The sequence below is a fragment of the Pan paniscus genome, chromosome 12, assembly GCF_029289425.2.
Source record: "Pan paniscus chromosome 12, NHGRI_mPanPan1-v2.0_pri, whole genome shotgun sequence".
In the NCBI taxonomy this organism is placed as follows: Eukaryota; Metazoa; Chordata; class Mammalia; order Primates; family Hominidae; genus Pan; species Pan paniscus.
Window position 1 is genome coordinate 86,737,327 of NC_073261.2, and position 121,896 is coordinate 86,859,222.

Here is a 121,896-nt window from a genome sequence, read left to right on the forward strand (position 1 = left end):
TTAATATAACACTACTGCTGTGGCTTGAGTTTGTCCTCCTGGAAGCTCACATTGAAATTTGATTCCCAACATGATGGTTTGGGGAAGTTGGACCTAGTAGGGGTATTTGGGTCATGTCGGTAGATATCCCTCATGAATGGATCAATGCCCTCTTGAGGGAGCTAGTTCATTCTCACTCCCAGGACTAAATTAGTTACCAGTGATTGGCTGTTGTAAAAGAAGTTCTGCTTCCTAGACATTCTCTTGCTCTCTTTGTACCTACCCACTCACTTTTCTGCTTCTCTGCCATATTTTGAGCCAGCACATGGCCCTCACCAGAAACTGACCAGATGTGGCACTATGCTTTTGAACTTCTCAGCCCGCAGAATCATGGGCTCAATAAACTTTTCTTTATCAACAACCCAGTCTCAAGTATTCTATTATAGCAACACTAAATGGACTAAAACAACTACAAACAGGAGGGGAATTATATTGAAGACCCTCCCCCTTGTGAAGAGGGCAATAATTTGTCCTCACTGGAATAACTATTTACTCTGTATTTGGATTCTTTATGCCAACAACACCTTCCATGAACTTAACAAATTGCCTTATTAACTATCATTCATTTCCATGTAACAGTGCTTCTCACTAAAGAGCTTATTTTATAGGGATGGCAGTGAGACAAGAGACTGAGGCTCATGGGATTTCTTGTCTCACCATAAGGCCTTACGGCATGATGGAATGGCTTACTGAACACCCAGTTATTGTGCCAGCAGGAAGATAACTCCTTGAGAAGATGAGATGTCTCCATACAGGATACTCTGTGTGCTATGAACCAACAGCCAATAGATGGTGCTATTTCTCCCATAGTCAGAATAAAGAGCCCAAGAGCTGAAAGTGAGAATGGTACCTGTTACTATATCACTCCTAATTACCCTATTAAAATGTTTGCATCTTATCACTAGAGTGTCTGGGCTCCCTGGCTTAGAGGTCTCAATGCCTCTTGTTCCAGATGGGAACCTTCAGTGCTGTCTCCTATTGCATAAAAAGTCAAGACATATTCCATACCATCCATTGGTCTCTCCATCTCATGGAAAGATCAGTTACATTAGAACGAACGACCGCACCACCACCACCAATACTGCCACCAGCCTGTGGGTCTCCTTTCTTACAGGGCAACCATGAGAAAGGAGCTTTCACTAGGGGAATGCATAAGCTTCTTGGTGCCAGACAGTCTGGATTTGGTCTGTCAGCTCTTTACAGGAATTGTCTGGAAAGCCAGCTGCCCTGCACATGGGAAACTTGAAGGACCTAGTGATCTTGGGGACACATGATATGTTACAGTCTCCCTGCCAGGGAGAGGCAAGGGGAAAACCACCAGTTGTATGGGAATCTGAGCTTGAATGTAGTCAGCCCCTTTTTCTGAGAAAAGAGGTGCCCCCAAATTCCCAGCCCACAAATGACCCAGGGTCATTCGTGGAAACCCTCCTCCTTTCAAAATCATTCCCGAGAGAGGATTTCTTCTGTCAGCAAACACAACAAGAAACCATTGAATTAAGAGGTAAAACTGCCACCCAATTATTTTGGGTTCTTGATTCCACTGGACAGAAACACATAAACAGGTTGAACTATGTGGGCTGGAGTGTTTGTTCCTAGTAATCAGAGAGAGGTATGTCTAGAACCCAGTGTTAACCTAGGTTCTTACCAAGACCCGAGATGAGACGAAGGTTTTTTTGGAGATAATTTATCTTGGGAGCTGGGGACTGGAAGGAGGAAAAGAGAAATAGGGAAAAAGGTAATCCAAGGATGCACTGTTGAGCTGATCACCACTGTGAGAAGCTGGGGTCTGATCCTGTAGGGCCCCTCTGAAGAGCTGTATAGGATGCAACTCAGAATTGTCTGCTTAAGGAGCAAAAGAGGAGAATATCCACCAGCTCCTGTCTCCCATTGGTCAAGAGTAGGATGACTTTCAACTCCCTCCCAATTTAAGACTTCCATCGCATAGTTTAAACTCTAACTTACAGAATGTCAGATGGAACTAGAGGAGGAATGGAAGCCACCCAGAAATCATGTTCTTGACATGGATGTGTTACCCTTGTCAGAAGGCGAGAGGATGAGCAGGTTTTTGTGTCAAGTATAATTGCATATTTTACATGCGAATATTGGTTGTTTGGAGGAAGTTTAAATATCAAATTAAGGACAGATATTGATGTTGGGCATCCAAAGGGTACATCAAAGTGGTGAATTATCGTATTTTCCAATGTTTGAGTCCCACCTCTCCAAGGCAGAAACCAGAACACCAGCTTTTCCGACGTATATTATAGGTAGAATGGGGGCCAGACACTGACATATGATAATTGGATTCAGATGTGAGCTATGCGGAGGAACCAGGCACCATGGAATCCACTTTCTGGGGGAAAGGCAGCAGAAGCATCTGGCCTCAGGGGCTAGCTGGGTTCAGTATCCATGGTGCAAGCTATGGTGTGGATCCCCGGCAGGGGTGGCAGTGAATCTTTGAAACTACCATCTTGGTGTATGGTTTGGATGGTGTTCCTGGTTGTGAAGGCCCCTAGATTAATTTTCTGGCCCTATTGAGCATTCTAATTTTTTTTAAATGAATTCCTTTTCTGCCGAACAACCTAGAGTTATTCTGTTGATTGCAGCTGGAGGCGCTGTGCCACACACCAAGGTTACTGAAGCACTCTCCTGCCCTGCAGGCTCTGCACATCTCATTCTCAGTGGAGTCCCTCCAAATGTTTTGCATTTTTTCTGTTACCATATTTTCTAGTTGTCTATTTTATCAGTATTTGGCACCCCTCTCCAAAATCATTTTTAATGTTTTGGCCTCCCAAAGATTTTGAATAATACAGTCTTTGTCATCATCTGCCTAAGCCTTACATACATCTTTAGGAGAAAAGAAAAAATGTTAGGGGTGGACTCTGTGACCAAAATGCAACAAACGATGGGTTAAAAAAAAATTCATTTCTTGACTTGAAGTGAGTGACAGTGATGTAGATCGTAAGAGGTAGCAGTACTAATGATCTCGGTGTACTTTGCAGAATTAAATCATGATTTTAGTTTCTGCTAAAATATCTTTAATATTAAATGCATACAACTATAAAGTTTTTGAAATACAACTATAAAGTTTTTGAAAATTTATGAAAATTTGAGGATGTCAAATAAATGGAGTACTATGTTATAGCATTTTTTCCTCCTCCAGAATAGGGTACAGGGTGTGGCCCAGATAAGAACAATTAATATTTTTTGAACTAAATTGAACTAGCTCCTGGTAGGAGAGAATAAATAAATGCCTGTAGATCTGAGAACAGTGAATCAAAGGGACACTCGGAAACCATTCAAGAAGCAGACAGCTGTCCAGGGAGACACCGACTTCCTATGTAACCTAGAAAGCTAAGTCTCAGAGAAATGCAAATCAAAACCACAATGAGATACCATCTCACGCCAGTTAGAATGGCAATCATTAAAAAGTCAGGAAACAGATTCTGGAGAGGATGTGGAGAAATAGGAATGCTTTTACACTGTTGGTGGGAGTGTAAATTGGTTCATCCACTGTGGAAGTCAGTGTGGCAATTCCTGGAGGATCTAGAACTAGAATTACCATTTGACCCAGCAATCCCATTACTGGGTATATACCCAAAGGATTATAAATCATGCTACTATAAAGACACATGCACACATATGTTTATTGTGGCACTATTCACAATAGCAAAGACTTGGAACCAACCCAAATGTCCATCAATGATAGACTGGATTAAGAAAATGTGGCACATATACACCATGGAATACTATGCTGCCATAAAAAAGGATGAGTTCATGTCCTTTGCAGGGACATGGATGAAGCTGGAAACCATCATTCTCAGTAAACTGTCACAAGGACAGAAAACCAAACACCTCATGTTCTCACTCAGAGATGAGAAATGAACAGTTAGATCACTTGGACACAGGGTGGGGAACATCACACACCAGGGCCTGTCGAGGGGTGGGGGGCTGGGGGAGGGATAGCATTAGGAGAATTACCTAATGCAAATGATGAGTTGATGGGTGCAGCAAACCAACATGGCACATGTATACCTATGTAACGAACCTGCACATTGTGCACATGTACCCTAGAACTTAAAGTATAATTAAAAAATAAAAAAGCTAAGTCTCAGGGATTCAAAATAAACTGAGGTTTGAGAAGAAATGCTCACTTAGATATTAAGTAAATGTGTCTGTTCAGAGAGCTATGCAAGAAAGCCCTTGGACTAAAATTAGGTGAGATGCAAAGTCTTAGAGAAATCTTGCTAATTAAGAAATCCAGGTGAGTTTTTTTAGTGCATGTTCATATTTTGCCATAGTGTTTGTAGCCTTTTCAAATCTTGTTATTTATTCATTTGTTCATTTGCTTCTTTATTTACTTAGCTACCAGGCAGTTAGTGAGTACTTGCTCCATGTCAGGTTCTGGGAATGCTCCTTGGTAAACTGGCCCTGCCTGAATGGCTGCTATGACAGCTCTCTGAAAGGGATGTGAGCAGGAGCGAGAGGATACCAGCCAGAAGTCCGGGCTTCTGAGATAGAGGAATATCCTTGACCTTTGGAAATGGAGGGATGAAACCACTCTCTGGAAAACCTCGGCAGAGAGAAAAATGAGCTGAGTCGAGGAAAACATTTGAGAGAAAAGTTATGGATTGTTGGAAATTTAAAGAAACAACTCAAAACGTGCATGAAGAGCTCAGCTTTTTATCTTAAATTCCATGAATTATGTTCAAGAGAGTCAGGAGATATGAAGTGTAATTTTGCCATCTGAATGCCACAATCATTTAATATTGTCAGTTTTCATTAAGTTTCTTCAGTGAGAAACTGCCTGCTCGAGATGAAACAAATGACAGCAATTACTCTAGGGCCCTTCTTTACCCACCCCCAACCCTTACACATTATTTCTACCATTTTTTGGTCACCCTGCTAGCTGCCTTTTTGTGACTCTTGCCCTTGGTATCCTACGCTATGTGAGATTGACTTCACCTTGGAAGAGTGGGCACATTAACCATATATTTTGCCAGAGAGACCTAAACGCCCAGTACTGGCCTCTGGGTATTAACATGGAAACCAAGGACAATTCATTCACTGGGCCGAAGGTTTTTTGCCTGTTTTTCTGTAAGCCAGATTTTATCACTCTTATGTTTGAAATCCTCCAGTGACTTTCCATCTTACTCAGAATGAAACCCGAAGTCTTGGGTTTTATTGGAAAGGTGTTCAAAGGGTGCTGGATAGCCTGGTTTCCCTCTTCATCTCAACACTCTCACTTTCATTCTACCTTTTGCTGACCCTGCCACATGCAAAGCTTGTTCCCATCCCAGGCCTCTGTACCTGCTATCTACTCTTCCTGGACATTCCTCAAGACACCTGCATTGCTCAGGCTCTCTGTGCAAATGTTTTCTTATCAGAGAGGCCAATGCCAGCTTCCCTAAACTGGCCATCCCCTCACCTTTAGCACTCTATTCTCCTAACCACCTCATTTTTCGTTCATAGCACATATCACCACCACCTACTGCACAAGCCCTGTTTTATTACTGTTTGTCTCTCTGAGACAGACACAAAGGAAAAAAGAACAAATTATCTTTCCCTGAAGGAAGATTTTTTACTTTTTTCCTTTGTCACCTTACAATGGCAGCTTTTTGAAGGCAGCAGCTTTGATTTATTCACTATGTATTCCCTGCACTTAAATCAGTCTCTGGCACATACTAGGTGCTCTATAGAGATGTGACAAATGAAAGAACACGTGAATGAGCAAGTGAACACAACTGGTCATTCATTTGACCACGTGTCTTTGTTCCACAGTATTGAGATGTCCCTATTTTCGCCGAGGCCCTAGAACCATTTTGCCACGGTGGACCTGCTCCTAAAGTGACACAAAGAGTTTGAGTCTACAATCGTATGTTAGGCCTGAGAACAACAAAAGAAAAGTAACCTTGAGAAACAGAGGCTGTGAGGCAGCAAGTCAGCTTCACAGACCAGGGATCACTGTCTCAGTGATGCGTCATTCATTTATTCCCTCATTCCTTCAGCACACATTTACTGGCATTTCCTCCACACCCACTGACATCCCAAACAAGTTACTTTTCATGGTCATCTGCCAACCAAGTGAACAGAGCCAGAAAGGTTCAGAATGCTGAACCAAGTTTCACCCGCATTGACCAAATCCATGCATTCCATTGTCAAAAGGAAACAAGAACAAATTGTCTTTCCCTGAAGGAAGATTTTTTTCTTCCTTTATGATATTGGAATGTATGGAATCATGCAACACAGAACCAGCTCCTCAATCGTTACTAGGTAAAAGCTTGACATTTTCTGACACCTTTCTTGATTATGTAGGCGTATCGCAGACCCACAGGCTAATTGCTTTAAAGAATAATGAAATTGTACTGAATTTCCTCTTAACTCATTGTATTCTTACTCATCTGGCTCCTCAAAGGAACTGGTTTTGTGGGGGTGTTTGGGATAGGGTTCTGAGGGCCACTCACCCGTCCCACCCCGCATGGCTGTACATGGCTATCCCTCTAGCTCACCCTCGGTCTTTCCTCATCTTCATTTCACTTCTCTTGAAAACCATTCCCCTACTCCTGTGAACACTCTTTAAACTGTTACTTTATTTGGAGAATTCTTTGTCTAAGAACTGGTTCATCCCTTGAGTCAATACTGTATTAATCACATGCGTCATCTCCCCCAGATTACCTTTCACAGTTGGTTTAATTTCAATTCCCAAGTCCAGTTTATTTGAGAAACATGTTGGCATGATAGCGATTTACCATCGTCACCACAGAGGCCTGTAAAGTAGAGGCTGCTCGACATGTTTGCAGGAATATAGATACTTGGACATGCTGACCTCAAAATCTACCTCGCTTTTTTGCTGGGGAGGTGAACCTTCTGCCAGCGACTGGCTGAGAGATCTTGGGTTAATGCTCTGAGTCTCTGTTCCTCTGCTGTCAAAGAGAGATGACCATTATAGTTTCCATATGCCTCCGAGGCTGTCTTGAGGTTTGTTTTGGTTTGGTTATGGGGTGTTTTCTAAGTCACTGCACAGCGACCAGTCTCTCAAAGGGAAAATACGAAATGAAGTACTGTACTTTCCTTGAGATATAATAAAAAAACTTGGAAGGTTTCCTTGTTTTGACTCAACATCAGATGGTTTTATTTTATTGTTAGTGTAACTTAATATGTTATGTTTTTAAATTAGTTCACATTCAACTTGGATAAAGGAAATAAAAGTTTGTAGAGGTGTTCAAAGTGATTTTCAGGCTTCTTAAATGTGTGGTTATTACCAGCATTCTTGCAGGTCCACACATCAAGACAGTCAGGGAGAAAGGACGGAAATTCATGAGTCTTTGAGTTGCTATCCTACCTCTAACCGTAAGGCTAGATAGCCTTTTTTTTTTTTTGAAATAATTACTTTCATCTAATAATTTAAAAAATGCCGTCAGGGATGCTGTCACAGGACAAAGTAAGGAGGACATACCCACTTAAATAGAGATCTTTCAGCAGCCCTAGTAACACGGGAATTTCTCATAATGTTCTGTGGGGGAAGTGCCAAGAAGGTAATTAAAATTGCTGTCATAACTTTAGGCTACTGCAAGCTACAGGGTCTCTTGAAGGTCAGTCACGTAAGGAGAGGTTCTGTGCTTACAAAAATAGGTCTGGCATTCTTTACAGAATTACAAAGTGCAGTGTGTGCTCTGGCTTAGAAATATAGAAGCTTGATTAAAAACTATAGAGCAGTAACTTCCAAAGGGACCCTTGGAAAATGCAGGGGAATGTGAACCTATCTAGATGTATACCATGTTGACAGTAGGCTCAGATAGCGTTAGAAATGCACTATGGAAATGCTGCTGGGTCTTGGGTAGTTGACGTGGATGCTGTGCAGGAAGGTGGAAGGATTTTGGAGTGAGCAAGCTGGAAACCAAATCTTGGCTAGTATCTTAGGGAAGGTTACTTAACCTCTGTGAGCCTTGGCTTCTCTACCCATAATGTAAGGGCAAATAGTAACAAGATATGGTATATAAAGGACACAGCCTGACACAGTCACTGAGGAGATACTGAGGCAGTCCCTCACCCAGGGACTCAGTCTCATTAATGCCAAGAAACAGCACTGGAGAAGCTTTTGAGAATCCGAGCTTTCTCTGCCACTTCTTATTTATGTTTAATACTTACAAGAATGAAGGAGACCTAAAAGTTGACAATAATATGGCTCCACTGCCATCCTCTTAGAATTAATTAAGTGCTTTATTTATTTACTTATGTATCTATTTATTTTTTGAGCAACCAACAGAGTCCAGAACTAACAAATGGCAAATCAGGGCTTAGAGGAGAAATGAGAAGCCACAGCTGAGTGAAGTTCAGTTCAGGCGTGGCCAAGTTTCTAAAGCAAGTATTTATGTGTTCATCACAATCAACCTAACAGGCAAAGCTATGAGGATGGAAATAAAAGGTGTTTTATGATTAAAGAATGAAATGCCCTGAGCTGTGATTGCGTTCTGGGAGCAAGTCAAGGGAGTCCAGGCCCTTTGTGTAGGATCCAGCAGAGCCTCCGTGCACCCTTGCTATAGCAAGGTTTCTATGCCCTTTCCAGAACCCCCAGAGGATGCCACTTCACAGTTAGCCAGATATTGAGGGAATTTACCTCTAAGGTCCTGATTTAGAACACTTGCTGATGAACTTGAGGGTACAGTTCATCCATCCTCACACCCACACTCAAGGCAGTGGCCTGGTCAGACTCTGGGCCAACCAGGAAAAGCACTTCACTGGGACAATGATCTGTTCATTAGGAACATCAGCCCTAAGATGTGGGAGTTTATTTTCAGAATTTCTTAGTGAGCTCCAAAAAAGGGAAATGCTTACCTGAAGCAGACCAATAGTCTATCTGCTGTGATTTAAACTGGGGTTGGCCAGTATGTGACATCTGCCTTTCCCATTCATTCACAAACACTACATCTTTCCCCCTTGTGCCTGGACTGAAATCTTCCCAGCCACCACTAATTGATCAAGTTCACACTTAAACTGAATACTATTTTCAGGTCTTAGATGCACGACTTCTGGAAAACAACTGGAAATCAGAGAGGAATCGGCTGGCAGCTGGGTCAGTTAGCAAGAAGGAGCATTTGGGCCGTTGATATTTTCTCAACTACAATTTTCAATTCCAGTCTCCATTAAATAAATGCTATCCTTTATGACGCTGAGTTAACCATAAAACTTAGCAGTTTTTCTTTTTCCCCTTTTTCCCAAATTATTGTATCTCCTTTTTGATACAAGAAGCAGTTTCCTTAGTAATTAACCTAACTCTACAAATCTTTAGGTGTCATCCTTAACTTCCCTTGTTTCCCCACCTCCATGTAACTTACCAGCAAATCAATTCCATCTCTAAAATATGTCCACCTACTCCTGTGCCTTTTCATCACCACCCTCTCCATCCAGGCACAATTTTGTCTCCTGGGTTCCTGTGCAACATCCTCCTTCCTAACTGGGTTCTTCTCCTCTAGTGGTGCCTCTTTAAATCCATTCTCCATCCAGCAGCAGTGGCAACACTGATTTTTTTTTTTTTTTTTTTTTTTTTTTTTGAGACTGGTCTTACTCTGTCACCCAGGCTGGAGTGCAGTGCAGTGGTGTGATAATAGCTCAATAGCTTCTAGACTCAAGCAATCCTCCTGCCCCAGCCTGCCGAGTAGCTAAGCCTACAGGCATGTACCATCACACTTGGCTAATTTTAAAAATATTTTTATAGAGACAGGCTCTATTTGCCCAGCCTAGTCTTGAACACCTGGACTCAAGAGATCCTCCAGCCTCAGCCTTCCAAAACACCGGAATGACAGGTGTGATCCACCACACCTGGCCAACTGATAGTCCTAAAGTGGAAATCAGATCACATCATTATCCTTTTTTAGGCCGTTTGTTTTCAATTACCAGAGTAAAACCCAAACTCTTTACTGTGACCAGCAAGCCTCTGCCTACCTTGGCAACCTCACCTGCACCACTGTTTCCTTGTTCTTTCTGCTCTAGACCCATGGTCCTGTCTCCTTCCTCTCTGCAAAACATTCATTTAGAGACCTAAGAGAAACCAAGCATAGCCAGACCTTATAGTAGCAGGCAGTATTTTATAGTGAATGCTGAAGGGGAGAAAAAAATTGGAAATAAAAACAGAAAAAATGCTATCTTCTTTTATAGCCAGCCAATCTGTTTTCCTCTTACAGGGGCTCCAGGCAGACATATTCTAATGTTTTAGGACAATTAGAAATCTTGCTTTGATGCCTGGCAAAACACAGGTTGCATATTAAGAGGAATATGTATTGCATAGCCAAGTTCCCAGTATGCAACTGGGTGCCCTGAGCTTCTTCAAGCATTTGTGGTTGTCCTGCATGCAGCACAGAAAACTTCTTCTTCCAGTCAAAGGGCAAGGCCCCAGAGAAATGCATATGCAATTTAAATGTGTTCTTCGTCAGGATAGCTATTTGCATTCAAAGGAAGTCATTTCTGAAGCATTCCTTTCAGAATTCCAATTAGAGATTTGAAACACACGCACATAAATGAGAACGCTTTAAATTGAGGTGTAGAACCATATTGAGGTTACTAACTTAATGTTTGAGCCATCAAATAAATGTTCCATAGTAGTTCATAACACATTTTAAGTTACGTCTAGGTTGGTTTGGGTTAATAGTCCCTTTAATTATTCTAATGAGGCTTCCTTGCTTGCCAAGCTATATTCTCTTTCCATTTAGCCTCATCACACGACTGTATATTTTTTATGGGCTCCCTAAAATTGGTGCTAAGGGAGTCAGCTCTGTCCAGGTAAGAAAAGAGTTTATCTATGACTCTGAATCCATGTATTGATTCCACAAAGATTTAAGAGCACCTATGGTCTACCAGGCACTGGGTGGGCTGAGCACCGGGACAAGGCACAGATTTCTCCTTGAAAGAGTCTACGATCTGGTTATGGGTTGCCAGGCAATTCGTGTGCGCAGCGTAACTGGTCAGGAAAGGATCTGAAGCAATGCAGCATGTTTGAGGAAGGTGTCCGGGAGTGTTGTGTAGAAGCTGAGACACAAGGAAAAGTCAGAATAAGCCAGGCAGAGGAGGGGGTGTCCCCAGCAGAGGAAAGAGCCTGAGCAAAGATCTGGAGTGGGTGGTTGCCTAGGCAGCGTGAGTATCCCACCTGCACCAGCCTCCAACAGGTGGTATATTTTGAGCTCGTGGGCCCCCATTCACCTGAGTCCCGGGTTCCCAGGTTTTTATTCCCTCTAGCTCACCTGTGGGGCACACTTTTGTCATTCTCAGACTTCAATTTCGAATAAGAAATCTTTAAGAGGCACCCCCCACCCGGCCCCTGCAAAAAGAGTTAGTATTTTTTTTTAACTTGCCAGGGCTAGATTCAAATAATGAGAATGTTGTGAAGTATGAAATGCACAGCCAATGGGAATGTAATTTAAAAGAAACTTATTTTAGTAACTGAATAACTTTAACCCTGGACTTACAAAACAATTTAGGGCCAAAAAGAGTAAGCTTAATTTTTTTTACTTGTCCTTCACTGCATTTTTCTAGAACATAAGCTTTACCAGGGCAAAAACCTTTGTCTGTTTTGCTTCATTAATGTTTCCCAAGTGCTAGAATGTGAGCACATAATAGCCATTCAGTAAATATTTGTTGACTATATAAGAAATGTTACGGGGGCTATTATGTTCTATGGAGGTTTCCCATATCCTGGGAAATCTCGATTATCGAGGGTCCATGGTGGTCCTTGAAAGATGAGGGAGGCTTTCCCGAGAATGGACAACACTGGTTCTAATACGGCAAATAAACCAAGGACAAGTCTGTTAAAAAGGGGGGTGTGTGGGACAGAGAGAACATAGAACAAAGGATTTCAATAAATTATTCTGTCCTGCACAGTACTGTGCAATCATTTCAATCATTCTTCATTCACAAGCCAGTTAAGAAAAAACTCCTAAGAGAAGCCCAAGGACTCAGGGCCAAATGCCCAGCACTGGCAACATTTGCCCACACTTGCATGACAGTAAGTAGAAAGCGAGGAACCTTGGCCCGGCACGTTGGTTGCTTCGAGCTCACTTTGGCTGGAAGGCAGGGAGCCTCAGTCCTCGCCAGCACTCGTTTGAATCCTAAGTGAACTCCCCTGGCTTCGAGGCAAATCTTTCTGGTGTGTGAACCCTTCAACCTCCTGCTACCGCGAGGCTTTCTTCCACTCTCACCTCAAACCCCTAGGAAACTTCTCTGAAACTTCAAAAGTTACTCACTCAGACACTGCTTTGTTGGTTGGAATATAAATGTCCAAGAGTCTTGACATCTTCTGTGGGGATCTTTAAAGAAGACTTCAAAGAAAGAGCTCTCCTGCTTTGAAAATAATTGACCCTTTCTATACGTCTCTGATCTCATCCAGAGGGACCAGTATATTAAAAGGCCTGAGAGAGTGCCAGTGAATACGCTCATGAGCCTGTGCTGTGCCTGGAGCCACGGAGCCAGAGCTGGTGTGGTCGCCGGCATCCTCCAACCCCTTTCGGCCCTTACATGACAATATGTGGACACCGTCACTTGGAAACCAGACTCTATTCTTTGGGAGTAGATGATCATTTTCCTTTTATGAGGACTAAATCAGTTTTTATAAAGAAGAAAGAAAAGAATCTTTTATGAAATCAAAATCTGAAACAGCATCTTCTGGAATGGCGTCTTCTATTTTACAAGCCGTCTTTATCCTACATTGTGTTTAGAATCGGGAACAAGGGTTGGAGTTAAAAGGAAAAGCTTAGAAGTCGGCGAGTGCCCCACCCTCCGCTGAAAGATAAGCAAACACAACGGAAGAATTTTAACTGTTGTCCCAAACCCACACAGAGAAAAAGGATTGAGAAAAAAAAATGAAGCAAATGTTTTGAGTCTGATCCTCAGCTTATGAGTAACATAAAATAACAGCACTTACCTCATAGAGCTTTGGAGAGGATTAAGTGAAATAACACCACAGCCCAGTTACTGGCACATAGTAAGTGCTAAATAAGTGAGTTGGCTTTGTTAGTAGCTAAGGAGATAACCACGGTTCTGGCCCAAATGAGTGGCTCTCAATCGCAGCTGTGTATCAGAATCATCTGGGATGTTTTTACAAAAATGCTCAAACCTAGGCCCAGCTGTGGATATTCTGAGTTAATTGGTCTGGGATGAGGCCCTGTTTAGGTACAGCTGAAGACTTCACCAGGTGACTCTGAGCAGCCAAGGTTGAAAATCGCTGCTTTAGGAGGTCCAAGAACAAAAACAGAGACCATGTATCCTTATGACTGGATACATACCAGGCAGATGGTAAACAGGGGAGGAAGAGGAAGAGAGAGGGGAAAAAGAGAGAAAAAGAGAAGGAGAAGGAGAAGAAAATTTTAAATAGTATAGGAAGGTTTAAAAACAAGTTTGAAAATGACATCTTTTGTCAATAGCAAGTGCGTGGTTGCTACAAAAGATAATAATGCCCAACCTAATTGAAATGAATCAATTATTAAGTCTTAATAAGAGTCTTATTAAAACAACAGAGTTTTCATCTGTCCTTATGGCTAGGGAGACCTGTTGACACAGCTAAAAGACATAGGAAAACACACCCACATTAACAAGGGGGCAGTCATTTAATGCAGAAATCCAGTTAACATAAAGAGACAGAGGTTGAACAACAGGTCTTCAAACAATACTGCATAGTGTCACGAGTTAGCTCTTAAGCACGTTTGATCTGTTTATCTTATGATTTCGATTCCAATACAAAGACAGAGAAGAGACTTAAAAAAAAAAAAACAATAAGGCAACAGAAGAAGAATCTTCCTGTGACAAGGAACGTCCACAAATAATGCACAAATATTTGGTGCTGACACAATAAGACACCATCAGGACAAGTTCTGAAGATGCTGCATTAAAATTTAACAAGCATGATACAATGACAAGAAAATTATACTCGCTTTGTTACGAATCCTTTAGCAAGTAGAAATGACTCTCAGGTAATTGTTACATACAAACTTTCTGAAATAAATGGAAATCATACAAATTTTTCCATTGCAGTTTCTTCTTTCTCTACACCTAGAAATGTCCCATGGCACTGCTCCCTATTCTCACAGTCAACGCATAAATAGTCATTAAAGCACTTGAATCCACAGTAGTCTTGTCCTTAGAAAGGTTGGGAGGTTTTGCATGATTTTCTATCAGTAATCCAGAAAGGGCTGGCAAGCAACAGATTGGAATGTAAAAGACCGCTTTGTGCTTGGAATCCTGAACTCCGCGCTGTTCCCCTCAGGAGTCGCTCGCACTGTGGACAGGCCCAGTGAGGACAGTCATACCGTGGAGTCTCTGCCAGACTTTAGCTGTGCAATCTTGGTCCGGCTAATAAACGGATAAGCGATGCAGAGACCTCCAGCTGCCACAATAAAGCCTAAACTGCACCAGGCGCAAAAGATGGACCAGCTGTAACCATGTTCCACATCAGCAGGCAGGCTATAAATTAGCTTTGGGAGCCGGTTCAAATCATACGAGATACTGGCGGCATAAGTACAGAGGGAAATGGTGCAAAATATCCCTATAAATAATACAAAGAGAACAGAATGATTAGTTAGAGTTTGCCTGTTACAAGACAAATGCCAGACAAGCCTTTATGAAAATCAGATCAACCATTGAGGCAGTCACTCCAAATTGAGGCAGTCACACAAATGATCCATAATTATTTTACTTCAATTAATTCATTTGACAAACATTGGCAAAACTTCTGTGTGCCAGACCCTACACTAGGGAATGGAGACGCAGGAGTGAAAAAGACAGGAAAATTCTGATAACCTGAATTATTCAGAATTACCTAATTCGAATGGTTATATATATTGGAATTCTTTTTTTATTCTTAAAAACAACAAAAGTTCTATTTTTAAGAGAAAAACTTCTATAATCACTCAAATCAAGCACAAAATAGTTTTCATTTTCCTTCGCTCTCCACCTAATTTCATAGTTATTCTGTTGTAATCGTTATACAACATCTGCTTTCTTTTTCAATTAACATTATCATAAATATTTATCATGTTGCCTTAAATAATATTTTAGATGAATTCATACAAGTAGCTAAATCTTTTTTGTTAAGGCACAGTCTTACATATACCAGGGCCTCAACAAATGGTTTTTTTCAATGAATGAATGCTTTTAAATAGTATACATTAAGTCCAACAATATGGAATTGATGTAAAATAGCTGAGCAAGGAGATCATCCATTTCAACCATTCAAAATGGAGGCAATTGGAGTGACATAAGGAACATGGACAGACCCAAAACTTTGCTTTTTAGACCAATCCATGTGTGTGTAATTTTCCTTCTGCAACACTAAAATCAGGACTGATTTTAAAAATGCTTCATAAGCTCCAAACACAGGATTTTTAGTACTCAATTCATGTGGATATAGGTGCTTCTATTCCACCACAATGGACCCTCAAGATGCTCCTTTTGGATAGGCAGAGGATCAGAATGTGGTGAGTAATAAAAACAGAAACTGGCACCCAATCAAGTATCAGAATGTCCAGTTCTGTTCTGAATCCTACACATCTCTTCTTCATAGTCTGGTTTATCCCTGTATACAACAGAGATAACATTTATTGACTGGAAAATTCCGTTGGCATCCTTAGGGATACATGTAGCATCTCCACTGGAAACAGAGACACAGATTTTGAAACTGAAAAGAGAGAGCTAAAAGTAGCAGATTACCTCTCCAACCCATTCAAAGCTCCCCGCCCTCTACCCACCACCCTTTTTTAACCTATAGCTTTGGAGATTAGAAACGCTAGCAGAAAAACAAATTCAAGGCAGGCAGCAATTTGGAGGAAATAAAGACCACCTTAATGCCATCTTTAAAGTGTTAGAATTCTGCCTCCATTCAAATCATGTAAGAGCACGCTGCCTGAATCCGCTTCCAAATGTGCACTTAGACAATAAATGTTCTAAATTAAAAGGACACTTGATCTGAAATAATTTGATATTTCCTACTCTTTGCTTAATTCTGCATTTAAACTCTAAAGTGATTCTGTTTTACTAAAAAGGATAAAATCTTTTCTTCTGACTTCTTGCTCCAATTTATTACAGCAAACATATCACTTTGAGTTCTCAAAGAGAAAAATCAAGATGGAAATAATTCTTTCATAAAGTAATGGACCATTCAAAAAAGAATACTCCACTTTTCTCAAACCTTGTGAAAAGCAAATGTTCTTAGATCTACACAAATGTTTTCACTGGCACCAAAACAAAGGGAGTTTTTATATATAACAAAGCCCTTTTAATAAATGCTGGTAATAGAACAATAGGCAGTTAGAAAAAATAATCTTTGGAGCATCAACAAGTAAAATAGAATAATAGAACAATGACCTCTTCACAGGAAAAACAACTTTATTCTGCATTTAGCTGTTTGCACATAGCTGAATGCCTAAAAGCAAGCATTTTTACAAGTAACATTGTTTTAATGACCTATGAAAGCTTGAGTTCAAACCTAGACTTTTAAGCATCCTTTGATGTCCAAGTGCATTGGGTTGGGATGTGAGAAATAAGTATTCTAGTTTCCAGCTCTACTACACACTGTGCAAACTTGAAATTACCTAACCTCTCTGAGCCTTGGTTTCTTCGTCTAGGGAAAAAAAGAGTGGGAAACTTGATTACTGAAGTCCCTAAGAGTGTCAAATTTCTGTGATTCTGTTATTCCAAAATGAAACATGAAACAAGAATATTTATTAAAACTTCCTAGTGAATCTAGTACTCAGCTTTTGCAATTAAATGAAAATGGAATGTCCTATGTATCTATCTTTCTGTATATACTCCCTCTGATTTTACACTTAACATTTCTTTTATTAGCTCCTCTCCCCTGCCAACCCCATAAAATTGCTTTTGATGACATGAATTCTATCATTAAACCACCGGTTCATACTGAATAGAAAAGAATTACAAGAAACAATCTAATCTGGGGATTTAACCAGAATGATTTCTCTCTGCTCTCAATGTCATGGATGGTTGTGCTTTTCCTGGGGAATTGATTTGTGCTTACCTCATGGACACTGTGAATGATGTCATTAACAGAATTTTTCTTTATCCAAGTTGCCAGAGCACTGAAGCTCCCTAAAGCTAAATCTATAGCCCACCATGAGCAAAAGTATGGGATTTCATGGCATGCTTTTGGCTTCTAATCTCACTCTTGGATCCATCTTGCCTCGGAAACCTGATTGTCCCTTTGTCTTACTTTATTTATTTGTATTAATTTAAGTGGCATCTCTATGCCAGTTAAGTTTTTTTTTGGAACAGGGCACGCATCAAACTTTGATGCAGACTTGTTTTATTTCTTGTTGCCTTTACTCATTCAGCTGAGCGTGGTGGAGAGGAGGCCTATCAGCCCAAAAATACGTCCCCTCTCTCCATCCCCCTTCCCACAAATGCCCCTATAGCTTGCCCTTCTGTAACATCTCTTCTCCTTCCAAAGTGCTCTCGAAGTTGTTCTTAGTAAGTAAGAGGAAAGCAGGGCAGGAAAGAATGACAAGAAAACCATATCTAGGAGCTCTTCATTTTCAGACCCTCGCATTTCTAAGAATGTTTGCACATGCATAGCTGCCACCACAATGATTTGTGAGATGGGCAGGAATGTGTGATGATTACAAGGAAATGTACTAAGAGGAGAGAAGCATTGTTTCCAACTTTTCCAACAAGCTTTTGTAAAAGAAGCCTAACCCATTCAAGATATTTTAAAAAACAAAACAAAAAATCCTAAATTCAAAGGCTTCAAGAAAAAGAGTTGTTTGAAATGATGAAAGCATTCTTACTGTAGCTGGATTAATAGTTTTAGGTCAATGTTGAGAGTGTGGAATTCTATTTCAGGTTCCACATACATGTCTTATAGTACTCATATGTGTGAGTTTGCCAGAGCTGCCAAAACAAAGTACCACAGACTGGGTGGCTTAAACAACAGAAATTTGTTTTCTCACAATTGTAGAGGCTACAGTCTAAGATCAAGGTGTCAGCGGGGTTGGCTTTTTAAACTGAGGACTCTCTCCTTGGCTTGTCAATGGCCATCTTCTCCCTGTGTCTTCACATAGTCTCTCCTCTGTCACCATGACCAAATCTCCTTATAAGGACACCAGTCATATTTAGTTAGGGCCCATCCATATCACCTCATTTTAACTTAATTTTCTCTTTAAAGACCCTATTTCCAAATACTGTCACGTTCTGAGGTAGGGGACAAAGACATCAACAAGGGTATTTCAGGGGACACAACTCACCCCATAACATTCCACACACGTGTGGGTATGTGTGTGTTTGTACTCATGCATGAAATATATTTTTAGCTTTTTTATAGGTTTTGGCAAGATTGTGCTATTCTAAGTGTTACTCAATAAGTTATTCAGCAATTATTTATCGAGTATCTACCATGTCCCAAGCCTAGTTCTGGTATATTAGAGATAGTTTAGTTTCATGAGCTCTTCTTGGTCATAACTGGACTCAGTTCAACATTGATGTGGTCAGGAACTTCAAGCATTCTCTCCACTCTACTTTCCTCTGTGCATCTCAGGAAAAGGTCATAGGGATCTCTTAGACTTCCCGTAAGTTCTGCATGGAGTCCAACAGAGCTGAGCACATGGAGTGAAGAAAACCTGAACGAAACTGAATTCTGCAATACGTTGAGTTCTACCAACTTAAGAGTTGGTTCATCACAAATTACCCCAAGTAGGGATTACCTATGTAGCAAGTTATTTCTGATAATGCTGCATTTTCATTGGCAGCAATCTAATTAATGCAAGGTATGCGAAAGGAGTATGGAAGGATTAATAAGGTATCACCTCTGCATTCAGAAAGTTCAAAATCTAATGGTCCTTCCTGAAGATCCATGGGGAGAAAGGTGGCCTCTCCTCCATTCTTCTCTGAGGCTTTCCCTTCCTTTCCACTTCTCCCCTGCCTAGCTGATACTCTTCAGCCAGCTAGTGTCCCCCAGAGAGAGAGAGAGAGAGGTTCCTGAGTCCTGAGCTCGGTCCTTACTACTGCTGGCAGCATCTTCAAAAAAGTGAATAAATTACTGGTTTCCTGACAAGCTCTGCATGCAACTACTTTTCTTATAAAATATTAAAAGGTTTTCTGCCAATATTCCTAATTAGAAGATACCACGATATCACAGAATTCTAGGGCTAGAAGGGATATTTTCACATCAGGACAGAAGTAAATTTATGCTATCATCCTTGCAATCATCAATCTAATTTCCTACCCTAAAATCTTCATGGTGCCGGCTGGTAAGATGTAATTAGGGTAACGGGGCCCACGCTTTTGACCACCATTTTTTAATGTGCTTAAAAGACTGAAAGGAGTGGAAGTTGCTTCACCCTGTTTAGCCTGCTTGATAAATAATGTAACTACAACACCCAAAGGCGTAAACATTGATTTTTTTCCCCTGCTCCTTCAAAAGATGGCCTGCCCATCGTTCTGATCTCTTTGGTCTTCCTTCAAATGCCTCATGCTAGTTTGCACACAGATTACTCAAAAAGCCATTCCTATATTGTCCTAACTGACTGGCAGAACTAACAGAGAGAAACAAACTCTTACACACACACACACACACACACACACACACACACACACACACACACACACAATGCAATTCCTAAATCCCAAAAGCATCCAATCATTTTCTGAAAGATTGAAGCAATCTCTGTAGTGGCAAATCCTGGCCTGGTCTGACACAGGCTATTCTAGTTCTTATTGATCCCATTTAGTGTGAATATTCGTATGTTTAGCTACAGGAATATTAATGTATTTGATTTCAAGATGCCACCCCAGACCTTGCAGAGGGTGTTAAATAACACAGGATATATGCACCGTGTTACTCTTCTAAAATAAAAATTTGTAAATCCTGAATTACAAAACACACCTGGCCCCCAAGGTTATAGAAAAAGTATCATGGACCTGTAGTTTCATGTCATAATCAATGGATAATCTAGATAATTCAATACACCTACCATGGCTGAGTCTTTTTTTAAAAAAAATTTGGATTCATTGAAACAAAAGAATGAATAACCAGTGTGGGTGGGTGTTAACTGTCCCTGGAGCTCTGCTAGGGCTGCCTGGACTCTGTCTTCTCTGTCTCTGCTGTCAGGAAGGGATTGTCTCATGCTGTGTGTGATCTTCCAGTTGGCCACTCAAGGCACAGCCTGTGAAGGTGAATGAATTTGGTGAGCAGTGAGACCCCCACCAAGGGAGGCCCAAGCTTTATCCAATTTTTAAGACTCCTGGTGAATTAAAAAATACTAAAAATCCTACAACAGAGACCTTAAAAAGTGTTTTAAAATGTTTGCACTGAATAACCTTTTAAAAGATTTATAACTTAAATTATAATAAGTATATATTATACCCATCTAATAGAATGCATCACTTAATAATGTAGGTGGAAATATTCATTCACAGTACACTGAAAGCAGTATAATCTAGTAATGGGCAGAAGCTTAAAGCTGGAAGATAAGAGTCTTATTCCCTCAGTCACCTGTGTATGCTTCTGTGCCTGTGTGTGTGTAACCTCAGAGGGTGTGACATCCAAAGTCTAAATTCAAGGCCGGTGGGAGATGTGCAGGCTGCCCCCGGCTCTCTGGGAGGGCCCTTGCATGGCCCTAGGGAAGAGGAAGGGGGGTGAGACCTGGCTCCAGATGTGCATCGACAGTCAGCAGGGCTGCTGTGTCACATGTGGTAATCAAGACCTGTCTGTGTGCAATCAATAAGGCAGAAGGAGAAATATCGTTTCAGAGTTTCCATTTTAACCAGCCAACCTGTCACATGGTTGATGTTCTTCATTTGAAGGTTTAGCTAATAAGTTCAGGCACAGAATGAAGATGGCAGAGCATTAGAAGGGGCTAAGTTTAGCATCAAAAATCTGTGGGAAGGATGCTGACTTGAGTGGCTAAAGACATTCTGCTTAATTAAAATCGATTCTTTTAACCCTTTTTTTGCTCTCATCTCCTACTGCATGTGAACGTTCTACAGCTAATTTATCTCATGCAATAGATTGACATGGTTGTCTCAGTGTTTGCAAAGGAAATTTCAAGGCATTATTTGTAGTAACAAAAACAAAACAAACCCCCCTAAATCCCACAGCAACAGAACAGGTGAATCCAGCATAGCATATCCACTCCATGCTCCTCCTCTCCCCTCTTCCATCCCCTCCCCTTTCTTCTCCTTCCTTTTCCTTTCTTGTTTTTTTACAGTGAAGCAAATACATGGAAAGATTTGGTCCAAAATAAAGGAAATATTGAAAAAAGGTTGTTTTGTTTTCAGGTGATGAGGTCTGTAAGTGGATTCCCCCTTAATTTCAAAAACGTTGTTTGGGCAACCAAAACAAAACAACAGAACAATGTTAACAATGTTAGGTTGTATCTGTTAGTCCTTCAGAACTGGTCATCAAACTTCAAGTTTATTGTTTGGGTTTTTGTTGTTGGTGGTGGTGGTTTCTGTTGTGGCTATTGCTTTGCATATTTTGATGTTGCCTAACAATTACATAGGAGCTTCCCGTGATCGATCCTGAGGACCCCTGAGCTCCTCTGGTCCAGAGGTACAATCCACACATGGATCCAAAATAAGGGCTGAGAACAGGGAGAGGTGGAGCTGGCCCAGGAAACTACTGCCTCTCCTCTGTGCCCACCTGCCATTGAACCTTCAACTTCCTTTCATTTAAAACCAGACTGGCCCCTCAGTCTCCCAAGGAGCACTCAGTAGGCTTTCATGGTCTTGTAATTTATTTTAGTTCTAACAATTGTTTCATTTTCTAAGAGCATACTAAACTATTCAGGCAGTACATATATTTAAAGTATCCTTTAAAAAGTCCTCCTACTGAGGCTTTTGTCCACTCCAGAGCATCCCCCATTTTCCTGACAAGGGGAGTGTTATGGGGCCTTTCCAGGGTTGGGAGGCAACACATCTGTACCTCTTTGATATTTATGGAGACAAGAGTCAGAGAAATGGGGGCTTAAATAAAGGGAGAGAAGAAAACGGGGGAGATTTTTAAATAACCATTAAGCCCCAGCAGAGGTGTAAAGGAATCCTCTGTGCAGTGCAGTCCTCTCTGATTCTTTGCTGCCCTCGTCTGCTTTACTCTATAATTTGGATTTTAAATGCATCCCTTGGGCAGGAACACAGTGGCTGGTCTTGAGGGTCCAAATCCCCCTCTAAAACCTCAGAAACTAACATTTTAGCCTCCCTGTGCTACAGTCCTGGTGGCCACTGTGTATTCACCAAAATCTAGAAAACCTAAATTGGTTTTCTGCTCAGAACTAGGCAGCATCCATGTGACTTCTGAATGTTCCAGGATGCTGGTGATGATGCCCCACATTCCAGATCACTGCCAATTGCAGCACCATTTCGTGCAGTGGGATAGGGGTGAGTGGGAGTTAGAAGGAAGGATCCCTGCCTGTGATGTGGGTTCCTTAAGGCTGCAGGGTGGTTGAACATGCCAGAGGGCAAAGTACCCCCTACCCGTCAACGCTCAGAGACAGACAGTCAGCAAACAGTGTCAGCCCCGGTGGGGTGTGGCTGCCTCCTGTTAACGCAGGCTTAATTAAGTGACCCATTACAGTGAGAAGTGCAAGAAAATCTAGGCATCGTCACTTGAATAACAGAATTCCAAGCAAGTGGAAATAAGCCTATTTAAAATGGCTATCTATCTCGGGGAATATTAGTTCTGTTGCTGAGTATACTGTGTGAAACTGTTAATGCCCAGCTAATGTGGCATTCACTAATCATTAATACATGAGTTTTCTGTGAAGGAGGAGAAGAAAGGAAAGATTTCTTCCCTGAAGCTACCTTCGGTCAGTGTTAGCCATCAACTCAGCACCTGGCACCTTTTTAGACAAAACTACCCTTTAGCTGTTAGTAAAAAAAATCCTAGCCCTGTCTCCACACCCCCCATCTTTCCAATCCCTTCTTTAAAAATCAAGTCACTCCTTTGCTTCAAACCTTCTAGTGGCGTCTGTCACCCTTAGCTTCAAATCCAAGCTCTCCACCATGACCAACAAAACCCTGACGCTTTGGCCACTGTCCACTTCCCCCACCTCATGTGATACTATCCTGTCCCTCACTCCCTCCAGCCCCACTGGCCGCTTCTCTCAGGTTTGGCACTGGTGGTTTCCTCCGTCTGCTACGCTCTTCCTACCACCGGCTGCTTCTCACGAATTAGCTCCGAAATCGCCACCTCAGCAAGATCTTCCCTGAGTCCCTATTTCACCCTGTTTCTTTTCTTCACAGCTTTTATCACTACCACAAATCATTGTTTATGTCTCTCCACAATAAAAATGAACAAGGATTTTGCCTGCCTTATTCATTGTGTGTCTTTAGCACTCACAGCAGTGCCTCGTACATAGTAAGTCCTCAAAAGATATCTGTGGAGTAAAATGAATGAGTGTTGTGTATGTAAAAATGACACCATCACTAAAGCATGCTTTGAATTGACATCCAGCCGGGGCATGGGTTGTGCTGATCTATCCCCCTCTGTCTTTGAGGGCACCTCATAAGCAATGGTCCATGTTTGCCAAGAGTCCAGGCCAGGGTTTGGGGCACAGTATGAAAGAAGGAACAGAAGGTGGGGTGTGGTGGCTCTTGCCTGTAATCCCAGCACTTTGGGAGGCTGAGGCAGGCAGATCACCTGAGGTCAGGATTTCGAGACCAGCCTGGCCAACATGGTGAAACCCTACTAAAAATACAAAAATTAGCCAGGTGTGGTGGCACATGCCTGTAGTCCCAGCTACTCAGGAGGCTGAGGGAGGAGAATCACTTGAACCCAGGAGACAGAGGTTGCAGTGGGCCAAGATCGCACCACTACACTCCAGCCTGGGTGAGAGTGAGACTCCATCTCAAAAAAACAAAAAAGAAAAAAGAAAGTACAGCAAAAAAACAGAATGGGCTCATATAGAGATTAAACCCAAGACACTTCCATCCAACCTACTAACAGGCCACAATGGGGATATAGAGGATGCATTTCTCACACTGTTGTTTTCCTTAAATTCTGTATTTTCCAGCAAAGCCAAAATGACCTTCTGGTTGCTTTTCTGACAGTGAAAACAAAATTAACAGGGAGATAACAAAGCGACACTAGCTAGCTGCATGCAGAGCAGCCTTCACCTTGGCTGGGACAGACGGCCTGAGGCATGCAGCCTACCTGTCATGAGGAACAGGAGTCCAGCCACGTGCTGGGTCAAGCTCTCCTCCCAGAAGAAACTGACTGTGGCCACAATGCAGCCGCAGAGAAGGACGGCTACGGCCATGCCGAGGAAGCCAGCAGTGATTCTTCTTAAATCTAATCTCAAAACAGACACAGACATTCACAATCAGAATTCAGGAAAGTCATTAAGAATTAGAGAATTAAGGCTTTGTACACATTGTGAAAATTAGTAAGTTACATGGACAGGCTTAGAGCCCACAGGACGAGGAGGCTTAGGGAATACTCTTCCCAGGTATTCCATAAGAGGACTGATGGGGTGTAACCAATGGAGGGTCAGACTGTACCCTCTCTGATTCCATGGAGAAGTCCACACCAAGTGGAGAATAGACTAGAGGACAAGCCCAGGATAGACCTGAGTAACAGACGTCAAATGACTTAAACAAAGAGTGAGGTGGGTCTGAGAAATATCTGTTAGCCTTAACAGAACAATAGAAATGTAGGTTAACCAAAAACCACCTGTACCCCAAAAACTATTGAAATTTTAAAAGGGGGAAAAAAAGAAATGTAGGTTACCACCATGGTAATGGCTGTACTTAATCTGGCTTTGGAGAAAGAGCCTAAAAAAGCTATTGTGAAATAGGGTTTTATCTGATCACCACAGATGCCAGTTATTTACTTCTTCATTTACATCTACTCCGGTCTATTTTCAAAAAGGATTTGAGAAAGCAAAGGCAATTGTGGTGAGTGGAACAGTGGTGTAAAGTGCACACAGGATACATGTGCTCATAAACACCCTTTCCTCTGAAACATCTGCTCAGAAATGCCTTCTCCCCTAAAGCATAGATCCCACAGCCTGGGCATCCATTTACCCAGGTGAAGGAAGTACTAGTCCAATAGGATGAGTCTCCACTACATAGTCTCCACTATACAGTGGCCCAACTGTCTAGTTTGGTCTATTGCAAAAACACAACTGTGATCACTGAGCCAGAAATCCAGCTCTTTCCCCACCTCCCTGACAAAACCAAGAGGTAGGCTGACTATGTGTATCTGGACACACGTTGCCTCCAACTGCTAAACCAGCACTCACCTTGCCTACCTTCCAGCTATTTTACTTTTTCTATTTTCTTCCTTCTTTTTTAAAAAAATGCTTTTGAATCTTTTCTATTTACCTTGCAGCTCCATCTCAAAGGATTTTTTTTTTTAACAAAACTAACTTTAAAAATTGTTAGCTAAATTTCAATCACCCTTCTTAAAACAACACATCCCAAGCATACATCTGCTGCCCCCAAGGCCAGGTAACAGGTCTGGGCAAATGCGTGGATCATCCACACCTGTGTACACATGGGGCCAAGACAAGGTGCAGATCACACTGTTTGAAGTGTGGGCTGCTCTGCTAAAGTGAAAGTGCCCATGCAGCCATCACTTTATTGTGTGTTTGTGTGGCTCCTGGGCAGCTTAGGGGTGGCTTCATGGAGGACGGATTACAGTAGCTTCCAGTCTTGCTCTTAGCATCTTAGCCACAGAGAGACCATCCCTTTTTTAAAGAGGGATTTCTCATTTCCCACTCAGAGCATCCAAATTAAAAGAGAGTATTTCTGCCTAGAAGAAGAAATGTGGACACCAATGAATAAGGGGTCAGGAGCAGTGATAATTTAAAGATGCTGAGTTTAATGTTAAGGGTATAAGTAGTTTTTGAGACAGCCACATCTGAGCAGGGGAAATGTAGTATGGTTCAGTCACCATTATCTTACAGCCTCCCAAATTTCCTATGGTTTGAGTGATAGTCTATTTTCTGTGACTCTGAAAAGGCACAAGGTTCAGATATAATCCACATGGGATTTGCATTAGTACCAGTCATGTTAAGCTTATATAGTAAATGTGCTACAGATCACCAAGTGTGACTTTCTTAGAAATAGACATGCATGAGACTGCTAAAAGCATCTTTCCATGAGAACTCCAAAAAGGATTAAAAGAAGAATCTTCAAATATTGCCTTGCTGGGCAATCACAAGGTACAAACTATTAAAGAGCTAAGGTTCTTTTTCAGGCTCCTATGATGATCTTTTCTCCCCTGACCTGAGCCAGTAACTACATGGCTCTCTGGAAAGATGATTAAGTCTTAAAGTTGCCTGCCATAATATGTATATTAGACCACTGCTCTGGCAATATCATAAGAGCTTCCATTTATGTGTTTGAGATTCAGAACAGAGCCTTTTAATCCGCAGAGAGATTTACTTACAGAATGAGAGACTCTGATTAGTTTTCTACAGTGGCTTTGGTCACCAAACAAGATCCTGAAGTCCTTGTTGCTTATTTCATTGGAAAATGACAACGTCAACCTCTGATGGGGGCAAAGACCAAAAAAATTCACAGTAGTTTTTTGTTTGGGGGAGCTGTCTATCATCAGGCAGCTTAAATCAACAGTTTTTAGGTAAATATCAGCCCTCTTTAGTTTCACACTGCATGATGCTTTCTAGAGTTTCACATTTTCCTGACAGTGAAAAAGAATAGTTCCTTTCATTGAGATGGAGACACCCTCTGAGAAAATTACGACATACACTCATAAAGGTATTTTAGCAGAAATACAAAGGTCGGAGATGAACACAGTAGCTAAAATAAATATTGTATATACAAAACAAAAATAAGAGCCCCTAAGGTATAATCTCCTTGGTTTACAAGACAAGGGGTACAGCAGGTCCTTACACCCAACAACTCGGCAAACAAAAGATTCAGTAGGCAGCTGTGTACAGATGCCACCAGGGCAGACTATCTCACAAGACATTATACCAGGTTTCCACACATTTTATTTTTAAGCAAACTGTGTCCACAGCATAGGGAAATGATCCTCTGAGTCTCTGACCACATCTGATTGGGCCCAGAGGCTCACAGAGGATAAGAACAACATCCTTCTGTCCATATGTGAGAGGGGTGGTGGGAATTTTGTTCAGAAAGACACCATTTCCTCTCTGAACCTCTCCTGGAAATACTTACGAAGCAGGTGCCACTCATCTTGCTGTATGGTCTTGGTTAAATTAAAAGGAATGTTTCGCAAGCGGATGGGCTGAGAAAAGTGGTACTTGATGGCCGTGCATCGCTGCGCAATACCTTGAAGGAAATAAGAAACGCGATTTACGAGTCCGCTTATTTTAACAGAATTCTGAGACCTGAGGCAGAATACCGTAACCTAACCTGGGTTGAATGGGAGATGGGATGAGAATCTCTTGATTCAGAGCAATAAAAACCTAAAACATAAAATAATGTTTAAAATCAGGTTTCATTTTTTTATGTATTAAATTGTATAAGGATCTATACTCCCCTAATTGTTTTCCCATACGGAGTTTGTTTTACCTAAACACAAAACTCCTCAAGGAGCAATGGCCTAAAAGTACACAGATGGTTGGGAAAATCAGCTTAGAATTTTAAATTAGCACAGATAAATCACACATCTGGATCTGATCCAGTCTCAAACTCTCAAGGGTAGCCTCATGAAGTTCATTAGGAAGTGTGTTATTTGGAAACCAGAAGACATTTTTCCATAAAGATAACCTTCCACATGGTTTAGGTGGTGATTATATCTCCAGACAACCCTCGAAAACCTATTTAACTCTAGTGCAGCTGATATCATTCCTTAATACAGTTATACTGACCTGAATTCTAGATCTCGAGAAAAAGGGTAATACTAGAAGTAGGAACAAGAAAGAAAATAATTTTCCTCCCCTATCTGGTTGTATGGCCAGCCCTAGGCACAATATTTTGATATGGGCAGGTGTACACATTGATTCATCTAGTACACTCTCTACCTCCTCACACCAATCTCACACACCCATGTTTTACTGCATAAATTAACATGGGTCCATTATTCTCTTCTCCTAGAGGCTTCTGAATTTCATGAAAAGTATCTACTCTGTCTTAAAATTTAAAAAAACTTATAAAATGTTCTCCTCTCATTTTAAATAATCTTGGCCAGTTGTTTGGATAAATGCAATCTGATTAAACTAATTTTTTTAAAGGCATGAGTGAATGTTAGTCCTTTAACACTGCCAGCCATTTAAAAAAATCTTCATAGATGCAAATAAATCTCTAATTGGTGGAATCTGAGTGCATATAAAAGTGAAATTTTAAAAAGATTATACAGTGAAGGGAAGCGATTAATGTTTGAGCACAATTTGCATCATGAGCCCCAGTCCCTCCTGTGAATGTACCTACAGGATCATCTTCCCTAAGGAGTTTCTCAGATATTAGTGTACATCAGAATCACCTAGGTGGCTCGTTAAAAATGTAAACTCCTGAACTCTACCCCAGATATACTGAATCAAAAGTTTTGAGATGGAGCCAGGAAGCTGAATTTTAACAAGTATCCCAAGTAATTCTGATGCAGGTAGTCTCTGAATCTCCCTTTGAGAAAAACTACCCAAACTATCTCTGATTTTTGGAAGCTTTTTTTTTAATTTTTTTTTTATGAAACCACACATTTTCTCAAAATTCGAAGTTCTTTTTTTTTTTTTATTTGTTTTTTCAACATGAGCCCCATGGCAGTGGTTGTGAGGTCTAAGGCATTAAAGGTAGCTGTTTACATATAAGTTAGCTGTTTATAAGTCAGGAAATGCCTGTGCTTCCAAAGGGAAAACAATATAGTATGAGAACAATGACAGATAAAGGACCACAAATGTAGTAGTAGCTTACATTTGTATTCTTCAAAACTATCATTCCATTTGGTACTCATCAGACTGACCCTGAGGCTCTGTAAGCAGGAAGTGAAAGCTAAGGCAGAGTTGAAGGCATACCCAACATGCACACAACAAACCCCACTGGCAAAGACTGGAAGGTTTATTGGTTTTAGCAGGCTAAGAACATTTCTGTACAATAATTAGTTTACCACTAAGCTAATCAAGCAGAGACTTAAGGGGCCTCCTATGACAAAGAATATAGACTTCATAGGATTCGTTCAGGAAAGTCACTAAAGGAACAACAGCAACAACAATAAAAACAATAATCAACCCTAGAAAGGGACAAGAATCTAATTTCAGAGCTGCCATAGTATGTTATTTCAAATGCCCAGTTTTCAACAAAAAAAGTACAAGACATTCAAAGTACAAGAAAAAAAAAAGCAGTCAATAGAAGCTGTCACTGAGGGATCCCAAATATTGAACTTACCTTACAAAGATTTTAAATCAGCTATTTTAAATATGTTCAAAGAAGTAAAGAAAACCTATCCAAATAACTAAAGGAAAGGATGAGAGTGATATTTCACTAAATAGAGAATGTTAGTAACATGACAGAAATATTCTTGAAAAGAAAAAAATAGAAATTCTGGAGTTGAAAAGTATAATAACTGAAAAAGAAAAATGCACCAAAGAGGCTTAAAAGAAGTTTTGAGGAGGTAGAAAAAAGCAGCAAACTTGAAGATAGGTCCATTGAAATTATCCAGTCTGAGAAAAATAAAGAAAAAAGGATGATTTAAAAAATGGTCAGGGCCTCAGAGACCTGTGAGGCACCATCACAAGCATAATGAGAGCTGCAGAAAGGAGGAGAGAAGGAGGATCAAAAAAGAGTATTTGAAGAAATAACTGCCAAAACTTCCCAAATTTGATTAAAAACATGAACTTGCATTTCTAAGAAGTTCAAGGAACTACAAATAAGATAAACTCAGAGACCCACACCCAGATATATCATAATCAAACTGTTGAAAGCCAAAGACAGAGAATCCTGAAAGCAGCAAGAAAAAAGCAAATTATCATATACACAAAAAAAACTTTGAAAGATTACCAGCTGATTTCTCATCAGAAATCATGGAGGCCAGAAGGGAATAGGATGACATATTCAAAACACAGAAATAAGAAGACTGTCAACCAAGAATCCTATATGCATCAAAGTTATCCTTCAGAAATTAGGAAAAAAATAAAATATTCCCAGCTAAACAAAAACTGAGAGAATCTATCACTAGCAGACCTGGCCTAAAAATAAATACTAAAGGGAGTCCTTCAGGGTGAAATGAAGGATAATAACTGAACCCATATTTAAAAAATAAAGAGCACATGTAAAGGTTACAACATAGGTCACTGTAAAAGACAGTATAAATGTATTTTTGTTTGCACCTCTTTTTTTTCTCCTATCTGATTTAAAAGACATAAAGCAACAATTATAAATCTCTGTTGATCAGCATACAGTGTATAAACATGTAATTTGCATGACAATAATAGTACAGAGGAGGAGAGTGGGGATGAAACAATATAGAAGCAAGGTTTTTATATACTATTGAATTCAATTGGTATTAATCCAAACTAGACTGTTAAGATGTTACTTGTAATCCACAGGGCAAGCACTAAGAAAATAACAAAAAAAATATGTAGTAAATGAAACAATAACAACAAAAAGAATTAAAAAGCCATATTAGAAAATATGTATTTAACACAAAAGAAAACATTAATGAACAAATAGAGGAACAAAAATGCATATGGCATATAGAAAGCAAATAGAAAAATGGCATCTATAAATCCTACCTTACCAAAAATTATATTAAATATAAATATATACTCCAATAAAAAGGCAGAGATTGGCATTGTAGATAAAACAACATAATCCAACTACATGATGTCTGCATGAGACACAGTTTAAATTCAGACACAAATAGGTTGAAATTTTAAAGGATGGAAAAAGATATACCATGAAAACCATAACTGAAAGATGAAACGGCTATACTAATATCAAACAAAACAGAATTTAAGACAAAAATTGTTACCAGAGAGAAAAAAAGATATTTTATAATGATAAATGGGTCTATCCATCAAGACGATATAGCAGTCATAAACATATACTGACCAATAGAGACCCAAAATACATGCAATACCAAAAACTGACAGAATTGAAGGGAGAAATAGACAATTCAACAATAATAGTTGGAGACATCAATACTTCTATTTCAATAGTAGTAAAACAACTAGGCAGAAGATCAATAATAGTAAAACAACTGGACAGAAGATCAACAAAAAACAGAAGACTTGAACAACATTATAAACCAACAAGATACAAGAGACATCTATGAACACTCCATCCAACAACAGCAAAATACACATTCTTCTCAAGTGCACATAGTATATTCTGTAAGATAGACCATATGTAAGCAATAAAATAAATCTCAATAAATTTAAAAACATTAAAGTCATACAAAGTAAGTTCTCTCACCACAATGCAATGAAATTAGAAATAAATAATAAAATAAAATTTAGGAAATTCACAAATTTGTGGAAATTAAGTAATATACTCCTAAGTAAGTGATAAGGCAAAGAAATCACTAGAGTAAATTAGAAAACATTTTGAAATTAATAAAAACAAAATTACAACATACCAAAATTTATGTGATGCAGCTAAAGCAATAATTTTGAGGGAAATTTATAGCTGTAAATGCCTACATTAAAAAAAGATCTCGCCTGGCACAGTAGCTCATGCCTGTAATCCCAACCTTTGAGAAGCTGAGGTGGGAGGGTCACTTGAACCCAGGAGTTGAGGACCAGCCTGGGTAACATAGTGAGACCCTGTCTCTACAAAAAATAAACAAAATTAGCCAGGCATGATTGCACACACCTGTAGTCCTAGCTACTCAGGCTGAGGTGGGAGGATTGCTTAAGCCCAGGAGATGTAGGTTGCGGTGACCTGAGATTGCACCACTGCACTCCAGCCTGGGTGACAGAGTGAGACTCTGTCTCAAAACAAAAACAAAACCAGAAAGATCTCAAATCAGTATCCTAACTCTCCACCCTAAAAAACTAGAAAAAGAAGAGCATACTAAGGAAAGAGATTACAAAGCTAGGGTGGAAATACATAAAATAAAGAATTAAAAATTGAGAAAGTAAACAAAACTAAAATTTGGTTATGCCCATAATCCCAGCACTTTGGGAGGCTGAATTAGATGGATCACTTGACGCCAGGAGTTCAAGACCAGCCTGGCCAACAGAGGAAAACCCCATCTCTACTGAAAGTACAAAAAATTAGCCAGGCATGGTGGCACATGTCTGTAATCCCAGCTACTCAGGAGGCTGAGGCACAAAGATTGTTGGAACCTGGGAGGCAGAGGTTGCAGTAAGGCAAGATGGTGCCACTGCACTCCAGCATGGGCAAGGCAGCAAGATTCTGTCTGAAAAAAAAAAAAAAATCAGGAATGAAACAGAGGCTATTACTAACAATCTTAGAGAAATATAGAGAAGCTTAAGAGAGCACAGTGAAAAATTACATGCCAACAAATTAGATAAAACAGATAAAACGGCATATACCTAGAAATATAAAACTCCAAGACTGACTCAAGAAAAAATAGAAAATCTGAACACATCTATAACAAGTAAAGAAATTGACTTAGTAAAAACTTGCCACAAAGAAAAGTCCATGACCAGATGGCTTCACTGGTAAATTTAACCAAATGTTTAAGGAAGAATTAACAACCTTCATAGACTCTTCAAAACAAAAAAAAAAATAGAAAATGAAGGAAACTTCCTACTTCTTTCTATGAGGCCATTATTACCCTGATATGAAAAACCAAAGACACCACAAGAAAAGGAAATTACATACTATTCCTTATGAATAGATATGCAAAATTCCCCAGCAAAATATTAGCAAACTGAATTCAGCAACATCGGAAAAGAGTTGTACACCATGACCCAGGGAGATTTATCTCAGGAATGCAAGATCGTTTCAATATATTAAAATCAATTAATACAATATACCATATCAACAGAATAAAGGTCAGAAACCACCTGATCATCTCAAAGATGCAGAAAAAGTATTTGACAAAATCCATTTGCTACTCATCAACAACCCTGTGAGCTAAATATAAAGGTATTATTAACTACACTAAATGAGTAAAAGAATCCGAGGCTCAGAGAGTTAAGTAACTAGCCTGAGGCTATTACTCGGTTGTAACCAAGCTTTAACATAAATGCTGTTACCCAAACTTTATATATTAAATACTATTACTCAGAAATGTTAGCAGTCCTTAGTTTTCTAGACATGCATCTTAATTTTGTGGATAGTTAAGCTAGAGTTACTACATGTACTGTCAATTTGAAATAAAAAACAATCTTTCCAATTTAGAACCAACATATGCTCTTTTGGAAACAAAGCTGATTCTTAATTGAAGGAGATTGGATTGGCGACATGGCTGACTCAGTGGCTTCATCCTACCTGCATCTCACAGAAGCTGCTTAATGCTGGAGAGAGGGTGTGAAGTGGGGAGAAACTATTTTCTCAGACTCACAAGAGCTGGCCTTAGAACAGCTTCTGTGCTAGGGAAATGTGTGGTCCCTTTTAAATCACTGCAAATATACTCAAGACCCATCTCCTCCTCTGTTCCTTGCTTGTAATGGGCAGGATCCCAGTGGCAAGAAGAGTAACAGGAAGGAGATGGCAGCTGGCCCAGGGTTCTCCTGCTTCCTCTACGTGTGCCAGGAATTAGGTAAGTAGCGCACACATCACCAAATCGCCTTTCCTTCTCCATGGGGCTCTCAGGCTAAATTTAAAGTGCCAAGAATTCCGAAATGAAAAGAGAAAGAGGGTAGGGAAAATGATGAGGTCTGGGCTGACAGTAACAAGCAGTACTCAAGGACTCCAAAGAGTGGGGGTCTGGTAGCAAGCCCAGAGCTCCACAGCTGAGTTTGCAAGAAAATGTTCTATGGTCCAGGTGTTCCACTCCCTTGGAAGATGATTAGAGACTTCAGGCAGAATTAGAAGAGAAAGTGGGAATGAAAGACAGCTCAGCAGCAGTGTCAGAGACCTGCCATTAGCTGTTTTATGTCCTTGTTCTTAAACACTTGTTCCACTGTCATAGGAGAAAGTCAGATAGATTTGAAGAGGAAAGCAATATTATTAAGGTTTGGCTCCCTACAGCACACACATTAAATTGACAAAATGAAACCACAAAAATCTTACAGGAAAAGACCTGTAGTTGCTTGACAGAACATATCAAGCAACCAAAGACAAATTAGGTCTTTTTAATAAAAAGACAAGCACATATATATACACAGATGGTGGTAAAGACGGAAGTTCCATGCAGTGTTATGTTAAGGAATAATTTATACTGTTAAAATCCACAAGGAGGCATTAGATTCCAATTTTTTCAAAGTCATACATGCAAACTTTGAAATTAACTGGCTTTCTGGGTTTAGAGAGCAATGAATCTGGCTCTCTGAAAAGGAACACAAAAAGCATGAGCTCATAGCACCAGATGGCATCACACAATGGGGGGAAGAAACATGCAGAGGATTGAAAAGAACAAGTTGTGGTTTATATTTAGTGATTAATTAGCTTCTTAAAGGGCCAAGTAGAGCCACTTTAATGATGATATAAACCATAGAATAAGATACACAAGTATGTTGCACAGGGGGTTAGAAATGGAGCTTTTTGCCTGGTGAATTTCCGTTGTTTCTAATACTGAGTTCCAAGCTAAGTCATAGAAACCCCTACTCAAGGTTAAATAAGGAAGAAACATGAGAAAGATGCTATAAACAGTCATTACTATCAATCAATAATGAGGCGGGCAGTATACATGATGGTTAAAGACCTTGCGGTCAGACAGACTTGGGTTTGAATCCTAGTTGTGTGACTTGTGGCAAATTACTGAAGCTCACTGAGCCTTGGTTCCCTCGTCTGTAAAAGAGGGAGAATAATGGCAGATACCTCACTGAGTTATGGTGAGGAATGAAAGAGGTAACTCAGGACTTAGCATAGGATGTGTGGCCCACTGTAAGTACTCCATAATGTCAGCCTTGGATTATGAATTCCCTCTTGGCACCTGCCCAATTCGCCATACAGAACCACTGCCACACACCAGGAGTCTGCACCTTAAATGGTCATCACAGATTAACCCAAGTGTACAGAGAAATAAACAGACACATGGCAACAGCTGCCTGAACAATGGCCCAACCAACAGCTCTCATGTTTCCTCTCCATTCTCGCCACTTTAGAACAGGACTCCCATCACCTCACTCCTGAAGAATTTGCTAACTGACCTCCTTGCTCAACCCTCAACCTACCCTGCATGCCACTGCTAGATAAATTTGCTGTGTGAAGTTTTGAGGCCTCTGGAGTCTCAGTTGCCCATCAGTAAAATGCAATATGAAAACCTTTAAGATTTTTGTTACATCTACCTGCCTTTTACAGTATCATTAACTTAATATGTGGCCTTAAATTGATTACTGTAAGCGAGGAACAGTTTCACTTGCTATGATATAATTATGTATTTGTTTTAAAATTATGTATTTATTTAAAAATAAATTGTCTGACACATATAAGTACTATATAATTGTTTATTTAAATGTTTTAATGCTTTGCCATTGTGTCAACTTCCACACTGACCAACAGAAGATGCGAAAATCACACGCGGTCCCTCAGAACGTAAGACTGGGGTTTTCATTGACTGGCTCTGTCCAGGAACATACAATTGGGTTCCCCCTGAATCGAATTCAGACTCTAGACCCCTATCATCTATCCCTACCTCCAACTTCACTTACACTTACCTGTGACTGGTTCCCAGGGGCTACTTCCCTCCCTCCCCAAATTGTCCCCTGGCAACATCATGTCCATCTCTGTGACCATCCTAGCCTACATCACTAACTTTAGAACAGTCCAAAAACTACTATCCCTCCAGGCTCACTGCCTTCAAAAAGCCTACCCCAAACCCTGCAGACTACATAGCTCACTCTCTTTGCTGAGCCTCACCATCTCACTCTTGATTACTGGTCTTTGTCACTGCCTACTAGATCAGAAAGTCTGCCTCTTCATTAATGTCCCAAGTTCCTTAAGCAGGGAGGCTGTGACTTTTTTCTGGATTACAACATTTAAGAGGTATGTCTGAAACAGTTGATGGCAATAGCAGTACCACTAATGCTTAAGGTTCTCTAGCAGAAAGAGTTAACAACAGGCTACACCATTTCCTAAACATTTCAAAGACAACTTGGAATTCTTCAGCTGGCCCTTGAGCAGAAAAATAAAGAATTATTTCCCCAGCACACGTCTCAGTTTGAAAAGAAAAATCAATCATGCGGTCATAGGACAGGGTAGCAGCCATGTTCTGGTCAGAGATTTAATTTCAGAGCAAAGCAGGGGCTAAAGCAGACAGACAAAAATGCTTTCCTTATCACCTCCTGTATTGGGTAAAAACAGTTAAACTTGTTAAAATAAATAAACTAAATACAGTAAGTTTAGGGGCTTAACACTGACTTTTAGAGCCTCAAATGGCTAAACCAGTCCCAAAGGCAAAGCTCTTGAGGACAAACCTTTCATCAGGTCTACAGAACTGAAAGGAGAAAGATACTAATTAGTAAATCTAAGCAGCTCTGTCCAGTAGAAATATAATGCAAATTGTAAGAATTTTAAATGTTCTAATGGTCATATTGAAAAATAGGTGAGATTAATTTTAGTATTTTTAAATTTAACATGCAATCAATACTTTGAAAGTTGTTAATGAGATATTTTATATAGTTTTTTCATACTAAGTCTTCAAAATCTAAATCTGATATCTTCTACTTATAGCACATCTCTTTTCAGACAAGCGTCATTTCAAATGCTCAATAGTCTCATGTGGCTTCCATCCTGGAGAGGGGAGGTTACTAGATGAAAATGAGTAAGACTCCAACCAAAGCAAAAGCAACTGGGAGCAAGAATGTTTGATATAGAAAGGGCCTGAAAGGTGTGAGGTTATTCTTTGTTTAGATCTTGTGTCTACCACATACTATATCTGGTTCTGCCATAATTGTTTCTTATTATTAATGGAGACTCAACTTCTTGGTAACTAAGAAATTTTATCTGTGTTCACTCTATATCCTCTCTGGAGCAAGACAGGCTGGATTTGCCTTTTGGCTTCACTATTCACTATCTGTGAGCCCTTGGCAAGTTATTTAACCTCTCTGAGCACCAATACATAGACAATGACAGTTCATCTATCTCAAAGGAGGATTAAATGAAATAATAATATAATATTATTAGTGTTAGCTTTAATTATTATTATTATTATTACTACTACTACTATTGCTACTTTTTTTATCTGAACAAATCCAGGCAAGACTTAAAGGCAAGACTCAGGTGAGTTCCTTGAACTGCAAACACATTATCTCTAGGGGCCAAAGAGGGAGAGTTCAATGACAAGTCAGACAGATTCAACCCATTTCAGAGATAGTAAACATCATCACAGAAGTTAAAAAAAAAAAAAAAAAAGGTGGCTGAGGAATAAACCAGAAATAATAGTGTTCAAAAAGGCATGATCTTGTGCAACAGTGGAATCTGTCATTGGGTTAGGCTGACCACTGGCTTGCTGAATTGATTTTTAAATCTCCTTTAATGTACTTATTATATTGTATCTATAATAAAAAGTAATATCGTATTTTAAAATTTTAAATCAGATTCTCAGCTTCTCAGAACCATCTTGGCATACAGTTGGTGACTTATCTGGTGTGGCAGGTACAGTATTTACAACTCAAGACTAAAGAGAAGATATAATTTTATGTGGCTTACAGAGGATTCTCCCTCCCTGCTCTCCTGTTCTCCTTTCCTTTTTCTTCCCTCTCTAGCAGGAGACAAGAGAACCACAATGTAGAGACACTATTCTTTTCTCTCCAACTCAGGAGAAAAGGGACCTGATTATGCCATTAGAGAGAAGGCAGACACAGGCAAGACCTGACATCCATCCAGTGCCTTGTTCCCGGAGTCATTGTCTCATGTGAAACTGAATACAGCCATCAATTCAGTGGATGCTCATGTGGAACACACTGTGAGATTTTCCTTTCCACATGGGACCCCATGTTACAAAAACAGGCCAACAGTCACTACTGGTTACTTTTGCTCTAGTCACAACATACCTCAGAAAGATCAATATAGTCAGAACACAAAAGTTGTCTTAATAGTACATGGGTCTAATGCTATTGTTTTTACAAACCTGAACTTAAAATCTCTTGGATTCAGGAAAGCATCCAAACAGGGTGGGAAGCAAACCTCAGCTTTCTTCACTCTCCTGTATGACTTTTGTTGTTGTTGTTTTTTGTTTTTGTTTTTGTTTTCGTTTTTGTTTTTTGAGACAGAGTCTCGCTCTATTGCCCAGGCTGAAGTGCAGTGGCACGGTCTCGGCTCACTGCAAGCTCCGCCTCCCGGGTTCAAGCCATTCTCCTGCCTCAGCCTCCTGATGAATTTTTTTTAGAGTGAACATCAATGAATGTAACTTTAAATTGTAATGTTAATTAAGCCTGCGTGCTTCCAAATGTTAACAGAAATTTGGGAATGTATTTTTTCTGCCTTAAATGTGTGTATGTAAGAAGCATCATGCAAAAGTATAAACTAGAATACTGGTTTTCAGGACATGCTGTGTGACTTAGAGCAATCAACTTGACTACTCTGAGCGTATATTTTTTCATTTGTGAAATAGGCAGTCACACAATCTCACATTATTGTCTTGAGGATCAAATGAGCTAATACATATATACTGTCCTAACACAGTGCCTAGCCCATAATTGACGCTTAATAAATGTTAATGTCCATCTACTCCCTCTCCCCTCCCCCTTTATAGGCAGGACAAGTAAAGTGTGACCTAGGGACCATAGTACTTGTAATTTCATCCTCATCTCCAGCATTTAGGAGAAAAAAAAAAGTAGCCAACTATCAATCACTGTCTTTTTTTCTCCAATTTTTCTTATTGTGGTAAAATACACATAATATAAAATCTACCATCTTAGCCATTTTTATTGTATATATTGAAGGTACAAAACTTGATGATTTAATACCTGTATATACTGTGAACTAATCACCACAATCAAGCTAATTAATATATCCATCACACCACATAGTTACCCTTTGTGGGTGTGTGTAGTGAGAACACTTAAGTTGTACCCTCTTAGCAAATTTCAAGTCTATAATACAATATTGTTATCTATCCACCATGCTGTAAATAAATCTCCAGAATCTATGCATCTTGCATAGCTGAAACTTTGTACTCCTTGACCAACATCCATCTTCCCATTCCCCCTGCCCCTGGTTATCACCATTCTACCCTCTGGTAACCACCATTCTATTCTCTGCTTTTATGAGTTTGAATATTCCACATATAAGTGAGATCATGCAGTATTTGTCTTTCTGCAACTGGCTTATTTCACTTAGCATAATGTCTTCCAGGTCCATTCATGTCACATATGACAGCATTTCCTTCTTTTTTAAGGCTGAATTAAATATTCTATTATATACATATATATGTATATCTATATATTCTTTAGCCAAGAAGCAACCTAAATAATATTCCATTATATATGTGTGTATGCTTTAGCCAAGAAGCAACCTAAAGGTCCATCTACAGATGAAAGGATAAAGAAAATGTTTTATATATGTATATATAAAAATTTTCCCTTATCTATTCATCTGTAGATGGACCTTTAGGTTGCTTCTTGGCTATTGTGAATATTTGGCTACTGTGAATAATGCTGTAAAGAACATGGGAGTGCAGACATTTCTTTGAGATCCTGATTTTAATTCCCTTGGATAAATACCCAGAAGTGGGATTGCCAGGTCATATGGTAGTTTTATTTTTAATTTTTTAAGGAACCTCCATATTGTTTTCTATGATGGTTGTACCAATTTATATTCCCACTAGCAGTGTACCAGGGTTCTCTTTTCTCCATATGCTTGCCAACACTTACCTTTTGTTTTGTTTTGTTTTAACAACAGGCACTCTAAAAAGTAAGTATTCTTAGTTGCCAGGTGTTTTTTTCTTTCTTTCAGCACTTTGAATATATTGCCCCATGCTTTCCTGGCCTGCAGGAGTCTGCTGAGAAATCCACTGGTAGTCTTATGAGGATTCCCTTTTGCTGCTTTCAAAATTCTGTTTGTCTTTGACTTTCAACAGTTAGATTATGATATGTCTCAGAGAAGATCTCTTGATGTTCAGCCTATTAAGGGTTCTTTGAGCATTGTGGATCTGGATGTTCACTGCCCTCCTCAGATTTAGGAAGTTTTCTGTCACTATTTCTTTAAATACGCTTTCTGTCCCTTTCTTCTTTCTTTGCTCCTTCTGGAATTTTGTCTGATACTATCCCGTATGTCACAGATACATTCTTCACTTTTTCATTCTTTTGTTTGTTTGTTTCTCCCTCTTACTGAATCACTTCAATTGACCTGTTTTCAAGTTCACTGATTCTTTCTTCTGCTTGATTGAGTCTGTTATTGAGGCTCTCTGTAGAATTTTCACTTTAGCACAGTATCTTCAGCTTCAGAATTTGTTTGGTTCTTTGTATGATTTTTATCTCTACTGAACTTATCATTTTGTTCAGTATCGTATTCCTGATTTCATTTAGTTGTCTCCATTCTCTTGTAGTTTACAGAGCTTCTTTAAGACAACTATTTTGAATTCTCTATCAGGCAGTTCATAGATATTCACCTCTTTGGGGCCAGCTACTGGGACTTTATTTTTTTCTTTTAGTAGTGTTAAGTTTCCTTGATTCTTCATTTTCCTTGAAGGCTTGTGTTGCTGTTTTCACATGTGAAGAAGCAGTCTCCTCCTCCTGTCTTTACTGACTGGTATAGGGAGAGAATGATCTTCATATTTATGGACACACCTGCCCCACTTCTTACATTCCCTCTTGCAGGCAGTGGGGGGCATCTTAGTATTGTTGGCCCTCTCTCAATTCCACCTTAGGACACTGGCCTTTACTTAATCAACACTTTAGGGCACTGCCCTTTATTTTCCCCACGGCAGTGTCCTGAACTGTTCACATTTGTACACCTTCTCTGCATCCCAGAGTTGAGCTAGGTGCTGATATTCACGTGCTGTCTGAAAGAGCATGCACACACCATCTCAGAAGCTTGCGTACACCACTTAGGGATATACACAGCTAGCTGGGGGCACATGACAGCCAGTTGAGGGAGCACGTGACTGCAGGTGAGGCATCCCATGGGGTTCATGGTTGGGCCCCTTGATGGAGTTCACCGTCAGTTAACAGGATCTGTGGCCAGATTTTGAGATCTATGCAATGGTTTTTGTGAGCTCCTGCCTCTCTTCCCTGCTCCTAGGTTCCCCTGGACTATTCAAACATGCCAATCCCCTTAGTGATCTAGGGGTGGGGCAAGGCAGAAGCGAGCATCTTGAACAACGTCCTGTGAGGCTGTGGAAATCAGATAGTCACTACACTCTCTATTTACCCCACTGGAAAAATCACAGGCCAAGGTGGTCTCTCTTGGCATTGAGCTGTGCCACCTCGACAGAGATGTGACACAGGTAAAGTGAAACTGTTCTTATTATCCTCTTCAAGGTATCTATTCTCAGATTTTTTTCTCAAATGGGGTTCTAGAATCTCTCCACTGGACTCCTGAGTTACCACAGGGGTATTCTTAACATGGATAATTGTCAAAATCAATGTTTTTGTGTGGCTTTCAGGGTTGGAACCGCCTATTATTTCCTTTGCTAACATCACTGTTTCTTAACCACTTAAGTGTACAGTTCTGTGGATTAAATACATTCATATTGTTGTGCACCAGTCACCACCATCCAGCTCCAGAGCTCTTTTCATCTTGAAAACAAAAACTCTGTACACATTAAACAAAAACTCCTTATTTGCTCCTCTCCAGCTCCTAGCAACCATCATTCTGTTTCCATGTCAATCATTACTTTTGCATTCAAAAGTCAATCATTTTATTTACTCTTTCTTTCACCCATTCATTCAACAAACATTTATTTAGCACATGGCTTTTAGACAGATGATCTGCTTTCTGAGTCTAGAATATGGTGCCACAAAAACTAAAAACTAACAAAATGAAACTAAACTAGAACTCTGAAATGGGGAGGGAAAAGGGGAGGAAGAGATCTCCTGCTTGCCACATGATGATCCATAAACATTAATGGCTTTAGCAATTTCCCAAATACTCAGAAAAGAGCAACTTACTGGAGAAAGGCTGCACATTTTAGCATGGGTTGGCAGTGTTCCAGAGCAAATTATCCTTAAAAACAATACACTGTTGGTCCCTTCCAGGTGTCTTGATAGAATCCTTCATATTGAGCTACACTTTCAAAAGTTTGTTTCCTTTATGAAAATGAACTCTGGATCAAGCTGAATTGACTAATTACTACTGTATATGGTGAATAGGAAAGTGGCATTTGGTACAGCTAATTTATGAAAATATAGACAAGGGCAATAGCTCTGCTCAGAGTGTGAAAAAAATTTAAACATATTTGATACCGTGAACAATGTTCTCATGTCCCCTTTACCAGATGGGCTGCTGCATTTATGATGGGATATGTTATAGATACATAGCAAGATAAATGGAAACTAGGAGCTCCTTTCAAGCTGGACTTCAGGATCTACAAAGAGAATCTCTTCTATAGCTGGCTCGTTAACTGACAGAGTTGTATTTCTGAATTTTTACAGATAATTGAAATCAATTTCAAAAAAATACTGAACTGATTATGAACAATATTTTCAACTTTTTCTAAGCAATAATCAAAGTTAAGCAATGATAAAGCAAAGCTGAAAAGTCTGAATTGCATTTCCTTTTACTTTTTCAGCCCACCCTCTTACAGTTAGATAGCCTGGTTAGTACCAGAGTCAAAGAAGGAAAAGGGCAATAAAGTGTACAAATTAGATGTGTTATCATTTAGATGCTGCAACAAGAGCTGAGGATGGCACTCACCACCTTCCAGTGGCAAGAGCCTCATGGTAGGAAGAAGCCAAATCCCAAAGCCATTAGTGGCAGCAGCAGGAAGTGACAGTCAGGGCAGGGCCCTCTGTCTTTAGCAGCCTTTATCACTATTTCCCATGTGTCTAGTTCCTCCAGCAGCTCCACAGGCATCTCTAAATCACGACCCAAGTCTGCAGCCAGATAAGCACACTTTTGAGACCACCAGAATTGCTTTAGTGTAGTTCTAGGAAAATGATAATCCTGCTTTTATTGATTATATAGCATGTTACGCTTTGTTCAAAGTGCCTTCTCATACATCCTTGTTAGTTACCTAAGGAAGACATTCTTCCTCTTTTGCAAATAAGGAAAACAAGGCATAGAGCGCTTAAATGGCCTGCCAAAGGCCACATAATTAAACAGGACTGATAATAACTTACTAAAAGTATGCTATATGCCAGGCTCTGTGCTGAGAGCTTTACTGACATTTCCCTCATCTGATAGGTTCTATTGTTACCTCTGTTTTACAGAGAAGGAAATTGAGGCTGAGAGAAGTTAAATAATCTGCCTACAGTCCCACAGCTAACAAGTGACATAGATGGGATTGAATTTGCATCTGCCTCCAAAATCAGTTCTTAGATATCTAAACAGACTTTGTCAGTTAAGAATCACTATGACTACATCTGATCATGCCCAGTTAACCCTTTCAAGTGAACAAGGACAGAGCAGGCAGGCCTGTGTTGACACATGGCATTGCTTTTATCATATCAATCTGTACATTTCCATCCCCTTTGCTTTCACACTGATACCTTGATGCTGCCTTCTACCCACACTGAAGCAGAAACGGACTCAAGGAAATCCCTATATCAAGCTCTGCATAGAAAAGCTCCTTTCCCTGCTTGGTTTTCAGGTGCCTGAACACCTGACTGGAGCTGAGGAAAACCATGAAAAGGGGCACAGAAGTGACTAGGAAGCATGAAAAAGGTGCAGGAAATGGGGGACATGCAGGGAAGTGACTCCACCTCTCTATAACCTCAGAGCCCTAGACATGCATGAGCCCCACATCAGGGGTGGGAGTTAGGGGTTCAATACCTGGTGAGGATGGGAAGGGAAAACCTCCTCTTGACCAAGTGGAACTGACATCTCCCGACAGAAATCTCTCTATGAGTGGGGAAAAGGGGGCCCATCCCCACAGTTGCGCCTTCTAAACTGAATTCCTTATACTTCCTCCTACCTGAACGTACCCACCCACCCCACATAGTTCAAACAGTCCAAATAACTATCAGGTGCTTGACCCTAAAATATGAATAGACATCTGGTCCAGTTCTGACGACAGCATGAAGGGGAGGTATGATCCTCTTTCTGTTTACTACCCATCCTTATCATATGTAATCCTGACAAGGACATACAGATTTCCTGGCTGGACAAGAAGGAGAGGGTGAGACAACTTGCAGACAGTCCAGACCTGTACTTTACTACCCTACTCACTGCATCTCATAATACACACACACACACACACACACACACACACACACACACATGCACATGTGCACATATACTCTGCCACATTTTAGCCTACATCTCAGGCCCCCAAAACATTTCCAGCCCTAATTTTATGTCAAGCAGCATGATGACGTAGCCAACCAGGCAGGAGGGAAAAAAGTGCCATTAGGCAGTTTTCCTAAGCATCCCTTAAATCAGCTATTTGGGAATTCACTGCTAAGAATCAGTGGATAGGAGGAGTTTAGAGGAACACCAAAATCAGAGGTTAGCACCCAGCCCCCACTCACTCTGTCATTCACAGCTCCGCCCCGCCATCTTCTCCCCATCCTGCCCCCAGACGCTACTGCCTGCTGCACTCAGGCTCTCCCCGCTGCCACCAGCCACCATCCGTAGCCCAGAGCTGCAGCACATCAGCATTCCTATCACTCCCCTCAACCCAAGGGGAAAACATTCCAGCTGCCTTATACTTAAGCATCACCCTCGGCACCAGAAGCCGGTGCCTGTGCAAAATTGACAAGGAATATGTTGATAAGAAATGGGGCTGTTCCAAGTTTCTGAAGGATAAGTAGGTAATTAAAAGAAAAACCTAATTTAAGAGAATTCTGAAGACATTTTTAAAAACTCTCTGGCAACATCCTTTATGGATTATTCCCTTTTACCAGAACACTTCTGTTGTGCCTTTGTTTGATATTCCAAGCCTGGGGCTGGACAGCCACTATTCTAGGGCATCCCACGGTCCTCGCCACTCCTCAAGGGTAACTAAAGAGCCTTGGGCTAGGAGTAGAAAGCCCACCTCTGTTTCCCTGCAGGGCTCAGAAGTACGTGAATTTTCCAAAGTCTGAGCACCTGGTGACTTCCTGCTCAGGGCTCAGTAGATTGCTCTCTGAGGACTGGCACCCTGGCCAGCAGCTGCCCCCATGTGTGTAGGGCAATGCAAAAGGTCTCAGAGAGCACCACTAGTCACCAAGGCACGAATGTGCAGGGGTGAAATCGGCTTCAGCGCTCCCTGCTTCTGGATGCCCCACTTCACAGCCTGGCTGGTTTCAGACCCACAATAAGCCAAAACACTTCCTGAGACACACAAACAAACACAAGCTCTACAAACTGCAGACCAGGAGGTTGTCACTTCCTCAGAGATGGCCTGGCATGTTCTTCATTCTACACAGCCTCCCTATCCTGGAGTTTGGCTTAATAATCATGGTCCTACTACCCATTAGGTAGCTTTCTACCCGCAGCAAAGTCTCTGAGTCTTAGTTAATGTGAAAAATGGGGCTGATAATGTTTATCTCATTGGAATTCCAAGTAGTACAAGAGACCAGGCACTTCTTATGCATGATCACCTTTCATCCATGCTTCCTGCCTTACCTTACTTGGTCACATCTAACTTAACTAGTCTTATCTAGCCCGATTTACTGAAGAGCCTCACCTATTAGACCTTGTAATTTTCACTCAGTTCAATCCTACCTATAAAATGAATGAAAACAAACAAAAGCCCTACCCTCACAGAGCTTAGAGTCTAGAGAAGGACAGGGGCATTATTGAAAGACTAGCACAAAGAGATGTCAAATTACAACTCTGACATAAAGGAGAAGTACTGAGTGTTCTGAAATCATAGAACAGGGTGCCTGAGCCATAACAGGAAGAGGGCTGACATCCCCAGGATAAGCAAGATGATCCTTTAGGGCAGAAGGAAGAGCATGCACAGGGTTTTGTGGTGAGAGAGCAGCTCACTCCTGAACAGGAAGACCTGCAGGCCTGGGCTGTGGAGAGTGAGGGGGCATCACTGAAGAAGTTGCTAGAAAGGAAGGAGGCGGCTAGACCATGGAGGGAATGAAGGCTGGGCTGAGACTTGCTCTCTATTGGGAACCCCAATGGAAGTCACCAGAGATTATAAACTAGGAAAAGGCATGATCAGAATTGATTTTTTAAAACAAGCAAAAAACATTTTACTCTGGCCCCTGCATGAAGAACAGATTAGAGGCAGTAATATAAGGGATGGAAATATAAACAGGCCAATACAAAACTGCCAAGAGAAAAAGGTTCCAGTGAGAGGAGGTTGGAGAATCCTTCCTGTGTCAAACTCAGCCGGGTCCAGGGGCACGTGTGGGTGGCACTGGGGGAAGTAAATGGCTGTTCCAGACAGAGGAACAGCAAAAGCGAAGGTGTAGGGGACAGGGTTGTTTACAGGAACTGACAGGAGGTTCAGTATTGCTGGAGCAAAAAGCATGAGAGGGAGAGTGATGAGAAATAAAGAGCTAAGAGGAAAGGTCGACAGGGATCGGGGGGGGAAGAGCTCCCTCCCCCACGCAACAAGACTCCATCCAGTAAGTTATCGGGAGCTGCAGAAGGATTTAAGCAAGGAGGTGATATGATCAAGTTTATTTTAGATAGATGGTTCTGTCAGTTGGGTAAGAAAGGGATATGAGGACATATGGGAATAGGTGGCTATGCATCCACACATTAAAATACTTTGCAGATATTAAAAATGATCAAAACTGGAAAATTATGTGGCTTAATGCTCGATACAAAGCAGTATATTTCACAGTATCTCAAATAATATGTTTGTGTATACATTAGCATAAAGACTGAATGAAAACAAATCTTTTAACAGGTTTATATAACTAACTGGCAGGATAACAGATTATTTTTTTCCTTCTTTACAGTTTTCTGCATTTATCACAATAAGCATGTATATATGAAAGTTCATAACCAGAAAAAAAAAATTTAAACTCCATGAAGTCAGCATGAATGGCCCTATCAAACTGATAGCAATAATTTACATTTTGATAGCACCTGATATTTAGCGATCCTAAATCTTAAACCACAAGATAAATATCATTCTATGTTCACAGAGGAGAAAATAAAAAACATGGAAGCAAAATGATTCATTTAACATGACACAAAAGGCTAGAGGCAGAAGCAGATCAGAACTAGGTAGATGCATGCACTCTTCAGCTGGTTCAATTATTTTTACTGAAAAGTTACTTGAACAGAACAGATCATACATAATTCAATAATTAAGATAACCAAATAATTAGGAACAACCCAACAGACTGCATGATTATCAGCCCAAATCAATAAAGAAGTCAATCCAGAGCCTTCAATAAATAAGGCACTGCTAAAGGAACTGTAATTCCAGAAGCCTGATCTCAAGTACGTCAGTATTTTTCTAGAAGTCAGGAGGGGGCTGATATTAGAAGGGAAGAAAGCAGAAGTTGCTTCCACACTGTGCCCATCCTCATCCATACTGATTGTGTTAAAAGGAAGGGAAAAGCTAATGCAAGTGGTACACGATTGTGGCATACTTAACTGCAGTGCCAAAACAGGTGGCATACAGCCCTATTTCCCTAATTGCTGATCACCTCGTGGCTTTTTCCAACACTTCCCTATCACCCTCAGGAACTACAAATACCCAATCTTAGGTGAAATTACAGCTGCATATATTAGACTTTCCAGGCTCTATCCTGCCTGGGATAAGCTCCTGTCCACATCCTGGACAGGGAAGCTGTGTCCTGGAACAGCACCAGATCCGATTGCAGGGCATGTTACTTCTCTTCCATGGGTGCCCAAAAAATACAGCAAAGGAGAGCCCCATGTGAGACTGGCCTTATTTTTATTTATTTCTTTTAAAACTTCAGAAAAGCTTAGAGAAACCCAGTGGTATTTTTAACATGGCTTCCATAGCCTAAAATAACATTCTCGGCTTTGCTGGATGGGTGAGGTGAGACTATGGGGAGGGACGATGGAGGAGGTAGGAGGCTTCCCAAAATTGCCAGCCTTGCAGATTAAACAAGTGCAAATTAGTCAGTGTCCAGATTTATGCTGAAATGGACGATACCGTATTTTGCAAGCTAATAAAGTGGCATTTGCCTGTAAATACAGAGAAAATGAATAACCAATTTAAATTTTCTTAATCTACTGCAAGTAGTCCTGAAGATCAATAGAATAACAATTAACTAGAAGTTCTGCATCCATGGGTCCTAATTCAGCCTTTGCCACTGCCATCCCCCTGTATCTGCTTTATCTTGAGGAGGTGGTAATGGGCTGTCATGTTAGAGACCGGCTGGAAAGCCCATGCTGTGAAGAGGAGAATTGTGTGGGATGCCCCACAAATGAGATCTGCTCACACCTGTCAGTCATCTGGACACTTTCACAGACCCTGTGACCCATTTATATTTCTGAGCCCTCTTGAGGTCCCTTGGCTATGTAATTCTTGCCCTGCTTTCATCCTCATTTTCTCCTCTAGGAAGGAGAGCCACAAAATTTACATCATTCTCTAAATAGTAAATGCCATATACCTTGATACTGTACTTATTAAGGGTCTCTCATTAGAACACAGAAAAATATCTCAAAGGCCCCAGGCAGTGGCAATAATGTCCCAAAGTCTTCACTAGCAGGAGTACCTCCTGAAACCTCACCTGGGAACTATTTGCCCCAACTTCAGACCTAGTATCTACTTGCTTCATCTATGGCCCCTGGCTCCTGGGCCAGCAGAAGCAGCAAAGTGGAATATTCAAAGGGACAGCCAGAGGCAGACAACAGAAGCAGAAGGATACGATATTTAGGAAGGCAATAAGCATTTTAAAAAATCAAAACAAGCACAATATTTAAAAAAAAAACATAGTAAACTGCATCATTTAGTTTTAAGGCAAATAGTTCTACAAACCTCTGCATTCCCTAAGGGAACCTAGGCATTACATCATAGTTCACACTGATAACCTTGAGTCATTAAGCAAAAGTTAAAATTAGCGCTCTCTGTTTCAGAAGGCAGACATGTGCATAATGCACTGAATGAATATATTCATCCAGTTTGATAAATACAAGTTTTGATGCACAGACAGGTAGGTTTTAGCTATTTGGAAAACTCATTCTGTACTTCCTGATGCTCCAAGTAAGTCATAAAATATAATAAAAAGGTAAACAGTTAGAAAGCATGAAGTCTGACTCTTCACTTTTAAAATGAGAAACTGAGGTCTAGAGAAGTTGAAATGACTTGCCAATGTCCCACAGGGAGCAGGAAGAGCCAAGGCCAGGTCTACAGCTCCTGGTTCTCAGGGTTCCTATTCCTCTCCCACTGGAGTACATGAACACCATCTCCACTGTAGACAGGTGATAACTACCAGCAGTTCCAATGTTATTCTCCTGATCATATACACTTAGTCAGGAAACACGGCTCCTTTCTCCCTTTGTAAAAACTGCTCTGAGTTATGTGAGAGAAAGTTGCTGTGTAAATTTAAGGTGCTTTTTCTTTTATTCCATGACTAATGCACTCATCATATGACTACTACAGAGTAATTTCAGTTTTCTAGTTCATAATCTCCCATGGATTTTGTAAGACTCTTCCCTAGTGTGACTGCTAGTAGAATGAAACAAACAAACAAAAATCTCAACAGAATAAAAAAAAATTCTAAGAAACATATTTCCAAATCAAGACACCAATTCGAAGACCAATATGTGATGGTCCTCATCCACGGAGGTGTCTCTCTCCACCTCTTTCCCATCACTGTCCAGTACAGTTCTATTAAGCTATATTGAACACTTTCATTTTTCTCCTCTTAATCTTTTAAGTCTTCCGAATGACCAAAATGCTTATGACAGGGCAAACATGAGGTGGTATGCTCAATACCTTAGATCATATACATTCTGTCTTCTGGAAGTCAAACTGTGGCTCTCTCAATGAGAATCAGCCTGACCCTGATGGAGATGACACAGATCTCTTGGCGTGTCTACCTAATGTCTGCTTTGTGTGGAAGGATTTAAGTAAAAACAGGTCCTATCAAGCATCAGAGGTTGAGTAGCAGATCTGCCATTATAATCATTGCCACGTATGACTAAAGAGGTTTACCTAGATATGTCCTTTCATCAGTATAAACGAGGAAATTGGGGGTCACAGAAAGTCATGTCATGTTCAAATTTCTTGAACAGGGCTTTGAATAAAATTAACTATTATCCCAATTGCAATATGCGGCAAGCTACCTAGAAATAACATTCAAGGAAAAAAAAACAAAGAAATTGAAATGAATAATCCAGATTCATAATACAAATTAAATTAAAGTGATTAAGTATAACTTCCAGGTATTTAACACAGAATTATTAAATTCAAAAAGCACTATCTAAAACTTTTGAATAAAATGAAGCACAATTATAGACATCTCTTTGTCTTCACATGAATTATGAGTATTAAATACTCTCATGAAGCAAAGAAGGAATAAACCTAGAATGTTTTTCCTGTTGAAACAAAAAAAAGCATGTTTTTTTTCTTTCATCAAAATCTTTTTAAAACTTCTTCAAAGAAATTTAAAATGGGCAATTAAGGCAAAATTTAAATTATACTAAGTAGTTTTCTAAAGGGTACACTCCTTTTGCATTCTCTACTATGAACTCTAATTCCAGCTCCTGACACCAGGTATAACTTATTATCAATTCCCTATGAAATCATCTAAGAAAAAAATTATAAATTATACAGTTGAGTCCTTCTAACCAAATGGTAAATGTTGCTCCAACAGAAAACAATTCCTGGAACGATAGAAAAGTTCCAATTTCTCCTTTGAATCCCTCAGGAAATGAAAAAGAAAATTAGCAATAAGAAAGCATGTCACATTCAAAAGAGCAAAGAAAAGCTCTGTGAGTGAACAATTTGAAAACCAAAAAAGGCCCTTAAACTTGGGCTGTCCTAATGCTTATCCACTTCTAGAGAGAACTGACCTTTTCCCATCCTGACACTTTGCTGAGTTAATTAAGTTGCTGTTTTCTAGGCATCTTATAATTACAGCTGGTTAAAGCTACAAGAGACTAAACAGGTTACACGAATCCAACCTCCATATTTACATATGAGAAAATCAAGATCTGAAGAGGTAAGGTCACTTGCCAAGGTCACATAGCTAGTTAAGAGCAGAGTGAAGAACATGCCCCAAATCTCCAGTCTCCTGTCACCTCAATAAACTGCAAAATCAACTTGTTAGGAGGAAGATCGCTTCAGAATGCCAGTAAAACCACCGGTCTCTTGAAGAGCCACCTCTGCTTGAAGAGCCTGAAGAGCACCCTCGCACCCCACGTGATTCTCCAGGCTTTTTTCAGCATACAGGAATCTCCCTAGTAGCAAGTCTGACACAGCAGCAGGGTGGTTCAGTGAAGAGCCTGATGAAGGACAGCAACCAAGAGTCTTTCTTGCAGCAACTCATTCCAGCTATTCTGCTTTCTGATCAAGGAAAGTATGTAACTGGAATTGCAACCGTTTTACTGGAAAAAGAATATTTAATAAACCAAAACAGAAAAAGGACATACATAGAATGAACCTGGCAAAGTATGACCAATATATTGAGTTTCCGTCTTCTGAAAACTGCCCTACTAAGTCCTGTGAAAGAACAGAGACAAAGGAAGAGTTTCTTGAAGGTAGTGACTTCCTATGGAGATAAGTAAAGAGACAAAAACACCTACATAATGATATAATCCTTCTATTAAGGATTAAGAACATTTTATGAGGAAAATCTCCATAAAGATGCACTCTTTGTTAGTTATACACTGATTTTTTTTGAATACTTCAAAAAAATGCATAATAAATGTCAGCATTTTACCCATCTACCACTATTACTACTTTTTTTAACACCAAGTACCTTATCTTCTTTGGATTAATAATTAGTGTCTTAGTCTTTGAAAACTGAGAAAAATTCTCACTTCTCCTGTCCTTGAATTGAACAACAACAACAAAAACACTGAAGTGGGTGAGAAGAGAGTGGGTCAGATATGACCGTGATTTCAATCAATCTAAGGCAAATTTCAACAACCATTCTATGGCAGATCGCCATGTGCCCAATACTAACCCGGATGGTATCCATCCCTGGCCTTAAGATAGGATGTAAAATTAACAAGGAAACCATACAGTACAATGTAGAAAGTGCTATCATAAAGGTATGTATAAAGTACAACGGCATCCCAGTTAATACAGCAATTAATTCTGCAGGGAATGAGAGAGGTGCTGAGGACAGAGGCAAGGAAAGCTAGAGAGGAAATAAGAATAGCACTAAGCTTTCAAGGAAAAGTAGATGCCGTCCAGATGGACAAGAGAGGATGGTATTCAGGCAGAGGAAGCAGTATTCACAATGACACAGAGATACGAAAGTGCATGTGTATTGAAGGACTAGAAAATGGTCTTATGTGACTTGATCCTAGATTTCATGCAGAAGTAGCTGGGTATATAACCAGAAAGGCAGCTGGAGCCACAAGGTAAAAGCTTTTTTATGACCTGCTAAATTCAGACTTGTAGCTGTAGGCAGTGGGAAATGATCAGAGATTTGGGTTTTTTTTGTTTACATCTTAACTAAAGTGTACGATTTAGTGACATTTAGTACATTGTGCAATCACTCCCAATATCTATTTCCAGAACATTTTCACAAACCTAAAAGAAAATCACTTACCCATTAAGCAGTCACTCCCTATTATCCCCTCCCTGTTTTCTGTCTCTGTGGGTTTGCCTAATCTGGATATTTCATAAATAAAATCATACAACTTATGGCCTTTGGTGTCTGACTTCTTTCACCGAGCATAGTGTTTTTAAGGTCCATCCATGTTGTAACGTGTGTCAGTATTTCACTCCTTTTTATGGCTGAATAATGTTCCATTGTATGGACATACCACATTTTCTTATCTATTCATCAGTTGATGGACATTTGGATTGTTTCCATATTTTGGCTATTGCAAATAGTGCTGTTGTGAACATTTATGTACAGTGTTTTTGTCTGAGTATCTGTTTTCAACTTTTGGGGGTATATACCTACTAGTGGAATTGCTGGGATATTTGGTTCTTCTATGTTTAACTTATTAAGGAACCCATCCGATATTTTTAGTTAAAGGAAAGACATAACATTGTATTTTAGAAAGCTAAATGGACCTAATGGATATTTAAGGAAACAAGATCTATGGAGATGGTTCCCCGAAGATCCACCAAATAGTTGCTCATCTGTTCCTTCCTGCCTTCCTTCTTGGGCTTCCTATCTCCTTTCCTTTCTCTCCTGCCTGCTTGCTTGCTTTTTTTTTTCTTGTCGAACCTACAAGTTGGCATGCAATATGGTGGTCCAAATATATGCCCACCCACATACCTTGTGGCTTTACACCATCTTCTGAGGCTTCTGTGCTAAAATCCTGCTAGCTCAGCCCATCTGTAACAGTTCAGATTGTTTTCTTGCTTCATAATTCCTGCTCTGAGGAAGTATCAAGCTGTAATAAATAGGTCTCTCGGTGTCGAATGAGAGGTCCAAGAGGAGCCTAGCACAGGAAACCTGAGGTTTGCTGGAAAGGTTTTGACTTGAACATTCCTGCTGAGATGACCAGGGTCCATCCCACTCCTCCAAACACAGAAACACATACTGCTAAACAACTGCTTCCTCCCCAGGTCTTCCAGCTTGTCATTTCAAAAGCAGATGATTCTTCACAGAAATTTCAAAGATAATGAAAGCCCAATACAGACATGAGTTAAGTGGCTTTTCTTCAAATTAGAATTGGTTAATTTCTAATTTTGAACACGCGCCACTATCAACACACCAGGACACTGGCAATAGCAAGGAGTGATTTGCTAATTTTCTTGTTCAAAGTTGTTATATTTATAGATGCACTGGGAAGTTGTAATCATGGTCACTCAGTTGCCAGTCAAAGGATAGAAATGAAATATGTTGTTGTTGTTTTCCTCCAAGAAATCAAGAAGTTAAAAAAAGTCATAGCCTGGCTTGAACAGATTCTATAAATGAACCTGGCTTGAGGAGTGGGGGTGAAGGGAGATATTCAGAAAAATGCTCTCCATGAAGCTCTTCTTGGGAGGCACTGAACATCCAGGGGTGGGGGGATGGGGACGAGAGTGAGGACAAAGGCTGTACATAGGAAGCACTAAGCACCAAGCTCTCCAATCCAATGTGTATTAAATTCATAGCAACTGCACCTTCTGATCTTAGAGCACATTAATATTCCCTAGAATGCACAATTTTGAACATTTACCTTCAATTTTAAAAGTGCAATTATAAATAAGCCTCCTTAGAACCAACCATGCCATCTCTGAATCTCTAGAGATTAAAGAGACTCAAACAGCTCTTCAAACAGAAAAGCACAGGGCTTTCAGGGCACTTCCATGTGTCTATTAGGGCAGTATGTGGAGAAAGTGGTAGATCTGGAAAAGCTGGAAGGAAATCTGAGTTCTCTTCTCAGTCTTCTCCTACTATGGAATGACCATAGGCAGGATGGGACTGCCACCTGAACACACTTGCTGCTTCAGGCTCTATCTTGTGTGGCTCTCTGGAACCCCTCTTCCGTGGCTGACCAAAGCCAGATTTTGTTCAGGTGTCAGCCAACCAAGTGCTTCCTGGGGAGCCTGGGCCCTTTCTCCAGCCCCAGGGCTGAAGCTTGATTGGTCTAAGAAAATCATGGTCCATTCCACTTGCCCGGGATTGCTTTAAAAATGGTCACGTGACATGATTCTGGCCAATGAGACCTGTGGGAAGTCTGCAGGACGACTTCTGGGAAATTACATTTATTGTAAAAGAAGACATCGGAAAATGGGGACTGGCTTCTTCCGTTTCCTAGCTCACTCACAGAATTCACAACTAGCAACTCACAGAACTGTCATGACCAGGTAGAGACATGGCTCAAGACAAAACTGCCTACCTTGGGTCTGCTAAAGCCCAAAACCACTGAATCTCTTTAATTAACTAGCCACATGCAGGCTTTCTCCAAACGTCCTGTTACACAAGATAATACGTTTTCCTTGTAGGCTAAGCCATTTTTATTTGGGTATTCTATTATTTGGCACTTAAAGGCTCACCCAAGTGAGTGGATAAATGTTTATCAAGCACTTTATCAATTACATATTTCAAAATTACACCCACAACCCAAATTATAATGTTTCATATCTAATGAGAAATACTGCTATATCTGACCTTGTTTAGAAATAACTATCATCCCAACACTGGAAGGCCAAGGTGGGAGGATCGCTTGAGGCCAGTAGTTTGACACCAACCTGGTCAACAAAGCAAGACCCTGTTTCTACAAAAAAATTCAAAAAGAAAAGTAGCTAGGCATGGTAGAGCATGCCTGTAATCCTAGCTACTCCAGAAGCTGAGGTGGGACAATCACTTGAGCCCAGGAGTTTGGGGCTGCAGCAAACTATGACCGCACCACTGCACTCCAGTCTGGACAACAGAATGAAACCTTGTCTCTAAAAAAGAAAATCGTTTTTAAGAAATAAATAACAACTCCAGAAGACTACAGGTATGGATGAATACGTGACCAGGAAAAAAAAAATGTCTGGCACTTTAACCTGTAAATACAGCCAGAAGAATGTGAAAACAAGAACTGTGTGATAACTTATAAGTAAAAACATGCTCTAAAAAACACCCATGCCACAAATTTCCAAAATTACAATCTGGGGCCTATTAGTAAGCAGCACTCACTTTCCCCTGTGGCATCATCAAAATATTACCGCAGAATCATCTGTATCGGTGGTTAAGTCAACGGGGAACTACTTTGTTTCACGCCTCTCAGTGGCTCTTAGACCTATTTATTTCAGTAACTGTCACATTTGTATGGCATACAAAACTGTGCCCTTTTATAACCTCTCCTGTCATTATTTTTTAACTTTCCCAAATCAGATGTGTTGGGACCTGTTCAGAGGACTAGTAGGTAATGAGTTATTTATACAGCTGCCAATTTTCCAAATCAGTGGTGGTGCCTAGAGATGACTTTGGGGGACTGAGCACTCATCCTTCAGCTCACCATATACCCCCAACACTTCAAAATGCATGATCCGGATGAAGCCCCCATCCCTACATCTTCTATACAAAAATCAAAGGGCCTACTCCTTCCAAGCAATATATTCTGTCTCATAAATTAAAACCCATTTGAGATTATGCTGATAATAGCATCCCCCTTGCTCATAGGCATTCTGATAATATGGTTTGAGAGAGAAATGAAGGCAGTTAGAGCTGGTATGCCAGATTTTGTGGATAATTGACAGGAGTCTGTAGCCCAAGTGCAAATCACCTATCACCCACATTATAGTATAAAAATCAGGTAAGAATCACTGCTTGAAATTCCTTTCAACTCTATGAATTTTTTATTCTACGCGTGCTTATTTTCCTCCTACCAACTTGAATTTCAGAAAGAAAAGGTAACTTGAGAAAAAAAAAGAGAGAGAGAGAAAGGAATACAAGACTTTGATGCTTCTTCAGCGGGTATCTTCTGGCTGGATTTTTTCTTGTACTGCTGTATAGTAAACAGTTTCTTTGTGTCTTTTTTGTTTGTTTCAAACACCTGAAGAAAAAGACAAATTTTTTTAATTTTTTTTATTTTGTTTTTCCATAAGTTATTGGAGTACAGGTGGTATTTGTTACATGAGTAAGTCCTTTAGTGGTGATTTGTGAGATTTTAGTGCACCCAGCACTGGAGCAGTAAACACTGCACCATATTTGCAGTCTTTTATCCCTCGCCCCCCTCCCGCTCTTCCTCCCAAGTCCCCAAAGTCTCTTGTATCATTCTTATGCCTTTGCGTCCTCATAGCTTAGCTCCCAATGATCAGTGAGAACATACGACGTTTGGTTTTCCATTCCTGAGTTACTTCACTTGGAATAATAGTCTCCAATCTCATCCAGGTTACTGAAAATGATCTTAATTCATTCCTTTTCATGGCTGAGTAGTATTCTATTGTGTACACACAGTTTCTTTATCCACTCTGATTGATGGGCCTTTGGGTTGGTTCCATGATTTTGCAATTGTGAATTGTGCTGCTATAAACATGCACGTTCAAGTATCTTAGAAAAAGACAATATTGAACCGTTGATGTTGGCAGTCACTGTTGCTTTTCCCGCCACTCCTTAGTTCAGCCTATCTCTTTGTTTTTCCAATACTTGTAAGTTGTAGCTTCCTTCAACCAAACTTCCATTGTCTGAATACCAAGAGAAGTTTTCCTACAATGTGTTAGATGCTAAGGATTACATCACCTGGAATAAATGGTTCTTAACTATCAGTGGCATAAAACAGATACTTAGCTCCAATTGCCATAGGTTCAGTTGTTCCAATTGGCCATTATAAGTTTTTTGTTCCCCCCACCCTACAGTTTATCTTCTGCTATGTCAAATTGTGGCTGTGATCGTCTGTTTCATAATTTTTAAATCATATGACACGTGATTGATGTTGTTGCTTTTCCAGGATAGCTCATTGAATAATATTTAACAGGATGCACATACTTAAAATTCTAATTGTAAATATTACTGTAAGCAGCTTTCAAAATTGTGAGAACTTAAAAAAAGGTGTTAAAACTCAAGTTAACCAGCAGCCTGCCCCCACTCACTTAGACCCCCTTCCTCACTGCTCTGGGTATAGTTAGGGAAAGCACATTCCCATGGGATCTGGAGGACTTAACACCCCTGTTTTTCACTAAACAGCCTCCTGTTTTAAAAAAAAAATCATTTTTAACATTTGTTGATGATTGTTGAGTGAAGCAAGTGCTCACATCCCCCACACCAAATAAAAATTCCTTGAAATGTAGACAAAAGAGATCCAAGCCCAGTATAGCCTCCCATCCACCACTGCCCCTACCCTGCTAGTTCTGCTGTAACAGACCTTAAGAGTGCAAGTTAGTACTTATTTGCAAGGCAGATGGAAGCATGGTGTGGGTTTGCATTTGAGTGACCTGTTGTAAAGAGACAATTAAGCCTTCTGGAATTATCTGTACACTCAGAATTTCCTACTTACATTTCTGGAGTCTCTTCCCTAGCTATAGAATGTCAAATCACTTGGTGAAACCAAAAGGGAATATATTACATCCTTGAGGTTCTTAGGGGGAAAAATGAGTTGATTGATTTTTACCTATGAACGAAATATTAAAAAGTCTGAACACTGGAGGACATCCAGCAAGTTATAGAAAATAATTCAGTGTGTCCACAGTAATTAAAGATAACAGAAACTTAAATATGGTTTGTATTTGTCCCCGTTTGTTCACTTGCTAATGCATTCCCTGATGGGTGTCCCCATGACATTACTGTTGGGTCTGCAATCAGCTATCTGACGGAGTTGCAAGAAAGATGGAGTGCAGCATGTAGTTTCCCGTGACTCTGCAGCAAACAAAGGCTGTCCGCTTCATGACGACAGCCAAGGCGGACTCTCTCATGCTCCAAGAAGTTCAGTTGCATCCTTTTAGTTATGAATAAAACTTGCAATAAAACAGATTAATCACTGCAATCACTTTTAACCACAGGGAACACTATGACAGAGTAAAAAATAAACTGTCATAAATTTTGCCAGTTTAAGAAAATAAATTCCACTTTCTATTTACAAATTTCTTTATTTTGATAAAAATCTTTACAATTAGCTTTGCAAAGCTTTAGACAATATCAATGGTGTGGGTTTTTTAAAAAAATAGTAACTGTAGAAAAAATAAAATTGTTTAAACCAAAGATACGATCTTATCTGAACTATCCCCAAATACTGAGCTGTTTTACTCCAAAGGAGACACATTTGCTATTTGTATTATTTGCCAATCCTCCATTTTCACTGGTTTCAGCTTTTTTCTTCCATCCCATCATTGCTATTGGGAGGGAATGGGAAATGAAGAGGCTGACCAGACCAAATCTGATTTTATTTTTATTCTTTTAACTGGAAAATAACATAAGAAAATGGACCACAGATGTGCACACATTCGAGAATCAAAGGACAGTGGAATTTCCCTAAATGATAAGGTAAACACAAGAAAGGTAGGCTCAGGGCATGAAGAGATGGCCAATCTGAGGTCGTGGTTTGCTGGCATGAATAATCTGTGATTATAATCTGAAAATCTATGATTATATAATCTGTAATTATAAGCTGATTATCTGGAGCACACAGCACTACAGATGTACACAAAGATGAAAGCAGAGTTCATTCTTGCTAACTGTTGGGAAAACCCTGTGACCCACCTCAATTCCTTCAATGTTCCCATCCCCTGGCATTTCACACTTAGCATTGACATTTTCTCAATGGGAAGGAATGTCTAGACGCTCCTCCAACAAAAACTGATCTTTTATAGCAATCAAGGACACTCGCTGGGTGAGGGAAACCCAGTGGCTCACACCTGTAATCCCAACACTTTGGGAGGCCAAGACAAGAGGATCTCTTGAGGCCAGGAGTTTGAGAACAGCTTGGGAAACATAGCAAGACCCCATCTCTACAAAGTTGTTTTTTTTTTAAATCAGCCAGGTGTGCTAGCACACACCTGTAGTCCCAGCTACTCGGGAGGCTGAGGTGAAAGGATCACCTGATAACCTGAGCCCAATTCAAAGCTGCAGTGAGCTATGATCGTGCCACTCAGCTCTAGCCTGGGTGACAGACAGAGCAAGACCCTGTCTCAAAAAAAATAAAAAATGAAAAAAGAACAGTTGCAATTATAATTATGAGCAGTCTGCCTGATGGGGTTCGAGGGCTCTTTTTGGTATCTGAAGAAGAAAAATCAGTAGCTAAGGAAAAAAAGCACAGCAACTCGGGTATAATTGGATGTGAACTTTCTATGACATAGCAAACTCTTCCTTTTTTCCCCTCAAGGCCATTGCTAAATGTTATCCATGAAACATAGTGAATGAAAATGTCATTGATTCTGGCAATTTTGATCATAAACTACTTAAAGTACCATCCACTTTTGTGTTTATAAATCACTTTTAAAAGACAATTCCTGTGTGCAGATAGTAAGAATGGAAGCAAGTATATTCTTTTGATGGCAGAGTGGCAAGAATTTAATTTCTATTCAAGATAACCTTCATGATGTTAGCAATAGAATGTGTTGAAACATTGAATATCACACTTGGGTATGTTCAGCCTCAGCACACTGTGGAACAAGCTAAAACTACAAATCTAGTCATTAAGAGTTGTGTAGTATGAGCTAGCAGTTGTTTAATCAAAAAGGGCTCATTTAATACTGTGCCTAATGTCAGAATTGATACAGAAATAAAATGCATCTTCTTCTCTCCCCTGTGCAAGATAAATGTGTGTGATATAACAGCGCACTGGGATACCCGCCATGAATTTCAGCTGTGATAGGAAAAATCCCTCCTCCTCTGCTCAGATGAGAGACTTGGCTCTGAGCAGTGAGAGAAGCAGTCTTGAGAGTGCGGTGTGTACATGCCAGGGGTGCACATGAAATTCTTTGGACAGTGGCATGAAAATGGTTGAACTTCTATTTATATATATGTATTACCACATCCCTTCGAAATTTGCTTTTGCCTGTTTTATGATGTATGTGTCAGTACAGTCCATGCACATAATTTAAAAATGAATAAACATAAATCAAAGAGTGATGCCCAAAGAATTTCAGACACTACTCGCCTTGAGAAGTAAAGAGGGAAAGAAAAACGAAGTCTTAATCATATCCCCAGAACCCCCAAAACTGAGGAATCCCTTTTACCAGCAGCATCTTTTAACCCAAGAGAAGGTCCGAGAACAATCTGTGAACCACTGGGTCAAGAAGGAGAAACGGTGCTGGTTTCTCAACTTCCCTAGATATATCTGCTCTTGGAAGATAATTATTCTAACACAAATTATACTTTGGTCTACAAATGAGCTGAAGAAAATCATCAATCTATTTCTGTGTCAGGTAGAACTTGGTGGGTCCTGTGCAGACTATTAATTTCATGGGAAATAAGCAACAGGAGAGGCAGATAAATCATGAGCAGAGTGAAAAGCAGACCCAATGAATTCCTACCAAATCTCTTACTTTGCTTTTCTTATAGAGAACAAAATGACAAAGTATTTATGACCCACTGTCTTTGATATCTGTTTATCTCATTAGAGGAAAAATGCTTCTGCAACTATAAGAACATGTTCTATTCCAAGTTTCAAGAATTCAAACCCAGTTGATTTATACAGGTCAGCATTGTGCATACAGCCTTATAATCTTCACATTTCTGAAATCCTATCATTTTTAAGTTTATAAAAACAAAACACAACATTAATTTTCTGTTTTTATTGCAGATAATATGTAATATTAGAATTTCATTGACATGCACAAAGTATATATAATAGAAAATAATGTTAATTGTTTTTAATGAAAATGTTTCATTAAAAAGTTAAAGTGAAGGCTAGTGTGAATAGCTGAACTTCTAATGTCATTTCTATGACTCCAATTTCTATTCAAAATTGATTTCTCCAAAGTTCTACATAATGTATTTGCAAGTCACATCAATGTTTATTTATTAAAGTCAGTGTTTTCAAGAACTGAAAGAAGCATTACATAATGTTTCCAACTGAGTCTGCTTCCATCTGTCCTGTCTTCCTATTCATCCAGTAGTTGAAACATATATACTGCACTTGGGAGAGAACAGCTAGGAGTCCCCTAAAGGATGCTGCATGTGATCACTCTGCCCTGTATTTTCTGTCATTTTACCCACCAGTGCTATCAGCCATCCCAAAGTATTCTCCCACCCTGGTCCTATGACCTACTAAGAGTAGTTATAATATAATCCACTAGAAAATACAAACTCCACTACTTGAAATAAACTCTATGAAGGCAGGGATTTTTATCCATTTTATTCACTCCTGTATCTTCTACACCTGGTACAATAACCAACACTCCAACGTCTATTTGTTGAGTGAATAAATGGATGAATGAATGAAGAACTATGTTTAGGCCGCTTGTCATTTCCTGGCATCCTTTTATAATCCATGACACACTCACTTACCTTACAGATTTTTACACCTAAAGACTTCTTTCAGACCCCGCCCCCCACATTCCCAGTGCCACAGAGGTACCTGAAGCCCTAAGCTTTAAGTCCATTTTGTTCAACAATTCCAGCACTCAAATCGCTGGGTGAAGGCTGATTTCATTTGCATACTTTTCCAAGTCAGTCCTTACTTGGATCAGCAAAGCTTCCTCAGCATCAAAAGTTAGCCAGTGCTGCAAGAATGGCATATAAGGAAGACTAATTTAGAGTCAACTGACCAACTCAAACACAAAAGAACCCCCACGTGTTTAGCCAAAATCTTCTAACATTACCTTGCACATAATAAGCTTCTAATGGGCATTTACTGAATTGGACAGTAAGTATGTAAATACAGTATGAATGTAATATCTCTAAAGCATTTGATAAGTTATCATGTTATCCCAGTGAACAAGATAGTGAAATGTGGATTGGTCAATATAGTGCTGTTAAGAGAACTTGCTGCTAGAAAAATAACTATGTTTAAACTATGCTGGCAAATATTTTGTTTTATTTGTCAGTCTGGTAGAATAGCAAAGGGTTCTAGTCTTGGTTCTTAATGAGCGTATCAATAACTTTACCTCCATTCTTTCTGAAGGTTCTGGCTAAACGTCAAGCCTAGACCATTCCAGGCTCTGGGCTAGATAGCAGTGAACTTGTATCATAATGAGAGTGTGAAAACAAGAACTTGATGATTCTCCCAAATACTTGTCCCATTGAGATAAATGCTTTTCTAGCTCCAGTGATTTCTCTTAAGTAGACTAATATTATAGAGCCTTGCATATTTCTAAATTAATCTCTTATTGCCCACATTGCATGTTTCTATCCCCTGTACATCTCTCAGAAATATATCTCTCTTGTCTTGCCTCCAGTAATAGGAAATGTAAATAATTCCTATTATGAGAAGGTTTTCCATATTATCAACTCTACATTTTCTTCCCTGCACTCCTCATTCAACTCCTAGCTTTGTCCTCTAGGTCCAGAGGAGAAAATGCTGACATCTTTGCCTCTCAGAAGCTCACTAAGCATGCCAGACAGTTCTTGAGCCCTTTTTCCACCCATCCCCACTCTCCCATCTGAATAAACTTTTCATTTCCTACCATTAAAATTTCTAAACGATGCTAAGACTCATAAACAAGGTAACTCATAGAAGAAAGAATGGAACTTGGGACTATAGTTGCTCAAATTTTAAAATTAGATACAGTGTTAATTTCTAGTTTTATAAATGGCTCATTTAAGAAATTCATACCACAGCCACTAATGTCAGATGCCAAAACAAAGGTGATAATGTTTGCCTAATATGGGTGCCAAAATCATCTTTGAGCCAGGAAAATGTTGGTGACATTTTCTTTTCTCAAATTATTCATAGACTCAGAATTTTAAAGCTGCTCTTGTCACCCATACATTTCACAGATGATGAAACTGAGATCTAGAAGAATTATGTAACTAGCCCAAGGTTGGTTAGTAGCAACATTACAAGGCATTTCTGGACATCTCCCAAACAACAAATTATGATCCTATAATCTACCAATGCCTGTTCTTTCCTCCAAACTCCTCATTTCTTAATAGCGTTGGCTCATTAACTTTGCAAGAAGCTAAATTTACATTGTTATTAATTATAACAATGACAGATATGTGAACTAGAAATTTCTCTAAAGAATAGTCATCCCTCCTAATAATACCACAGACAAGGAAACTGAAGGCGAGGAAGGTCTTGATACTTGGAGAACACACTGCAATTTAGCAACAGAGCCATCAATGGGGCCCATATCTTCTGTTCACAACCTAGAACTCTTCAGTGTTCTACACAAAAGATTAGCTAAACACCATCAATATTATAAATCTGAGATTGTTTTCATCTAAAAATAGGCATTCGTGACTGGGAAAATCTAGTTTTTTTAACGAGTATATGAGTTCCGTCTTACGGAAGTACTGGGCTAGACAACCATTTGTCAGAAAGATTGTAGAAGGGAATTTGAACAACCAGTAGGGGTTCAACTTCAATGACCTCTAAAGTCCTTCCACCTCTACTATTTGACCCTGGACTGCCCTGGAACTGGCACCTCAGTTAGCCAGGGCATTTGCAGAGGCATTGTGCAATATCCTGTGGGGGTCCCCTCTTCTACTGTAGGTTGGACTCTGCCCTGCTGTTTCAGGCATTGCTCTATATCCAATTTACATGCAATCAAATACTCTAAGCATAGAAAGTGTAAGGACATGCAGTTCTGTCATTTCCAAAGACAGACTACACTGCTTAGCTTTCAAAATTGCCTTGCCTAAATGAGCACTCCATAACTGAGCCTCCACATTCAGCTTTTACAGTTTGTTCATGTACTATGCTACTATCAGAATTAATTATGCAGCATCTTCATGAGGAGAAATCAGATTTGGATGCAAGTTAGGAGAGAAAAGAAAATGGTGCACTTCCCAAAAGAAGATTTTACTGTATCTGGTTCCCCTAAAAGTGCTGGAGTCCTTCCACACGCAGACAGATTTTGGATGGCAGTCCCCAGCTGAGTTAGCCATGGGAAGGAGGAAGTTGGCATGTTTGAGAAATGAAGAATCCGCCAACTAGCAAGACTCTGAAGGCCAACACATTATTAACCCCCTCTTTTCTATGTCATTCCATTCCAGGCTGTAACTCGACACAAATCCGTCCGTTTGTTTTCCTACATGGCTACTAAATATTAAAATGTACTGATTTTGGACTTTTTCTTTTTTGGCATCATGAGTCCAAGAGAAGAGATGTCGATTTTTTTTTTTTAATCTCAAAGGGGAAAAAATACATTGAGTCAAGTTCTGAAAGTTAAAGGAAGCTTCACAAGTTGTCACACTGAATATTTTTACGTGAATGGCATTACCAAAAAAAAAAAAAATCAAACTATCTGATAGCATTCACAGAAGACAGGTGTTGCACAGATTTCAGAAGAACAAATTGATGCTCTGCAACTCAGTGCCAAACAAAACAAACAACAAAGACAACCTGACAAGGTACCACGAACAGAAGACAGAGTGATAAGCAGAGAGTGAGTGCCCAAATCTGGAAAGCTCTAGTTTAAAGGGCGAGGACATTTTCTCTCCTCAGTGCCTGGACAGCGGGGAGGGTGGGGGTATGGGGTCCTCAGGAAGGTTGGAAAGCAGGTGTCCTATCTGCCTCGGGCAGCCTCCACCAGCCTCCACCAGCCAACGATTGGTCTCTGAAGTCTAATCCACACACACCCTGCACTTCAGGGGTATGAAGGAAGGTTCCGGGGCCTCCTTCGCTGCCCATCAGCCCTGCCAGGCTGGGATGACCACATCAGTTCCGTCTGACACCAGCATCCGCACAATATAGGCAAAGCCCCTTCCCCCTCTTCGGATGTCGGCACCACTTTTCTTCCAAACGGTATGTCCAAAAGGAAAGCACAACTTGAAGGAAGGAGCCCGGTTGAGAAAAGTCCAGTCTTTGACGGTTAGTCCCCCTCACGGGGAGCAGCGTCAAGAAAAGACACACATGTCAGGCAGGTGTACAAAGGCAGAGAAGGACGGGGAGAGAGAGAGAACCGGGGAATGGGAGGCGAAGGCAGGAAAGAAGGAGACAGAGGCGGGAGGTGCGGCACGGACTTGAAAGGACGCGCAAGATGTGGACGAAAGAAGAGAGTCAAGGAGAGGGAGAAGAAGGGAGGCAGTGGGGAAAGAAAGGGAAGAGATAAAGACTGGAGGCGGCGGGAAGGATGCAAGAATGCCCAGGCGCGGGGCCGCGGCTGGGAGGGGGCTGCGGGGACCGGCGCGCCCCTGGGAAGCCGCGGGCTGCGCTCCACGCGCGGGCGCCGGGGACGCGGGGTGCGCCCGCCGCTCACCTTTCAGGATGAGGGTGTCGATGTCCCGGTCGATGCCCAGGAAGTAGCACTTCCTCCAGAGGCCCGAGTAGGTGGCGAAGAGGGGCCGGCCGCACTCGGCGTCCAGCCCGCCGAGCCCCAGGAGCGAGCGCCAGGACTCGGGGTCGGCGCGCCCCGGGCCGCCCGGGAGCAGCCGGCGCCCCAGCGGGGGCGAGTCCCGCAGCGGCAGGTGCGACAGCGGCATCAGGCGGTTCTTCTGGTCCGGGGGGTCGGCGCCCGCGCGGCTGCGCTCGCAGCTCTCCTTGTGGCGCCGGGGGTCGGTCTCGTACCAGTGGTCGGTGAAGATGGCCGTGACGAGCAGCCCCAGGGAGCACAGGCTGAGGCCGAGGCTGAGCGCCGTGACGAGCGCCCGCGGCTCCATGGCTTCCCGCCCCGCCGCAGCCGCCGGTGGGCTCGCGCGCCGCCGCCAGACACAATGCACTTGGCCCCAGCTCTCCGCCCGCTCCCTCCCTCTTCCCCCCACCTGCCCCCCACCTCCCTCCTACGGCCTCGTCGCCCTGCGAGCCCAGCCCGGCTCGCTCCCTCTCCCCTGGCCTGATCTCGCCTCCCACCGCCCGCCCGCCCCCGGCCCGGCCCCCGGGCTCCTAGCCCTCCCCCGCGCCGCTCTCGCTTTCCTGCCCCCCTCGTCTTCCCCAGCCCCCTCTCCTCGCCCCGGCGCCCCCCACCCCGCGCACTCCCCTCGCCCCTCTCGCTACCTCCGATCCACAGTCCGCCCTCCTCTCCAGCGACCCCCCTTCCCCTTTTAATCTCTCCTCGCCGCCCTCATCCTCCTCTCTCCCCTTAACCCTGTCCCTACTTTCCCCCGACTTTTCTCCAACTCTTCCTCTCACTCTTTCCCCCACTCATTTGCTCCTCTGCTCCCCGGCTCCTGGTGCATTTATATCCCGGCTCTGGACTCGGTGCCTCTCTCCACCTACCCCTCGGCGCACCCCTCCCGTCCTCTTCCCTCCAACGACCTTAAAAGACATCCACCGACATAAGACTCACTCTTGTCACTTGTCCAAGTTGATTTTGATCAGTGTCCCGTTTTGTACCCAGGAGCAAATCCCATCCAGGTCGGGCTGCGTGGTAGCGTTTAACTCCTTGGAATCTTGATCTCGAGTGCGAAGGTCCCTTTGTCCTGCCGCCTGCCGCCTGCAGGATGAAGCCTCTGAGACCCCTAGGCAGCCAGCTCTATCTGTCGCGGCTCTTTCCCTCTCACTTGCCCATCGCTTAGCCTCTAAGCATTCTCTCTGCTCAAGCCCCTCTTCTGAAAGAAAAGGACACCGAGTGTGAGTGGAGCCATAGAACGATGACCAGAGATTTTTCTCCCACTTCATTTCAACCTGCTATGAGATGGACTTCTTTTTTCGTTGACTACGTCCATCTCCCGCCAGACTGACTGGCCTCCTGGAATTTCTAGAAGAGCCTGGAATCAATGAACCCTGGCAGTGGCACCTGCTCCATGAGGTGATTATTGCCTTTGCATACAGCAAGCCCCCAGTAATAAATCAAAGTAATGATTTTCTCCTGTGCAGGTTTCCTTCTTGGGCTGGGGGGGTGGGGGTCAACAGCAAAGCAATGCTACACACCAAAGTCAACACCTGAGCCTGGGGCAGTTCTTCCATCTTCCAGTCACAGAGGTTACTTCCAAGAATGGCAGGCAGATTCACATTTTCTAAAATGAGGAAACGCTAGGACCCGGGGTGCTAAGAGTTAATCACTTGTGCGGTATAGTCAGTCTATACCACAGAGGTGCAATACACTCGTGCCACTCAATGCCCTTGTGGTCATGTCAGAGACAGAAAACCATGCTGCACTGGCCCAGGGATGAAAATGCTTGTGTTCTTATGCTATGAAATATTAATGATGAAGAAATTATGAGGCATTCATTAGATGCTAAATGTCATTACTCCATGATTTAATGGGACTTATTAATTAGTGCCCTACATCAATTGGTATTAATATGCTTTATATCCTTCCTCTAGAATGACATCTGTAAAGGTGGTATAAGGCTCTTGCTGGGATTTATTTTCATTGCTGTTTGTGTTTAGCATCTTCAGAGGGTACATTTCCAGTGAAGATCGTGTGCCTATTCTGAGCTGTTCAGTTCATAGATAGATCACTTAAGCAAATCTTTCAGTTATATCAGACCCCCGTTCCCATTTCTGCTGACCTGACAGTGTGAATTATTGCTTGGATTTTCTCACAGTTTCAGCAAGGTCTATGGTGAGCTCTAGTCTAATTAAGGAAGACAAAGAATTATAATTTTAGTGTTCCTCTCACCTATAAGCTTTTCCTTCACAGCAAACACTGAGCTCATCAAAGGAGTCTTAGCTGGATTTACACAAAAATGATAAGACTTAGAAGCTTTCTTTAATTTATACTCTATAATATGTATAAAATCCTAGATCTTAATAGATGCACAGAGAGAATACCTTTAACTGTGAGTCCACAGTTGACATCTGAAATTCACTCAAGTCATCATGTGTTCTTTTATTTTTAGAAATGCATCTTGAGATAAAGTTATCAAAACCTTGGAAGCCCCAAGGGTTGTCAAGCCTTTAGCAAGTCCTCATCCCCTTTTCAAGTCTTCACCTCATGTATTACAAGAAATAAATATTCAGCCACATTCCAGAGTCACCTAATCATCTTCACACAATAACCCTGTCTTCAGCTGGAGCTAGACAGAAGAAAGCCTCTTTTTAAGGCACTTCTGTTTAAATTAAAATAACTTACCATTCTGTCTCATTTTCCTAGCTAGAACTCTTTGATCATACTCTTTTTAGAAAATAGCACTATTCTTGAAGTTCATTTATGTCTATGTTTAAGACCAGTCTCAGCATATAATCCAAAGGTTACTATATGATGGATTGCCCTTGACAGTATTTCATAAAAAGTGTCACACATTACAAATATGGGCCAGCAGTATGTAATGAGAGCGCTGCCTCTGCTGGTGCAGCATTAACGGCGCCAGCAGGGATGTGGCATATGATGTGTACACAGGCTTTGTTACAGCAACCGCACATTGCTCCATCTATGTTTTTAAAATTCCCCTTTTGGATACTTCCAACAATGAACTATCACCCAGTAGCCCCCTACTCTGTTAGGGGAGTGAAAAATATGAAGATGAGTAAGTGGTGCCCATCTTCAAGATACTCCCAGCCTAGTGGCGAGAAACAGATGTATTGACAGAATGAGAGGCAAATGCTGTAGTAAAAAAATAAAAGAGAACAAAGGGTCATGGGAACATGGACAATGAAGAGACTAACTGCCGTGGGGAGTCAGGTGGGCTACATAGAGACAGTAACTGTTGAGTTAGTTCTTAAAGGATGAGTTAAACTTTGCCAAGAGGATATCAGAAATATTTGTATTGCAGTCAGAGAATACCTCTTTGGCCTAGAGTCTACTTCATACATTTGGAGGCTTCAATGTCTTAGGCCACTGTAAAATAAGTATTTTTTGTACATTTTTAAGTCATAAAGTTAACATGTTCTAATGACTGACTACAAGCTGGATAGCTGTAGATGAGTGGAAGGAAAAGTCTGAAAATAATCAGTGTAGGAGGCCATTTAGCTCAGCATGGAGTCAAGATGATGGGAGATCAAATATCCAGCCAGAACACCTGGCATATCTTAGCTGTGGCTATGCTATGACCTTGATGTTTTCAAACTTAGCTTGTTTTTTATTTGTCTTAAATTTCTCTTTGCCATCTCCAGATCCGATATCCCCAGTGCATCCCTCAGAGAAAAACAGAATCCCTCACATGACAGGGAGAGCTGGAGAATTTCCACCTGGGTATTTTAATGTGTTATTGGGCTCAAGATATTCAAAATTAAAGTCTCATATTTCCTTATGGTCTAACTGCCCTCCTCAACTCTTTTGCTGGTGTTATGTCACTCAATTCACTTAGACACAGTATTTTAGAATTATCTATCACATTGACAAAGTTATAGAGATCTTTCCTTTGAAATTTCTTTTATATCCACTCCTTCCTCTACATTTCTACCACTTGCTCTTACTGTGCCTCTACCTGTCACATCTGTATTATATTACAGCTTCCTCCTTGGCCTCCATGACTCCAGGATCAACCTTCCTGCAGTTATCCCGGATATTGTTGCCAAATGCATATTCTTCAAGTGTTACTTTATGTCATCTTTTGGCTTCCAACTGTCCTTTCTGGGTTAGAGAGAACTATCCACTCTAGCATTCCAAAGCCCTTCTTTGTTGCTCCCAGTATTCCCATGGCATTTACACATCACAACTGATGTGCAGGTCATGTTTAAATATTTAGAAAACAAAATACTTTTGCCTTCTCCAAACGCACTTACCATAATATCTATGACATTCATCATATTTCTCTCTATAGTCAGGAAATTCTTTAAATAAATATTTCCTAAGAAAAAAGGTCCATGGACACACACACACACACACACACACACAGAGTGAGAGAGAGAGAGATCTCAAACACAGAGCTATGGTAATGCTTTGTTGACATACCTGTGCTAAGCTAACCATCCTAACCATGCATATTCTAAAAGATTTTCACCCTGTTGCACCAGTGCTAAGATTAAAAGCAACATCTTTCCTCATTTCAAACTTTTAGATTCTGCAGTTTAAACTATGAATTTTAACCAAAACTACACACTAGGTTTCATAAAGAGTGTGAAAGTTTCCTCTTGGTAGTATCAGATTTTTTTCAGCATTCAATATAAGCATACAGTCAATTATATTGTTAACCTACAAATATATACAATATATACAAAATGTGCATTTTGCACATTTTTGAGGTGTCTTATGTTAAAGTCATCACTCTAACTTTTTCTCCTAAAACAATTTTATTTTAATTCAACAGCATATATTGAGCACCTTCAACGTAAGTTATTGTGCAAAGTCCCACTGGATTTTGTAAAGATGAAGAAAACACGGCCTGTGCCCTGAGGGAGCTTTAAGGTAGTTGGAGAGGAAGATAGAAATGCATGAAGCCACAAAGAAGAACTGCCTGAAACTAGTACTGTCACCAAGGTACAGAACAATGCAACAGGAAAACCTACTACAGAGAGATTCCTTTCTCCATTGGGAAGAATATGGGTAAGCCAAGATGCTGTCTCAGTTAGGCCTTGGAGGAAAAGGAGTATTTTCTGTATGTGTGTCAACTCAGTCCAGGGCAAAGCCAAAAGTAAATTTTAGAAGCAGCACCTACCATAGTGCTCTGCTATACCCCACGCATGTGGTAAGTCATCTTGGCAGTGCCATTTTGTCACTGACTAGAAGCCTGGAACCATAAAATACCACAAAACCCCCAAAATAGACAGTGCCTGATAAGTTTCTCATTTCACTGACACACCGCAGAATGTCACCATTCTTTTTCACATTCCTGGATTAAGCTGTTTCCTTTTTGGAGCCTTTAAGCACATATGGTGGGAAAGGAAAAAAAAAAAGTTCAAAGAAACCCATAACCATGTTAAGTCCCACTTAAAGTGTGATGTTTCAGCAGATGGTGGCTCATTAATTGCCACACCTAACTGTACTCACCACCTTTTCTTTGTGTATGGATACTGGGTTTTGAAGTTGGGGTCTAATTCAGTTCATTTGGGCCATGTTTGACAAATAAGGCAGAATTGGATATAACTAAGATATCCGGTGTCTCTGATTCACAGCCACCTGTGATACTGCCCAGATGAACAAAAAAACCAGTATTTCCAGCTGTCTTTCCTCTTTTCTACCTTCAAACTTCTCTCTCTGCTGTGTCTGCTCAAAGGCACCAGGATCTGGGGAAGGCACATGGGTACTGGGGTCAAACCATGTGTAAATTCTACCCACTTCTTTCTACCTATTCACCCTTAGCCAGCGACCTAATTTCCCAAACCACCTGAGTTCTGAAAAATAGGGATATCACCATCTATCTCACAGGATGCATGATTCATGGTTATCACATGCTGAATACATTCCTCCCACTCTCTTATCCTCCCTACTCCATCCATGTAAACACATAAACACGCTTCAGAAATTCCATAGGTCTATCATATTAAGACCATATAATTTAAATGTTATAAATACAAATGGCTAAAACGTTAATGACACATTATTTTTCTCATTAGTTATTTATAGTATTCAAATAAGAGAAACAATCTATACTCATTTATTCCATTAACATTATTGAGCACCCATGGGCCAGAGAAAGAGCATTCCAGGCAGAGTAAACAGCCAGTGCAAGGGTCCTGAGGCATGAAAGAGCTTTGAGGAACTGCAAAGAGACCTAGAGAGTAGTGAATGAGGAAGGGGTAGTATGAGATGAAATTGCAGATATATGCAATGCTAGATTATGCAGGCCTTGAAGGCCAAACTATGGAGTTTGGACTTCAGTCCAAAGAAAAACTTTGAAGAGTTTTAAGCAGGGGAGAGGCATTGATTACTGTTTTGCAATGTCACTCAGACAGCTGTGTGAAAAATGGATTGAAGCTGGGGGTAGCAAGTGTGAAGGCAGGGAAGCCAGTCAGGAAGCTATTGCAATCATGCAGACAAGAAATATTAGTAACTTGGACTAAGGAGGCAGCAGTGGAAACAAGAGAAATGGGTAAAGGTCAAAATCATAGAATTACATGGATGGCGCTGGAGGCCATTATCCTCAGCAAACTAACACAGTAACAGAAAACCAAATACTGCATGTTCTCACTTATAAGTGGGAGCCAAATGTGAGAACTCGTGGACCCAAAGAAAGGAACAACAGACACTGGGGCTTACTTGAGTGGGGAGGATGGAAGGAGGGAGAGGAGCAGAAAAAGTAACTGTTGGGTATTAGGCTTAGTACCTGGGTGATGAAATAATCCGTACAATAAACCCCGTGACATGAGTTTACCTATATGACAAACCTGCACATGTACCCCCAAACCTAAAATAAAAGTTAAAAATAAAAATGAATTTTTAAAAAGTACTGCGAGTGCAGATGAGGGAAAGAAGCGATCAAGAGCCATGCTACATTTCTAGTGTGAGTGCTTGAATGGTGCTGCCAATCTCAGTTGGAGAGGCAATTGGATGTGTGAACCTGAGGGAAGCATCTGGTCTAGAGATTTAGATTTTGGCTATATCAGCGCATAGGTGCTATATGCATACTGATAATTAAACTCATGGGACTTGATGAAATCGCTTAGGGGAAAGTATAGCTAGAAAAACTAAGAGGTCAATATCCAGGCTCTGAGGCACAAGCATTTAGATCTCCATTAGAGGAGGAGGTACCACAAAAAAGCATGAGTAGGAAAATGGGGGGCAAACTATGAAAATATGTGTCCTCACAGCCAAGACAGGGGAATCTAATAATCTATGATGACACAGTGACAGTACAACACAGAGTCTAGGATGTGGCATCAGAGAGACTTGGATTTAAATTCTAGTGTGATTTGCACAATGGGGGAGTACTTAGCTTCTTCAGGCCTTGATTTCCTCATCCGTGAAATGGGGATAAGAAAAATAATATCTTTAGAATGTTAGGAGCATCCAAACACATAATGGACATAAAGCACATATCAACATAAAGAATGCAAAATCTGACTTATAAAAAGAGCTCAATATATGAATGACAGCTATTGTCATTGTTCTCATTTATCAGCTCCAACAATAATATTTGGTGACTGCTCACATTTGCAGGCCACAGTCCTGGAAGTGGTATAGAGCATTACTCTCCCAAGGATTATGCCCTAATGAAAAGCATGAAGACCTATCATCAGGACCCTAAAGACATAAAGCATCTTTAGTAATAGTGAAATGATGAGCATTCAAAAGCACGAGGGCCATTATATTCTTTCAATAGGCTATTTTGTTATGAGCCCATAAAAGGAGTTTAATGCTGTTTTGTGAATAGCAGAAATAAGCTGCCAGAGTACGATAAGGTATCTCCATTTCTCAAGGTCTTTAAAATGGACTAGATAGAAAGGCCGCTATGGAAAAAGACTGCCCATAGCTACCACATTTTATGGGTACAAATCATGCTTGGAGAATAAAGAGAGTGCCTGGAACTTCCCCTCCCCAACCAAGGAGGAGGGGAGGGGACCTGGCAGCACAAGGGGACATTGAGCCAGCTGTGGACAGCCTCTGGTTGAGAGGAGAAAAAGACACGGCCTCCTTCCAAGAAGGGCAGAGAGAAAACGGCAAAAACTCAGGAAGGACCAAAGACTAGCAAAGATGTAACTGCTAGAAGCCAGAAGGCAGCTTTTCACAAGTGGTGAGAAATCCATACTTTGCCCACATGAGCTAGGTCAGTATTCCAGATTCCCATTGTCAAGACCAGGAGACAAACATTGAGTCAGATATCCCTGAAAATGGTGAATTCAACACAAATCCATTGGCATTTGCCCCCACCTCAGAGAACAAGGTTACTATTCTGGACCACTCTGATTTTGTCTTCAATTCTCGATTTGGATAAACCCCTTTAAAAATTATGTGAATCCAGGTAGTCATTAGTCAGTATGTAAATAGCTATTATGAACCAGATACTCAGAAGAATACCTAACAATGTGTTGTGTTCCTCACAGCTCTAGGCATGCCAGGATTTCATCGGGCACTGCGAAGTGTTATCATCTGATATGCAGTATTTGGAGAACCATCCTGTTCTTTTGGAAGGAGTAACCAATTTGGCAGGACTTGGCACATGCCTCCTCACAGCCGCACCTGAGCCCCATAATGAATGGGTGCCACGTGGCATTGATGGTCACTCAAGTGGAGAAGAAAATGAAAGCTTCAGGACATATTACCATCTCACCTCCAACTATGCTATAGAGAGGCAGGACCTTGTCAAGGTCAGATTTATGAGGCTGATTAAAAAAGAAAGAGAGGAAATGCACCAATGGCCAAAAAGGAATCCAAGTATGTGTCTTTGACGTATGAGTTCCATCTGCCTAATTCATTTGGTGTCTGCAACCTGCATGTTACCGAGAGCCTCAGATTACATGAGTGGCAAGTTGGGGAGGGGGTTGGCAGTGGGGAAGGTATCTCTTAGTGTTTTACAGCCAAATCACCATGTGCCCTGCTGAACCCCGCTGAAACCAAATCACAACAGCAAGGGATTCCCTCCTAAGAATCCTTGTATTTAGCCAAAAGAAAATCCTGGAGTTTCAAACACTGAAGTTGAATCCCAAATATAAAAGGTTATTTTCTGGGTATCTAGGGAAATTCTTTAATTTATCAACTTCCTTTTCTGAAAGATGTCTGGCTGTTTTGGTCCTGAATTTCGTGGGTGTAGTTTTAATTACTTGCTTTCTTCATTCTCACTCAGCAGTTTACCTTTTTTGTATCAACTACTTTTGCCAAGAAGCCCAGGTTCTTTTTGTCAATAAAATGAGAATTTACAATGGCTCTCATTACAGTGTTAACTGGGTTTGTAGGGCCCCCTTTTTTATTTTTATTTTTTTTTATTTATTTTTTTTTTACTTTAAGTTCCAGGATACATGTGCAGAACATGCAGGTTTGTTACACAGGTATATGTATGCCATGGTGGTTTGCTGCACCTATCAACCTGTCACCGAGGTTTTAAGCCCCACATGTATTAGCTATTTGTCCTCATGCTCTCCCTCCCCTCGCCACCCCCTGAGAGGCCCCGATGAGTGTTTTCCCCTCCCTGTGTCCATGTGTTTTCATTGTTCAACTCCCACTTATGAGTGAGAACATATGGTGTTTTTTTTTCTGTTCCTGTGTTAGTTTGCTGAGGATGATGGCTTCCAGCTTCATCCACGTCCCGGCAAAGGACATGATCTCATTCCTTTTTATGGATGCATAGTATTCTGTGGTGTATATGTACCACATTTTCTTTATCCAGTCTATCATTGATGGCCATTTAGGTTGGTTCCATGTCTTTGCTATTGTGAATAGTGCTGCAATGAACATATGTGTGCATGTATCTTTGTAAGGAATGATTTATATTCCTTTGGCTATATGCCAAGTAATGGAATTGCTGGGTCAAATGGTATTTCTGGTTCTGGATCCTTGAGGAATCGCCATACTGTCTTCCACAATGGCTGAACTAATTTACATTCCCACCGAAAGTGTTCCTGTTTCTCCACAGCCTCACCAGCATCTGTTGTTTCTTGACTTTTTAATAATCACCATTCTGAGCGGCATGAGGTGGTATCTCATTGTGGTTTTGATTCGCATTTCTCTAATGATGAGTGCTGTTGAGCTTTTTTTCATATATTTGTTGGTTGCATAAATGTCTTCTTTTGAGAAGTGTCTGTTAATATCCTTTGCCCACTTTTTGACAGGATTGTTTGTTTTTTTCTTGTAAATTTATTTAAACTCCTTGTAAACTGAATATTGGACCTTTGTCAGATGGGTAGATTGCAAAAATTTTCTCCTATTCTGTAGGTTGCCTGTTTGCTCTGATGATAGCTTCTTTTACTGTACAGACGCTCGTTAGTTTTGTTTGTTTTGTTTCTTTTTTGTTTTTTTTTGTTTTTGTTTTTGTTTTTTTTTTGAGATAGTTTCTCACTCTGTCACTGGGTTGGAGTGCAGTGGCACGATCTCAGCTCACTGCAGCCTCCGCCTCCTGGGTTCAAGCGATTCTTGTGCCTCAGCCTCTCGAGTAGCTGGGATTACAGGCACATGCCACTGCACCCAGCTAATTTCTGTATTTTTAGTAGGATGGAGTTTCACCATGTTGGCCAGGCTGGTCTCAATCTCCTGACCTCATGATCCGCCCACCTCCACCTCCCAAAGTGCTGGGATTACAGGTGTGAGCCATTGCACCTGGCCAGAAGCTGGTTAGTTTAATTAGATCTCTTTTGACAATTTTAGCTTTTGTTGTAATTACTTTTGGCAATTTCATCATAAAATCTTTGCCCATGCCTATGTCCTGAATGGTATTGTCTAGGTTTTCTTCTAGGGTTTTATGGTTTTGGGTTTTACACTTAAGCCTTGAATCCATCTTGAATTAATTTTTGTATAAGTTGTAAGGAAGGGGTCCAGTTTTGGTTTTCTGCATATGGCTAGCCAGTTTTCCCAGCACCATTTATTAAATAGGGAATACTTTCCCCACTGCTTGTTTTTGTCAGGTTTGTTGAAGATCAGATGGTTTTAGATGTGTGGTCTTATTTCTGAGGTCTCTATTCTGTTCCATTGGTTTATATGTCTGTTTTGGTAACAGTACCATACTGTTTTGGTTATTGTAGCCTTGTAATATAGTTTGAAGTCAGGTAGCATGATGCCTCCAGCTTTGTTCTTTTTGCTTTGGATTGTCTTGGCTATGCAGGCTATTTTTTGGTTCCCTATGAATTTTAAAGTAGTTCTTTTCTAATTCTGTGAAGAATGTCTGTGGTAGTTTGATGGCAATAACATTGAATCTATAAATTACTTTGGGCATTATGGCTGTTTTCACAATATTGAGTCTTTCCATCCATGAGGTGGAATGTTTTTCCATTTCTTTGTGTCCTTTTATTTCCTTGCGCAGTGGTTTGTAGTTCTTATAGGGCCCCCTTTTGAATGTTATAATAGGTAGAAGTGACAGCAAACTAGATATGAAATCCTGAAATGGGAGGCCAACCCACATACAGGCAGTATCAGGTCTAAGCCTGTCTGAGGATCTGAATGAAAATTTGGAAAAGAGGAGCTGTAGAAATTCTTCTCAAGACAAAAGAAAGAGAAGCAATGACAGCAAATAGTACATAATTAAGAAATGTTAGCCATGGATTGTTATTCTATAAATCTATAGGTAAAAGCCGCACAAAGAAAGCAACATACCAAGCAATAGACACAGGTCAGAGTGTGTTGGTACAAAAATTTCCCAACCTGGTTCAGTGTGAGTTTGGGTATTTAAAGATTTGGATGCTTTATGCTTGGGAAAATGGCCATTTCCACAATTTCTCTGATCTTCTTGCCTACAATTTTCCACCTATTGTCATGAAGCTTTCATAGATTTATAGCATAATAGTATATAGCAAATATGTGTGGATCACATACTATTTGCAAGGCACTGTTAAGCAGTTTATACGTTTTTCTCATTTAATCCTTGTAACAATTAATATTAGTAGTACTAGAAGCAGTAATATTGTTGTTACTATTATCCCCATTTTACAAATGAGGAAACCGACGCTCAGAGATGGCAAATAACTTGCCCAACATCCTACTCTTAGTAAGTGGCAGTGCCAGGATTCAAACCTTCATAGTGTGACTCCAGGGCCTGCACTCTTAACTGTTATTTGTGTACCTAACAGAGAGATTACAGTGTTTTGGACCAGGTCATAAAAGTAGAGTGGTGAGAAGTGGTTGGTTTCTGGATAGATATTGAAAGTAGAACCAATAGGATTAGCTGACGTGTAGTGTGTGGTGAAAGAGAAAGAAAAGGACTGGGTGGAGTTGTCATCAACAGACATGGGGAAGACTGTGGAAAGTACAAGGTGGGGCAGGGACAATATCAGCTCAGTTTGGGGCACACTGAGCTCCTGATATTGAGATATTTATTAGATATCCAAGTGGACATGTTGAGTGGGCAGTAAGATACACAAGTCTAGAGTTCACAGGAGAGTTTCAGATTAAAGATGTAAATTTGAGAGACATGATAATCAACATATAGATGGGACCTAAACCATGAGACCGAATGATGTCCTCCAGGGGTGGGTGTTGATAGAATAGAAGAGAGGAACATGGAAAACTGCTTTGTGCTGAGGTCTAGGAGATCAATGGGAACCAACAAAAGAGACTGAAAAGGAGTGGCCAGAGAGGTAAGAGAGTGTGGAATCCTGGGAGCCAAGCGAAGAAGGTATTTCAAACAGTAGAGAATCACCAGCATCTCAAAGTTGCTGATTAGTCAAGCAAGATGAGAACTGGTAACTGAGCATTAGATTTAGCAACACGGGTCTTTAGTGTCCTTAATAACAGCAGTTTAATCAGCGCACTGGGGATGTATGTTTGGAATTAGTTGAAGAGAGAATGGAAAGAAAGAAGTTATAGCAAAGGGTATAGGCAAAACTCTTTCAAGGAGTTTTGTCATAAAGGGAAAGAGAAGGAGTAACAGCTAGTGGTGAAAGTGGCATTAAGAGAGGGTTTGCTTTACTGAGGACAGGGGGAAAGCAGTATATTTGTATGCGGATGAGAATGGTTATTGAGAGATGGAAAAATTGATACAAAAAAAGAGAGGGAGACTTCCTGGAGCAAAGTCTGTAAGTGGGCAGGAGGGGAAGGGATCTGGCAGATAAGTGGAGAGGTTGTTTTAGGTAGGCACACACATAGTTCATTCACAGTAACAGTGGAAAGAACTGAGAATGTAGTGACGTTGCACGAAGATGGGTGAGTGTGATGATTGGACCTTACAGAAGTTATCTACTGACCTATAATATGTTTAGTAAATGTTAATGTGTTCAGAGCCCTCAGAAATAATGCTGCATATCTACAACTATCTGATCTTTGACAAACCTGACAAAAACAAGAAAAGGGGAAAGGATTCTCTATTTAATAAATGGTACTGGGAAAACTGGCTAGCCGTATGTAGAAAGCTGAAACTGGATCCCTTTCTTACACCTCATACAAAAATTAATTCAAGACGGATTAAAGACTTAAATATTAGGCCTAAAGCCATAAAAACCCTAGAAGAAAACTTAGGCAATACCATTCAGGACCTCGGCATGGGCAAGGACTTCATGTCTAAAACATCAAAAGCAATGGCAACAAAAGCCAAAATTGACAAATGGGATCTAATGAAACTCAAGAGCTTCTGCACAGCAAAAGAAACTACCATCAGAGTGAACAGGCAACCTACAGAATGGGAGAAAATTTTTGCAATCTACTCATCTGACAAAGGGCTAATGTCCAGATTCTACAAAGAACTCAAACAAATTTACAAAGAAAAAACAAACAACCCCATCAAAAAGTGGGCGAAGGATATGAACAGACACTTCTCAAAAGAAGACATTTATGCAGCCAAAAGACACATGAAAAAATGCTCATCATCACTGGCCATCAGAGAAATGCAAATCAAAACCACAATGAGATACCATCTCACACCAGTTAGAATGGCGATCATTAAAAAGTCAGGAAACAACAGGTGCTGGAGAGGATGTGGAGAAATAGGAACACTTTTACACTGTTGGTGGGACTGTAAACTAGTTCAACCATTGTGGAAGTCAGTGTGGCGATTCTTCAGGGATCTAGAACTAGAAATACCATTTGACCCAGCCATCCCATTACTGGGTATATACCCAAAGGATTATAAATCATAATGCTATAAAGACACATGCACACATATGTTTATTGTGGCACTATTCACAATAGCAAAGACTTGGAACCAACCCAAATGTCCAACAATGATAGACTGGATTAAGAAAATGTGGCACATATACACCATGGAATACTATGCAGCCATAAAAAATGATGAGTTAATGTCCTTTGTAGGGACATGGATGAAGCTGGAAACCATCATTCTCAGCAAACTATCGCAAGGACAAAAAAACCAAACACCACATGTTCTCACTCATAGGTGGGAATTGAACAATGAGAACACATGGACACAAGAAGGGGAACATCACACACTGGGGCCTGTTGTGGGGTGGGGGGAGGGGGGAGGGATAGCATTAGGAGATATACCTAATGCTAAATGACAAGTTAATGGGTACAGCACACCAACATGGCACATGTATACATATGTAACAAACCTGCACGTTGTGCACAGGTACCCTAAAACTTAAAGTATAATTAAAAATAATAATAAAATAAATGTTAATGTGTTCAAAGAAAGGAGGACTCTTATAAATGGAGATAGCCAAAGTATTAATGAAATTTAAGCTTTCAAATATCTAAATGAGTATATTGGTGGAGAGGAAGAAGAGTATTTGGGCAATGGAAAACCATGTGAACTCAGATAGTAATGAACAAGGTATGTACACAAGACATTGAGCTTCCAGGTCCTGCCAGACAGGAGGGTTTGTGATTAAAAAGTTCAGATTAAGTTTGGAAATATTGGTTAGATTCAGACTGTAGAAGATTTGAACAACACGAGAAACTCAAGATCTTAGGCCATGAATGACATGATGGAAGAAGGGTGATTAAGAATTAATCTAGCAATGATGGTGAAACAAATGAGAAGTGAGAAGGACCCTCAGCTGTAATGGGATTTTTAAAAATTCTACTTTATTTGACATCACATCAGTCTGACACATGAAATTTTATTACAGGCAAGCAATAATAATATTAATAATGACAATTTTTAAATTCACATTGAAACCTTAATTTCAGTTTTATGGGTGACTTTGGTCTCTTCTCCATGTCCCTTCTTCAAACACACATGAGTTTTCTCTACCTTCAAAAAAACTTCAAACACCACATGTTCTCACTCATAAGTGGGAGTTGAACAATGAAAACAACACATGGTCACAGGGAGGGGAACAGCACGCACAGGGGCCAGTCAGAGGGTGGGGGCGCAAGGGGAGGAAGAGCATTAGGACAAATAGCTAATGCATGTGGGGCTTTAAATAAAGATGACGGGTTGATAGGTGCAGCAAACCACCATGGCACATGTATACCTATGTAACAATCCTACACAATCCACACTTGTATCCCGGAACTTAAAGTAAAAAACAAAACAAAACAAACAAACAGACAAAAAACCTTTAATCTTCCCATCCTCTCAAGCTACAGAATGATTCTTCTCCCTCCTTTGGCTGCCGAAGTTCTCCAAAAATTAACATTTTTTATTTTATTTTTATTTAAACATATTTTTTAATATTTATTTTTTATTCTATTTTATTTATTTTTGTTTGCCTTCTATTTGCCCCTCAGACCCAAGAAGCTTGATTCTTGCTTTAACCTCTCTCTTGACACTAATAGGCTGCAGGCCTAAGGGGTCACATCACGGGAGCCCTTTCTCTTCTACCAGTTCTGGATGATCCTGTAATTCTCCATACCATTGACAAGGGCCTCCTGGAAACTCTGCCTCCTGAGCTGGTGTGGCCTCCTGACTCACTCACAACATCAGGTCCAAAGTAGAGGCTTCCTTTTTCCATCTCAGTGAGGGTATCAATTTTGTGGTTGTGGTAGGACAGAATAATTGACTTCCCCCTCCCCAACTTATGAATAAGTCACTTGAAGTGGCAAAAAGGACTTTGCAGCTGTGATTGAGAATCTTGAAATGGGGAGAGTATCCTCTCCCCATTGCATTATTCATGTGGCTCCAATCTAATCACACGAGTTCTTAAAACCAGAGAAACTTTCCCAGCTATGGCCTGGGAAAGAGAGAAATGTGACAATAGAGAAAGAGTCAGAGAGGTGCAACCCTGTTGGCTTTGAAGATGGAGGAAGGGGGCCAAGAACCAAGGAATGCACGTGAAAACTTCCAGCAGGTGAAAAAGGCAAGGAAATGGAAATGGATTCCCCCTAAGAGACTCCAGAAGGAATATGGCCTCGCTAACACTTTAGCCCAGTAAGACTAATTTTGGACTTCTGACCTACAAAACTGTAAGATAATAAACGATCTTTTTTAAAACCAGTAAGTTGGCAGTAATTTGATATAGCAGCAATTGGAAACTAATACAGTGGTTAAGCCACTTCCTTGTTCAGACAGGTAGCCTGAAGCTCTCACCATTGTCTCCCCTCCTCCCTGACCCTACTCCCTCTGAGAATGCGCCAAAGGTCTATGGAATTACAAAAGTTATGAAAATAAACATTCTTAACAGCTGGAGCATGAAGGTCTGAGCTGGTCCTCCTGAGAGCTTGGCTGCCTTTCTCTTGGGGTATTTATTTTACCTGAGCCCTCACTCCCTTACCCAAGGTGCTGCTCTATCTGCCATGCAGAAACCGGAAAGGTGTGAGAATTACTATAGCGGATGCTCTAGAAAGCAACAGAGAAACCCAAGTGCAGATTATTCTGTCTGTTACAGTCACAGGAAGGATATATCTAGTGAGTTCTTCAGGTTTGTGCAAAACCATGAGTTGTTTCTGTGAAGACTTTTTTCTTTCAACTTCACTTTGAATTCAATCAGAATGGATTTTCACCTGGCATTTAACAGAATAAAGCATATGTTGCTGTCCCTCTCATTACCTGAACCCAAGCCACCAAGACCCCAGAGGTTGCCTTTGGACTCTGAAAAAGGATCTAAGTCTTTTGAGAGTTACTTGTAAAGCAGGTAACCATTATTGATCCAGAGGAGGACTATTGTACAGAAGAAAGAAAAGACATCAAGGCTAACTAGAAGAAAGAAAAGGGACTCAGTTATTAAATCCAGGGGAATGTGGACTGGTAATGAAGACTTTATAGAAAAACAGCCAAAAAAAAAAGAAAGAAAAAGAAAAAAAGAAAGGAAGAAGAAACTGCATAATATTTATATTCTTATTCTTGGTGCCATAAAAGTGAAAGGTGTTAAGAACACAGTTGGGGGTTAGGTATGTAGAGCAAAGGGTGCAAGAGAAGCTAAATTATGCCTGATCCAGTCTCTATTGCTCTGGCTTTGGAGGCTTCTTTCCCTTGTTATTAAAGTGATGACAAGGAAAAAATACTTCGTTTGTTATTAGAAATTGGGCTCCATGTGACTACTTAGCACCACTTGGGGAGGAGATCAGGGTAGAGGTTTGGAGGAAGAGTCGTTATGCAGCAGTGAATGAGGTCATGAAGGAAATGAATTAGCTATGTCTAAAGGATTAATTGGACCCCTCCAGCAGAAAGAACTGGCCCTGAGACCTGTTGCTTCTCTGGTGAACTGGCAAATGAGTGTAAGTTTTTTTTTTTTTTTAAAAAAAGCATGTTTGTATATATAAGCATTGCTTTGCCAGCCCCACATGAAAGGAAATTCTCAGCCCATGGACAAAGAAGCAGTGCAATCCCCTCATGCTCTACATCAGCTGGCCTGAGATCAGAGGCATGGGTGGTACCTGTCACTTGCCCTGTGCCTGCCCAGGTGGGTGTGTGTATAAGAGAAGAGTCAGTGGCATTTATCATTCTATAAATGATACATTTGTAAGAACAAGGCCAATGTTAAGTCATATATGGGAGCTAATTTTTCAGAGACTCACCTAAGGGTACCATGAATTACAGCAAACAAATCTATTGATTCGGGCTGGGCTCAGTGGCTCACATCCGTAATCCCAGCACTTTGGGCGGCCAAGGCCAGTGGATCACCTAAGGTCAGGTGGTCGAGACCAGCCTGACCAATATGGTAAAACCCCATCTCTACTAAAAATACAAAACTTAGCTGGGCATGGTGGCATGTGCCTGTAGTCCCAGCTACTCGGGAGGCTGAGACAGGAGAATTGCTTGAACCCGGGAGGCTGAGGTTACAATGAGCCGAGATTGCGCCACTATACTCCAGCCTAGGTGACAGAGCATGACACTGTCTAAAAAAAAAAAAAAAAAAACTATTGATTCTGATAATGTCTCTATGTATGTCATTCTTGAACAAAAATAAAATATGTGTGCTTACTTATATATTTTTCAGGAACTGTTCTCTCTAACTAAACAGGGAAGGGGCTGGTGTTGGGGAGTTGGAGGGGCAATAATATAATAAATATATTTTCAAGATATATTTTTGTTGAAATCTGTGGTACTAATATTAGGATTGTATTTATCTCCCTGTATCTTGAAAACAGGTGGGTAATGAAATGCTACCTTTAAACAACCAAGAATATATATGTATACATATGGGGGTGGCGTAGGAGGGGCTAGAAACACCATGCTAATGAACCCACTGTCACCTGGTAATTGTATAGCTCAATTGCAGGAAAACCATCTAAAGAAACACACTATCTCAAATGACAAGGTAACCTAGTAAAACACATAAAAGCCTTTCCCCCACTCACTAATGCCAAACCCATGACCCACAACGGATGTGTAATATGTGTTGGTACACATGTCATTATACAGAGTGATAAGTTATATATCCAGATTTTTCCTAGCACTCCCACTTGCCAATTCTGTGCTTCCTTTTAAGGCTAACCTAATTTATATCAGATGAATTAAGCGTGTCTTTTTATTCTGATGCTTTGACAGCTGGGGCCTTGCTGACCCTGGAGAGACTGCCCCTCCCAGGGCTGGGCCAATTCCTAGAGATAGTGAAGGATGTCTGTCTTTCATATGCAAACCAACCAATCCAGATCCCAGGCCCCAATCACCTCCTTTATTGGGCTATCACTGGTGGAGACACTATACCCTAACCACCCAGGGCCAGGTATCAAACTACCTGATAGAGACAGCCCCTGTACCCCAGAGCCCATGGGAAGTGTTCACACTAGCCTGCTTACCCTGCCTCACCCATTCCTTCATGGAAACCACAAATAAAGGCTCTGGCCCAGGTTTTCCATTGCTCCCTCTGCCTCCTGACCCACCTTGTCACTCCCTGGTGTGACCCTGTGTGGCATGGCCCCTCCTCTTGGAAAGTGGAGTAACAAGACATCTTTTCAATGGCAGTCACCTCCTGAATAATAAAAACACCCACACCGTAAAGCATGACCCTGGCCGGGCACGGTGGCTCATTCCTGTAATCCCAGCACTTTGGGAGGCGGAGGCGGGTGGATCCTGAGATCAGGAGTTCAAGACCAGCCTGGCCAACATGGTGAAACCCCGTCTCTACTAAAGATACAGAAAATTACCCAGGTGTGGTGGCACGCACCTGTAATCCCAGCTACTCCGGAGGCTGAGGCAGGAGAATCACTTGAACCCGGGAGGCAGAGGTTGCAGTGAGCCAAGATTGCACAATTGCACTCCTGCCTGGGTGACAGGGCGAGACTCCGTCTAAAAAAAAAAAGCGTGGCCCTATGGGTGTAGGCTCATTAAAATTTTGTTGATTAACTAAAGATTAGGATTCAGTTGTTTGACAGATGGTATTAATAATAAGACTCAGGTGACAGCTCAGTCATAAGAAAAGTCAATTTGTTTTACTCTGACCCATTGCCAAACAGCCACATGACAAATCCGATTGTTTTATAAACATTTATTTAGAGTTACTATGTACCAACCAGATCTGTACAAAACCATCCCTCTAAATTCAAGCAAAATCCTTACCTCTCTGTTCCATGATCACCTGAGTTGCTCCATGTCTGGGAGCTTCCTGATTTCCCACCCGCACCACCTGAGGAAGAGGCCCAGGAAGGGATGCTGTGCCCATGTCCCCTTGGGTTCTTTCCAACCAATCTGTAAAAACAGAATTTGTCCTTTTAATCCATTCACAGTAGATAGCCTTTTACCCTACACCTAAATATGCTAATAGAAGGATGTCTACACAACATAAATATCTTCAACCACATCCAGGGAATTGTTCCACAGTTAATTGAAGGGTGGTGGGTAGGGAGCGGCTACTCAGTTTCATTTAAACAACTGTATACTTTTATACTTAGAACACTTCGCCACCCTGTTTTATAGTTGAGAAACCTGAGACCTAGAAAGCAGTGATTTACCTAGAATTAATGGCCTGCTTGGGGAGAGAATCCCTATGTGACTCCTTCTAAAGTTTTGCCCTAACTAATTGTGTCGTTTAGAGCACAGAAACTAACTTCCCTAAACCTCAATTACTTTTTCTGAAAATAAGGATACTCCATTACAGGTTTGTTGTAAGTATTATTCAAGGTGTGAAAAGTGCTTTGTAAGCTGTAAAATAGGAAACGAATAACAGCACATTATTGGTAGTACAATTACACTGATAGAAGAAAAGGGCCGGCCCAATAAAGTTTGGACTTAATAGTCTCATCTTCTCTCAGAAGATAAAACACATATCCTAGAAATACAGTCATGTACCATATAACATTTCGATCAATGATTGACTGCATATGGGTGGTCCCATAAGATTATAATGGAGCTGAAAAACCCCTGTCACCTAGTGAGCTTGTAGCCATCATAACCATTACTCCTGTGTTTGTGGTGATGCTGGTGGAAAAAAACTGACTGCACAGTCACTTGTATTAAAGTATAGCACATACAGTTATGTATAGTGCATAATACTTCATACTAAATGACTGTTACTGGTTTATGTACTTACTACACTTTTTATCCTTATTTTGGAGTGTATCCCTTCTACTTATATATAAAAAACAAACAAACAAACAAACAAGTTAACTGTAAAACTGCCTCGGGCAGGTCCTTCAGGAGGTATCCAGAAGAAGGCATTGTTATCATAGGAGGTGACAGCTCCATGCTTGTTACTGCCCCTGAAGACCTTCCAAGGGGACAAGATGTGGAGGTGGAAGACAGCGATATTGATGATCCTGACACTATGTAGGCCTAGGCTAATGTGTGTGTTTGTGTCTTAGTTTTTAACAAAGAATTTAACAAGTTAAAAAAAATAAAAATCTATAGAAAAAAGCTTCTAGAATAAGGATATAAGAAAGAAAGTACTTTGCGCAGCTATACCCAAGTACTTTGGGTTTGTGTTTGTTTTAAGCTGAGTGTTATTACAAAAGTTAAACCATTTTTTAAAAAGTTGATAAAGTAAAAAGTTAACAGTAAGCTAAGTTTAATTTATTATTAAAGAAGAAATTTTTGTATAAATTTAGTGTCACCTAAGTGTACAGTCTATAAAGTCTGCAGTAGTGTACAGTAATATCTTAGGTCTTCACACTCACTCACTACTCCCTCACCGACTCACCCAGAGCAACTTCCAGTCCTGCAAGCTCCATTCATGGTAAGTGCCCTATATAGGTACCATTTTTTATCCTTAATGTTATATTTTTACTGTACCTTTTCTATGTTTAGATACTGAAATAGTTACCATTGGGTTACAATTGGCTACTGTATTCAGTAGAGTAACATGTTGTACAGGTTCATAGCCTAGCAACAATAGGCTATACCATATAGCCTAGATGTGTGGTAGGCTTTACCAACTACATTTGATAGGTACATTCTATGATGTTTGCACAAGGGTGAAATCACCTAACAATGCGTTTCTCAGAATATATCCCAGTTTTTAAGCAACACATGACTTTATACTTTGATGATGAAATGTTTCATCCAACAGCCTAGAGCTACCATAGAACCTCTGTCTCTAGCTGTGGATTTGTGCTTTTTGGCTGTTATGTAATCCCAGGATTACTCTGGGAATTTTGACTGAAACTTTGTAGTTATTTAATCTCCTTTTTTCAAATGTATATTTAGTTGCAGAAGTAATATATATTAATTGCAAACTTTCTAGTACTACAGAAATGTAGGAAGCCAAAGTGCTGGTCCTGGCCGGGTCTGGTGGCTCACGCCCGTAATCCCAGCACTTTGGGAGGCCGAGGCGGGCAGATCACCTGAGGTCAGGAGTTCGAGACCAGCCTGGCCAACATGGTGAATGCCCGTCTCTACTAAAAGTACAAAAATTAGCCAAGCGTGGTGGCGGTTGGCTGCAATCCCAGCTACTCGGAAGGCTGAGGCATGAGAATCACTTGAACCTGGGAGGCAGAGGTTGCAGTGAGCCAAGATCATGCCACTGCACTCCATCCTGGGCCAAGAGCGAGACTCTGTCTCAAAAACAAAACAAAACAAAACAAAACAAAACAAAAAACAAAGTGCTGGTCCTTCTTTTACCTGGTCCAACTCCACTTTCCAAAGGTAACACTGTAACCCTGGTTCACACACATGGTTTTTTAAAACACAGAAATGAGATTTTATATATACACACACACATATACATATATATGCCATTTGATGTTTTCCCTTAGCAATCTGTGATGGGCATTTTTATCCATATAAAGCTGCCTGGCTGTTTTTCACAGCTACATAATACTCCATTGCAAAAATGTATCATAATTCATCAGTTCCCCACCTTTTTGACACTAGGTACCAGTTTTGTGGAAGACAATTTTTACACAGGACAGGTGGCGGGGGTTCAGGATGATTCAAACACATTACATTTATTGTGCACTTTATTTCTATCATTATTTCATACTCACCATAACGTAGAATCAGTGGGAGCCCTGAGCTTGTTTTCCTGCAACTAGACGGTACCATCTGGAGGTGATGGGAGACAGTGACAGATCATTAGGCATTATTAGATTCTCATAAGGAGCGTGCAACCTAGATCCCTTGCGTGTGCAGTTCACAATAGGGTTCACACTCCTATGAGAATCTAATGCCTGCCGCTGATCTGAGCTCAGGCGGTAATGCTGGCCTGCTGCAGGTCACTTCCTACTCTATGGACAGTTCCTAACAGGCCACGGACCAGTACTGGTCCATGGCCTGGGGGGTTGGGGACCCCTGTCATAATTTATGACCCCCTCTGATTTATGTTGTTTCCAATTTGTCTTTATTTATTTATTTATTTATTTGAGGCAGGGTCTCACTTTGTCACCCAGGCTGGAGTGCAGTGGCTTAATCATGGCTCACTGCAGCCTCAACCACCTGGGCTCAGGTGATCCTCCCACCTCAGCCTCCCCAGTAGCTGGAACCACAGGTGTGCACCACCATGTCTGGCTAATTTCTGTATTTTTTGTGGAGATGGGGTTTTGCCACGTTGCCCAGGCTGGTCTAAAACTGGGCTCAACTGACCCACCTGCCTCAGCCTCCCAAAGTGCTGGAATTACAGACGTGAGCCACCACACCCAGCCAATTTGTCATTCTTCTATATCATGCTGTAATTAACTTCTTTGTATGTGTGTATTTGTGGACACTTGAGTATTTCTGTGGAACTGATTTTAGAAGTCAAAGAGTAAACACCTGCGAGAGAGCTCAGAGAACCCAGACTTTGGTGTTTTCACTTTAAGTAACTGTTCTGATTTTCATCATTCTTTTGTCACCAACTATGCCTCTATGCAGACAATCGCAAACAAATCCAAGACAGATACAGTATAGATCGTGCAGTTAGGAATGGCACTAGAATAGAACCCATTGTGTGGGTTGGGGAGGGGTTATCTGGCATGCTCTGCAGGGTGACTCAGCCCTCACATCCATTGCCTCTAACCCTGCCAAACTCTGCATTCCTGCTGACAAGCCGCATCTGTGTGTACAATGAAACTTTTGACCCCACCAGCCTAGGGTTGCTTTAAAGATACCAGCGAGGTCATGTCACAGTTAGTGTGCATTCATAAATGACTTTGTAATGAATAAAAACAAGAGAAGCTCAAACTTCCACTCTGCAAATATGTGAGACTCGGTCTCCATTTGGAACCAGGGAACATCAATCTCTCACCAGCCAGGCAAGGTTCTGCCCAGCGGGCTGCTCACCACTCTAGCATCTCTCAGCTCCCACAGTCCCAGCCCATGCATCTGAATTCCACCTCCTGGGAAAATGCTGGAACAAATCCCAACTTTCAGAGTTGTCTTTAGCTTCGAGAAAATATTTTCAGGGATCTGGTTGTATTTACTGAACATTCATGGACCAATTCCTAATGTGTCTAATTTTTTAGACCAACTGTAATTCACCTGTTACATTTGGACTTTTGGCTGTGCTATAGTTTTCCTAAATTGAAATATTTCTTAGGCTCAAAGATCTCCCTGGTGTTCAAAAGCAAAATTGGTTTCCTATAAAAACTTGTCATCACTGTCATTAATTAACAGAAAGCAGAATGCCTCTGTGTGTTTACCTTCACAAAGTGTATCCATGCAATGCATTTCTTTCCCAGAGGCATAGTTTATTCCTATATACCAGAAATTAAGAGTGCATTAAAAAAATGCATGTCTTTCACCAGCAGGGAAGTTTTGAGAAGGAGACTACTGTATTTCATGAAAGGACACCAGACACAGGGGTGTGAAAATTAAATAGAGCCTCTCTCTATGAGAAAGTAAATTATGTTATATTGTTCACTTTATCTGAGACTACTTTTCTGTGGTTTGATCCAATTTGCCAAAGAATGTATGGGCTGATAATTCAACCAGTTATTAGCTATTCATTGGCCAGCTTTGTGGTTGTTTGACTTGGTAGTAATTCAAGGTAGAACATGTGTATGTTTGTGTGTGTGTGTGTGTGAGAGAGAGATTTTATCACTAGTTGTAAATTCAAGGATTCATAGAAAGAGTTTAAAGTTAGAATTCTTTTAAAATGTGATATAAATATATATATGTGTGTGTATATATACATATTCCATTGTGTGTGTATACATACATAAAGGAATATTATTCAACCATAAAAAGAAGTAAATTTGCAACAACATGAATGAACCTGGGAAACATTATGCTAAGTGAAATAAGCCAGATGCAGAAAGACAAATACTGCATGCGCCCACCTGCGTGTGGAATCTAAAATAAAACTCACAGAACCAGAGAGTAAAATCGTGGTTGCCAAGGGCACAGGGGTGAGGGAAGGAGGAGGAAATAGGGAGATGTTTGTCAAAGGGTATAAAGTTTCAGTTAGGTAAGATGAATGGGTCCTGGGGATCTAATGTACATCATGATGTCTGTGTTTAATACTGTAGTGAACACTTTAAATTTGCTAAAATGGTAGATCTTAAGTGTTCTTACCACAAATAAAAAGAAAAAGAGAATGGCAACGATGTGAGTGATAGACATGCTAGCAGTTTCATTGTGGTAATCGTTTCACAACGTATGCATACATCAAAACATCAAGTTGCACACCTTGAATATGTACAATTCTGACTTGTCAATTACAGCTCAATAAAGCTGAAAAAAAGAATTCTTTTAAAGACTGGTGCTGGAAAGTGAGACTAAAACAAATGTTCTCTGTGTGGTTTATGTTTCAGTCAACATGATTTGAGTCATGAAATATGTAAACTCATGAGCCATTTTGTAATATTAGTTACAGTTCTATATGCATTAGATGATTTTAAGTCATAGTGACTTCTGGATATGCCCTTAAAGTCTGCAACCACATTTTATATTATTTTTGCCTCTGTGACCTTTATAACAAGGTTAGGGATGTAAGTAATGTTGATAAGTACTAGACATTTGATAAACACTTGCTGACTTTAATTAGAGATGATTTCTTCCCCCCACTATTTATGTTCTATGATAGAAAACATAAAATATTTTAACTTAAAAATTCTCAGAATCTTTCAGGCTCATCACTCAGAAGAAGCAGGAGGCACAGTGGGGCTGCAGTGGAAGGAAATAGCCTTGTTGGCAGTCCTCTTTTCTTTCCCCCTTCTGTTGAGAGCAGGCCAGAGCCAAACAGAGCAATGCCATGTGTCCTGGGAGCATTGAGTAACATCAATTCTATTAAACTGAAAATGGGACAGAGCCCAGACTCTGGCAGGCAGGCGGTCTGCTAGGGCCTTGGCAGCAAAGGGCAGATAGGCATGGGCACAGTGAACCAGACTATAAGCCAGGCCAGTTGCAAACTTTAACGTCCTGCATCCAGTCTGACAGGTGCCACTCACTGTCCTGTAAAAGGGTAAAAAGACCTTCAAGATTCACTCCCTGCCACCTGCCCCCTGCTCCATCCCTGCCTGCACTCTGTGTTCACCAACCATTCATTTCAGCCCCAGTTTCAACCTAGTACCTCTGTCTACCTGTGCTTTTGGACAGCAAACCCATCATTTCACCTCTAGGCTCATGGTGTTTCTTCTCCTTCTTTGTTTTGTAATACTTAACCGCTTTTTTTTTTATTTTTGAGACCGAGTCTCACTCCGTTGCCCAGGGTGGAGTGCAGGGGCACAAACTCAGCTCATTGCAACCTCCGCCTCCCGGGTTCAAGCAATTGTCCTGCCTCAGCCTCCCAAGTAGCTGGGACTACAGGTGCGCACCACCACGCCCAGCTAATTTTTGTATTTTTAGTAGAGACAGGGTTTCACCATGTGGGCCAGGCTGGTCTCAAACTCCTGGCCTCAAGTGATCTGCCTGTCTCGGCTTCCCAAGGTGCTGGGATTATAAGCGTGAGCCACTGCACCCAGCCCTTAACTGCTTTTCTAGAATCATGAGCACCGTGGCCCTCTTGCCTGTCTTCAGGACTCACTTCTGTAACTGGCTCCATAGGCAGCCCAAGCATTCAGCCCAACATTCCCAGCTTATAGTTTGCCCTTGATTCTGGAAACAGAAGGAGTCAGACTCAGTCTTACAGCATACTCCTCAAAGGACATAGTGAAGTCAGGCCTAATTGAGAATAGATACATGAAGCTTCTTCCCAAAAGGAGGACCACAGTGGCAAGGGATTCTTATGGCAGACTCAATTTTAGTGCCAGGAAGGAGGTTACTGGGTAGCACTGGGCAATAAAGGCCTGACACTGAGGAAGTGCTCAGGGACCTTGTCGCTGGACACCCAGGCTGGGAGCGTGAACAAATTCCAGAGGTAAGGTGACTATATAATACTTCCTGCCAGGATGGATTTTGTAACTGAGGAGGATATGTGGTCGGGATCATTTTAAGGTACAAGAAGTAAGTAACGTGGATGCCTCTTGGAGGACTCAGAGACTCACAAAATGACTATTTCTAGTATACTAGAGTAAGACAGACAGAAAAAGATCTTTTATTTCCCTTTTGGAACTCACACGAGGTTCCAGGTTGGATGACAACTTTTTCAGTAGAGCAGGTAGTTCAAAGGAAATACTCAGGCTGTGGAGAACCCCTGCTGGTTTTGAGGTAACACTTGAATTCACGAACCAAAATCAAAAGGTGTCCTCCCAAAAGTGTGTGTCAGTAATTTAATTCTCCACACTGTGTAATCTGATTTGCCACTGTAAGTCAATGCAACAATCACAGCGGCAAATACTTAAATATGTGCTGCAAACCTGGATAATTGCCCAGGAGCAAAATGCATCCAAGAATACAATATACTGACATTTAATAAAAGTTTGAATTATATTTGCAACCTGCTGGGATTTAATTTTCTTGAGTTCAATACTTAATAAAACAATAGAAAATGATTACAAGTATCTTGTGCCATTCAGAAACTACTGATTATGAGCCTGGTTCTGGGTTACGTTGCAAGAGATCAAATCCCAATTTACTAGTTGTCTGACCAACAAATTACTCAGTCTACCTGTCCCTCAGGTTTCTCACCAGTTAAACAGGGATTATAGTAGAATCTACTTAACATGACTGTTGTGAGGATTCATGAATTATTGCACAGGAAGACCTTAAACCACTGCCTGGCACATAGTGAGTATTCAGTATAATTTAGCTATGTTTATCATTTTTTAAAGTGGAACCAGCCTGCCCCCTCTTCTTGCTTTGTTTGCTTGCTTGTTTCAAGTAACTGTACAAAAATCTACGTTTTTCAAGTTTGTTTCCAATTTTCTTTCAAATAAACTCTTTTTAAGCAGAGGAGAATTCTACCAATTGCCGACTTCAGCAAGTAGAATTTGAAATTGTGTGGACTTAGAATATAAGCAAGGGTCTATCGGAACCAAACACCATCACAGAGAAAGCTGGCTTTAAGGTAAACTTTAAAATTGGCACAGACTTCTGGGTTCCAGATCTGACAGAATTTCCACAAAGCACAAGGTGAGAGACCTGATAAACAACGTGATGCAACAGTATTGCTATGTCTACTTCTGCCCTCTCCACTGTATGTCTCATAATAGCAAGAAAAATGTCACATTTGCTTTTTTATCCTGGGAGGCTAATTGAATGTCAAGAACCTAGAAGGCATTCAAGGATGCTGGTTGGTTGTTTAAATGAATGAAATTGGAAATGAACCATATACTTGCCATGGATCTAATAGTGCCTCCTTTCTTTATGTATCTAGCACTAGATCAGAGCAGAGCATTTGTGAAAATCATGCTAGCTGAAGACATGTTTTGCTTAATTTTTTTGCAAAATTCTGTTGAAGGCTTTATTTTTATTCCTGGATCTTTAATTATTTAAGTAGAATATGATATAAAATGGAGAAGAATGTATAATAATAATCATAGCTTTCATTTACTGAAAGTTTAAATGTACCAAGCACTGTGCTAAGCACAATACATTTAATCTTTATAGCAAGTCTGGGCTACAGCTATTACTATCGTACCAGTTTTACAGATGATGAAAATGGAGAACATAAAGATTGAGGGAGATTTCCCAAGATCACACAGCAAACAAGCAGCTAACACAGACACGGAACCCAGTTTTATCGATACCGAAAGGCCACTACACTGCTTTTAACCATCACAGTGCATTAAACTCTCTAATATCACAAAATAGCAGAGACTGGCCGGGTGCGGTGGCTCACAACTATAATCTCGGCACTTTAGGAAGCCAAAGTAGGTGGATCACTTGGAGTTAAAACCAGCCTGGGCAACATGGTGAAACCCTGTCTCTACAAAAAACACAAAAATTAGTTGGGCACGGTGGCTCACGCCTGTAATCCCAGCACTTTGGGAGGCCAAGGTGGGTGGATCACAAGGTCAGGAGATCGAGACCATCCTGGCCAACATGGTGAAACCCCGTCTCTCCTAAAAATACAAAAATTAGCTGAGTGTGGTGGTGCATGCCTGTAATCCCAGTTACTCAGGAGGCTGAGGCAGGAGAATCACTTGAACTAGGGAGTCGGAGGTTGCAGTGAGCCAAGATCACGCCAGTGCACTCCAACCTGGTGACAGAGCGAGACTCTGTCTCAAAAAAAAAAAAAAAAAAAAAAATTAGCCAACATGGTAGCCCATACCTGTCATCCCAGCTACTTGGGAGGCTGAGGTGGAAGGATGGCTTGAGCCTGGGAGTTCAAGGTTGCAGTGATCTATGATAATGCCATTGTACTCCAGCCTGAGCGACAGAGTGAGACCCTGTCTCAAAAATAAATAAATAAATAAATAAAAATAATAGAGACTAAGAGCATCTTGCAGATGATACAGGTAAGGAAACTGGGGCTCAGAGGTGTGAAGTACCTTGCCCAATACTACTCCTAACAATCCAAAACGCTTTCCTCTGTATCTATTCACTTCCTCTTTAACAAAAACAGCACTATTCTAACTTCGGTAAACCTCAGTCAGCCTCATAACTGAATGCTAAAAAGATTTTCTTTCCAGAAATTACTTACTCTTGTTTCATAAGCTCGATCAATTCTTTTGTAATCCAAAAATATGCACCATGAATTAAATTCCATGGGTTACTTGTCTAAGCATTCTTTTTTTTTTTTTTTTTTTTTTTTTTAACTTTCCTTGCCTTCAAAATTGCCACTCAGGGCATACTGCCTAAAACAGACTCCTTTCCAGGGACTGCGACTAATGGAGAAAAAGGAGGAAAGCAGACAAAATCCCAATCTATTTTTACAATCAGGTCTACCATTCACCAGATGATTGCCAAGTAATGTGACAACAGTTACTTAATATGGTTCAGCATCTTAACTAAGGTGCCCATTGTGTCCAATCCATTTGTTAAAGATACCCATACTACACTGGCCATGTGATAACTGTGTTATTGTTCTTCACCAAGCCAGCATTTAAATAAAACCCATACATGCAAAATGCAAATCTGATTACAGCAACAATAATAATCTCTTTAGTTCACAAGGAGGCTGCTACTCCAACAAGTGTGTGGAACTGTTTCCCTCCAGCAGTGTTAGAGGTTGGAAAACAGCCCCACAACTTACTCTTGTTAGAACCAAGGGTGCCTTCTCAAAGGAGGGGAGGAAGAAGATCCTGTTTCTGGAAAAGGAGAAACAGAGGGATCTATCCAGTCCTTTTGGAATCACCAGTAGAGCCCGCTGCAGAATCACCTTATTAAAAGTGCATTTCACCTAGCTTGTGTGGCAAAATGTAGATTGATTTTCAAATCTAGGGGATGGGTGGATGGGGTCCATGATTCTACTCTGTTTTTGTGAATTTGAAATCTTACACAATGAATTGTGTTTTTGCTATTATTCTTTTAAAAGTAATCCTTTCCTTGGGAAGATGCTTCCTTGAGCCTTGTCTTAGAAACGATACTCATCCAGGAAGTAGAGGGCACTGGTCTTGAACTCAGAAGCCCATGACTTCTAGCACTTCAGTAACCCTTCTGGCTACACATTCTTGAGGATTCAGCCTTCTCTGATTCCCAGTCCCTTTTATATTCTCCTCCTCATTTTCTCCCATCATACTCTGGCTAGCCCTTGTCATACTATGTTTTCTTTCTCTTCTTCCCCATCCCCCTAATATGAGAATTCCTTAAGAGAAGGGATCACAACCTATCCGACGTTGAATCCCCAGCACTTAGTACAATGTCTGCATGTAACCAGTAGTCAGTAAATACTTGCTTAGTCAAGGAATAAAGCAACTGACATTGGTTAAGTATACATGTGTTAGTAGTACCCATCTACTAGAGTTGTTGTAAAAATTAAAAGATTCCCTTAGTATAGTGACTTTGAGATCACTTAGCACAGCAAGCACTCATTTAATGATAGCTGCTCTAGTAATTATCATTGTTACTATTATCATTATTATTACCCACCTATCATATGCTGTTTAATTGTCACCTGAAAAACAATGTTCATGGGGTTCTCAGTCACAATGTTATTAAGTGGCAGAATTCGAACCTAAGACCATCTGTCTCCAAAGTGCAGGCTCTTTGCTCTGTTTCATTTCTTTTTTTTTTTTTTTTTTTTTTTTTTTTTTTTTGAGACGGAGTCTCCCTCTGTTGCCCAGGCTGGAGTGCAGTGGCGCAATCTCGGTTCACTGCAAGCTCCACGTCCTGGGTTCACGCCATTCTCCTGAGTAGCTGGGACTACAGGCGCCTGCCACCACACCCGGCTAATTTTTTGTATTTTTAGTAGAGATGGGGTTTCACCATGTTAGCCAAGATGGTCTCAATCTCTTGACCTCATAATCCACCCGCCTCGGACTCCCAAAGTGCTGGGGGATTACAGGCGTGAGCCACCACGCCCGGCCTTCGCTCTGTTTCATTTCTAACAGCACTGCCAGCCCTAACATATATTAGTCTGTAGGAGGGCCTGAAAAGAGCTGAAAGCTCTCAGGGTTACCAGTTGCGTATTGTTATCCTCACCAATAGGCTGTCAGAGTCTAGATGCAGGACACCTGGCACCTTCTGTGGCAGAAAGAAGCCATCAAGCTGTTCCAAGCTGCTTGAACTCAATTTAATTCCTGAATGGACAGACGGAAACAAATAGCAGTCATTGTAGCTCCTGTGATGGAAATCAATGTAGATTTATCTGGAATCTGCAGTTTTCTCTCCAAATATGCATTAGTGTTAGTATACTGTACATATACTTTTTCTTCAGTGTTAGTTTAATCATGACTGTATTAAATCATGTGGGTGCTGCCAGTCCAACAGCACAGGTTTGGATCAAATGTTAAGAGAATACTGGATTGAAACAATTTCCTTTTCTGTCATTTGCACTTGAAATTTCCTTTTCCCAAAGAGCTGTGGATGGCAGCTGTCTCAGAAGTCAGTGTGTGAAGTAGGCTGGCTGGGCAAGAGGAGCAGTAAGAGATAATCAGGTTATTAGCTCTACCTGTTCCACTTACTTGCCGATCTCGGGCAAGTCATTGCATCTCTTTACTCTTCTGTTTGCCCAGCCATAAATAAGAGAAATAAAGCACAGACCTAGTAAGGGTTGGAGTTATATTTGCAAAGTCCCTAAGTACCAATTTAAAAGATAATAAAAAGGAGTTCGTTCTATATGCAAATAGGTATATTATGTTGTTCTCCATGTCAAGAAAGCGTGGATTTTCTAAGCATCATCTTCATATGCCTTCCCAGCCCACCATTGAATAACCAGCATTAGTAGGCCACAGCCAGTCACTTTCAGGCCAAATGCAGTCTTGGAGTCCATTGGATTCAAGAGATCAGATATGTCTTCCTTGCAATGCATTTTCCTCTGTGAACTCAGCCAGGGATTCAGGATTGGACTTTCAGGACTCACCCACAGACACTACTTTTCTAAATGTATCACCAAGATAAAAATTTTAGTTACATCAAACAGTCTACACTAATACTACATTTTTTACTTTCTGGGGACCTTTGAGTGAAATTTGAAGTTACCTCCCTGGCAAAGCAATGGAATCCCATAAAACAACAAAATGAATCATTAGTGTGGCAATAAAGGGTTAAAGGTAGGAGTGCATCAGATCCTAAAAGGTTTGCCAGCATCTTCCATGTGCAGTGGCTTCAGCTCCTTCTCAGTGGTTGGGGCTTCCTTTAAAGAACTGCAACATGAACAATCTTAGAGAGACCAAGGATTTCCCTCTTCAACAGCAAGCCTTCCTGGGGGATAATAGTCACCCATCCCATATACTTTACACGTGAAATAATAAATAGGTAAATAGTGGGAAAAACAAGAGGCAGTGGAATCAAAAAGGACTGGAATGTGGTATTTTTTACTAAGTGTTCAGAAAGCAAAAGAAATTTCAGGAACCAGCTTTTAAGAGCTTACTAACTCTGTTAGAAAGTCTAGAAATTGTGATTAAAATGGAGTGCTGAGATAACTTCCAATGGAGTCTGCAAGCCCTTGAAACATGAACAAAAGGAGACAATAGACCAGGACGCGCAGAGTAGACACGCACTCAACCCTAGGAGTTAGGGAACCACTGCCAACTCTCAGCCACAGAAGAATGTGTCTCACCCTTGTGTAATGAGCAAAGGCTAAACACAATTTGTTGTGCAGTGAATTGACTAGTTGAGTGAACACTGAATCAACTCTACTGGGCACACTGAGTTATCTTCAGATAACCCATTCATGTTTTTCAAGCTTTTATTCAGGAACCCTAACCAGGTATTGTTTATACCAATAAATACTTGATATGACAGGTCCTAATTATCATCTGACGCCCATGCTACATCACAGATGGTGGACAGACCAGCCTGCCTTGGAAAGGCCTATACATTTCCTGTTACAAAGAGGAAACGTGTAATGACCACATCCAGCCTTCATGCTGCCCTACTGTGTTGGTCTCTAACACTCCTACTGTGACTCTTTACCTAGGCTGCCCGTCTCCAGTCATCTTCATTACCTGTTCCCCACCCTTTCCCTACAAATAGCAAACACTCCATTCCCTCAGTTTGCAGTAACTTGGTTAATGTAGTTTATACTACATTATAAATGTTTGACAACCTTAATCTTTCCAGAAGAATTTGCATTTTAAAATATAAGACCTATTAACCTCAACTGATCTTCAATTTAAAGATTTTCATAATGTATAGGTGATTTTTAAAAGTATTTGAGCGTCTTGGTTTAGGGGTTCAAGTTGTTAAAAAGCATACCAAGCTACTTCAAGCAAAAGAGGAATCTGAATTTCATTCTTCTGTCTCCTCTCCCTGTACACCATTGACTGCTTCTTCAACTACATGGCAGAGAAAGGGTGTCCACACTTTTGAGATTCCATGTCAAAGTTTAAGAGATAGACTGGCTGTCTCTAAATACCATTTCCAATTTGCAGAGAAAGAAACTGACTGATACAGCTTGAATCCCTTCAAGGCCAGGGATGTGGGGATGATATAGATTCAATATGAATATTAAGGCCCTACCTATGGGGAGAGAGTTTGGTTGGTGGGTCTCTCACAGACTGAACAGCCATCCTAAAAGCTATACCTTACTAGAGGCCTTGCCTCAGACTCTAAATTGCATTTTCCACACTTCCTGATGATAGATTCATCAGACCCTTGCCTAGAGAGTCTGAATCAGTGAGTGTGGGATGGGGCCTGAGAATGTCTACTTTTAGTCCGTGCATCTGGCAACTTTTACGATGAGGGAAGCTTGGGAAACCCTGTTGAATCAAACCACAGAGGCCACTGACTGCTGCAGATAAGGACATTTCTGACTAATGCAGCCAAGCCCTCCATCCTGCATTCCTCAAAATGTCTTGGCCTGTGATTCTCAATGAGCCTCCTCTCCGTAGCCTGATATCTTAGGAGTCTTCTATCCTGAATCATTTCAAGGTCTTGGGAAGTAATTGTGAGGAGACTCAATATTACCCATCCATCAACTTTAGTAGGAGACGTATCGGCTGTAAAGCAGGGATTAAAAAGAAAAAGTCAACTTTTCATAAAGATTTCCCTCCCCTTCCTTAGAGATCAGGATTCAACTGCCTTGAAAGTAGATGAATTCAGTATCTCTCACATTCTTCCTTCACCTCAATCCCACCATTTCAACCCTCCTGGGTATTTCCATCTCAGACATTTTATCACGTGGCTTGGAAGATCAATTCATCTCTCCAAGAGCATTTCCTAAAGGGTTGATAGGACAATAGCATGTAATAAACTAAAGGCTTACTTTTACATATTACCTTATGACTCAATAATGTCATCCTAACGAAAACAATGTGATGCTGGTTTATTTTTAGGTGAAGATAATCAAATAAAAGAAGACACAAGGTGCAGTTAGGGCAAGAATCAAGCAGACAACTAATCACAGCTGTTGAAATCATTTGTTTCCCTTGTATAAAGTACAGTTGAGTTTTAAAAATAAGTGTGTCACAAAATAAGAAACACAAAAGGCCAATGAACATATGAAAAATTGTTCCACCTCAGTAAGAACACAAATTAAAAGAAAACTGAGCTCAGTTTTTGGCTATCAAACTGGCAAAGATAAGAGAATAATCCCCAGTGCTGGTGAGGGTGGGGAAAGGCAGGCACTTTACCACATGGCTCGTGGGAATATGAACGGGTGCAGTTTTTCCAGAAGAAAAGTGGGGTACATATTTCTAAAGTCTTAAAACTGTTCATAGTTCTTAACCTAGCAATTTTGCTTTTAATAATTTACCATACTTATAAGTGAGAACATGCGATACTTGGTTTTCTGTTTCTGCACTAGTTTGCTAAGGGTAATAGACTCCAACTTCATCCATGTTCCCGCAAAAGACACGATCCTGTTCTTTTTTATGAGAGCTAGATGATGAGAACTCACGAACACAAAGAAGGGAAAACAGACACTGGGGCCTGCTTGAGGGTGAAGGGTGTGAGGAGGGAGAAGAGCAGAAAAAATAACTATTGGGTACTAGGCTTAATAGCTGGATGATGAAATAATCTGTACAAGAAACTCCTGTGACACAAGTTTACTATATAACAAACCTGCACCTGTACCCCCAAACCTAAAATAAAAGTTCCAAAAATAATAATTTGCCCTAAAAAATAATTAAGGCTAGGCACAAATATTTATGATGGTTGTTCATAACAACATTGATTATATTGGCAAATACCTGGACGAAAGAATATCCAGCAATAGCAATTGGTTGAGCAAACTGAGGCAAGTACATACGATGGATACTACACTGTCACGAAAAATGATGAGATATAATTATCTTGACAAAAAAGTATGTTGGCAAAATATTAAGCTAAAGATAGCTATAAAATATGTGATCTATCTTTTATATTTAAACATTATGGTTTAAATATAAAATATTTGGCCATGCCTGCCTAACCCATGATCCATTATTTGGAATTACTTTCCACCCACAATCTCTACCAAAAGAGGCAGTTTCTTGGCTCTGTTTTAATAACAAGTTGACTTTGGCTGATTGATATGAGGAACCAATTAATATTCTGGCATTCTCTTTCTGGAGAATTGGAAATAAGAGACACAAACAGCAGGCTCACATGCTTGTTGAGATGTGAACTTAAAGGATACTGTCAAATCAGGGGTGGCGTGGCCCTTTTCATCCACAAGCAAGCAGAGGAGTAAGCGGAGAGAGCCTTGTCTGTAGAGAGGAGAGGAAGAGAACAAAGAAACAGAGAATGGTGCTACCTGAGACTCTGATGGGTAGAAGAAGAGGTGTTACTGTCTCCCTCCTCTCACCACTTTTAAACAAGTCCCTTTTAGTTGAGCTATCTTGAGTCATATATGAGTAAACCTCCATGAGTAAGTTCCAAAGATCTAGTGTACAGCATGGTAACGATAGTTAATAAAACGGCATTGTATACTTGAAATTTACTAAAAGAGTTGATCTTAAGTGTTCTCACCACACACAAGAAAAACGTAAAAGGTATGAGGTGATACATGTGTTCATCAGTTTGATAGTGGTAATGATTTCACAGTGTATACATATATCAAAACATCATGTTGTGTACCCTAAATATATACAATTTTTATTTGTCCAATTATACCTCAATTAAGCTGTAGAAAAATAGTAAACCTCTAAGCTTACAGATAGTATTTCTGAAAGATGGAATTTCAAATCAATTTTATGGTCTCAGTACTACTTTTCAGTATTTTCTGATTGCAACATATGACACAAAATGTCAGAAAGTCTACACTCCACTCAGGACTCTGCCATTAACTGAGTGACTTTGGGAAGTCATTTCACCATCTAAATTCTGCGGGAATTTCAAGCAGAGAATTCCAGGCTTTCTGGAGAAGATAGAGAAAACTCATGGGGGTAAGATCCACAGAACTCTGTATCTGCCCACCTTGTAGATGGCTTAAAACCTGAGGAAGAAAGACCAAATAATTCCTGCCCAGAGTAGCAGTTTAGATTTGACTCCTGGTTCAAGTGCTTAATATGTATGAGTTTGGGCAAATTGCTTAATGGGTTTGTATCTCAATTTCTTATCTGTAAAATGGAATTAATTTTGATACTTACTCCATAGGACTATTACAAGGATTAAAATGAGGTAAGTCATGTAAAGTTCTTTGCACAGTCCCTAGAACACAAAGTAAGCATTGAAGAAAGTGTATCCCCAAAAAAGGTCCTGTTCAAGGAAACGGGATTCCTTCCTTTCCAAGAGACTGATTAATTCCCCACCTCTACACCAATGCTTCTCAAACTTCAGTGTGCAAATGAATCCCTTGGAGATGTTGCCACAATGCTGTTCCATTTAGTACATTTGGGGGAACTGGAGAGGGTCCGCTGAGAATTTGCACTTCCAACTAGTCCCAGGTGATGCCAGTGCAGCTGGTCTGCCAGGCTGGTGGTGTTAACAACTTTGCCTCGAAGAATACCTAACATATAAGGGTTTTTCACACCTATTATCAATATGCAAAAGAATTCATAGATGCAGGAGGCAGATAAGGGGGTGGGTCCCTGGAGAATCTCCGACAGGCCTGTGCACAGGGAGAACAGGGTGGAACCATGGAAGTTACTGTAGTTTGCACGGGGGAGTTCCTCTTCAGTTCCTGTGTGGTGGGTTGGTATTCAATCTGTGAGGTGGAAGCCTGTTAGCAGGAACCCCTCTCACTTTGCTGAGAGTTGTTTTCTTTTTCCCTTTTTGCCTAATAAATTCCATTCCCTCACCTTTCAATGTGTCTACGAGCCTAACTTTTCCTGGTCATGACAAAAGAACCCGGATTTAGCAGAACTACGGGGCAGAAATTCTGCAACAGAATTAACTGTAAAGCTTTAATTGTGGGGCCTTTGGTTACTTAGATGTTCTAGTTAAGCTGGGCTTAAACACTACCATGTTTTCAGTTTCAGCTCCCGGAGCAATGGTTTCTAAAATATATTATTAGTTCACTTTTTGGCTTTGGTGAGTAAGGGACATAATTTAATCTTTCTTTGATGATTTGTGAGGCACTTCAGACCCTTGCAATGCCTCAGGTCATTATTTAGAACATTCATTTTCACTTTCCTGTCCTAAAGATACAGGAGTTATAGGATAAGAAACTGAACTGAATTTGTTCGGATCCCAGGCATGGGCTGAACTCTGTTGACAGGTTTTATGTGTTTCTACTAACTCTTCGGAATGAGCATCGTTTCTTGCCTTATTGTGAAATAAAACATACTATGTGGTTAATTGAAGGGCCCAATTGCGCTCTGGATAGTGGAGTTATATGTAATGCCGTATCATCATACCACACCAGGCATGAAGGTGGGGACCCCTCCAGGGCCACAGCTGAGCACTAAAGGGCACATCCACAGGAAACATGACACACCTTGAGAAGCCCTGGAGCCATTTTACCTCATCAGTTATGCAAATACTCCTTTCTTCTCGTCCTGTTTTGACAAAGGATTAGGGCCATCCAAAGCAATTTTCAAATAAATAAACTCAACACTGCGGCTACTGAGCATTCACAAAAGCTGTGTTCTGCTTTGCTTGCACTGGTGTCACAGAGGATTTCTGTGCCATGGAGTGATCGTTGATTCACAAGATCTGTTAGAAACCACACGAACCATGCGTCTTGTTCTGCTTTCTCCATTCAGTTCTGTCTGGTTCCTTCCCTCTCCTCCATTCCCCTCCCCACTCTCCTCTTCCCCCTTTCTCCTCCCTCCCAGGCATTCTTGCTGAGAGAAGACCTGTGATGTTTACATTCAAGGAGAAGGCCACATCCTCTCTCCACTTCTCACTCGGGCATTCCTTTTATATCCAATCTTTGTCTCATGAAATTTCTCTGTTAACACAAATTCTATTCTTACAGGGGAACTTGTCTCCTTATGATGTATTTAAGGGCAGGCACCATTTCTCCTGGATTTCAACTCTTTCTGAATGTCTGCACGTTTCTGCACACACACATGCTTACCAAAGGCTGCAGACAAAGGCTCCTTCTGGGCCCTGAGATTTATCGTCTCCCCCAATCCTTCCTTTTTGGCCATTGATAGACATGGGTGTGGGTGTTTGCTTGTATAACTCTGTGTCATCATCAACACCAATCCAAAACAAACACAAATCTAACTCCAGAAGCGAAGAATGATGTTGATCAATTCTATTCAATAAAAAAATTAATACCAGAAAAATATGTAATTTGTTTTCTAGTAACCTGTTTTTGTTTTTGTTTTTGTTTTGAGACAGGGCTTACTCTGTCACCTAGGCTGGAGTGCAGTGGTGTGATCTCAGCTCATTGCAGACTTGTCTTCCTGGGCTCAAGCAATCCTCCCACCTCAGCTTCAAAAGTAGCTAGGACTATAGGCACGTGCCACCACGCCCAGCTAATTGTTGTATTTTTTGTAAAGACAGGGTTTCACCATGTTGCCCAGGCTAGTCTCAAACTCCTGGGCTCAAGTGATCCTCTCACCTTGGCCCCTCAGAGTGCTGGGACTACAGGAGTGAGCTGCTGCACCTGGCCTTACTTTTTTTGAAAAAAAAGAAAAAGTAAAAAGAAGCAGGTAAAATTAACTTTAATATACTTTAATCCAATATATAAAAATTTTAACATATTCAATGTAAAAAAATTGTCAACAAATTCAATGTAAAAAAAAATTGCCAGTGAGACAGATATTTTACATTCTTTTTTTCATCCTAAGTCTTTGAAATCCAGTGTGTATATTACACTAGCTGTGCATCTCAACTGGGGCCAGCCACATGCCAGAGCTCAATAGCCACATATGGCTACTACTCCCACCACCCAACAGAGCAGAATGTAGGTCTTCAGTGTGATTTTCTTGGAGGAGCAGGGCAAGATTTTTCACAGCATATATAAAGGCTACATCATGAAAACTCTTTTCAGATTACTGTATCCAAAGTTTCCCACCCAAGGCAACTGCTAAGAATCTCTCACCCCACTTATCCCAAGTCACCTCACTGCTTGGCCCTACTCTCCCCTTTTCCCTCCTCCTTCTCCACTGCCATTCCTGTCCCAGCCCCTAATACCCAGAACTCTTCTCCAAGTACTTTTACTCCAAGAATTAGTCCTCCTGGAATTGTAGTGCATAAAATCGTTTTATTCACTTATTCTTAGAGGTTCACAGTTCAGCTGGCACCAGCTCGCCATTCTCCCAGATTTCTTGTGGGGGCCATGCCTGGATGAGCACAAGTGATCCCCAGGCAGGAACAGATGAGCCACTCTTCAGATGCACGGGGACTTCACCAAGGCAACCGAGTCTGCCTGCAGTGAAAACGCTCCTGTTAACCAGCCCACTCTTCAGAGCCTTCTTGGGACGGCTGCCAGCACTGCAGCACTATTGGGAGAGGTAACGGGAAGAGAAAGGATTTCTGCTCCATGGTAAACACTGTTTCCTCCCTGAGACTCCTGAGAGTCTTGGGAATTAGAGGGTAGGGGAACTCAGATGCAAAGCAATACTCCCTGGACCCCATTTTTATTATATTTAGCTGTAGGGGCTACAGAATTAATTTTTAATTAATTGAGGTCTGTTTGCACAGCATTTCTGTCAACACCAATTATAGCTACTCTTTGCTTCTCTAAGACTCAGATGTGCTGTCCCCCAAAGACCACACAGGTTGAGTTACATCTTCTGGTGATGGCAGAGGATTTGTGCATGTTTGGCACTATCCTCCCACCCCAAGATTCCTTTCGAAATTCATGGTTTTGGACCATTTGATTGGGATGAAAATAGCAAACTTTTATCATAAAATAGATCCTCTATCCAGGGAGAATGGACATATAATATCTAGATAAGTAGCCTTGACCTTCTTAAGACACTGTTGGAGCTGACTGAATGAACGCACATGATTACAATATCCACATGAAAGAAATGATTGAACTGCCCAGGATCTACCTCAAAATGACCCAGATTTTTATGGGAATCAAAATCAACCCGGAATCTCCAAGGTCATCCAGATCAAGAGAGGCCTATGGCCAATCTGTTGAACCTCTGACGTTTTCTAAACCAATTCAGTACTGGGAGAAATGGTTTGTCCAGGGAGATCATGAATTTGATCAGCATTCAGTTTAGCAACTTTAACTTCATATGAATCACTCAGAGAAAACCTGGCTGAAGACCTGGCTACTCTTGAAACACCCACTTGTATCTAAATATTAAAAAATATCTAATAAATATCAATTGTTATTTTCATTTTTCCCCAGCTGAATCGAGTCATTCTAACACTAAACAGCTTTTTAATATCTTTGACACACTCCTCCTTCTATGTCTGCCAATATTATAATGTATTATTTGGCAGATGATTTTCTCATTTCTTTTCTCAACTTGGCAACCAGAACTGCTTCTCTTGAATTGGCAGAAGTTAAAGATGTCCATTCTTGCTGACTTTTGTGCCCATTCATTGCCAAAAGTTCATAATTTTTAAGATTTTCAAAAATTTCCCTGGTGTGTGTGTGTGTGTATGTGTGTGAGTGTGTGTAGTGGTTATTATCTATAACCAGAGATTTAATACAGTATTTTCCACGTTTACTCTATTGTTTAAAAAGTACCTAACATAGGCCTCTGACTCCTTGAAATCCTCGAGAAATATTTAATTGTCAATTGGGACAAGTTATGCAAGAATTCTATTCACAATCTAATTAACTTAAAGGGTTTTTTTGTTGTTGTTGTTAAATATAAAAGCATGTCCTCCCATGTATGGTAAGTACATCATAATTTTCTCTGAGCTAGTACATTTATGATAATTCTCTCTGCTGATCTAGATGAATAATAATTTCAGAAGAGTTTAAGACAGCTGTGGTACAGTGGAAAAGGTGTCAATGACTTGGACTCTGCCACCAGCAATTTGTGTCTTGGAAGATCACTTAATATCCATGAACCATATTTAACTTATCTGTTAAAACATGAGATTAGATTAGATCCATGGTTTCCCAAGGTGCAAATCCCTAGGGGCCTCCAAATCCACGAGATTTCCAAATCCATACATATCATGTCTCACTCATGTAGGAATATAGGAATAGCTATTTCTTTCAAATATGTGTAATTGCTGTTCTAATTCATAAAGCTTAAATTTATATAAAATGATCCTTGAATTTATAGCAGCATATTGTCATTATACACCTTTTCAATCCATGGATGGTATAAGTTAGTACAACTATGTGAGAATCCAGAAAATGTTGATGTTGAAAAGAGATTCTTATACTTGAAAAAGCTTGGGAGCCTCCATGGTATAATGATCTGTACGATCTCTTGCAGCAATAAAATTCTATGACTAAACATTTCTATTTTGACAGGGGCCTCTCCGTGCCCTAACTCAAAGGCCTCCCCGAACATGGGCAGATTTGGAGTATCCATCAACTCTCATCATGCAAACCAGAGCTCCCTCTGGTCCTGCCGCACTCTAATTAACTGCAATAGCTCCTGCAAAAGAGAAGGAAATTCCAGATGGGGGCTATTACTGTCTTAGAAGATTTTTTGGGATTCTTCTTTTCCTCATCTCTGTTTCATTTAGCTGTCAGCTCACTTCTGGCTGCATGTTTCTGGAATAGGGAATCTATAGTAATGCTGGTCGCTAAACATGAAGCAGTTAGTCCACTCTCATTTGTAACCGCAGCGTTTTAACTCAAAATGAAACATCTTTTCAAAACAGGGTCATGCAAATATTACATACAAATGACAAACCACTTCTTTTGGGAACCAACTAATTCTTTTTTCACCTTAATGTAGGCCCTAGAATAATCCTGGGTGGTGAGAATTCTTCCAAGGAGATAGGCCTATATGCTCATTTGTGTAGGAAGCCAAGGTTCATGATATAAAAATAAAAAGATATGAATATCTTATAAAGACATAAGAAAGGGACAACTTACTTATTGTGTGTTCCTTAAAGGATCGACAATATTTTATTTACCTGAATCCTTATTTGTGTACCTAAATCCTAGAATTTGTTTATAGTTGTTTTCAATAAATATTTGCAAAATGGTACATTTCCCTAATATAGAAATAAGCATTAGGACTGGAAGAGGATCTTGCCTGCCTCTCGACTAAAGGAGATAAGATGAAAAGTAATCAATCACAGGCTTTGAGTTAATATAAATAATACAAAATAATAAATAATACTATATTTATTAAAATGCTCTTTCTAAGAACTTAGAAAAAATGAGTAATGAGCCAATAGAACTATCAGAACATATCACTGTAAAGTGACAGATACCAATTTTTCCACAAACATACTGAAAATTCACTTTTTTTGGAAATTAGTTTATCAGACTACATGTGGAGTTAGCAAACTACTATGAAACTAGGACATGACTAAAAATGTCAGAGGAATGGCCCAGAGGGAATATTTGCTCCAATCTAAAATGCCAGAGAGTTGGAGGTCCTAAAAACTCTTCAGGAAAAGAATGAGCAAAAATGTTTAAAAAGAGATATAGGTGAATCAAGGTGCTCAAGAAATATACAAGTTAAGTAAAAAGAAACAAAATAGCTGACTTAGAATGTTTCAAAAGTGAGAGGGCATTGGTGATTTTGTGACCTCCAACTGAGTGGTTGGCATGGCAGCAAAGAGAAACTTCAGCGGAAGAGTTATTTACAGGAATAGTACATGTGGAAATTAACATTTTTTTCCTAGTAGCCATTATAATGTGTCTAGCACTATTCTAGGCAATTTAATTTCTCTTCTAATTCCATCTTCTCAATTCTACCAGGTAGGTATGTACAATGTGATCTCATTTTACAGATGAGGCTCAGAGAAGTTTGCCTAAGATGACCCAACCAGACAGTGATGGGGCCAGGATTTGAAGACAGGACCCTAAATCTGAAGCCTATGACCAGTATTCAACACTGCACAACTCCGTTAAGAGATCCTAATGGAAACTAAAGGAGCAAGGGATTTAGGGAGCAACAAGACGAAATTACTGAAGAAGGGAAGTACCTTTGACTATGAAAAGTTCAGGATCTGCTTCTACTAAATGAGAAGAGCTTCTCTGCCACATGTGAGAAAGGTGAAATGGTCCACCAATAAAACAAGAGGTCGAAGCATTATTTTAAAAGGAAGAGAAGGAAGGTATTAGTAGCAGAGACTACTGACATTGCTGCACACTATTTATGAGATTTTTGCCAAAATCCTGCTGCAATGTCTGATAACCACAGCCAACGGCATGATAAATGAAATCTGGCAGTCTACCATAGGCAGGCGGTGAACTTAAGAGAAGTTGCAAAGAAGGGGTGAGAAAGAAAATTTACTAGATTTTGAGCAGGGAAAAAGTTTTTGCTCAGACAAGACAAACCATGTAAACACAAACTAGACAATAACACAAAGCAGTGTATTATGGGAAGATATACTTTTGATACAAGCTATGAGAAATATAGGAAATCAAGTATTGGTGCTAAATACCATGTATGTATTTTCTCATAAATTTTTTTAAAAGATAATCCTAGTCTGGAAAGTATTTTTAACTACATTTCAATTGCACAAACAAAAAAGAGTGAAGTTTAATTGAGTAGTACAGAAAGTGCTGGACTGAAAGTCCAGAGATTTAAGATAATATCTTCAAACAAATACTTTAACATTGCTAAACTTTAATTTCCTTACTGGTAAAGAGGGCATCATAATAATATTAAGCTCCGAGGATACGGGGGAACATTAAATGCCATGATGTTTGTGAAAAAGTCTTATAAATTGCTGGTACTATTCAATCTTCATCATCATTACCATTATTCCTGCTTAGTTCCTACTCAGCAGTGTGACTTTGCCAGCTATAAAATAGTAGTAGAAATTAAGAGATTAGACTAGATTATCCTTAAACTTTCACATTCTCTGCTTATATAAGTTATTATTTCTCTTCAAACTTAACATAAATATATGTTGCAATAGATAAACAATTAAAATGTGTAAGAAGCTGGGTGCGGTGGCTCACGCCTGTAATCCCAGCACTTTGGGAGGCCAAGGCGGGTGGATCATGAGGTCAGGAGTTTGAGACCAGCCTGGCCAGCAGGTGAAACCCCATCTCTACTAAAAATACAAAAAATAATTAGCTGGGCCTGGTGGCGCATGCCTGTAATCCCAGCTACTGGGAAGGCTGAGGCAAGAGAATTGCTTAAACCCAGGAAGCAGAGATTGCAGTGAGCCAAGATCACGCCACTGCATTCTAGCCTGGGTGACAGAGCGAGAGTCTGTCTCAAAAAAAAAAAAAAAAAAGTGTAAGAACACAGCATCCCTATGGCCAGTAAGTGGAGAGAAAGAGAAGTTAAACTAACAAAGAGAAAGACAAAGCTGCCCATGTAATCCCATACATTGTGCATGGCACACAGATCTGTCAGTCATAAGAAAACACTTTGAAATTTGAAAGCAGTGGGGTAAAATTTTGAAAAGAATCATCAGTATGCAGACTGAGCCCAATCACACTCCCATTGAAAGGACAGAGACCAATGATAGAATAACACACCAACGCCACTTCCTCATCTATTTGGTAAACTGCTGATTCTACAAAGTGTGATACAGATGTCTGTCACCTCCTCTGTGAAGCCTTCCCCAAATTGCTCTCAGAGAACTATGTGCATCATAAGCTCACCAAGTTATTGATTGTTTCACACGTCTGTCTACCCTCTAGATTGCTAGATCCTTAAGAATTAAAATAGCATCTTACTCAACTTTATAGCCTAGTAAGCATAGGGTCTGGCACATAAAAGGTGCTCAATAATGCTGGATTGTGAATTGATTAATTAAGTGAATGTTGAAAACACAAATTACATGATACTTTGGCTGGCTGGCTCTTAAGTCAACAGAAGACTTCTAACTTCAAATAGCGTTTCACAGTCCCTCTAAAATTTCTCTTAAAACATCTATGAATATGAAGGGGGAAAAAAAAAAAACATACCACTCTGAAAGCTCAGACATTTTCGCAAACCACCATACTAATGGAACTGTGCTAGGACTGCAGTTTGTAACCCCTTGTGTTATTCTGCCTGAACAGAAAGACAGCCCATCTGAAAAAAGGTACAAAGACCATTCATTTCTCTAAACAATCTGGCTCCCTGGAATAAGAATGCCAGATCTGTTTCAACCCAGAAGAGGGATAGTTGACCTTTACTGGCTAGCTACTGCTTTTGGAAGCTATCAGAATATTATTTTTCATACCTTCTTCAATGCATGAAGATCCAACTTATGAATTATAGGTAAAAGAAACCAAAACAAATGGAATGGAAACCGTAATCAAAGACATAATGTTTTAAATATCATGAATTGAAAAATGTCTCAAGTATGCAGATTCAAAGAGCTTACAATATTTCAGATTTTGTGTGTGTGTGTATGTGTGTAAAATACCTGCAGCTAAGTGCATTCTTGGAAGAGATTTAATATGAGTATAAAAAAACTCTTTAAGCATCCAGACAGGAATAGTACATTGCATGTAAAGAAGGGAAAGTCAGGCTGCTCTCAGAATTTTCCTTTCTATTATTATATGTCAGAAGGAAATTAAGCAAAATGTACAGAATTTTGAGGGCAAACGTTGTCGTTCAAGATTTCACACCTAGCTCTTATGATTCTTTTAGTTGCAAATGCAAGGAAAATCAGTTCAAACTGGCATTAGGGGAAATAAATGAATATATTGGCTCACAAATCTTCCAATGTAAGTTTAGGTACAGCTGGATCCAGGGGCTCAAATAATGTCATTCTCCTGCTCTCTCTTCCTCCCCACCAATCTTGCTTCATCCTGTCTCTGCCTTTCTTTCTATATTTGTCTCATTCTCTCCCACTTAAAGGACATTGACCCTTGAACAACATAAGGGTTAGAGACACTGACTCCTGTGCAGTTGAAAATCCACATATAACTTTTGACTCCCCTAAAACTTAACTACCAATAGCCTACAATAACATAAGTAATCGATTAACATACATTCTGTATGTTATATATATGATATGCTGTATTCCTACAATAATCTATAGGAAACAAAATTTTACTAAGAAATCATAAGGAAGAGAAGATACAGTTACTATTCATTAAGTGGAAGTGTATCATCATAAATATCTTCATCCTTGTCATCTTCACATTGAATAAGCTGAGGAGGAGGAAGAGGAGGAAGAGGAGGAGCTGGTCTTGCTGTCTCAGGGGTGGCAGAGGTGGAAGAAAATTCATATGTAAGTGGACTCATGCAGTTCAAACCCGTGTTGTTCAAGGGTCAACCATACCGTGTTGCCAGATGATTTTGCCAACTGTAGTTTAGCTAATGTAAGTGTTCTGAGCGTGTTTGAGGTAGGCTGGGCTAAGCTGTGATGTTCAATAGGTTTTAATGAACACATGTGTACACTCTTTCCCTATCCTAAGAAACACGGCCAAAGAAACCATTTCCAGCCCACATTGTTTTAGTTCGTGTTTCAAATGGAAGATAGATTCATGCATCCATGAGATTTTAATCTCATGAAAATCTTCTGGTTACCTGTACTCAGAACATGTCCCATCACCATGAATAAGAGGTTGGACCATTAATGGTCATGCCTGGCTCATTCAATGCTCCTACAGCCAGGGGATACACTGTGATTAACAGTCCAACAGAAACTAATGAGATGGGAGAGAGGCAGTTCCTTCACAGAAAAAAGGGTGGATGGACAATAAGAGCAAACGTCAAATATTAATACATTTCCCTCCATGTCTGCTTAACACATACTCACACACATCTCTGCATATTTAATTTCAAAAGTGCCTCGACTTAATGTTTGTCCAACTAATGTATATCCCAAATCACACTTACTCCAAATGAAACAACCCAGAAACACATACAGTCAGCAACCCATCTCCACTTCCAGGATCTCTCAGTGATGCACACAGCTCTCACACCCAGATATGGTACCTCTTGGTCCAACAACCTGCAGTTTAAATGATTAACATAATAATCCCCTACACTTTCATTACACAGTAGAGAAGGGAAAACAGGATATCTCCAATTAAAACTCCATTTAGAAAGGGTGACATGACATATATCACTGCATGTACCATGCTCTGCAGAATGGCATAGCAAGGATTTGCATCTTAACAGTGGAACCAGTCTGACTGCCCCCAGGATTTGCTCTGTGGGCAGACCACACAAATTCGTTATTCTTTAAAGCTGAGCCTGAAATAAATGCCAGGAGGGGGTCCCTTCTAGAGGTCCTGCCCCTTAGCATCCCTCTTACTTTTGTTATTGTTGCCTTAGAAACATAACAACCCCAAGCTCCTTGGGGTTGGCATTTATCTGGCAATTCTGCACCTGTAAAACTCCAGACAGCTACTGTTGGAGCCTATTTCTATGAATGAACACACCAGAAAATCTTGTCTTGTCATGTCCTTGATTATGGACCAGACTCTTCTGCATATCTGTCCCTTAGCAACAGGTCTTAGCCTTCAGCTAAATGACTCTTAAGTAGGATGTTCAGGTAGAACTAATCTAGCTGTATGCCCAGGCTGAATCCCATTGGCTGGCTGTTTACTATGGACTGAATTACCTTTACCACCAGCAAGTTCTTCACAGGAGAGCAGGAGAGTGGGGAGGGACTTAAAGGATCAGTCTTCCAGATTTCTGAAATTCCTCCTGTGTCCCAACCACATCCCCCACTGTGTCTCCCACCTCCCAGCCTCTGCCAACACTAACTTCAGCTTGGGGCAGGGATATTGGCTTTTGCAGTTCCAAGAGGTGCAGGATTATCTGAACAATCTCAGTCTAAGATTACTGCTCATATCCAAATGGGAGAAAGGCATCTCTTAATGAAGTTACAAACTATTTCCTTCCTGCTTTCAGGGGGATCAATTTATACCGAAGCTTTTTCTTTTCTTGAAAGACATGCAAAAAGCAGACATCCTGAACTCTTGACAATTCCCCTAAAGCTCTAGCCTCAGTGGGCACATGATCTGAGTCCAAAGAAATAACAGGTGACAATTTGGCCACATGTTTCAGAACAGCATGACAAGGAATGGCAACTTTCCTCCCCAGGGTATAGGAGTGCTCACCATCCTGCGCCACACTTAACCAACTCTTCATTGTAGAGTCTGTCTGTAGCCATGGCCTACCCCTAATACCAATGCTATCCTTTTTGAGTTGTAAAGCATAGAAAAACCACTCATACAATTTTTTTTAAAAAAAGGAAATGTATTGGCTTGTATGATTGGGAAGTCGAAAAGTAACACTTCAAGCACAGCTGGATTAAGGATCTCAAACTATTCACCAGGGCTCATTCCCACTTTCTCTTTCTCTCTCCCTCCATCTATTTATCTGTCTATCTGTCTATCTGTCTATCTATCATCTATCTGTTTACACCTCTTTTTCTCTGCCTCTCTCAGATCTACTTCTTTCTCTCTTTTGTTTGTTTTATTTTGTTTAAGTTAACCTCATTCTCTCTTGCCATAGATGGACCCTGTTCACATCACAGGAAAAATGGTCACGGACAGCCCAACCCTACATCCATACAGTTCACAATCCATCCAGGTAATTTATTCAAGGACCATGATTGGCCCTATTTAGAGTGTATGCCCACAGTTTTGATAAGTATTTGTGGACAGGTTATCACAATTAACCAGATCTGGGTATGTGTACATGCTGAAATGATATTTACACTAAAAATACAGAGGTCTGGAAAGAAAATCATCCTCAACCAAAAATCCAAGATACTGGGTAGAAAAGTACAATGTTCCATCACTCTGACAGACTTGTCTTCTCTGCTTGAGGATATTCCCAGATATTCATGGGCTCAGAAAATATACTATCCATTTATCTTTTTTGAAAAGAGTACTTGAAGAATTTCACCAAACCAAAAAAAAATGAACCAACATAACTATATTAAGAAAAGAAATGTCCAGATACTAAAAAATACTGGTGTACTTCCTTTCCTTGGTCTTGACCTTAAATTTGAAAATCAAGTTTTATTTGTGTTTTCAGGTAGATCTTGCCATCCTGGGGTGATACTTGCCCCCAACCTCTTTTTCAACATTACTTCTCCTTTGGCTCTTTCTCCAATTCTGGAAATCCAACTCTCAAGTCACATTCTTTATAACACATTTTAGATAGCATCTCTATTAGATTTGACCAGTTAACTAGCATAATTGCTACACAGCTACTAGAATGGCTAAACTTCAAAATACTAACATCACCAAATGCTGATAAGGATGTGAAGCAACAGAAACTCTCATTCATTGCTGTTGGAAATGCACAATGGTACAGCCACTTTGGAAGAGAGTTTGGCAGTTTCTTACAAAACTAAACATAGTCTTACCATACCAGTCAACAACTGTACTCCTAGATATTTACCCACATGAGTTGAAAACTTATCTCAACACAAAAACCTGCACATGAACATCTATAGCAGCTTTATTAATAATTACCCAAACTTGGAAGCAACCAAGATGTCCTTCAATAGGTGAATGTGTAAATAAACTGTGGTACATCTGGACAATGGAATATTATTCATCAAGAAAAAGAAATTAACTATCAAGCCACAAAAAGCTGGGAGAATCATAAAAGCATATTGCCAAGTGAAAATAAAATCAGTCCGTAAAGGGTACCTATGTATGATTCTGACTATATGAATATTCTGGAAAAAGCAAAACTTAAAATCACAGTAAAAAAAAAAAAACACAATAGAAACATCAGTGTTTGCTAGAGGTTTGGGGTAGGGAAGGGTGTAGTAATGGGGGAGCACAAGGGATTTTTAGGGCAGTGAAACTGTTCTGTATAATACTGTAACGGTGGATACATGACATCATGCATTTGTCAGGACCAGTAGAACTGTACAAAACAAAGAGTGAGCCCTAATGTGAACTATGGACTTCAATAATAATGTATCAATATCAGCCCATCAATGGTAACAAATGTATCCCACCAATGCGAGATGTTAATGATAGGGAAAACTGAGGACATGTATGGAACTGTGTACTTCTTGCTCACTTTTGCTGGAAACTTAAAACTGCTCTAAAAGTGAAGTCCAATAATTTAAAAGAAAAACAAAACCATAGTTGGCTAAAGCATCTTTGGGTGCCAGAAATAAGAAAGTGAAAAACAAAATGTGGGTATGTCAAAAGGAGACAAGAGCCAATCTAAAAGAGCTCCCAGTGGTCAAAACTAGATGAACTTATATAACAAAATACGTAACTATAGTATTGGTTTATAGCTTACACAACAAATAAATATCCATGAGTCCATACCGATGTAAGTAAATAACAAAATAAATAAATAAACAGAGAGAAGAGACAACTCTCCCTTACAGAATAATTCCAATGAATAAATATGGAAGGAATGAAGGAAATAGAAAAACACCATTTGAACACCAGTAATAACTGCTGCAGGCAAGTTCTACTGATAAATGCTAAAATTAGTGGGTGAAAGTTTGAAGAGGAACAGAATATTTGCATAGTCCCAAAATATTGTCCGCAAATTACTTACTATTTATAAAGGAAAAGAAGTTACTATACAATGGAGAAGCATAGCAGATGCCACCTTAACTGAGTGGTCAAGGCTAACATCACCAGTAATAAAATATATTGAATCATGTACCCACTGATACGATGTATTGAGAAGGGTGCATAACCCCTGCAGTATTTCTCTCTTAAATGCAAAATCTCAATCTTACCATGAGGAAACATCAGTTAAATCCAAATTGAGGGATATTCTACAAAATACCTGATCAGACTCTTCAAAAAGTATGAAGATCCTGGAAGACCAGGAAAGGCTGAGGAACCGTCACACATTTGGAGAAAACTAAGTGCAATGAGAGATCCTGGATAGGTATTAGGCTCTGAATGTGTCCCCCAAAATTCATATGTTGAAACTGAATGGCCAATGTGATCGTATTAAGAGGCAGGGACTTTAAGAGGTAAACTGACAGGAATGCAGCTCTCATGGATGGGATTAGGGCCCTCATATAAGGGCTTCAGGGAGTGGGTTCACCCTCTTCCACTATTCCACCATGTGAGGACACATGCTTAGTCCCCTTTTGCCCTTTCTGTTCCTTCTGCCATGTAAGGACACCTAGATGTCACCATCAATGAGAAACAGACCCTCACCAGACACGGAATCTGCCGGCACCTTGATATCGGACTTCCCAGCCTCCAGAACTGTGAGAAATAAATTTCTGTTGTTTATAAATGACCTGGTCTCAGCTATTTTATTCTAGCAGCACAAACAGACAAAGACAATAGACTTTCCACCAGGAAAGGGACATTAGTGGAAAAACGTAAAATTTGAATAAAGTCTGCAGTTTAGTTCATAGTACTGTATCAATGTCAATTTTTGAGTTTTGATAATTGTATCATGGTTATGTAAGATGTTAACATTAGGGAAGTTGGATGAAAGGTATATGTAAACTCTCAGTACTGTTTTTGTTACACCTCTGTAAGTCTAAGCTTATTTCAAAATAAAAACTTAAAAACAATAGTTGGTCTTGTTCTGTGCTGGCATTTGTTACCAGTGTGTAAACTGCCCATGGGACTGGGAAAATTAATAACTAGAAGTGTTTCCTTTCCCCAAAGACAGAGACATATGAACAATATAATCATTTTCATTGATGAGAAATCTGAAGAACAATTTCTATATTTTATAAGTTAATACCAAACACCCCTAATATTTGGCATGTCATCTTCCATCTAAACCTGTGAGTATTTCAGTGCCAAATATTAGTACAGAAAATGTGGTGCCCAAAGTAGGTTTTGAAAGTCTAATACAATAGTATATTATTATAAGATATGGGAAGTAGTGTTCAGTTGCCTGGGTTTGAATCACTATTGATCCCCTTAGCGGCCATGTGTTTGGAAAAGAAACCCATCCTTTATGTGCCTCAGTTCCTTCATCTGTAACATAGGAAACACGAGACCACCTGCCTCATGAGGTTGCCTGAGGACTACATGGGTTATTAAATACAAAGCCTCTAGAATAGTGCCCGGCCCACAGTCAGCACTAAATCAAAGTTCACTGCTATGGTGGTGGTTGTTATATAAACTGCACAGGGAATGGCACTTGGTTTTGAAACCTAGCTGCCTTATATTTTTGTTTTCATACTTTTCCATACTTTTCAAATTTGCTTTAACCACTTTTATTATAAAAACAATAGGCTTCTATAAAAGATCTATACCATACATTTGTAATTTTTGTAAAGAAAAATTCACAGAGACATGTAATTTTCCTCTCCAGACTCATTTCTTTCTCACAAATCTCACAATCTAGCCATAATTAATTTCTCTGTAGCCTTTCTCCATATCTCACTCTATGCATCTCTTCATCTGTATCATTTGTAATATTCTTTATGATAAACCAGTGAAAGTGAATGTTTCCCTGAGCTCTGTGAGCTGCTCTAGCAAATTAATCTAACCCAAGGAGTGAGCTGTGGGAACCCATATTTACAGCCATTCAGTGAGAAGCACAGGCAAATAACTTGCGGCTTGTGATCGGCATCAGAAGTAGGACTCAGGACGGGCACAGTGGCTCACGCCTGTAATCCCAATACTTTGCGAAGCCGAGGTGGGCGGATCACCTGAGGTCAGGAATTCAAGACCAGCCTGACCAACATGGCAAAACCCCATCTCTATGAAAAATACCAAAACTAGCCAGGCATGGTGGTGGGTGCCTGTAATCCCAGCTACTCAAGAGGCTGAGGCACGAGAATTGCTTGATCCTGGGAGACAGAAGTTGCAGTGAGCCGAGATCATGCCACTGCACTCCAGCCTGGGTGACAGAGGGAGACTCTGTCTCAAAAAAAAAAAAAGTTTGTAAGAATGTGGAATGTAGCACATAAGTTATTGACTAAAATAAGCATAGATCTGAGGTTTCATGTATTCAGTGTATGCATTACCCCACCCCCTCCCCAGTTTTCCATCTCCGACTCCCTCTACCCTGAATTGAAATTTCTTACTAAACTCTCCTTTGTTTACCTCTAGGGATCTGTTCTGCCTGCTGTGGTCAAAACACAGAGGCAGGATTTCTAAATGATGGGGATAAGTTGTGAAGAAAATAAAATAAAAGGAGAGGTGAGGTTAGAAAAAACAATGGAAGAAATGATAGCAAACTAGCCCCTGCACAAACCAGGGAAGTAGTAGATGCTCTTTAATCACCTTAGGATTTAACCAGAGAAACTGGAGGCATCTCCTCTATGCCTCTTGGTCAGTTGCATCTTCTCTCTTTCTTGTGGAGGTCACCCCAATGGAGGTCACCCCAAGAGCTAGGGTAATCAACCATTCCAGTTGGTTTGACACTGAGGTTCCCAAAATATGGGATTTTCAGTACTAAAACCAGGACAGTCCCAAGCAACTGAGAGAGTTGGTCGCCCAACCTGTGGTTTTTGTTTTGTTTTGTTTTTTTACAGTGTATCTGAGATCCATGTTCACCTCAGGGCTCCTACCTTCTTATTTCATTTACATAGCAATCAAGTATTCTTGACAGAAAAGACAGATCGATCCTTATAAAATTTAAGCACAGAAAAGAATGCTTATGAGAACTTTTTTGAGAAAAGACAAAGCCACATCTAAGCTGTAAATAAATCACAGCAGAAAGCTTTTGGAAACTAAACATTAATATTTGGGAAGGATAAAAATGAGGGCTAAGTTAATATTATGGGCAAAAGACAGTGGGTTATTATTTTTTCAATAGAAAGATAAAGCCTTAAAGCTAATGGTTCTCGGGATCAAGACTCTTTAGTGCAACTGAAATAAAGTTGGCAATGCATGTGCAAAAGTATGTCAGAAAACTTGGACCAAAAAGAAAAACACATTATAGAAAAAGAAAAGGGAGAAATAAAGGAGGGGAAAATAATATTTGCATATTCTGTTAAACAAAATTAATATGCAATTATAAGTATTTAAATATTCATACTATGTAAATGCCTTTTGCAAATGAGATTATAGATTTGCTTGCAAATAGTAAGTGTGCTAAGTAAATGTAAGGGGCTATTATTTAAAAACACACACACACAGAACTAGAGAATGATATTGGCAACAGTCCCCACAGAAATTTCAAGCTTCCAGTAAGACAACTTCTGTGAAGAAATGTACACTGCCCACAGCTTCCCTACAGCTAGACAGGGGTTAGCAAACAAGAAACAAACATTTATCTGGCTTGCGGGACAGTAACGTGGTGAGTTTCAGGAGGGACATTCAGGGGACAGAGTTTTCAGTCTTATGATTGCACCACAAGGTTTCTCTGGGGAAGCAGGGCCAACTTAAACACAGCCTTACCCTGAGTAAATGGCCTTCCAGCTCCAGTACTTGTCACTGTGGCACATCTGTGCTGCCACAGCCCACCTAACTCCCCTCCTACCCCTCATCCAAAGAGCTGACAAAGCACAAGGATTGCAAGGGAAGCTGAAGTCGCTGCGTGTTTAGATCAGTTCTGCAGGACACAGCAAAATTCAAAATGGATTGTGACCTGCTGATAATCTTTCACGGCTAACCAAGTGATCATTGATTAAAAATAGCTTTGAACATGTATCACACATCTATTTCAGGCCTCGTTTTATTTGGAATGCAAATACTGCTGGAAGCCAGAGCTACATGAGCAGCAGCTGGAAATCTACTCAGACATTCTAGCCAATTCACATCAAGCCTAGCTGGCAAAATTAATGCCATTCTGTGGTCTCAGCGAAGGAGAGATTGTTAATTATGCCCCACTGCCCAGTGGCTTCTATTATGGACACATCTGGACTGAGAGGCTCATTTGAAAGCCCCAATTTCACTGCTTCCCAGAGTCTAAACCAAGTTGAAAAATTGATTTGGAATGAGGAGAGGGTGGCACATGCAAACTGCCTCACCCATAGAGTCCAGGTAGGTTCTAAGGAAAGTGTGTCCTAGTTTCAAAGGTTCTTTTGTGCCTCCAGTGCTCACATTTTCATCAGTGATTCTTAGCAGTTCCTAAAATGCAGTGTTTGGACA

The 121,896-nt window shown here is 40.5% G+C and overlaps 1 protein-coding gene and 2 long non-coding RNA genes across 5 annotated transcripts; 1 reads left to right on the plus strand and 2 right to left on the minus strand.

Moving 5' to 3' along the window:
- Nucleotides 1-13,609: 13,609 nt before the first annotated feature.
- Nucleotides 13,610-66,357, minus strand: TMEM178A (transmembrane protein 178A). Of its 3 annotated transcripts, none has more exons than XM_034952988.3 (4): nt 65,846-66,354; nt 27,169-27,282; nt 24,176-24,313; nt 13,610-14,563 (listed from the first exon to the last, which is right to left on the minus strand). In XM_034952988.3, exons 1-4 carry the CDS (start codon nt 66,243-66,245, stop codon nt 14,322-14,324), a joined length of 894 nt encoding a protein of 297 aa, XP_034808879.1. In that variant the 5' UTR covers nt 66,246-66,354; the 3' UTR covers nt 13,610-14,321. The 3 variants fall into 3 exon arrangements, with proteins under 3 accessions (XP_034808879.1, XP_057157302.1, XP_034808880.1); XM_057301319.1 differs by lacking the exon at nt 65,846-66,354 and adding an exon at nt 33,349-33,367; XM_034952989.3 differs by lacking the exon at nt 24,176-24,313 and having other exon boundaries at nt 65,846-66,357.
- A 645-nt stretch (nt 66,358-67,002) lies between these two features.
- On the minus strand, nt 67,003-97,574 carry LOC134728656 (uncharacterized). The gene is made up of 4 exons (XR_010109304.1): nt 95,269-97,574; nt 85,827-85,955; nt 85,435-85,556; nt 67,003-67,133 (listed from the first exon to the last, which is right to left on the minus strand). It is a non-coding gene; the product is annotated as an uncharacterized LOC134728656 (long non-coding RNA).
- On the plus strand, nt 67,140-75,211 carry LOC106634450 (uncharacterized). The gene is made up of 3 exons (XR_001337817.4): nt 67,140-67,333; nt 70,719-70,954; nt 74,392-75,211. It is a non-coding gene; the product is annotated as an uncharacterized LOC106634450 (long non-coding RNA).
- Nucleotides 97,575-121,896: the final 24,322 nt, after the last annotated feature.

What these genes read in the sequence shown, in the direction of transcription:
- TMEM178A (XM_034952988.3), bottom strand. Translation starts at nt 66,245, where the DNA reads ATGGAGCCGCGGGCGCTCGTCACGGCGCTCAGCCTCGGCCTCAGCCTG. An exon ending in CGACACCCTCATCCTGAAAG is followed by an intron (nt 27,283 to 65,845) that starts GTGAGCGGCGGG and finishes ATTTCCTTCAAG; the next exon opens with GTATTGCGCAGCGATGCACG. An exon ending in AGATGAGTGGCACCTGCTTC is followed by an intron (nt 24,314 to 27,168) that starts GTAAGTATTTCC and finishes TTTTGAGATTAG; the next exon opens with ATTTAAGAAGAATCACTGCT.